Source organism: Hemitrygon akajei, chromosome 15 (assembly GCF_048418815.1).
Source record: "Hemitrygon akajei chromosome 15, sHemAka1.3, whole genome shotgun sequence".
NCBI classification, from domain to species: domain Eukaryota; kingdom Metazoa; phylum Chordata; class Chondrichthyes; order Myliobatiformes; family Dasyatidae; genus Hemitrygon; species Hemitrygon akajei.
Window position 1 is genome coordinate 15904608 of NC_133138.1, and position 144179 is coordinate 16048786.

General features: G+C 41.7%; 2 protein-coding genes across 4 annotated transcripts in view; one reads left to right on the forward strand and one right to left on the reverse strand.

Annotated features, from left to right (window-relative positions):
* Nucleotides 1-42513: 42513 nt before the first annotated feature.
* On the forward strand, nt 42514-112374 carry LOC140739186 (organic cation/carnitine transporter 2-like). 3 transcript variants are annotated; one of them, XM_073067235.1, is made up of 10 exons: nt 42514-42936; nt 49540-49643; nt 51665-51819; nt 60230-60401; nt 62322-62448; nt 63586-63686; nt 67502-67716; nt 70204-70386; nt 72733-72868; nt 108976-112374. In XM_073067235.1, exons 1-10 carry the CDS (start codon nt 42553-42555, stop codon nt 109025-109027), a joined length of 1629 nt encoding a protein of 542 aa, XP_072923336.1. In that variant the 5' UTR covers nt 42514-42552; the 3' UTR covers nt 109028-112374. The 3 variants fall into 3 exon arrangements, with proteins under 3 accessions (XP_072923336.1, XP_072923335.1, XP_072923337.1); XM_073067234.1 differs by lacking the exon at nt 108976-112374 and adding an exon at nt 82321-82725; XM_073067236.1 differs by lacking the exons at nt 42514-42936; nt 108976-112374 and adding exons at nt 48116-48334; nt 82321-82725.
* An 11991-nt stretch (nt 112375-124365) lies between these two features.
* Nucleotides 124366-144179, reverse strand: part of LOC140739187 (uncharacterized) — a 22515-nt gene continuing 2701 nt past the window's right edge. The window contains exons 3-5 of the mRNA XM_073067237.1: nt 129762-129920; nt 126855-126985; nt 124366-126339 (exon numbers count right to left, since the gene is read on the reverse strand). Of these exons, the coding sequence (XP_072923338.1) occupies nt 126321-126339; nt 126855-126985; nt 129762-129920 (309 nt within the window). The 3' untranslated portion in view covers nt 124366-126320. The remainder of the gene's footprint in view (nt 126340-126854; nt 126986-129761; nt 129921-144179) is intronic.

Sequence of the window (144179 nt, forward strand, 5' to 3'; positions counted from 1 at the left end):
GGGGTCAGTTGTGCTGTGAGGATTACATTCCTTGACTTCTCTAGTGCCTTTAACACCATCCAGCCCAAGATCTTAAAGCACAAACTAACGGAGATGGGAGTAGACTCTCACATGGTGGATTGGATAGTGGACTACTTGACAGATAGACCTCAGTATGTGCGGTTGGGGGACTGTAGGTCTGACACAGTGGTCAGCAGCACAGGAGCGCCACAGGGAACCGTACTCTCTCCGGTCCTGTTCACCCTGTACACATCTGACTTCCAATATAACTCGGAGTCCTGCCATGTGCAGAAGTTCGCTGATGACACGGCCATAGTGGGGTGTGTCAGGAATGGACAGGAGGAGGAGTATAGGAAACTGATACAGGACTTTGTGATATGGTGCAACTCAAACTACCTGCGTCTCAATGTCACCAAGACCAAGGAGATGGTGGTGGACTTTAGGAGATCTAGGCCTCATATGGAGCCAGTGATCATTAATGGAGAATGTGTGGAGCAGGTTAAGACATACAAGTATCTGGGAGTACAGTTGGACGAGAAGCTAGACTGGACTGCCAACACAGATGCCTTGTGCAGGAAGGCACAGAGTCGACTGTACTTCCTTAGAAGGTTGGCGTCATTCAATGTCTGCAGTGAGATGCTGAAGATGTTCTATAGGTCAGTTGTTGAGAGCGCCCTCTTCTTTGTGGTGGCGTGTTGGGGAGGAAGCATTAAGAAGAAGGACGCCTCACGTCTTAATAAGCTGATAAGGAAGGCGGGCTCTGTCGTGGGCAAAGTACTGGAGAGTTTAACATCGGTAGCTGAGCGAAGGGCGCTGAGTAGGCTACGGTCAATTATGGAAAACCCTGAACATCCTCTACATAGCACCATCCAGAGACAGAGAAGCAGTTTCAGCGACAGGTTACTGTCGATGCAATGCTCCTCAGACAGGATGAAGAGGTCAATACTCCCCAATGCCATTAGGCTTTACAATTCAACTGCCAGGACTTAAGAACTTTTTTAAAGCTAGTATTAATGCTTTTTGAGTTAGTGATTTAGATGCATATCATATTATTACTGAGTTAAGTATTGTATGTAATGAGTTTTTGCTACAACAAGTGTATGGGACATTGGAAAAAATGTTGAATTTCCCCATGGGGATGAATAAAGTATCTATCTATCTATCTATCTATCTAGAGTTACTGTATCTAGGTACTCCTGTGCCTAGCATCTCTTTATGGACATAATATAAATCTATGTATATGAACTATCTTATGTATTTGCATATATATTGTGTTTTCTTTATTATTCTATTCTTTATCTTATTGTATTTTTTTGTGCTGCATCAGACCAATAATAACAATTATTTTGTTCTCCTTTACGCTTATGTACTGAAAATGTCATTAAACAATCTGGAATCTTGAAAAGCATGCAGGCATGGTCAAGAAGTTCAGTTGTTATTTAGATCAAACATCAGAAAGGGGAAGATAGATGACCTAAGTGACTTTGACTGTAGAATGACTGTTTGTGTCAGATGGGGTGATTAAAAGATATCAAAAACTGCTGAACTCCTGGGCAAAGACAAAGATAAGCTGGTGATTTTTGCAGAAACCAGCATGTTTATACTGAGATAAAGGCAAATTGCTGAGATAAGCAAAAGGCCTTTAGAAATACACACAGGTGCAGAACATTTAACACTTATCCAACGAAAAAGATGATAAACCATTATGTAACTGTTATATCACTTTACCACCAGGTGGTGGAGTCTAATAGCACATATGGTGAAAAATACAAGTTACCATATATGTTAGTAAAACTACAAGTAGTCTTAACAAAAACTTATTCATTCAACTAATACCTTATTAAAAACATAAAGTACAACCAATCCCAACAATCCCTCCTTTGATTCTAAATCACACACTTAGAATAATTGCACATCTGAAAATTAAGAGGTGAAAAACTTAAAAGTATCTATGTACAGGGTATAAAGAGCTATTTCAGTTGTATAGTATCAAAGAATATATCTTCAAAGCATTTTTATAACATTATGTCATGATTAGACACATTAGGCACACTATCACAAGTTTGGTTTATTCTGGTGATGATTGCCTTCAAACAAATACAAAAACAGTAGATTATGATTATACATATGGTTATGAATATTATGACTTTTAATATGGAGTAACCCCAGTTTCCAAGTCTCAAACGATTCCAATTAAATAAATCCCATCCATCAGTTTGTAGTTTAGCTACTGCTTTACAAATGTGGTCAGTCAAATTAGATATACCTCTGGAGTTCTCGGGTATATAGGTGCAAGTTGTGTCTGGTGCTAAAATATGTATAGGGACAGGTGTATCACTTCTCAAATCATGTTGGTAAAAACATAAGAAATAGGAGCAGGAGTAGGCCATCCGGCCCATCGCGCCTGCCTCGCCATTCAATAAGATCATGGCTGATCTGTCCGTAAACTCAGCTCCATCTCCGTGCCTTTTCCCCATAACTCTTAATTCCCCAACTATGTAAAAATCTATCTAACTGTATCTTAAATATATTTAGTGAAGAAGCCTCAATAGACAATAGACAATAGGTGCAGAAGTAGGCCATTCGGCCCTTCGAGCCTGCACCGCCATTTTGAGATCATGGCTGATTAACTACTATCAATACCCGGTTCCTGCCTTGTCCCCATATCCCTTGATTCCTCTATCCATAAGATACCTATCTAGCTCCTTCTTGAAAGCATCCAGAGAATTGGCCTCCACTACCTTCCGAGGCAATGCATTCCAGACCCCCACAACTGCTTCCCTGGGCAGAGAATTCCACAGATTCACCATTCTCTGGGAAAAACAGTTTCTCCTCATCTCCATCCTAAATCTTCTCCTCTGAATCTTGAGGCAATGTCCCCTAGTTCTAGTCTGACCTATCAATGGAAACAACTTTCCTACTTCTATCTTATCTATCCCTTTCAAAATTTTGTATGTTTCTATAAGATCCCCTCTCATTCTTCTGAATTCCAGAGAGTATAGTCCCAGGCGACTCAACCTCTCCTCATAAGTTAACCACTTCATCTCTGGAATCAACCTGATGAACCTCCTCTGCACTGCCTCCAAAGCTGGTATAACCTTCCTCAAATATGGGGACCAGAACTGCACACAGTACTCCAGGTGTAGCCTCACCAGTATCCTGTATAGTTGCAGCATGATCTCCCTGCTCTTGACTTCAATCCCTCTAGCAATGAAGGCCAACATTCCATTTGCCTTCTTAACCTGTTGCACCTGAAAGCCATCTTTTTGTGATTCATACACAAGCACTCTCAAGTCTCTCTGCACAACAGCATGCTGCAATCTTTCACCATTTAGATAATAATCTGCTCTTCTATTATTACTTTCAAAGTGGATGATCTCACATTTACCAACATTGTATTCCATCTGTCAGACCTTGGCCCACTCACTTAGCCTATCTATATCCCTCTGCAGACTCTCCATCCTCTGTATAATTTGCTTTTCCACTCAGTTTAGTGTCATCAGCAAACTTTGCTACGCTACACTCAGTCCCCTCTTCCAAATCATCAATGTAAATGGTAAACAGCTGTGGGCCCAGCACCGACCGCTGCGGCACCCCACTCACCGAAGAAACACCTATTTATAACAACTCTCTGCCTTCCATTGGTTAACCAATCCACTATCTATGCCAATGCACTTACTCGACTCCATACATCCCTATCTTATTTATAAGTCTCTTGTGCAGCACCTTATCAAACACCTTCTGGAAATACAAGTATATGACATTCACCTGCTCCCCCCTATCCATTGCACTCATTATGTCCTCAAAGAACTCCAGTAAGGAGACCACCTATGTCTGTCAATGGAGTAGCAGTAATTCTGTGCTGCTCTTATTTTCTCTCTCTCTCCCCAGCTTAAATTTTGAATTTAAAATTTTTAATTGCTGATTCTTGAAGGGGAGTAATATGTCTATGTCTACGAGAAGTGGGAAGAATCCGCATGAACCTACTGACAAAGGTAATGGAAAAGGAAATATGCCAAAGGAAAGATCTGATGAAATGCCAGCATAGGCTGAAGATATTGTTCAGACACTGAATTCAATTCAAGATCAGAATAGGGCAATTAAAGAAAACTGAAAAAGAATAATAATGAAATGAAGTTACTTCTGGGAAAACTTAAAAATGTGGAAACTCAAGTTACTAAACATGAAGAGGAATTGAAGTCAACTAAGCAAAAACTGTCTGAAACTGCAATCCATTTGGAAAAATATCATAATAAGATTATTAATCTGGAAACTAGATCTCGCCGAAACAACATACGAATTGTTGGATTGCAAGAAGGAGCTGAAAATGGAGACTTAACGGTTTACTTTGGTAAGCTCTTTCATACTCTATTTCCGACTATTTTATCACAACCGTCTGTTATTGAAAGAGCGCATAGGCAGTCTATTTCAGAATCTAGAGATTCAAACAAACCAAGATTTATTTTGGTTTATTTCAGTCACTTTAAAATTAAAGATCAAATTATGCGACAGGCAAGAAAACAGAGAGTTTTCAGATTCAATGAGTCTGAGCTTAGTTTTTATGAAGATTATCTGAAAGAAGTAATGGAGCAAAGATCAAGACTTGCTTTGGTAATGAAACAAGCATATGATAAGAAACTGTTTCCCTCTTTGAGTTACCTGACAAAAATGAAAGTTTTTCCTCCTAATTCTTCCCCACATACTTTCTTTGACCCAAAATCTTTCTTGCAAGGTCATTTTATTTTTTGTTGTGTACTGGCTGGGGGGAGGGAGAGACAAGACCGACAGAGTGGTCCATGGCTTTGCATCTATCTTAGTTCGCTTGCCTTTTTTTCGGGCTTTTGGGAGGGTGGGTGGGTTTAGAGTTAGGAGTTTTTTTTCCCATTGGGTGGTTCTGGAGCATGCGTGTTTTCTATATGGTTGTATTCTTCATCAATGCCATCTTTGATAATCCCGTGTTGGTATGTGTTCTGCGCATGTATAAAGTAAATTGGAATAAAATTATGCTATGGCAGTTAAACGGATTAATGTAATAAGTTGGAATGTACATGGTTGGAATCATCTTATTAAATGAAAAAAGACTTCTAAAATTATTAATCGATTCCAACCTGATATAATTTTTGCTCAGGAGACACCTATCAGGGCGGGAAATCAAAATAGGTTTTTTCGCTGGTGGAATGGAATACAGCTCTCAGAGCAAAAATAAGGGCATATCTATCTTTATTAAATGTAATATATTTACTCAAGAGGATAGTGAATCAGATTCTAATGGTAGATTTTTAATTGTTAAAGGAGTGATTTGTAATAGAAAGGTTGTTTTGGTTAATTTGTATGGTCCTAATTTAGATGATCCTTCTTTCTTTAAAAAAATATTTGCTTTACTGTCAGATTTAAATGAGTATATGTTGATAATGGGTGGGGATTTTAACTGTTGTTTAAATCCTATGACCGACAAAAGCTCAGCTAATCAGCAACTTACAAATCATTCTGCCTCAGTTATTAACTTCCTTTTGAGACGATTTTGGGTTGATCGAATTATGGAGGCATTTACACCTTGATAACAGAGAATATTCCTTTTTTTCATATGTTTATAAAAAATATTCGAGGATTGATTATAGTATAATTGATCCCCACCTTTTGCCTAATGTTAAAAACTGTGAATATGACGCTACTGCTATATATGATCATGCGCCTTTGAGTTTGTCCTTTGAATTTGATTATGTCATTTTTGGCCGTCCACCAAGGCGTATGTCTCAGACTCTATTGCAAAGCTCTGACTTTATCAGTTTTATTGAAAGCCAGATAAAAGATTTTTTTCTTTTTAATGATATAGGACGTATGTCTAAATTAATTATATGGGATACATTCAAAGCACTTTTACGTGGTCAGATTATTTCTTATTCAGCTAAACTTAAAAAACAGACTAAAGCAGAATTAGATAAAATTTCAAAACAAATTAAAGATTTAGATAATATCTATGCAACTTCCCCTAATATTGACTTATTTAAAAAAAAGGGTGGAACTTCAATCACAATATAACCAATTATTAACTCATCCAATTGAAGGTTATCTACTTAAGTTAAAGAGCCAATTTTATATGTTTGGAGATAAAAATAATAAACTACTTGCATCTCAATTAAAATCGGCTGGAGCCAAAAGGCAAATTTTGAAAATTCATAGAAAGGATGGTACCCTGGCTCGGGAATATGAAGAAATTAAGATTTTTCAAGACTTTTATACTGAACTTTATAAATCTCAATGTCCAGTAGACTCTTCTGAAATGAATGCTTTTTTACGAAAGATTGCTTTTCCTAAAATTTCTGCTGAGGATCGAAAAACTCTTGATGCCCAAATTACTGAATCGGAAATTCATAAAGCTGTTTTTTCAATGCAATCTGGTAAGGCCCCGGGACTTAATGGTTATCCTGTAGAATTTTATAAAAAATTTGGAAAATTGCTTTCTCCATATATGTTGGAGATGTTTAAAGATTCTTTTGTGAAAAGTGATTTACCCTCTACTTTTTATGAAGGTTCTATTTCTTTAATTCTCAAAAAGGGTAAAGATCCTACTGATTGTGCCTCATATAGACCCATTTCATTATTGAATGTTGATGTTAAGATTCTCTCAAAGATAATGGCCAATCAGTTGGAGAGTATTATGGGTAAAATCATTTTTAAAGATCAAACAGGCTTTATAAAGGGTCGTTATTCTTTTTCAAATGTTCGGAGATTATTTAACATTATATATTCGCCTTCTTCTATAACTCCACAATGCGTTATATCTTTGGATGCTGAAAAAGAATTTCATCGAGTCGAATGGAAATATTTATTTAATGTTTTAGAAAAATTTGGCTTTGGTATTAATTTTAATAATTGGATTTAAATGATATATAAAGCTCCTATTGCTACTGTTGTCACTAATAACAGTGGGTCTTCTTTTCTTCAGCTATCACGGGGGACAAGACAAGGTTGTCCATTAAGTCCTTTGTTATGTAACTTAATATTAGATAGATAGATAGATACTTTATTCATCCCCATGGGGAAATTCAACATTTTTTCCAATGTCCCATACACTTGTTGTAGCAAAAACTCATTACATACAATACTTAACTCAGTAATAATATGATATGCATCTAAATCACTAACTCAAAAAGCATTAATACTAGCTTTAAAAAAGTTCTTAAGTCCTGGCAGTTGAATTGTAAAGCCTAATGGCATTGGGGAGTATTGACCTCTTCATCCTGTCTGAGGAGCATTGCATCGACAGTAACCTGTCGCTGAAACTGCTTCTCTGTCTCTGGATGGTGCTATGTAGAGGATGTTCAGGGTTTTCCATAATTGACCGTAGCCTACTCAGCGCCCTTCGCTCAGCTACCGATGTTAAACTCTCCAGTACTTTGCCCACGACAGAGCCCGCCTTCCTTATCAGCTTATTAAGACGTGAGGCGTCCTTCTTCTTAATGCTTCCTCCCCAACACGCCACCACAAAGAAGAGGGCGCTCTCAACAACTGACCTATAGAACATCTTCAGCATCTCACTGCAGACATTGAATGACGCCAACCTTCTAAGGAAGTACAGTCGACTCTGTGCCTTCCTGCACAAGGCATCTGTGTTGGCAGTCCAGTCTAGCTTCTCGTCCAACTGTACTCCCAGATACTTGTATGTCTTAACCTGCTCCACACATTCTCCATTAATGATCACTGGCTCCATATGAGGCCTAGATCTCCTAAAGTCCACCACCATCTCCTTGGTCTTGGTGACATTGAGACGCAGGTAGTTTGAGTTGCACCATATCACAAAGTCCTGTATCAGTTTCCTATACTCCTCCTCCTGTCCATTCCTGACACACCCCACTATGGCCGTGTCATCAGCGAACTTCTGCACATGGCAGGACTCCGAGTTATATTGGAAGTCAGATGTGTACAGGGTGAACAGGACCGGAGAGAGTACGGTTCCCTGTGGCGCTCCTGTGCTGCTGACCACTGTGTCAGACCTACAGTCTCCCAACCGCACATACTGAGGTCTATCTGTCAAGTAGAACCCCCTGCTATTGCTCTTCATGAAGCCAAAAATATTCATGGGATTTTTGTGAATGGGACCATGCACAAGATCTCTCTTTACACTGGTGATTTATTGGTGTATATGTATCTAAGCCTGAAGAACCTATTCCTGCTTTGCTAAAATTATTTGACAAATTTGGAGACTTTTCAGGATATAAAATAAATTTTAGTAAAAGTGAATTACTTCCTTTAAATGAATCTGTCCCTATATATGATAATATTCCTTTTAAAGTTACAGATTCTTTTAGATATTTAGGTGTTATAATTACTAAAAAATATAAGGATCTTTATAAAGCCAATTTTCCTCATTTAGTGGACTCTATGAAGTATTCATTTAGTAGATGGAGCCCACTTACATTTTCACTTGTTGATCGTATTCATGTAGTTAAAATGATGATTTTACCAAAATTTTTATACTTATTTCAGGATATTCCTGTTTTTTTGACTAAGAACTTTTTTGATCGGATTGATTCTATTATTCTATCTTTTATTTGGGATAATAAAAGACCAAGAATTGGTAAATTTCATTTGCAAAAGTTGAAAAAGGAAGGAGGTCTCACTTTGCCTAATCTAAGAATGTATTATTGGGCTGTTAATTTGCAGTATATGTCCTTTTGGATATATTGGGGTGATAGGAATGATCGGCCAATTTGGGTAGACCTGGAACTGAGAGCTGTGAAACTGTTTTATTTAACTTCGTTATTAGGAGTTGCTCTACCTATACAATTAGCTAAAGTTGCTAATTTAAACCTATATCCTGTGGTTAAGCACTCTTTACAAATTTGGCTCTAGTTCCGCAATTTTTTTAATCTTAAACAATTTAAATTTTGTAGTATAATTTATCGTAATTACTTTTTTAAACCTTCTTGGAGTGATCCAATTTTTTTGCTTTGGAAAAATAAAGGTATCAATTCTTTTATGGATTTATTTAAAGAAGGCAGATTGATGTCTTTTGAACAATTAGTCAATAAGTATTCTCTCTCATGTTCACACTTTTTACAATATCTTCAAGTTAGACATTTTTTACAAAAATATTTAAGTAATTTTCCTTACATATTGGAGGCTGACTTGTTAGATACTATTATGAATATGAACCCCTCGATGAAAGGTTCTATTGGAAGAATTTATAATTTATTATTACAATGGGATAAGCGTCCTTAAGATTAAACAGAATTGGGAGAAGGAACTCTATTTGACTTTTATATGGGAGGATTTGACGCAGATTCTGAAGCTTGTTAACTATTCTTCCATCTGTGCTAGTCATTCACAGATTCAATTTAAAATTGTACATCATTACCATTTGACGAAGGAGAAACTTTCTAAAATATCTCCCAATGTTGACAAATATTGTGATAGATGTAAAACTGAGAAAGCTACACTGACAGATATGTTCTGGTCATGTTCTATATTCAAACAGTTTTGGAAGTCAGTCTTTTCGACAATTTCTAAAGCACTCAGAATCAACTTACAACCTAATAAATAGACTGTGCTTTTTGGAATAATTCCTCAAAATATCCATGGTATTTCTGTGTCTGACCAACATGTTATTGCATTTGCTACATTGATAGTTAGGAGGGCCATCTTGTTGAAATGGAAAGATATATCAGCTCCTACTTTGTCACAGTGGTTCTCTCAAGTGATGCTGTGTCTTAGCTTGGAGAAAATTAGAAGTCGACCTTTGAACCTTAATTTGATTTTGAGTAGAGCTGGGGCTCACTTGCTGGTTATTATCATTTCAGTTATCTGATAGATTTCCTCCACGATCTAAATGTAAATTTTTTTTTGATACATCTTTTTTTCCTGTTGGCGGTTTGATGTTTATTTTTAGAAGCTTTTTGTATGACACATGGCTCCGAGGTTGTACCTCCAATGGGTTTCTTTTTCTTTTCCTCACTTTTCTTTCTTAGTAGGGTTTTTTTTCATTCACAAAAATTTTCAATCTTTAAGATAATTTTTTTGAGGCATTGTAAGTGTTGTTACTTCAATGTACTTGTGCTATTTTTGAATAATAATAATAATAATAATAATAATAATAATAATAATAATAATAATAATAAAAGGATTTGAAAGAACTCCAGTAAGTTTGTCAAACAGGACCTGCCCTTTCTGAATCCATGCTGCGTCTGTCTAATGGAACCACTCCTTTCTAAATGTTTTGCTATTTCTTCCTTAATGACAGCTTCAAGCATTTTCCCGACTACAGATGTTAAGCTAACTGGCCTATAGTTGCCTGTCTTTTGCCTACATACCTGCCCAGAGTCTAGATAATTTTAGTAAATGATTACCAACACGTCTACTATAACCTCCGCCAATTCGCTCAGCATCCCATCAGGACCAGGGGACTTATCTGCCGTTAGGTCCTCTAGTTTGCTCAGCACCATCTCTTAAGTGACAGTGATTTTATTGAGGTCCTCACCTCCCAAGTTGTCCATAACATCATTCTTTGGCATATTAGATGTGTCCTCCACTGTGAAGACCGACACAAAATAGTCATTCAATGCCTAAGCCATTTCCTTATCACTCAATATCAATTTCCCCTTTTCGTCTTCCAAGGGACCTACGTTGACTTTAGCTACCCTCTTCCGCTTTATCTATTTATAAAAACTTTTGCTATGTGTTTTTATATTTTGTGCTAATTTACTTTCATACTCTATCTTCCCTTTCCTTATTTCTTGTTTAGTTGTTCTTTGTTGCATTTTAAAGTATTCCCAATCCTCCAGTCTCCCACTACTCTTTGCGACTTTGTACAGGTGAGCTTTTAATTTGATATTATCTTTTATTTCCTTAGTTATCCAAGGCTGGCTCTCCTCACACTTACTGTCCTTACTTTTGACTGGAATATACTTTTGTTGAGCACTGTGAAAAATCTCTTTGAAAGTATTCCACTGTTCCTCAACTGTCTTACCAAATAGCCTATGATCCTATTCCTATAAATGACTCAGTTTGAGATGATATGTAGGGTGTATGACCAATCTGTACTCATGTCCCTTGTCAGTATAATAAACCACCGGTAAAGTACCCAACCCGCCATCACTGGACTGTTTAATGAAAAGGAAACATACTTGCTCTGAATCTGCAGGAATGCCTAGCATTGATGAAAACTTTAAAATATGTGGTTTGTATAATAGGGACTAGGTGAGAATAAGGGTTCAGCATGGACTAGAAGGGCCGAGATGGCCTGTTTCCGTGCTGTAATTGTTATATGGTTATCTGGTATAGACATACTCAACAATTTGAATCACTAACAGCCTCTGCATGTTTGTATGATACCCATAAGTATACACTTTGAGTCATTTCAACCAGCACATCATGAGTAGAAGTAGGTAAATGTATAACAGCAAGCATCAAAATAACATCCATAGCATCCAATAGTTATATTCATGCTTGAAGTCTTCTCACAGCACTTGTCTTAATCTTGTGTCATTTTCACTCATTTGCGGTAGCTGGTGTGTGTTCACCTAATTTTAACTTCTATCCCGACTGCTGAAAAGTACTTGGTAAGGACCTCTTCACCGAGCTCCCAATGGTTCCTCATGCGGTTTCTTGACTAGGACCCACTTACCAGGAATCAGGGTATTTCCTCCTTCCAATGGAGCACTCCAAGCAGCAGGAACCTGTTGAGAAGCAGACTGAACAACTTGGATTAATTTCACACAATCAACTAAACTATCTGCCATAATGTATCTATCTGCCTTTCTGAGATAGAGAGCTCCGAATAGTGGCAAGGTCACCCTGTCACCAATTCAAGTGGGCTCAGTTTTGTTTTATTTTTTCAGGTTGTTTTGGAGTGACCTTTATATTTCAATACGGCGACTTCTGATGGTAAGTTGCATGACTTCCATAAGTTATCGTATTAGTTGTCCATTCTTGTTTGGAATTCTAACGGCTGTAAGGAATCCTCTTTGTCTCCATAAGTTTCCAAAGTAATGAATGACTCTGAAAGTTTATAGAAATTCAGTGTAGATAATAGCTGATTTTCCTTCTGATAGCTGACAGGCTTCAATCAAACTAAGAGTCCTGCCTGTTGTGCACAGGTACCTGGAACCATGTTTCTGAGGCCATCACTTAGTTTTCTGTGACAACATACCAACCACCCATTCAAATTCCTCCCTCAGTGTTTGAGGAGCCACTAGTGTACAGAATCAGAACTGGATACAATAAAGGCACTTCCTTATGGTAATTTGCATCTTGGCATGTTATTGTTCTTGCAGTCATGATCATCATAATCTTCCTTGTCTACTGGCAACAGCATAGCTGAATTTGCTGAACTTGCTTGTTGAATGATGGTATTAGGAGTCTCAAGAACATTGGACTACTTGGACCACCAAGCAGCTGTCACCCGAGAGGCCCTGTTCATAGTCAGTTGAGTATGCAATGAATGTGGACATTGACTATTGAAAGACTGATCCAGCACAGTGTTAGAAACAGCCCATGAGTGCCAAGTAGATTGCTTGCACTGCTCATAGACATGAACCCCATCCTAATACTTCACTGTCCAGTTTGGCAGAGTAATAACCAAGAGGATGCTGTTTGACTTCATGTTCTTGAGTTTAAACTGCTGTCATGTAGTCACGCTTCTTGTTGACATACAGAGTAAATGGTCTTCCCATACCAGTGATTCTTAATGCAAGTGCAGTACTTAATATCACCTTTAAAGTTTAAAAAGCTTCCATCTGTTCTTCATTAAAAGCAACAGAGTCATCGGAGTGCTTGCTGCCTATCAGCATAGTAGGGAGGAATTGAGCAATTTGAGAATATGAATCAACCCATGTTCTGTTGTAGTTGCACAAACCCAGAAATGAAGTTGCTGCACTGTTGCTGATAGAATGGCCTTTGAATGATCCTCAGTGATTTCACATTTGATTTGGGAAATTTCCGGTCCCAAGTAAATCACTTCCTTTTGTTGCAATTGTACCTTATCCAAGTTTGCCTTGTGCCCTTTGAAGGCAAGATAATTGAGCTAATGAAGTACATCACATACATTTCCAACTGGTAGTTTATCATATTGCTTTGAATTCCGTTTCCACTTATTCTGTGGATTAGCTGGTGCAGACTTTTGGTTCATCTGTACTAATCTTATTCAGACCTTGATGTCTCGCTCCACTTGCTTGGCAGTTTGCACCAGATCACTGTAGGAAACAGCAGTTTCACTCCATCTTGCTTTGCTACCCTCACATTCTGGTTTCAAGCCATCCATGAAGGCCAACTCAAGGGGGGCATTATGGGGATTCTCCTATATTATCTTCAGTTATTCCTTGAACTCCTGAGTAGCTGATCCAAACTGTCCAATAGCTGTCTTCATATTCCGAAACATTTCAGATGTCTTTTGTTTGCAAGCAACCAACTGTCCTCCAATCAATCTGTGTTGGGGAAGTTCGTTCCAATCGTTTCTTAATTACATCCAAACCACTTGGTAAATTTTGTTTATTCTCTCCTATACCACACTCAGCTCAACATGTCAACTGGCTTATTTGCTGAGAAGGCAGCATAGTAGCCAAAATTTGTTTCCCATCATATGCATGCAATCTGCATGCATTCTTAATTCTTTGAAGTTCAGTCCTAATCTTTAAGTTTCCTTTTTGGGGATGTGAAATTTCTTTGGACCATTTGTCAATTTTTCCTGGGTCTGCTGCCTGATGGTAGACCACATGTTTCCTTTCATAATCTCCATTTTCATTCTTGCGTGCTGTCATTCCCTTAGTTTTTATAGGGGCATGTTGTGACATGGCTGCCAGATCAATTACCTCATCACTGTCAACAGCACTTGAGTTACCAGAGGTGTGTGTTTAGTCAGTGTTATATCTATTTTGGAGTTTTTTGGAGTGCCCAAGGCAGCATTGTTTCTGGGGACTATTCAGTGTGTTGGCTGCATTCAACATAAGTGACATCACTGTTAACACTGTCATTGGGTTGGCAGAACCGCCCACCAAAGATCACTACTGTGCATTGCAACTTGGCTCTGTAAATCTTAACAGTGAGCCTCATCATGCTGCTCTCTCACTCACTCAGTTAACAAGGAGATTCGTTCATTAGATTTTGTACTGTTGCTGTCATACTGTTCCTTCTGCATGTTACAGATTTTTTCCTTTCTCCCCCAAATGATTTCTTGCAATTTATTTACTTGCTCATTCAACTCAACCATGTGCTCACTTTAGTTACACAAACTTGATTTTCTAACTCAGCACGTTCACTTTTAAATTCATTTATTTGACCTTGTGATTCGGCATGTTCAGGTTTCTTAGCCCTGGTAATATTGCTAGATTCCAATCAGGTTTTTTATTTCCCGACAACATTTTCTGAATTTTATTCCATATCTTCTCAGCTTTGGCCATTGTCTTCAGTTCGATCTCAGTGAGTACTCTTTAGATGTCAATCACAGTAATTATTAGAATTGCAACCCAAAATAGTTAAGTAGAGATATGACAGAAAATATTGTTCTAGAGTTCTAACCCAAACATCAGTAGAGTCACAGCCTGAAATTTTTATGGGTGCTGTGCTCAAAAAAATCAATAGAATCAACCCAAAATATATCAACAGAGTCACCACCTGAAATATTTTTGAGTGGAGTTGCAACCCAGAATGTATAGCACGGACAAGTACAAAGTAAAATAGAGTTTTCTTCTCACTCAAACTTCCTTCAGATGGCGTACTGAAGCAGAATCAAGTGATATCTCTACCAATTCAGGAATGGTGGATGTTCTTACCTCTTGTTAGGTGCATACTATAAGTTCCGTCTTTGTCCAAGGAATTTTCAAACTCTTGTTTTTCAATAGGTTTCAAAAGATACATTTAATGTCAGAGAAATATGTACAATATACATCTTGAAATTCTTTTTCTTTACAAACATCCATGAAAACAGAGGTGAACTAGTCTTCTAGGCTGCATCCCTGGCATATCAAAAGTGGCAGATTGTGAGACCCTGAGAGTGGGTCTCATTCCTGCAAAGAACTAATCAGTGTAACTCCAGATTAGGGTCTTCAAAACCTTGAAAGGGAAAAAAGAGATATCAAAGATATAAATTATGCTGTTAACGAAGATGCGAGCAAAGGAGTCGACATTTAGCACCATCATCATTCAGCTCTGCCATAACCATCCTATTTGTGATGCCAAAATTGTCAGATCAGGTGATTTTACGATCTGCAGGTTCTTTTAGGAGTCCAAGAATGAGTTGAGAACTTGTGTCACAATCTTTAATTGGAAGTCTAAAAGAAAGGAAACTAAAAGAAAGCGCTAAGACAAAAGCAAAGACAAAATAGTGATTTTTGCGGAAACCAACACTTCCATACTGAGCTAAAGGCAAATTCCTGAGATAAACAAGGGCTTATAGAAAGACACAAAGGCTCATGGACCTCTAATTTTCTTCTCCTGAAGTCAATAATCAGCTCTTTTGTCTTGCTAACATTGAATAAGAGGTTGTTGTTATGGCACCACTCAGAAATATTTTCAATCTCCTTCCTATATACTGATTCAACACCACCTTTGATTCAGCCTATGACAGTGGTGTCATCAGCAACTTGAATATGATATTGGAATTGTTCTTGGCCTCACAGTCATAAGTGTAAAGTAAATAGATCAGGGGGCTAAGCACATAAACTTGTGGTGCACCTGTGCTGGTAGAGAATCTGAAGGAGATGTTGCCAATCCAAATTGACTGAGGTCTGCAAGTGAAGAAATCGAGAATCCAGTTGCATAAGGAGGTACTGAGACCAAAGTCTCGGAGCTTATTGATTAGTTTTGAGGAAGTGCTGGTAATGGATGGTGAGCTGTAGTCAATAAAGAGCATCCTGATGTGTACACCTTTGCTGTCAAGATGTTCCAGAGTTGAGTGAAGAGCATTGAGATGGCATCTGCTGTGGATCTGTTATTCTGGTAGGCAAATTGGAGTGGATCCAGGTCACTTCTCAGGTAGGAGTTGGTATGCTTCATCACCATCCTCTCAAAACACTTTATCACAGTGGCTGTAAGTGCCACTGGGTAATAATCATTGAGGCAGGTTACCATGTTCTTCTTAGGCACCCATATAACTGAAGCCTGCTTGAAGCAGGTGAGTACCTCAGACTGCCAAAGTGACAGGTTAAAGTTCTCAGTGAAAACTGTGGGTAGTTTATCAGCACAGGTCTTTAGTACTTGGCCAGATGCCAAGCTGGATCCTAAGCTGGATGCTTTTCGGGAGTTCACCCTCCTGAAGGTTGCTCGCACATTGGACTCAGTAACTGTAATCACAGGATCATCAGGGGCTGTGGGAGTTTGTAATGGTTTCTCCATGTTTTGATGGTTATAGTGAGCATAGAAGGCTCTGAGCACCTCTGGAAGCAAAGACCTGCTGTTGCCTACGTCACTTGATTTAACTTTATAAGAGATGATCGTATTCAAGCCTGCCACACCTTTGAAGAAAAAGCCAGGCTGCTGTGTAGGCAAGAATTTCTACGGTATCAGAGAAGAAAGAGTTCAAATAGTCATCACCATGAAGATTGGGAGTGTTCAAGGACAGTTCAAAGTGTCCAACTGTTAAAATCATCCTGCAATAAATGAAAAAATGTCAAGGATATTCAAATAGCTTTTCTCTTCATGCCATCATTAACATATTAGAGTCACAATCACAGTCATAGTGTTACATGCTTGGAAACGTGTTCATTGGCCCAATTTGTCCATACCAAACTAGCTGCCTTCCTTAGCTAGTCCCATTTAATCACATCAAGCCCATACCTTTTCAATCCATGGACCAGACAAAATGTCTTTTAAACAATGAAATTGTAACCTCCCCGCCACATCTTCTGGCAACATGTTCCAAATACCCATCAACCTCTGTGTGGAAAAACTTGTCCCTCAAGTCCCCTTGAAATCTTGAAGAAATATGAAGGAATAAATAGAAGAGTGCCTCATGAGATACTGGCTTCAGCAACTCTAGAAATCAATGACTAATGAAGAAGACTTTAAGTTAATAACTCAGAGAAGAACTCATGAAGATCAAACCCAAATCTAGTTCTTCAACAGTGGGTTTCGGAAGAAACAGAAATAAGCTAAGAGTTGGTTAACTAAAAGAGTTGTGAAACTAAACAGTTAATTAGTGTTGCTTGAAATGGCATTGTGAACCTTTGAGTTGTTTGAACTAATTGTGATTAGTACAGAGATATAGTTATTGGGCAATATCATTCCCTGGTGTATATTGATATATACGGCATTGAATTGGCAACATTTGGCATCCTCACGGTGGGGGAGGGGGCTTTTAGCAGCTGATTTTGTATCATTCTGAGCTGAATTACTCATGTAGATTTTGTACTGGGGCAGAATTAGTCATACTAAAGTTCAAAGCAAGTTTTATTATCAAAATACATATATGTCACTAAACACAACCCTGAGATTCAATTTCTTGTGGGCATAGTCAACAAAATTATAGAATAGTAACTATAACAGAATCAATGAACAGCTACCAAATGAGGGTGTTCAACTGGAATGTAGAATACAACCAACTGTGCAAATACAAAATAAAGAAACATTAATATACCCTTCACAGATTACAGAGGAGGAGGTTTTCATTGTACTGAGACAAATTAGGGGGGATAAATCCCCAGGGTCTGATAAGGTGTTCCCTCAATCATGCAGAAGTGAAGTGCAGAAATTGCCAGGATCCTAGCAGAGATATTTAAATCATACCTAGTGACAGGAGAGGTATAGAGGATTGGAGTGTAGCCATTTTTCCCCCGTTCAATAAATCAGGAAATTATAGGCAGATGAGCCTGACATCAGTAGTGGGGAAGTCATTGGAAGGTATTCTGAGGGACCAAATATATAAATATTTGGATAGACATGGACATATTAAGGATAGTCAGCATAGTTTCATATGAGGTAGGTCCTGTCTAACCAATCTTAAAGAGTTTTTCGAGGACATTACCAGGAAAATCAATGAAGGCAAGGTAGTGGATGTTGTCTACATGGACTTTAGTAAGGCATTTGTCAAGGACTAGCATTTGAGGTTGGTCAATAACATTGAATCGTTCAACATTCAAGGTGAGATAGTAAGTTGGATTATACATTGGCTTTGTAGGAGAAGAGAGTGATAATAGATGGTTGCCTCTCTGACTGGAGGCTAATGACTAGTGGAATGCCACAGGGATTAGTGCTGGATCTATTGTTGTTTGTCATCTGTATCAAATAGCTAGATGATAATGTGGTTGATTGGATCAAGGAATTTGCAGATTGGGAATGTAGTGGACAATAAGGAAGGCTATAATGGCTTGCAACAGGATCTGGACCTGCTAGAAAACTGGGCTAAAGATGAGCAGGAAAATTCCAGATAGGATTTAATGCAGCTAAGTCCGAGATGTTCCACTTCGGTAGGAGTAACCAGGGTTGGTCTTACACAGTGAATGGTAGGACACTGGGAAGTGTGGTAGAACAAAGGGATCTGGAACTGCAGGCCCATATTCATTGAAAGTAGTGTCACAGGGAGATGGGGTCATAAAGAAAGCTTTTGGCGCATTGGCCTTCATAAATCAAAGTATTGAGTACAGGAGATGGAATGTTATGTTGAAGTTGTATAAGACGTTAGTGAAATATAATTTGGAGTATTGTGTGCAGTTTTGGTCACCTACATATAGGAAAAATGTAAATAAGGTTGAAAGAGTACAAACTAAATTTACAGAATGTTGCTGGGTTTGGAGGACTTAAGTTAAAACAAAGGATTGAATCCATTAGGACTTCATCCCTTGGAACATAGAAGACTAAAAGGAGATTTGATAGAGGTATACAAAATTATAGATAGGGTAAATGCAAGCAGGCTTTTCTACTGAGTTTGGGTGGGACTACAACCAGAGGTTATGGGTTAAGGGTGAATGGTGAAAGGTTTAAGGGGAACATGAGGAGAAACCTCTTTGCTCAGAGGGTTGTGAGAGTGTGGAATGAGCTGCCAACACAAGTGGTGTATGCAAGCTCAATTTCAATGAGAGAAGTTTGGACAGATAAATGAATGGTAATGACACTGAATTGCTGACATTTTGTGAAGTCAGTATCTTTTTCCTAAAATTTCTTTTAATTTTAATTGCAGGTTTATTCCTGGATCTCCAAGCTGTCTGTTGACAAAAGGAGGGGTGAAGGAGGCGGAAGAAATACTCCAACATTTTGCAAAGAGAATTGGTGTCACTGTACCAGAGGTGCTTTTCAGTGAACCTGAGGTACCGCGCACAATGTTTCTGCTTACTGAGTGGTCAGTTAACTCAATAATACAGATTTGCTCATTTTTTCATACATTTCTCCCTCATCCCTTTTTGCTGCAGCAATATTCCATTGATGTCACATGCGAACTCTGCTGCTGGGTGTAGGTTTATTTCAGCTCAACTTCCAACCAGAGACAAAACACAAGTGCATTTTCCAGGAGGATTGATTAGAACACAAGGACCAAGATGAATACATCCCCATAAGTTTTAGGGAGAACAATATTATCAGCAAAAGCACAGGGAAGTGTTCAGATGTGTTTTACAATACTCGCAATCAAAATCAGAATCAGGTTAACTATCAAAGTTCAAAGTAAATTTATTATCAAAGGACATATATGTCATCATAAACAACCTTGAGATTCATTTCCTTGTGGGCATGCTCAATTAGTACATAATAGAATAATAATTATAACAGTCTCAACAAAAGACCTCTTGGGTTTTCAACAAGTCTGCAAAAGACAACAAACTGTGCAATCACTAAAAGAATTGAATTGAATTGACTTCATTTCTTACACCCTTCATACACGAGGAATAAAAATCTTTACGTCTCTATCTAACTGTGCAATGTGCAATTTATAGTAATTTATAATAAATAGTATGTACAACAGGACAGTCAACATAGAAATACAATTGTATTTAGATATAATAATAATAATAATAATAATAATAATAATGTATGCAATAAATACCAGGAACATGAGATAAAGAGTCCTTGAAATTGAGTCCGTTGTTTGTCGAACATTTCAATAAAGAGGCAAGTGAAGTTGAGTGACATTATCCCCTTTGTCTAAGAGCTTGATGGTTAAGGGGTAATAACTTTTCCTTAACCTGATGGTGTGAGTCCTTAGGCTCTTCTACCTTCTTCTTGATGGCAGCAGCAGGACGACAGCATGCCCTGGGTGGTGGGAGACCCTGATGATGTATGCTGTTTTCCTGAGACATTGTTTCATCTAGATGTACTCAATAGCTGGGAGGGCTTTACCCATGATGGACTGGGCCATATCCACTACTTTTCGTAGAATTTTCCATTCAAGGGCATTGGGGTTTCCATTACCAGACTGTGATGCAGCCTGTCATATACTCTCTACTACACACCTATAAAAGTTTTTCTAAGTTTTAGGTGTCATCTTGAATCTCTGCAATCTCTTCAGGAAGTAAAGGCACTGCCGTCCTTCATTCATAATTGTACTTACATGCTGGGTCCAGGACAGGTCCTCTGAAAATACAGTACCTTGCAATTTAATGTTGCTAGTCCTCTCCGCCTCTGATCCTCCAATGAGGACTGGTTGAGGGCTCTATGGTTTCTTACAGTCGCCCCTCCTTATCCGCAAATTCAACCAACTGCGAATCACGAAAACCCGGAAGTGCTCTTCCAGCACTTGTTGCTCGAGCATGTACAGACTTTTTTTCTTGTCATTATTCCCTAAACAATGCAGTATAACAACTATTTTACATAGCATTTACATTGTATTAGCTGTTATAAGTAATCTAGAGATGATTTAAAGTATACGGGAGGATGTGCGTGGGTTATCGTGGATCAGGATCAAAAAAAATCCGAAGTTCTCTTACTAGGTAAGTTGGAACAGGTACATCCGGTATTATTTAGCGTCAGTTAGTCAAACATTTACATTTGTATATAGTATATATTTTACCTTTCTATGCATATAAAACACTTAAGAACGTATGTTTCAGCGCCGGGCTCGGGAAGTTCCCGAGTTCGATCTAATGACAGATCGCTATCGAGTGCACTCTCCACCGTGCCAGGTTGATGTGGAGGGTCAAAAACCCAAAACCCAATAATTAAACCACTGCGTTGCTTAGTAATAATTGTAGCTTTCATCGGGGCAGGGCCTTTCACATGCTCCATTAAAATTGTTTTGATTGTTGACCGACTGTAGCCTAATGCTTTTCCAATGACCAATGGGGTTTCACCTCTTTCCGATCGCTTTATTACTTCCACCTTATTTTCAATCGTGATCATGATTATTTTCGTGAACAGAAACACCATGGATTCCGAGCTCCGCCGGGTCCTAATGCCCACCGCTCTGAAGATGTTAAATAAAGTCTGGGGTTCCTCTGGGTCCTAAAGACCACTGCACTGATTCAGATTAAATAAGGGACTTGAGCATCCACGATTTTTGGCATCCGCGGGGGGTCTCAGAACCAATCCTCCGCAGATAAGGAGGGCCGACTGTAATCAGTTTCTTGGTCTTGCTGACATTGAGTAAGAGGTTGTTGTTATGGTACCACTCAACCAGATTTTCAATCTCCTTCCTATAGGCTGAATCAACACCACCATTGATTCGGCCTATGACAGTGTCATCAGCAAAGTTGAATATGACATTGGAGTTGTGCTTAGCCACATGGTCATAAGTATAAAGCGAGTAGAGAAGGGAATTAAACACACAGCCTTCATTCATACACGTCTCTTTTTTCTGTTCTGTTTGTCTTGAACAGCCTGGAGTTAAAAGTAGCAAGTCTTTTATGAAAATAATGGGCTTGTATCTGATCCCCTCATCTGCTGTAAGTCTCAGCACTTCTCATTTAACCCTTAGGCTTTATTTCTGATATACAAATTACAACCCCACTTCAATGGATAGTCAATCTTAATTAACAAGTACAGAGTCCTGACGAAGGGTCTCAGACCGAAACGTTGGCCGTGCTTCTTCCTATAGATGTTGCCTGGCCTGCTGTGTTCCACCAGCATTTTGTGTGTGTTGCTTAAGTACAGAGTTGTTTCTTTCTCCTTCACTTTCATTATTATTTTTGTAATTAATGCCTTAAATTAAAAACATAAACTGATAAATTAAGTAAAATTAATATGATTGTATCTGTTAAAACAATTAGGTTGGAAATCGATTTCTCAAACTTCTTGTAATCCGCTGCCCCCCCCCCCCCCCCACCACCACCGCTCTCCTTCATCATTTCCCATCCCCTTTTCCCTCTCTCACCTGATCTCCTTGCCCGCTCATTGCCTACCTCTGGTGCTCCTCACCCCTTTTCTTTCTTCCATGGCCAACTCTCCCTTTTACCAATTTACTTCCCGGCTCTATACTTCATCCACTCCCACTTAAGGTTTGACCCATCACCTTGTGTTTTTCTCTCTCTCCTCCCCAACCTTTTAAATCTACTCCTCAGCTTTTATTCTCTAGCCCTGCCAAAGGGTTTCGGCCCAAAACGTCAATTGTACTCTTCTCCTGGATGCTTCCTGGCCCGCTGAGTTCCTCTAGCATTTTGCGTGTGTAGTTCAGTAAAACTGGTCTTTTTTCTGATTATCAAAGGTATGAGTAAGTTACTCTGGGGCTGTTCTAACAGGATGAAAATTTGAAGACTGTTTCATGGATAATTGCAACAGCCGGGCCTCAAGGCGGATTTCTGTTGTGCTGCTCCAAAAGATAAATCTGGTCACGCCAGAACCACAGAGATGCAACATGGGTGGCTTACCTGAGAGAGTCAGGTTCTTACTGACATAAGCCATAAAGTTTGTTGTTTTAACGCAGCAGTACAGTGCAGGTATGACGAGTTACATTAAAAAGCATTGTGCAAAAGAGGAATAGAAAGGTGGTCTTCATGTCTTCATGAACTGTTCAGAAATCTGGTGGAGAAGGAAGAGAAAAGGCTGTTCCTAATACACTGAGTACAGATTTTCAAGCTGCCTGTACCCTCCCTGTTGGTATTAAGAAGAAGAGCATATGTCCTTAATGATGGTTTCCATAGAACATTACAGCACAGAAACAGACCTTTTGGCCCTTCTTGGCTGTGCCGAACCATTTTTCTGCCTAGTCCTACTGACCTGCACCTGGGCCATATCCCTCCAAACCCCTTGCATCCATATACCTGTCCAAGTTTTTCTTAAATGTCAAAAGTGAGCCCGCATTCAGCACTTCATCTGGCAGCTTATTCCACACTCCCACCACTCTCTGCATGAAGAAGCCCCCCCCCCCCCCACCAATGTTCCCTTTAAACTTTTCCCCCTTCACCCTTAACCCATGACCTCTGGTTTTTTTCTCCCCTGGCCTCAGTGGAAAAAGCCTGCTTGCATTCACTCTATCTATACCCATCATAATTTTATATACCTCTATCAAATCACCCCTCATTCTCCTATGCTTCAGGGAATAAAGTCCTAACCTATTCAACCTTTCTCTGTAACTCAGTTTCTCAAGTCCCAGCAACATCCTTGTAAACCTTCTCTGCACTCTTTCAACCTTATTAATATCCTTCCTGTAATTATTATTCCTTAATAATAATGATGGTGAGAGTCCTTAATGATGGATGGTGCCTTCTTGAGGCACTGCTTTTGGAAAATGCCGTGTATGGTGGAGAGGCTTGTACCCATGATGGATCTAGTTGAGCCTACAACCCTCTGACCCTCCTTATGATGCTGGGCACTGTTGCCTCCATCCCAGAGTAGGTAACCTGTCAGTATGTTCCCCACAGTCCATCAGCAGATCTTGCTTAGAGTCTTTGGTGTCATACCAAATATCGTCATGCTCATTGAAGTGCGCCTGTTGATTGTCAGTGAGCATGAAATGTTTTCACCCATCCATGCTGACTATGGTTTCCCGAGTCAAGGATTCAGTTGCAGAGGGTGGAACAGAGGCTCAGGGCTTAAAGCTTGTTGATTAGGACTGAGAGGATGATGGTGTTGAATGCTGAGCAGTAATCGATAAACAGCAGCATAGACACAATCCAACCCAAAAATAACTGCCTGTTCATTGTAACAGTGCCATGTCAAAATTCATGATATTGTCTCTGTCATCAAAGAACAATTTTATTCTCACAGTATCATGTAAGTGAATGGAACTATATTCTGATTATGAGCAAATAACCAAAGACTGGGAATAAATGGATCACCCTAAGATTGACAAACAAATAGGGTACTGCAAGGATCAATGCTTGGGCCCCTCTTTTCATATTGTATGTCAGGGAGTTGGCTGAGGAGATCAATGTCATATTTCAGAGTTTGCTGATGATATTACACCATTGAACAATACAGCATAGTGCAGACCCTTTGGTCCTTTTAACATACTCTGAGATCAATCTAACCTTCCCTCCTACATTGCGTACAAATGTACTCTAATCAACGTTTTATAGAGCTGCAGTGTTACCTCGTGGCTCTTAAACTCAATGTCCCAACTAATGAAGGCCAGCACTCCATTTGTCTTTTAACAACCCTATTAACTTGTTAAGCACCCTGTGAACTTGAAATATTAAACTGCCTGCATTGTAAATATAAAAGACTATAGAAAGACTTTTCATGGAGCTGTGTGCAAACTGAGTTATCTTCTTTGCAGCATAGAATGGGGAAGTGGAGACTGAGTAAAATTCAGAGGGAGCCAGTGTGACTGTGCGTAAATTGCTGAAGAACAAAGTGCAGATGTAGCAGGTAAACAATTAGGAGGAAACTAATCTGTTCATCTGATAAAAAGAGGATTTGAATACAGGAGTAGGAAAGTCTTACTGTAATTGCAGAATATATTGGTGAGGTATAACTGTGTGCACTTGTGGTTTTCTTACTTTTGAAATATGTTCTTGCTATTGAGATAGTGCAGCGAAGAATTGCTATTTACAGGGACGGCAGGTATACCATGTAAGGATTTCTCTACGATTTAGAAGAATTGGAGGATATCTCATTGAAACATTAACAAAATGGCTTGATAGACTTGAAACTTTGCAGATGCACAATCTGAGTTAAGTGGAAATTTGTTTTATACTGAAATAATGAGAAATTACTTCACACAGAAAGTGATGATCCTTGGAATTCTCCACACCAGGGGTTTATGGAGGCTCAGATATGTTCATTCAAAACAGAACAATAATTTTTTGGACAATGCAGGAGGCAATGAGAAAATGATGCTAAGCTAACGAGTGAGTCATGGCCCTCTTGAAGTTGGAGAAATCGATATTCATGCCATCAGATTGGAGGTTGTCTTGGCGGAATATGAAGTGTTGCTCCTCCAACCTGAGAGTGGCCTCATCGTGGCAGAAGAGGAGGGCCTGGACCGAGATGTCAGAATGTGAATGGGTTTTGGAGTTGAAACAGTTAGCCACCAGGAAATCCTGCATTTTTCAGATGGAGCGAAGGTGCTCAACAAAGCAGTACCTCAATCTATGTCGGGTCTCAAAGATTTGATCTGAAGTATTGCCTCACATAAAAGGACTGTTTTGGATGCTGAATGGAGGTGAGGGAGGAAATGCATGGGCAGGTATAGCACTTTGTCCACTTGCAGGGATAAGTGCCAGGAAGGAGATTAGTTGAAAGGGATAACTGAACAAATGAATCACAGATAGAGTGATCACTCCAGAAAGTGTAGAGTTGGGGGTGGTAGGAGTGCGTTTGGTGTTAGAGTTCCATTGAAGATGGCAGAAGTTACAGAGAATGATGTTTTAGATGCAGAAGCAGATAGGGTAGTAGATGAGGACAAGAGGAACTCTATCCTTGTTAAGGCAGCAGGAAGATGGAGTGAGCATGAATATCTGGGAAATGGAGGAGATGTATCAGGGCAGCATCAATGATGGAGGAAGGATGTCCTGGAAAACAAAGCCTCACCCTGGGGACAGATGCAGTGGAGACAAGGCAACTGAGAAAAGAGAATAGCAATTTTACACCAGACAGTAGGAAGAGGTACAGTCAAGATAGTAGTGGGAATTGGTAGGCTGATAGAAGATATTGGTTGACTGTTTGTCTACAGAGACGGAAAGAGAGAGATTGAGAAAGGGGAGAGAGGTGTCAGAAATGGATCAAGTGAAATTAAGGGCAGGGTGGAAAATGGAGGCAAAATTGTTTAAATTGATGAGCTCAACATGGGTGCATGATGCAGCACCAATGCAGTCATCAATATAATGGAGGAAGGGCTATGGAGCATTACTGGAGAAGGCTTGGAACACGAACTATTTTATGTAGCCAATGAAAAGGCAGACTTCACTAGGGCCCATGTCTACACCCTGAGTTTTGTCATGTAAGGACCTATTTCTTTTTGATTAATGACCCCACCCCCTTGGCACTATATATTAGTCTGTTGTCTGCCCATGCACTTTGTTCTTCTGTCTTGCTCTCACTGCAATGTGAATGCACCAGTTAAACCATCTCCTGCATCCGTGCTTTTATTTAATTGAAATGTAGTTGTGCACAGGCACAACAAATTGGCAACAAGTATGAAGCTGAATGTCAAAAAATATCATGAACACCAGCCTCAGTTGTGGCATGATTATGGGACGAAACAGCAAGATTTAAATAGTACAGAGAAGGCCATCACAGGTGCCCACAAATGGGTGAGTAACAGTGATAGCTGCGCTAAACTTAAAGTGAAAATAACATGGCGATGGCTTCAGTTGGGAAAGTTGATGGATTTGGTAGCACTAATGAAGGCTGGAAGTCATATATCGACAGGGTTGAACCGTATTGTAACACAAACAACATGGAGTAGCAAAAGAAAGCCCCTAAACTTCTTAGCTTAATGGGCCCAAAAATGTACACTCTTATGCAATTTAGTAACCCCTGAAAAGTCAGCAAGCCAGACGTTTGATGAAATTGTTTCAAATTTACAAGATCACTTGAGCATAATCTGCTGGCAACAGCTGAGAGATTTAGATTTTACAAAAAGAACCAGTCAAAAGATGAAAGCCTTTCTGAATACATTGCAGAATCCACAAACTTTCCCGGTATTGTGAATTTAGAAATGGACTTTCTGATGTGTTAACGGACAGGCTTGTATTTGGTATGCATCATCATAGAACTCAAATGAGGCTATTGGCAGATAGAGACCTAACCTTAGAACAGGCATTGACCATTGCAATATCACTGGAGACTGCAGCAAAGGATGCAACAGACCTACAGAAAAAGACATTACAGTGTGAAATGCACATGTCCTTGAAGGATGCAAAAAGTCAAGAATGTTAAATGTGGCATATCCTCCCATGATGCAAGTGACTGTTAGTTCAAAGAAAAAGTCTGCAGAAAGTGTCACAGACAAAGTCTCAAGGAGAGAATTGCAAGGGAGACAAAAAGCACAACTGATTGAAAAGTCTCGAACACAAAACTAAGCAAATGCATAAAGTTACCGAGTGTAAAATAGAATCAGACAACATAGAGTTTGACAAAGGTAAGCTGTCATGCCTAGAAGCAGATCGCAATATCATCTTGATCACAATAGATATGTCTGGTGTAAAACTAAAATTGGAGTTGGATACAGGGTTAGCTTTGCCCATAATTCCAGAGGCTGACTACAACAGACTGTTTTCTAAGAGACCATTAGAGAAGACCTCAGTGATGCTAAAGACTTACACAGGTGAAGAAGTGTCTCCCAAAGGCAAAATGAAAATGAAGGAGATGTATGGTGGCCAAACACTGCAGTTAGAACTTGATGTGTTGAAAAGTGGAGAGCCAGCACTTTTCGGACCTTAATTGTTTGAGAAAAATCCACCAAGACTGGCACTCAATCAAAGCTTTCAGTGTGGCATCAACAGGCGATGGGAGCCCAAATGGTAGCCCTAACCAGAGACTGGAACAGCTGCGTAATGCTAATGAGAAGGTTTTTGAGAAAGGGATCGGTAAAAAGCATGAAGGCCAGAAATGAACTGGATGAAACAGCAACACCGAAATTGCATAAAGCACGTCCAGTTCCTTACGCAATATACACTAAAGCTTGCAGGGGCCTGGAATTCTCTCCAAAGTTTAGTGGAATAATTGGGCCATGCCCGTTGTCCCAGTGATCATGAACGAAGGCCGGAGCTGTTCGTATATGTATGGATTTCAAGGTGAACTTCAACCCAGTGAGCATACTTTGCATTATCCCTCTCCATGGATATCCCTTGCCAGAACTGGCTCACCAGAACAAATTGTGTGTGACAATGGACAACAGTACACATGAGAAGAATTCTGACTTTTCATGAAGTAAAATGGCATCAGACATTTCAAGTCAGCTCCTCACTACTCGGCAATAAACAGGTTAGCTGAAAGGTTTATCCAAACCTTCAAGAAGTCCTTTAAAGTGATGGATAAGGAAGTCATTCCTAAACAGCACAAGGTGGACAACATTCTTCTTGTGTATCAGAACTCCATTCATTCAACAACAAATCAAACACCTGCAATGCTGTTCATGAACAGGAATCTGAGATCTCGCATTGACCTCCTGAAACCAAATCTACAGAGGGAAGTGCAGAACAAACAGTTCAATCAGTTGCTAAATGAAGCAGCAAAGAGCTTCAGGATTGGACAGGAAGTCCTAATGTGTGATTACCAATAGGACAAGTAAACACCCGGTAGGATAGCTACATGAACTGGACCACTGATGTACACAGTGCATGTTGGAGATGTCAAGAGGACCAAATACTGGATGCTCAACTGATGAGCATGCCCGAGTCAACTGCATCCAACGAGACTGACACTTCACAGTCACTGGAGTTACCTCTCAGTGATGATCATGTCACCGATAGCAACATGACACCAGAAACCGAGACAAGACACCTACCAAACCTGATGCCATTCTACAGGTCCAGAGGCGCAACAAGAACATTATCATTGACAAGACACCTGCCTAACCTGATGGCACTCCACAGGTCCCGATGCGCTATCCCAAAAGAAACTGAGGGCCACCCAAGAGACTGAATCTTTAGAACTGAAGTTAGTTTTAGACTATTATTGTGAAAGCATGTTTACTTGGAATATGGGTTTATGAAAAGGAAATTTAATATTTTGTACATATACAGTTTTATTTTGCATTGCTAAAAGGGGAGGAAGTGTAATGTATGGATCTATTTCTTTTAGAGCAATAATCCCCACCCCCTTAGCACTATATATTGATCTGTTGACTGCACATGCACTGTTGTCTATGTATGTGCATTATTGTCACATGCTCTATCATATCCTCTCTCTTTGGCTTTTGTGTTGGCTTTGACTTCTCTTGTTAGCCATTGTCATGTCATCTTTCCTTTAGAATACTTCATTCTCTTTGGAATAAAATTATTCTGTGCCTTCCTAATTGCTTCCAGAAATTCCAGCCACTGCTGTTCTGCTGTCATCCTACCAGTGCTCTTTTCCAATTAATTTTGGCCAACTCCTATGTTATGCCCTCTGTAATTCCCTTTTCTCCACTGCAATACTGATGCATCTGACTTCCTCTCCTTCTCAAATTTCAGGTTGAATTAATTCTTATTATGATCACTAGCCTCTAAGATTTCTTTTACCTTAAGCTCTCTAATCAATTTGGATTCATTGCACAGCACCCAGTTGAGAATTACTGATCCTGTAGTGGGCTCAGCAGCTGCTCTGAAATGCCATCTCATAGGCACTCTAGAAATTTCCCTCCTGGAATCCAGCACCAATCTGATTTTCCCAATCTACCTGCATATTGAAGTTCCCATGACTATTGTAACATTGCCTTTGTGGCATGTATTTTCTATCTCCTGTTGCAATTTGTAGACCATATCCTTACTACTGTTTGGGGGGGGGGGGTGGGTCTGTGTGCAACTCCCATCAAGGTCTTTTTACCTTTGCTCTGTCTATAATGATTCAACACCTTCGAAACCTATGTCATCTCTTTCTAATGATTTGTTTTCATGGAGCTCCACTGCCCCCTCTGCCTTCCTGCCTGTCCTTTCGATACAATGTGTATCCTCAGACATTAAGCTCCTAGCTATGTTCTTCTTTCAGCCACGATTCAGTGATGCCTACAAAATCATACCTGCCAATCTACAACTGTGCTGCAAGTTCATCTGCCATATTCCGTACACTGCAGGTATTTAAATACAATACTTTCAGTCCTGTGTTCACCCTTTTCAATTTGGTCTGCATTTTACATTGCAATTCATCCTGTTGACTGCAATTTTGCCCTATCAGCAGCCTCTCTGCACTACACATTGCCTCTGTTTGTAAGCCAGCCACCTCATCTTCAGCACTATCATCCACCTTTTCTACAATACTTCTGGCATTGAAATATACGCAGTTTAGTACATTATTCACACCATGCTCAACCTTTTGATTCCTAACTTTGTCTGAGGTCTTACCAACATCTGCCTCCACAACCTCTCCACTAACTGTTCTGGCACTCTAGTTCCCATCCCCCTGGAACTCTTGTTTAAACCCCACCATACAGCATTACCAAACCTTCCCGCTAGGGTATTAGTCCCCCTCCAGTTCAAGTGCAAACCATCCCTTCTGAACAGGTCCCACATCCCTGGAAGAGAGTCCAATGATCTTATGGCCTCCCTCCTACACCAACTCCTTAGCCATGTATTAAACTGTATAATATTTCTTGTTCTGGCCTCTCTAGCATGTGGCAAGGGTAGCAATCCTGAAATCACAACCCTGGAGGTCCTACCCTTTAACTTAGCTCCTAAGTCTAAGAGGTCCCGATATAGAACCTCTTCCCTCATCCTACCCATGTCATTGGTACCTACATGAACCACGATTTCTGGCTTTTCACTCTACCACTTAAGAATGCTGAAGACTTAATCCAAGCTATCCTGGACTCTGGCATGTGGGAGGCATCATACCATCTTGGAATCTCATTATCACCCACAGAACCACCTGTCCGTTCCCCTAACTAACAAATCCTCTATCACCACACCATGTCTCTTCTCTTCCCCTTCCCATCTGAGTCACAGAGGCAGACTCAGTGCCAGAGACCTGGCCATTGTGACTTTCCTCTGTTGGGTCCAAAGTATCCAAAGTGATATGCCTGTTGTTGAGGAGGATGGCCACAGTGGTACTCTGCACTGGCTCCTTAACCCCCTTTCCCCTTTGTCTCACCCAGTTTCTTGCACCTTGGTTGTAATTACCTCTCTATATGTCCTGTCTATCGCCCCTTCAGCCTCCCAAATGAATAGGAGTTCACCCAGCTCCAACTCCATCTCCTTAACATAGATTGTTAGAAGTTGCAGCTGGATGCACCTCACAGATGTAGTCATCAGAGATACTGCATGTCTCCGTGCCTTTCCACATCCTGCATTCAGCTATCCTGCCTGGTATCTCTACTGTCCTAACTGAGCAAATATAGAGAAGGAAAAAGCTTGAGCTTTTCTTTCCTTTGCTCTCTCTGACTGAAGCCTCTCTTTGTGGAAGCCTCAAAGAGCTAGAGCCTCAAGATCAGCAATCTAACTATGTCCACTAAGATGAGGGTTGCTGCAATGATGGCTGGTGTGTATGCTCCTGCCTTCCTTTAATTTGCTCTTGGTAATCAATCGCAAATGCTAATTGATCGTAGGTTAAAGCTCTTCTTCACTGTAGCAACCCACTGCTACCGTTTATACTCAAGTAGTGGACCTAATTAAAATATCCTCTCAAAACTTCTGATGTCCGGATTGGCTGCTGGTTAAAGCACCTTTTCACTGTAACAACCCGCTGCTGCCTTTATACTCAGGTAATGGACCTAACTGAAGTCCCCTACTCTTAGAACTTCTAATGTCTGGATTGGTTTCTGGTCAAAGCTCCTATCTGCAAACTTACTAATCTACAATTACATCCAGTCATTTATATACATCACAAACAGCAGAGGTTCTAATGCAGAGTTCTGCAGAACACCTCTAATCACAGATCCCCAGCTAGAATAAGTCCCTTTGACCACTACCCTCTGTGTTCTATGCACAAGCTTGTTCTGAATCCAAATGATCAATTCTACATGGATCCCATGCATCTTTATCATGTGTATGTGTCTTGCATGAGGGAAGTTATCAACGGCCTTACTAAAATCCATTTTGACAACATTCACAGCTCTATCTTCATCAATCACCATCTGCATCTTGTCGAAAAACTTGATCAAGTTCGTAAGACATGACTTGTCTCACACAAAGATGTGCTGGTTCTCCCTAATTAGTCTGTGGTTTTCCAAATGCTCATAAATCCTTTTCCTAAGAATTCTCTCCAGTAACTTTCCTATCATTTACATGAGACTCGCTCTTCTGCAGTCTTGAGGATTATTTCTGGTTCTCTTCTTGAATAATGGCACAACATCAGCTACTCACCAGTCATCCGAGACCTCGCCTGTGGCTGGAGGGGACAGGAAGATATTGGTCAAGGCTTCTGTAATCTTATCTCTTACCTCTCTAGATAATCTTAAGTGCATCTCATCAGGCCCTAGGGACTTGCCCACCTTAATGCTTTTTAAGAGACCCTACACTATCCACTTCTTTACCTTGAAACTCTCTTGCATATTAATACATTGGGGCTGATCTCCCTATTCTCCACATCCTTTTCCTTAGTAAATACTGATGTAAAGTACTCACTTAGGACCTCACTCACATCCTCCGCATTCAAGCAAAATATTTCTCCTTTTATCCTTGAGTGGTCCTACCATCTCCCTAGTTATCCTCTTGCTTGATGTATATACAGAATGGCTTGGGCTTCTCTTTAATCCTACTTCCCATGCATTTTCCATGGCCCTCCTGGCTTTACTAATTTCCTTCCTGAGGTCTTTTCAGACTTCTTATTAATGTTCAAGGGCTCTGTTTGATTCTAGCTTCCTAAGCTGTACATAATTTTATTTTTTCTTCTTGACTAATTTCATCACCTCCAACGACATCCAAGGTTCTCTTACGTTGTCATTCTTGTCCTTCATTCTCACCGGAATATACCTGTTCTACACACTGTTGTTTTTACACTTTAACTTAATCTGCTTGCATAACTGTTCCTCAGTGTTCTGTTGGTTATTGGGTTGTCTGGAGTACAGGCCTATCACAGTGATTGTATCCTTCCTATTGTTGAGTTCTACCTATATAGTTTCAGTAGATGAGCCCACCATTATGTCCTCTCTAAGTGCAGTTGTGATATTGTCCCTGATTAGTAGTGCAACTGCTTCCGCCCACCAATTCTATTTCTGCCTTGACTAACACATGGAACCAGGCCCTGCTTTTCAGCCTCTTTCCTAACTCCCTATTCTGACTGCACAAGACCTCTTCCTCCTTTCTAACTATGTCTGTGGTGCCAATGTGCACCACGACCGCTAGCTGCTTAACCTCCCTCTTGAGCATATCCTGCAGTTGTTCTGAGACATACTGAACCATAGCAACTGGGAGGCAACCCACCATCCTGGCATCTCTTTTGTGGCCACAGAATCTCCTGTCTATTCCCCTAGGTATCAAGCCTCCTATCACTATTGCTCTGCTTGACTTTACCCCTCCCTGCTGAGCCTCAAAGCCAGCTACAGTGCCGCTGGCCTGGCTTCTGCTTCTGTGCCCTGATAAGTTATACAACCTGGTAGTATCAAAAGAGTTTGCTAAGAGGAATGGCCACAAGGAAACTGCTCTGACTGATTGTTTCCCTTACTTTTCCTGGTAGTCATTTATCTATTATCTAAAGCCTGCACTGTGGATGTGACCTCCTCAATAAAAGTAAAATATTTGAAGCTTTCAGTTAGTCCTGACGAAGGGTCTTAGCCCAAAATGTCGACAGTGCTTCTCCTTATAGATGCTACCTGGCCTGCTGTGTTCCACCAGCATTTTGTGTGTGTTGTTTGAAGCTTTCTGTTTCCTGGATGTCTCTGAGCACATCCAGCTCCAACTCCAGTTCCTTGACCTAGTCAGTCAGCAGCTGAAGTTGGGTGCTGATGTGGTCATTAGGGAGATTGTTAGGTAGTCTGACATTCCACGTCTTGCAGGAGGAGCATTCCATCACCTTAATTACCATCCTGTTCTTACTGAGTTAAGGACTAGGAATTTACAGACAATAAGAACAAACTTACCTGTACCCACTCTCTGAAATCTTTGAGTTTCACAGTCTCCTAGGTCACTTACTCAGCATTTTCTCATTCAGATTATTAGACCTTTGGCATTAACTTCTCAAGCAAGCAAGTTTATTTGTATAGCACTTTCAAACACAAGGCAGTTTTAAGTGCTTAAGCTTAAGTTCTATAATAAGTTATTCCAAACAACTTCAGATCCTTAGCCTCTGCCTATTCTTCCTGAAACCAGTTGAGTCGAAGTCTTACTACACTGGCCTACTTCCACAGTGGCCACTACATTTACACCTAGCTTCTTTTAATTGGCCTTTCCCAAATGCCGAATAGACCACTATGATCGAATGCTGCCAGAAAATCCTGAAAACCTCCACTTTTCAAACCTTGCATCGCATCTCCCATAAGTGAGTGCTTGCGATAATTACAGACCACTGTAAAGTCCCGAGTTCTTTTTAAACCTCCTGATGTTGCTCTGTCAACCTGTTGTTTAATATTCTTCCAACAGAGCATCATTTCAGTTCTGAGCAGACTGCAATACTTTTTCATCATAAGGCTGAAGGTGTTGTGGATAATGAGGAGGGTGGTCTCTAATTACAGAACACTATTAGTCATTTATAAGATGGGCAGAGAAATGACAGGTTGTGTTTAATCCCAAAAATTAGTAGGTGTTACTGTTCAGAATTGCTGGTGGTGTTTTGGATATACATTGTGAAGAACAAGGCCCTAGTAGACACTATAGTACCTTTGGTGCACATGTGCATGGATCTCTGAAGGTATCAGGACAGGTGGATCAATAATGCTCTAAGAGGCTCATTGGGAAATGTTGTTTCATATCATGACTGTGAAGATCATTGCAACGTTCATTTTGTTAAGGGACTGGAAAATATAATATTACTGTTTAAATTAGGTCCAAAAATTTAAGTTGCACTACTTAAGCATTTCTGTTTTATTTTCACAATTGGCATTCATTCAAGATTCATTAGGTCTTATCTAGCTTTGTCCTAAATTAGTGTAGAGTAATTTGTTGTTTATCAACAGTGCCATGAAATTTGGACCATTTTATAACTTGCAGATGTTGAACAATGGACCTTATTCTGTTTATTCTTGCAATTCCCATGCTGCAATATTCTTTATTGGCATTGGTATTGGTACATTATTGTCACAGGAACCGAGATACAGTGAAAATCTAATCTTGCATACTATTCATACAGATCACAATCATTAAACAGTGCATCGAGGAACAGCAACGTAAAACAATAACAATGCAGAATAAAGTGTAAAAGCTCCTGAGAAAGTGCAGTGCTATCCTCAGAAAGCACCACAGGATTTAAAATCTTATGATTTGGCATTTACAGAACATTCATCCTATCAAATCAGTGACGTTAGACTGTAATTCTTTTAATATTGTTTCTTCCAGATCACCACTTCAGACTTAATAAAATTCATTAATATAAATTATTTATTATATTAAATTGGTTACTATATCTACCCATTTCAGTTGCTGGCAAAATACATATCCTCCTGATTACTTCTATCCTGCCCATTATTTACATCATCGCCAGGGGTGCAGTGCTAATTTTTTAGGTGCAGGAGCTGACAAAATGCCTGCCATTTCCTATATCCTCTTTATATATATGTCACACCCCATCTGTGTACTGCCCATTTCATTTATTGGGCAACTTCCTTGCCCCATTCATGTAATGACAGGTACACAAATTGGGTGTGACATATATATGAATAGGCTTCTTATAATGTTAAGCACTAAACCAAGATGAAAGAGATATATGAATTCCAGAGCTCCACAGAAATATAATGATAGTTTTAAGACATTAAAGAGATTATAGCCTATCACTACATTTCAGTGTATAAACTGGTACAAGACATATAATACTAAATTTAATAATATGACAAAGTATTGCACAGTTGCACTCACTAATTATCATAAAATATAATTATCAATCAAGTAAAGAATAAGATGGTAATTGTGTATTTTACCAATTTAAAAGTAATTACCTACTTGCCAAATGCCACCGATGAGAAGTTTCACAATAATTTCCACAAAGGGCCAGGTGTAATACGTGTTTAGGGGTCTGAAGCAACTCTTGTCCTGGTGTCATCTGCTGATCTGTGGTATTGCAGCCATGATGTGACATACGGCTCAGGATTCCACTGAACTAGAGGAGGTCCGTGTAGTTTAACAAACAGCAAGGCATCCCTTACCAGCCTTAAACTCCCTCCTCTCGCTCTCCTCAACCCCTTCACAGTAGTGCTCATAGAGGCTAAGTGCTTTCACATGCATGATTTTGCCATCAACAGAGATATGCGTCTGTGACATGTCCTCTAGTCACACACTTAATGCTTTCTCAGTCTTTGCAAACACTTTATTACGAACCAGAGAGACCATTTATGCCATTGTAGGGGTAGCACTAACACTTCCATGAATTTCAGCTTTTCTGCTTTATTGTGCAAATGCTCGATTCATTCTTACCGGTGTTACGGAAACCCCGTAACCAGGTAACTTACCAGCAAAGATAGATGGATCAGCTGAGTCGGATGCTACTATTTTCAAACGTTTTATTCAACAAGGGCACAAACGTATGGTTAATACAAAACATTCAGATCATACACGTCGTCAAAACTCAATCTAAAACACCGGTGTAACCATAATCAATCAGAAATAAGCTCTACAATTGTCTAGGGGGTAATACTGAGTCCAACGGAAATATAAAGAGTCACTCAGAAGTTTGCAGGCTTTTCCTTTTTGGGAACCCGCTGGGGTTTGTTTTACGTTGTAGAGAGAAAGAGATGATTTAGAAAAGATACACACTTGCCCGTCGTCTTGGCAGAGCAAATCCTTGGAATCAGGGGAGCAGACTTCCCCGTTGTTATTTAAAAGCAGTCTTTCGTTGGTTTTAGCCACAGATTCAAATTCGGAATCTAACGCACGTGGCTTCCTTCAAAATGGCGTCCCGCTCCCACGGGAATCGATCTCGTGTCTCCTGGGTGCGTCTGAGGGTTTCCCCCCCTCAGACCCGCCTTTATACTTCTTCACGGGATCGCAGGAGTCAATCAAGTTGCAGGTAATGCGATCTCTCTCTCAACCAGCCCACTTTGCCCGAGGGCTTTTCACGTGGTCTCCATGAGACAATAGTCAAGGTCACCTTCATTCTGCTTCTTGGGAGAACATGGTCTCTCTCTCTTTTTGGGTCAGTTGACCCCCCTTAACTAGAGTTCTTGCGATTTTCACAAAGGAGGGGGCCAACGGCATAACACCGGCCTTATGGCCCACTTTGGCAAGCGACATGCCACTTTTCAAAAGATCTAAGATCTTTATTTTCTCAGTGACAATGCTCAAACAACGAGTGCTGGAGAGAGACTGAGGATCCGTGAAATGGCGGAAGGCTACAACAGGTTATGCTGGGACAATGGGTCGAGTGAGGAGGAATTTCACAAAACAGTCACAGCTCCAGGATTTCACCAAAAATGATCAAATATCCTAATGTTATCAGTGGTATTTTCCTCACCAGCCACCACCCCCTCTCCCCAACCATCGCTTCTGTAGAATTCCCTCTAATATGCGGCCGCTGTTAAATTCCCCGTTTGTTTATTTTGACTTTTTTCTACAGAGGTGCCGGAGCAGCGTTCCGGTGAGCTCCAGCAGCACTGCACCCTGATCATCACTAAATGATTAACTTCATCTGCAAATTCCAAAATGTTATTCAGATTCAGATATACTTATCACACGGGCATTGAAATATACAGTGCAATGTGCCATTTGTGGCAACAACCTATTATGTAAATGGGGAGAAAATTCAAACAAAGGGACGATGACATGGTCCGGTCTGTGAAATCCACATTCTGGTTCACATGTTCCGTATTCCAGGTTTTCCGGTTTTCCCAGTTTCTGTCAAGGCAGCTGATTCGCGTTTGGGTTGGCTTCATAAATTGCTTCAGGATTCAGCCTCTGGCTGCTGGATTATCCCTGTCCAAAACCCCTGTCTATATCCCTTCCCCTCACCTTGCTCCTGGAGCCCTGCCTTCACCGCTGTCAAGTTCAACCACCAGAGCAAGATAAGGAACTGTCTTTCGTTGTTTTGAACTGTCTCTGTGTCCACGCTTTCGCTAGGTAGGTCCGGTCGTTTGTCACTACCTAGTGTTGGGAACCGTCTTTGTGTCCTCGCCTTCGCTAGGTAGGTCTGACCGTCTGCTGCTCCCTTGCGTTCTGAACAGTCTAGTCGTATTCTGCGTTCTGTGTAATGAGTCCCGGCCCTACGTCCTGTTTCCAAGGAGGGGACCCGGCTCTGTGTTCTATGTTCCTGTCTCTTCCTCAACCAAGGTTCTGCGTTCCTGTCTCTCCCTCGACCAAGGTTCTGCGTTCCTGTCTCTTCCTTGACCAAGTCAAGGCCTTGGGGTCACGTACCGTCCTAGCCACGTCCAAGAACCTTGTCCTATCCAAGCCACAGCTTTGTGTTCTCGTCTTGTACATGTGCCTCGCCCAGCCCAGCCTGGTGCTGGGGTGCCCTCGTCCTGTGCTGGGGTTCCCTTGTCCTGTCCAGGAGTTTCATGTCCAGTCCTGTTGCCTCTCCTCGTCCTGCCTTCCCACATCCAGTCCTTGCCTGGATCTGGAGTCCAAGCCCGAGTCAAGACCCAGGTTCTGAGTCCTTGTCCAGTCTCTGGCTTGGAGTCCAAGCCCAGTCTCCTAGTTCCCAGTTCCATGTCCTGGTTCCGCTATCCTGGCAAAATTGTTTGAAGCTTTCAGTTTCCTGGATGTCTCTGAGCACATCCAGTTCCAACTCCAGTTCCTTGATCTAGTCAGTCAGCAGCTGAAGTTGGGTGCTGATGTGGTCATTAGGGAGATTGTTAGGTAGTCTGACATCCCACGTCTTGCAGGAGGAGCATTCCATCACCTTAATTACCATCCTGTTCTTACTGAGTTAAGGACTAGGAATTTACAGACAATAAGAACAAACTTACCTGTACCCACTCTCTGAAACCTTTGAGTTTCACAGTCTCCTAGGTCACTTACTCAACATTTTCTCATTGAGATTATTAGACCTTTGGCATTAACTTCTCAAGCAAGCAAGTTTATTTGTATAGTACTTTCAAACACAAGGCAGTTTTAAGTGCTTAAGCTTAAGTTCTATAATAAGTTATTCCAAACAACTTCGGATCCTTAGCCTCTGCCTATTCTTCCTGAATCCAGTTGAGTCGAAGTCTTACTACACTGGCCTACTTCCACAGTGGCCACTACATTTACACCTAGCTTCTTTTAATTGGCCTTTCCCAAATGCCGAATAGACCACTATGATTGAATGCTGCCAGAAAATCCTGAAAACCTCCACTTTTCAAACCTTGCATCGCATCTCCCATAAGTGAGTGCTTGCGATAATTGCAGACCACTGTAAAGTCCCGAGTTCTTTTTAAACCTCCTGATGTTGCTCTGTCAACCTGTTGTCTAATATTCTTCCAACAGAGCATCATTTCAGTTCTGAGCAGACTGCAATACTTTTTCATCATAAGGCTGAAGGTGTTGTGGATAATGAGGAGGGTGGTCTCTAATTACAGAACAGTATTAGTCATTTATAAGATGGGCAGAGAAATGACAGGTTGTGTTTAATCCCAAAAATTAGTAGGTGTTACTGTTCAGAATTGCTGGTGGTGTTTTGGATATACATTGTGAAGAACAAGGCCCTAGTAGACACTATAGTACCTTTGGTGCACATGTGCATGGATCTCTGAAGGTATCAGGACAGGTGGATCAATAATGCTCTAAGAGGCTCATTGGGAAATGTTGTTTCATATCATGACTGTGAAGATCATTGCAACGTTCATTTTGTTAAGGGACTGGAAAATATAATATTACTGTTTAAATTAGGTCCAAAAATTTAAGTTGCACTACTTAAGCATTTCTGTTTTATTTTCACAATTGGCATTCATTCAAGATTCATTAGGTCTTATCTAGCTTTGTCCTAAATTAGTGTAGAGTAATTTGTTGTTTATCAACAGTGCCATGAAATTTGGACCATTTTATAACTTGCAGATGCTGAACAATGGACCTTGTTCTGTTTATTCTTGCAATTCCCATGCTGCAATATTCTTTATTGGCATTGGTATTGGTACATTATTGTCACAGGAACCAAGATACAGTGAAAAAATAAAAACAAGAAGATAATGCTGAAACTTTATAAAACGCTAGTCAGGCTGTATTTGGAGTATTGTCAACAGTTTTGGGCCCCAAATCTCTTGGAGAGAGTCCAGGGGAGGGTCACGAGAATGATTCCAGGAATGAAGGGCGTTTGGCGGCTTTGGGCCTGTACTCGCTCCCATCTAGAAGAATGCGTGGGGACCTCAATTCAACCTTCTGAATGTTGAAAGGACTAGATAAGATGGATGAGGAGAGAATGTTTCCTCTAGTAGGGATATCCAGAAATAGAGGGCACAGCCTCACATTTCAACAGCACAGAAGAGGAATTTTTTAGCCAAAGAATGGTGAATCTGAGGAATGTTCTGCCACAGACTGCGGTTGAGGCCAAGTCCGTGGGTATTGTAGTGGAAGTTTATAGATTCCTGATTGCTGGGGATATGTTGAGAGGGCAGGTGTATGGGGTTAAATGGGATACGGGATCAGCCATGATAAAATGGCGGGGCGGGCTCGACGGGCTGAATGGTCTTATCCAAGGAGATGCTGGGGGAAGCCCGAGGTGTCACAACTCTTTCCGGTGTCAACATACCATGCCAATTTTACAGACAGAAACCTGCAGATCGTGAGTACACGTGGAGCTGCAGGATTTTATGCAGCTTCTCAGGTTCTCGCGGTCATTTACGCCTACTGTCACTGGGTATTGTCACATATCTGGGAGATAACAGAGCATGCCTGCAGTGCTCCACGGAACAGCACAGAATGAAACAGAATATACCCGGAAACAACCCCCGCTCATTCTTCCCTCCAACCCCCCCCCCCCCCCCCCCCACCCACACAGTTACACCAGACCTCTCACCCCGGGACTCGCAGAGATTCACAGACTCAGTGGTCCGGCGGAGCCAATATCCAGATTGTTTCCACAGAAAAGAAAAACAATGGCTCCAAAAAAAAAAAGAAACGAGAACTTCACTGCATATTTTCCTTGCAAACTAGTCTCTGCTTGCTCTGGTTACACCATCCAGCTGTGCACGGATTTGTCCGAGCAATTATGCTGATCGTTTATCACTTTTCCTGCCACTACTTCTCCTACATCTACAATGGCCTCTGGTGATGGGCTCACGTTCCACATTGAGGTGAAACTGGATTTATTGATCTTCTCAGGTTAACCCAGTCAATTTCGCACACTGGTGGTGGTGCTCATATCGGAAACAACCTGTCTCTGAATGTGAACAAAACAAAAGAGATGGTTGTTGACTTCAGGAGGGCGCGGAGCGAACACTCCCCGCTGAACATCGACGGCTCCTCGGTAGAGATCGTTATGAGCACCAAATTTCTTGGTGTTCACCTGGGGGAGAATCTCACCTGGTCCCTCAACACCAGCTCCATAGCAAAGAAAGCCCAGCAGCGTCTCTACTTTCTGCGAAGGCTGAGGAAAGTCCAACTCCCACCCTCCATCCTCATCATATTCTACAGAGGATGTATCGAGAGTATCCTGAGCAGCTGCATCACTGCCTGGTTCGGGAATTGCACCATCTCGGATCGCAAGACCCTGCAGCGGATAGTGAGGTCAGCTGAGAAGATCATCGGGGTCTCTCTTCCCGCCATTACAGACATTTACACTACACGCTGCATCCGCAAAGCAAACAGCATTATGAAGGATCCCACGCACCCCTCATACAATCTCTTCTCCCTCCTGCCGTCTGGGAAAAGGATCCGAAGCATTCGGGCTCTCACGACCAGACTATGTAACAGTTTCTTCCTCCAAACTATCAGACTCCTCAATACCCAGCGCCTAGACTGACACCTTACTGCCCTATTGTCTTGTTTATTATTTATTGTAATGCATGCACTGTTTTGTGCACTTTATGCAGTCCTGGGTAGGTCTGTAGTCTAGTGTAGTTGTTTTTTCTGTGTTTTTTTTACGTATTTCAGTCTAGTTTTTGTACTGTGTCATGTAACACCATGATCCTGAAAAAAAGTTGTCTCATTTTTACTAAGTACTGTACCAGCAGTTATGGTCAAAATGACAATAAAAGTGACTTGAGTTGAAAGCGCTATGTATTAGTTTGCACTTTAGTTAAAGCTGTATATAGTGATCGCATTGAATACTTTAGGCATTGGAGCCAATGGATCAATAAATTATCAATAAAATGTGATAAGATCTTGGGGAAACAAAATAGACTAGTCCTCACCTGTGTCGCCATCAAGGTCAACCACCAGAGTGAGACCGGAGCCTTGCCACACCAAGATAAGGAACTATCTATTGTTGATAGTTGAACTAGTTGATATTCTAAATAGACTAGTTCTAGTTGATATTCTAACAAAAAACACCCGTTTCTAGTAGTTGGACTGAATGACGGGCTAATATACTGAAGAACAGGATTAAGGAAAAGTCCAGTTCTGGTGTCACAAACCCGCCTACCATGAATCAAAGTTCAAAATTTCCGGAAGAAAGTCGCTGTCTAATATGCGGGATTACGATGAAGTTACCGCTTTCCTAGGAGACTGGGGGCCATATCAGAAACTAATCTTCGCCCTTTTGAGTCTTAGCATCATTCCGAATGGTTTCACCGCATTAAGCATAATTTTCGTCGGAGATGTCCCAGAACATCGCTGCTTAATTCCCGAGAATCTCAACCTCAGCGAAGCATGGAGGAACAGGACGATCCCTCTCCAGGGTCCCGAACAACAGCGCAGCAAGTGCACTCGGTACCGGCTGGACGTGATACTGAACCTTTCGCAGACATTCCCCGACCCAGATTTCCTCAACATGTCTGAGATCGAACAGGAGCCGTGTCTGGATGGATGGGAGTACAGTAAGGAGCAGTACATCTCCACTATCGTCTCCGAGGTATGTGGTGTTACCTGCAGCAGTGAAATATTGTGATACGTTCAGATGTCTCAATACATGGGTAATTCTGTATTTTACCGAGCAGCACGATAACGTGGCTCGACGGCCGTTGTCTGTATGAGTCTGTACGTTCTCCCGGTGATATCCCAAAAAGACGTACCGGTGGGATTACTAAATTGTGGGTCTGCAATGTTAGCGGCGGACGCGTGGCGACATTTGCGGCAGCCCAACACAATCCTCACTGATTTGATTTGACGTAAACAACGCATTTCATTATGTGTTTCGCTGTAATTGTGATAAATAAAGCCAAACTCAATCTTATTGTACTTAATCCCACGCATAACGAAGCATGTTTTCATTTAACTGACGGTCAAAGAGCTGAGATGTTGACTGTTTCTATGCCATAGACGAGCCCGACCTGCTGAGTACTGTATTTCAAGTTTTTTGTTTACATTTCCAGCACTTGTCGTTTAGTTTTTAATTATCCCGAAGCATTTGTTATTTGTCACGTACCCCGTGACCGGGTTACCGAGCCAGCAGAAATGGAATACACGTTGGAGTCTGGTATTACTGTAACTAATAGTTGTTTATTAGTAAACTAAGTAACACAGTACTATAAAATGCAAATATATGAAACAGGTTAGCAATGATTTATACAGAAGTGAGGAAATAGGAATCAAAACCGAGCTCTTTCAAAGTCTAGGGGTAGATGATTAGTCTTACAATGGTGCAGAGTTCAGTTCAGTTCAGTTTAGGTCAAGGTAGTTACTGGTGTACCGTTGAGGGGGGGAGGGAGGGAGGGAGAGGGAGAGGGGAAAAAGAGAGAGAGGGGGGAGAGAGAGAGGTAGAGAATGCCGTTGCCGTCGCATCTTCGGTTATCTTCCTGTCCTCTATGGTCAACGACTGTGACCCCGTACGACCGTTCTTCAGTGGTAGACTTGTCACCCAGGCAAGGGTGGACACACAAACAAGCCCCCACCCGTCGCACCTTCACACACTGTGGGCCTCTGATCGATTCCTTCGATACCCCCTCCCCGCTACCCCCCACCCCCTCCCCCTCCCTTCTGAATCCCTGGCAGTTACTTCGGCACTAGTCTTCATCTGTAATCTTCATCTATTACCTTCACCTGCAACCTTGCCTGCATCCTCACCTGTGTCGCCATCAAGGTCAACCACCAGAGTGAGACCGGAGCCTTGCCACACCAAGATAAGGAACTATCTATTGTTGAGTTTGGAACTGTCTCTTTGTGTCCCCGTGTTTAGTGTCCATGTCAAAGAAGATTCCCAGCCCTAAATCCTGTTCCCAAGGAGGGGTCCTGGCTCAGTGTTCTGTGTGCCTGTGCTCAAGTCCAAGGCTAAGTCTGGGCTTTGTGTCCTCATCCAGTTCTGGTGCCTCACCCAGCCCGGTGTTGGAGATTCCTCATCCAGTCCAAGCCTAGTCCTAGAACCTCATCCAGTCCCAGTCAAGGCTTCGTATTCCCAGTTCAATCTAGAGTCTAATCTGTTCCTAGTCCCAAGTCTGCACCTGGATCTGGGTTCCAAGCCCTAGTCAAGACCCACTTTCTGGGTCCCTGTCCAGTCTCTGGCTCGGGATCCTAGTCAAGGCTCCTAGTTCATCGTCCAGGTCCCGCTTTCCTAGTCTGAGACCTAGCCCAGGCCCGGTGTCCTTGTCTCGCCCAGGGCCTGTGCCCATGTCCAGCATCATTTCCCCCTGACTTCCCTTACTTTCTCGATAATCCTAGTACCTCTGCCTTGCATTTGGGTCCGCTATTACCGCCCCCCCCCCCCCTTGCAACATTTCTACTCAGCAACTTATTGAAATTCCAGCTTTGAACTTGGTTTAAAATTGTGGGTGATTTTATATGAAAGCAAAACTTCATAGCCCACTATTTTTCTAAGCTCCATGCACCTATCCAGGAGTCTCTTAAAAAATCCTATTGTATCTGCTTCCACCACCGTAGCTGGCAGCCCATTCCACGCACTCACCATTCTCTGTGGTTTTTTAAAATACTTATCCCTGACATCTCCTCTGTAGCTAGTTCCAAGCACCTTAAAACTGTGCCGTCTCGTGTTAGCCATTTCAGCCCTGGGAGAAAGAGCCTCTGACTATGCTCATGATCAGAGTTCCTCTGAGCTTCTCCTTATGTCTAAAGAGCATGGCTGATGTGCCTTAAGGCTATTTTCCAGACTCATCCTTAATTCCCTTAAAACCCATAGATCTAGCACTCAATCTAGATCTTCAATAAGATCTCACACAGAAGGATAGTCAGGAATGTTACAGGACACAGAACTGGGAGTAAAGAACACAGAATGCAGAAAGGTAGAATCCCATAGATCTAGCTTTCTGTGACCGCAGTGACTGAGCCTTGCAGGCTAGAAATGCCATCCACTGACCTCCCCTTTGATGGAAGAAATTTCTTCCCGTACCCCCATTTTGAAATGAGCTACTTTTGAAACTGTGTACCTTGGTCCTTAACTTTTAGCCATGAAAACATCTTCTTTGCTTCCTGCTTGTCAATCATATATCAGTGAAATTGCCCTTCATTCTTCTGAACCCAAGAGAATATACTTCCTATTTGCTCAGTAACTCATGCTACATTTCCCTGGATCTAGCCGAATGAGTCTCAGCTATATTATTTCTACAGTAATTACATCCTTTCTTAGATAAAGTGACCAGAATTTCACATTGGCTATGATATTTTGTCTTACCAACATCTTAAATAATTCTATTACTATAAAAGCCTACACATTATTTTTGTCTTCTAAGCCCTTGTTACATTTGTATGTTGGCTTTTAGTGCCTTATGTACAGGCACAGCTAAGTTCCTTTAAGCATCAATGTGACTCAATCTCTCACTATTTGACAAGTATTCCGCCCACTTTCAATTGTGTGTTATCAAATCACCTGATCTCATATCTTTACAATTTCCATCAGCCATGTTCATTCCCATTATTCTGCTCAGTCTATACTCCTCGGAAACCTTTCTGCATTCTGTGTTCTTTACTCCCAGTTCTGTGTCCTGTAACATTGCTGACTATCCTTCTGTGTGAGATCTTACGGAATGTTTTTGAAAAATCCAGATACTCCATATCCACTGATTCCCTTTTATCTACCCTACTCATCACATTTTCAAAGAACTCTCTGCAGACTAGTCTATCATACGGTTGCCTTAAAATTCCAGCCATCCAGCTTCACTCCTCTCCTCTGATACTGCCTGTGTGGAATTTGCACATTCTCTGTATGCTTCATCAAGAAAACTAGTTATTCCCATATTATAACAATATGGCCTCAGTTAGTTATCAAATTGCACTTTCATATTGTAGGTGAATATCAAGAAAATGAAAGTGAAGTTGTGCATGTAGGAGAGTATAGGTGACAGGGAATGGGGGATTGGGGTTGATAGGAGTCAGGCTGGGGAGCCTCCTATTGCCACAGTGTTCAGTGATGACCCAGGTGCAGAGGGAGAGATACAGAAGTGGAATGAACAGTTTGCACGAGCCAACAATCAACTCCACTTCACCGATTAAAGTCTCTATTAATTGCTGATTAAAGTGTAAAGAAAAATTGACACATCGAGCCGAATGCAGAAGGCGAGCGAGGGTTCAGTGCTGACTAACTTCCTTTTAATCACTGATGATAAGGATCATTTGCCAGAGAAGGAGTCTGTGCAGTGGCCCATCGCTGTGTGGAGGCTCAGTGTGGCCGGAGGGTAGGCCTTCGCATCCGAGTGGCGTCTCTCATTCTCTCAGTGTTGTTGGAGGTTTTCTATTTCTGGATTGGACTGTGAATTATGGACTTTTTCAGTCTTATGGTTTTTTATATTCTGTGTTTTTGCCCGTTCTTTCTCATTTTTTTGTGGAAGGGAAGGGTTTGGGGAGTTGATGTTCTTGTTGCATTTTCTTTGTGTTTTTTTTTTAGCAAGGCTAGGGGATTTGGGGTGGTTGATGATCAAGCTACCATTCTTTTTTGAGTGAGGGGAGAAGGTTTGATGTTTCTTTTTGAACGGCTTCCATGGTTTTCTTTGTTTCGTGGCTATCTGGAGAAGACGAACCTCAGTTTCACACTGCATACATACTTTGATAATAAATGAACTTTTGAGCCTTTGCACTTTTTGAATCTTCAAACCAAGTTTTGGTAAAAGGTCTTCATATTGACAGGTACTAGATTGGTAGACATGATTGGTAGAAAAGCTTTTTTCGGTGCTGTATGGTTCTGACTTAGATTTACAGAATATCCATTAGGGTGCATTAAAGGTTATTGCAGTTCTATGTTTTTAAATACTTATTTACATTAGCCTGCTGAAGTTTCAGTTCACTACTCCGCAGACAGTCAACTTTCTTCTGAGACTCATTGTCACATGGCTCTGGTTGTCTCATGAAATGGGTCCAGTCCAGTCACTTCATCAAATGCAAGGAGACTGTACAGAACAAAAGGATAATGATAAATATTAGGCCAACAGGGCCATTAACTAAAACTCTCAACTAAAAGCTAGCACCATTACAGCGGCTCAGAAATGGTAACTTAGTACTAAATTAATACCATTCCTTTAGGACATTGATCTAAACCTTCTAAATAGTGGTATTAATCGATTTTACTAGACTGTGGATGAAGGTAAGCAGGGAGTGTTACTGCTGTTGTGCTTCAGACAAGACTTGACAACACTGAAGCAAAGGAAGGGAGTTAAATACAACTACCATGAAACCCTAATTGGCTAGAATGTACATTCTCATGAGCGTGATTGTCGCCCTTTTCATTTGCCCTTTGAGGGCAGCCAGACTCTGTGGCAGAATGCATGGATGTGAGGTCTATGTCATTAGATTAAAGACATAGATTTAGGGAATATCTTAGAGTCGTAGAGCACTGCAGTATAGGAAAAGGCGTTTTGGCGCACCTAGTCCATGCAGAACTCTTATTCTGCCTAATCCCATCAGCCTACAGCTGAACCTTTGCCATCCGTACCCCTCCCAATAGTCATAGAGCACCAAAAGATAAGAAGGAATTTAGAGAAGAAAGGATTTTGGAAGGGATTGATAGTGGGAGACAGGAATTTCATGAGTCAGGGATCCTGACATTTATAAACACAAGAAGTTCAGCAGATGCTGCAAGTCATAGCACGTATAAAATGCTGGAGTAACTCAGCAGGTTAGGCAACATCTATGGATAGAAATGAATAGTTAATATTACAATCTGAGTCCCTTTGAAAATCATTGACAGTTCATTTCTCTCCATAGATGTGTCTGTTTGGTTAACCAGAGATATTATTTGTTTATTATAAAATGACAAGTTCTGATACAACTAAAAGCTTGCCAGGCTATTTTAAAGGGCAGTCAACAACACAATGTGCATAGAGTCACATGCAGGCCAGATGAGAAAACGACTGGGAAGTTATTCTTTGAAGGTAAGTTATGATCCGGGTGGATTTTTAGTACCAATCTTGTAGAACTGCGTACAGCATTATTTACTCAAGCTGTGAATTGAATTTAAATTCTATAGCTATCCTGGTAATATTTGAACTCATGTTTCAGGATTGTTAGTCCAGCTTTCTAAATTATAATTGTAATAATTTAACCATTTTGCCACTATTTCCATTTTAATACTCATAGGACCTTGTAGTTCCTTTAGCTACATTGATATAGAATTTTACTGTTGCAGGTCTCTGCTCATCTGATGTCTTCTATCTATTCCACAGCAAGCTTAGCCAGGATAGAAACATATATTAAAATCTTCTATGCTGCTACCATTTTAGATAGGATAACCAAATGCAGATAAGGTGCTTTCTCTCTTTGAGGATACTTTGTTATAACAAGACTTCTGTAGCAATGGTAACATCTAACTTGAGGTAGGTGGATGGCTCTGAATTTCCAGCAGTAGGACAAGTTTTGCACAAATGATGCGGAGTATTGTCAGCTGTTTGCTAATTCGGAGCTCTGGGCATTGTTGCATCCAGTTAGTGCCAGCAACCAATCCAGCCCACAGTCTTCTGGTCTACCTGGATATAATCCTACAAGACAAAAGGTTTGACACTCTTGTTAAACAAAGTAATCAGCATAAATCCAAAAGCAAGCTAAGTAGATGGAAGAGAGAGAAATGGAAGAATATGCACTTGCTTCTGGATGAAAATATAGAGTGGAAGGAAGCTCAGGAGTAGTATTGACCAACTAAGCTTTTTCTATATTTCAGTAAATATCCTTATTCTGATCAGTGAATAAATACAAGATTGAAGAGTTTCAGTGTCTTTTAATATGACAGAAGAGTGGTAATAAATAACATGATTTTCATAACCCTTTAATTTAGTTAAAAAATTTACATACTGTATTTTTGTAAGGCAGAAACTCAGGAGTATTACTGAAAAATTTTACAATATTTCCCACGCAAAATGCTGGGTTAAGACATTAATCTTAGTTAAACCAAATCTTACACCTCATTAGTTACATTATCTGCAATATTTCACATATCCATATCCGTATAATTGCCACTGAATAATAATTGCCATTGAGATTAGGCTGATGTCAAAGCTGGTTTGGTGACTGAACTGAATAGTGCCCACAATGGCCTAAAACCATAAACAGTATTTAGACTTTCTGATGTCTTTTTGCATTTCAGTGGGATTTGGTGTGTAACAATAACTGGAGAGTACCATTCGCTACATCAGTGTTCTACATGGGAGTGTTAGTAGGTTCCTTTACTTCTGGAATATTATCAGACAGGTGAGCTGTTTCCTTTATTTATTTCACATAGTCTATTTCTGTTATCTCTATCACTTCTTCATCCCAAAGCATGATACAAGATCATGGTAGATTAGGTGATTTAATAATATAGTTAAATTATAATGAAAATGGCTGTAAAATATTTATATTAGGGAAATTCAATTGTATGAAGTTATACTCCTGTATTAACTCACATATTAGTCAGCTATCATGTTATATGATACCAATGGTCCTGAGTCCACTTCTATCAATTCTGCACTGAGTCTCTTTGAGAGCCAGAACTGCAGGAACTCTAGATATTGCATTCAAATCTTGAAAGTTCAAAGTAAGTTTACTATGAAGTACATATGCTATCACATCATACCTTGAGATTAATTTTCTTGCAGGAGTTCACAGAAAACCAGAAATGCAATAGAATTTTACGAAGAATGATACAGAAACAAAAATAGACTGCTAAATACACAATGTGCAAAAGAAAACAAACTGTGCTAAAAAAAATACTGAAAACATGAGTTGTAAAGAGCCCTTGAAAGTGAATCTGTAGATCATAGAATCAATTCAGAGTAATGGGGAATGAAGCTATCCCCACTAATTTCAGGAACCTGATGGCTCTATAGTAACAATAATTCCTGAACCAGGTTGTATAGGACCAGATGATTCTGTACCTCCTGCCTGATAGAAGTTGTGAGAAGAGGGCATGGCTTGGATGGTGGTATTGATTATCCTATATCTAGCCTTATTTCTTCTTCTATTTCCATATTTTCTTCTGCGGCTGCACTACACAAGATGAGGATATTCTGTGGGTCGTTCTTGCAGAAACGTGGCTCCAGAACAACATTCATGCACCATCAATCTACAGGCCATGACACTCACGGACTTGGGCTATATTCTTATGTGACTGCTGGTACTGTGTTTTGGACCTTGGCTCCAAATGAATGCTGTTTCATTTGGCTGTATACATCTTTATGTTTGAATGACTATTAAACTTGAACTTTTATTCGAGCTTGGAGCCAGTGAGTATTTTGTCCTGAGTTTATTTTTAGCCTTTTCATTATCTCATAACAATGTACCAGGACCAACATGGCTTTTCACTGACCTTTTATTTGACCTCATCAGAACCTTTAAGTCTATTACTCAAGGAGGGACAGGAAGGACAGAAGGAACACCTCCAAATTGTGCTGCCCACCAAAATATATTTTTATCTTACCTTTGCTCCACCAAACCTTCCTTTGCTCCACCAAACCTTGATATTAAATAACAGAACTATTTTCACTGAAGTCTGTCAAGGAAGGCAACACTATGGTCCCAGAACATTTCTCAACCTGCTGCAATTCTACGTATCACCTCTGACAAGCTTTTCAGTAGAATTGAGCTAAAAAGAATAAATTATGGTCCAGAATCAAGCTTACCAAAACCTTGCTGACAGAACTGCAGTCTGCAGATAATGCTTGATGAGGCTCTGTTCCAAGTCTTCTTCAATGCTTATGAGAATATATCTTATCAGACAATATCCATAATACCATTTCCCATCTTGTCCCTGCTACACTTTGTGGCCCTTCAACACCAAAGATTCATGGTGATAGTTTGAAACAAATATCCTATATCTTGGGAGACATATCTCAACAAATATCTCAACCAGCTGATCATAGGTGCTTTTGATTGAGGAAAACTGAGAAATTCCTGCCCAAAAAATTGTTCCAAGTGATGAAGGAGCATTTGCATTGTTATTGGGAACCTCATCACGAGCACATGGAAGATGCAGACTACACACCTATCTGATCAATCTGTGGAAGAGCCTACAATTCCCACATTGACTTCATCAGCCACCTCAGAACACACAAAACCAAAACGGAAGTAGGTTATCCTCCATCCAAAGGGGCTGCTCACAACGAAAATTTTTCATTCGTTGCCTGAATTAATCAGACGAAATGAGTATTTAGGCGTGATTTTAGAATATGTTTAACTATATGTGTACATTTATATATATTTTTGTCAGTAAATATGTTTATTCTATTTTCCAGGTTTGGGAGGAAAATTGTTATGTTTGGGACAATGGCAGTACAAATTACATTCAATATTCTTCTCGCATTCTCACCGAACTTGGAAATCTTCAGTCTAATTAATTTCTTCAGAGGTCTAGGTGATATTTCAAATTATGTGGCCGCCTTTGTGCTAGGTGAGTTTCTATGCTATTCAGTCTATCTTTTTCTAAATTTAATGATTCTGTGACTCTTGGCATGAAGTTCCAGTAACTAGAAAATAGGTACAAGCTCAAACTCTGTATCATTTATTTTGCTAGAGATCTATCAAGTACAGAGCCAAATTTGTGTATTTTGAGGAGCTCTCCTGTCAATTTTCTGATTTCTGGAGGTTGTTGTTCCGGTTAACTTCATCTGTCCTTGTATGACAAAGTCACCACCTCTGGAAACTGTTTAGTAAATCTTCACTTCACTCCCTCTTTGGCAACTACATCCTTTATTGGACAAGGAGGCTAAAGTTATGTGCAATATACAAGTATGGCTTCACCAAAGCCTACTACAATTGTATTAAGACTTGCAAACTCCTGAATTAAATTTATTGTAATAATAACTATAATACCAATTGCCCTTTCAGTTGTTTTCTGCTCCTGGTTGTTGACCTTCAGCAAATGTAAATGTATCTGCAGATCCATTTGATCAACAGCAGTATTTAATTTATCACCATTTTTCAATATTATCCTTTTCCACTATGTGCACCAAAGTAGATCACCTCATATTTTTCCACATTGTATTCTATTTGCCATGTTCTCACCCACTAATTCAACGTGTCCACATCCTAATGAAGCTGCTTTGCATCTTTCTTCATACTTGTAATCCTACCTTCTCTAGTATTGATGATGAACTTGCAAACTTTACATTACATCTGCAGCTTGTTACCACCCAAACTGGACCTGCTACAATTTGCCTACCGACACAACCGATCGACAGATGACTCAATAGCCACTGCTCTACATACCGTCCTTACACATTTGGAGAAGAAGGATGCTTAAGTGAGAATGCTTTTCTTGGACCACAGTTCAGCATTCAACACCATAATTCCATCCAGGCTTGATAGGAAGCTAAGAGATCTTGGTTTTGACCCTGCCTTGTGCAGCTGGATCCTGGACTTCCTGTCAGATTGCCAGCAGGTGGTAAAAGTGGGCCCCCTCACCTCCACACCTCTGACTTTCAACACAGGAGCCCCTCAGGGCTGTGTACTAAATCCTCTCCTTTACTCCCTGTAATTGCATGACTGTGTCACCACCCACAGCTCTAATCTGCTAATTAAATCTGCCAACAATACTACATCGATTGGCCTAATCTCAAACAAGAATGAGGTGGCCCACAGGGAAGAGGTCATCTCTCTGACAAAGTGGTGTCAAGAAAACAGTCTCTCCCTCAATGTCACAAAAGCAAAAGAGCTGGATGTGGATTACAGCAGGATTGCAGACGGGCTAATCCCTATTGACATCTATTGATCTGGTGTTGAGAGGGTAAACAGCTTTAAATTCCTTGGCATTTACATCACAGAGGACTTCACCTGGTCTGTACACACCAGCTGTGTAGTGAAAAAGACACAACAGCGCCTCTTTCACCTCAGACAGTTGAGGAAGTTTGGTATGGGCCCCCAAATCCTAAGAAGCTTCTGCAGGGGCACAACTGAGAGCATCCTGACTGGCTGCATCACTGCCTGGTCTGGGAACTGTACTTCCCTCAATCGCAGAGAGTGGTGCGGACAGCCGAGCCAGTTCCAGCTGCTACCATCCAGGAAATGGTACCACAGCATAAAAGCCAGTACCAACAGGCTCCAGGACATCTTCTTCCACCAGGCTATCAGACTGATTAATTCATGCTGATACAATTGTATTTCTGTCATATTGACTGTCCTGTTCTACATACTATTTATTATAAATTACTCTAAATTGCACATTTAGATGGAGACATAACAAAAGGATTTTTACTCCTCATGTATGTGAAGGATGTAAGAAATAAAGTCAATTCAATTCAATAGTTCTCTCAGCTAAGTCACAGATGTGAAAGAAATGAGGCTTCGATCAGGATTAAGCCTTGTTCAGTCAGACTAAGGGGAGGAACTTGGGAAGAAGGAATGCAGCAAATACAAAGATAAAGAAGGCTTTATATGGGTGGAAATATGCACACACTTCAATCTTCTGTCCAGGGATGAATATTCAAATGAACATAGAAAATAGAATGAGATGGATGACTTCAATATTCCTAATATTGATTGGCATCCCCTTAGTACGAGAGGTTTAGTTGGGGCAGAATTTGTTTATCTCCAGAAAGGATTCTTCCTTTGGCTCTTGCTTAATTAAAATACTTTTGGTCTAATTCACCCTTCCTTTACCTATTGCATCCTTATGTACTTCAGTAAAGTACCCCAATTTGTCTTCTGGGGATGCCTTTCCTCTTTAAACTAATTTGTATTGGATATGACCGGACAATGTGGACTACCCCCTAACTTCTCACTATTTTTGCTCTTTTAACCATAGAACACTACGGCACAGTACAGGCCCTTCAGCCCTCCATGTTGTGCCAACCCATATAATCCTTAAAAAAAAGTACTAAACCCACACTACCCCATAACTGTCCTTTTTTCTATCATCCATGTGCCTGTCCAACAGGCTCTTAAATCCCCCTAATGTTTTAGCCTCCACCACCATCCCTGGCAAGTCATTCCAGGCACTCACAACCCTCAGTATAAAGAAAAAACTTACCCCTGATGTCTCCCCTCCCTTAATTTTGTACATATGCCCTCTGGTGTGTGCTATTGGCGCCCTGGAAAACAGATTCTGACTATCCACCCTATCTATGCCTCTCATAATCTTGTAGACCTCTATCAAGTCCCAGCTCTGCTGACCTTGCTTCATATGACTTGTTCTCCAAACCAGGCAACATCCTGGTAAATCTCCTCTGCATCCTCTCCATAGCTTCCACATCCTTCCTATAATGAGGTGACCAGAATTGAACACAATACTCTAAGTGCGGTCTCACCAGAGATTTGTAGAGTTGCAACATGATCTCTCTACTCTTGAACCCAATCCCCCTGTTAATGAAGCCTAGCATCCCATAGGATGCTATGGGATCCTATCAACCTGCACAGCGACCTTGAGGGATGTATGGATTTGAACCCCAATGTCCCTTTGTTCATCCACACTCTTATGTAACTGACCATTAATCCTGTACTCAGTCTTCTGGTTCGTCCTTCCAAAATGCATCACCTCACACTTATCCGGATTGAACTCCATCTGCCATTTTTCTGCCCAACTCTGCAGCCTGTCTATATCCTCTCGTAACCTTCGACAACCTACAGCTCCATCCACAACTCCTCCAATCATCGTGTCATCCGCAAACTTACTCACCCATCCTTCCGCCTCTACATCCAGGTCATTTATAAAAATCACAAACAGCAGGGGTCCCAGGACAGATCCCTGCGGCACTCCACTAGTCACCGACCTCCAGGCAGAATACTTTCCTTCCACAACTACCCTCTGCTTTCTTCCTTTAAGTCAATTTTTTATCCAAACAGCCAAGGTTCCACTAATCCCATGCCTCATGACTTTCTGGATGAGTCTCTCGTGAGGGACCTTGTCAAATGCCTTGCTGAAGTCCATGTAGACCACATCCTCTGCCCTACCCTCATCAATTTCTCTTGTTACCTCTCGCTAGTTCCTGCCTCATCCCTTCAAAGTTAGCACTTCCCCACTTAAGCACTTTACCATTTTGTCTGTTTTTATCCCTTTCCATAGCTATGCTGAAGCTAAGGGAGTTGTGGTCACTCTCACCAAAATGCTCCCCCAAGAGGTCTGTCACCTGACTAGGGTCGTTACCCAGAACTAGATCCAGTATAGCCTCTCCTCTCATCGGCCGGTCCACATACCGTGTCAGGAATCCTTCTTGAACACACCTGAAAAATTCAACCCCATCTATCTCTCTTGCACTCAGGAGGTGTCAGTCAGTATGAGGGAAGTTGAAATCACCCATAACGACTACCCTGTATTTTGTGCACCATTCTAAAATCTGCCTACTTATCTGCCCTGTGTCCCGAGGGCTATTTGGGGGCCTATAGACTACTCCCAGCACAGTGATTGATCCTTTCCTATTTCTGACTTCCACCCAGACCAACTCAGTGGAGATTCCCTCTGCAGCATCCTCCCTTTCTATAGCCGTGACCAGCAATGCCACCAACCCCCCTTTTCTACCCTCCCATGCTATTCCTTTTAAAACACCTGAACCCCGGGACCTGCATCATCCAATCCTGCCCTTCCTCCATCCAAGTTTCAGTAATGGCCACAACATCATAGTTCCATGTACTAATCCATGCTCTAAGTTCATCCTCCTTGTGTCTAAGACTCCTAGCATTGAAATAGACACATTTCAACCCCTTTTACTGGCTACAATTATGTTTCAACCCCTGCCTGTCCTTCCTCATCAACTCAGAACTCTTAGCATCATGCCCTTGTCCTTCTACCTTAATCCCTGCACTCACATTCTGATTGCCACCCCACTGCTAAACTAGTTTAAACCCTACAGCTCTATCAGACCTGCCCGCCGGGATATTGGTCCCCCTGGGATTCAAGTGCAACCCGTCCTTTTTGTACAGGTCACACCGCCCCAAAAGAGCTCCCAATGATCCAGAAATCTAAATCCCTGCCCCCTGCTTCATTCCCTCAGCCACGCATTTATCCCCCACCTCATTCTATTCCTATTCTCACTGTCGCGTGGCACAGGCAGTAATTCCGAGATTACTACGTTTCAGATCCTGCTTTTCAACTTCCTTCCTAACTCCCTGTAGTCTTCTTTCAGGACCTCTTCCCTTTTCCTACCTATGTCATTGGTACCAATATGTACCACGACCTCTGGCTGTTCTCCCTCCCACCACAGGATATCTTGGACGCGATCAGAAACATCCCGGACCCTGGCACCTGGGAGGCAAACTACCATCCGAGTTTCTTTCCTGCGTCCTCACAATCACCTGTCTGACCCCCTGACTATAGAGTCCCCTATTACTACTGCCTTCGTCTTCCTTTCCCTACCCTTCTGTGCCACAGGGACAGACTCTGTGCCAGAGGCACGGCCACTGTCGGATCCCCCAGGTAGACTGTCCGCCCCCGACTGTACTCAAACAGGAGTACTTATTGTCAAGGGGTACAGCTACAGGGGTACTCTCTAGTACCTGACTCTTCCCCTTCCCTCTTCTGACTGTGGCCCATTTCTCTGTCCCCCGTGGCCCCAGAGTGACCACCTGCCTGCAACTCCTCACTATTACCTCCTCACTCTCCCTGACTAGACGAAGGTCATCGAGCTGCATCTCCAGTTCCCTAACTTGGTCCCTTAGGAGTTGCATCTTGATGCACCGGGCGCAGATGTAGCCGTCCGGGACAACGCTCCAAATGCATTATATTATATTATATGCCTTCTCTTTGACTTTTATGTTGGTTTTGACTTTTTCTTCTTAGCATAACTACTAATCATCCTTCCCAAATACAGGATGTTCTAGCCATAGAGCTGATTATTGACTATAGGGGAAAGAAACTGAAGGCCCATGAGATAGTGCTCTTTAGAAGATCAGAGCTGGAGGAGGTCATTAACTTTAAATTCCTTAGAGTTCAAAGGATCTGTCCTGGGACTAGCATGTAAGTGCCGTTACAATGAAAGCACAACAGCACCTTTACTTTCTGAGAAGTTTGCCCAGATTCAGTATGTCATCCAAACTTTTGACAAACCTCTATAGGTGCACAGTGAAGAGTATACTGACAGGCTTCATCGCGGCCTGGTATGGAAACACCAATGCCCAAGAATGGGAAATCCTACAAAAAGTGGTGGATGCAGCCCAGTCTATTACAGGAAAATCCCTCCCCACCATGGAGCACAACAACAAGGAGAACCCACACCATCCAGAATTTCATCTTTGTCCCTATATTTGCCACATTTTTATTGGTGTTAGTCTCCTCTTTTAAATCTTTGCCTCATTTTAATAATATTACCACCTCACTCGCTGTCAGTATTCCTTGGTTCTGTCTGCATCTCCTCTTCTTTGAGTCCAAGGGATACAAACTTGCATCCATCAAGATGCTCTTCATTGAATACAGCTCAGCATTGACGCTTGTCATCACCATGAAACTCATCAACAAGATCCCAGATCTTAGCCTCAGTCCCTCCCTGTGCTACTGGATTCTCAATTTGGTCTGGTTGAATGACAATTAAAGTTGAACTTGAACTAGAACTATCTTACAGGCAGAGCCCAGTCCATACAGATTGGCAACAACATATCCTCCATTCTCACCATTAGCACAGGTACACCACTGGGCTCTGCTCACTTTATACCTACAGTGCCTATAAAAAGTATTCACCACCACACCCCCCCCCCCCCCACCCCCGGAAGTTCTTGTGTTTTATTGTTTTACAACATTTAATCACAATGGATCTACACTGATCAACAGAAAAAGACTCTTCCATGTCAAAGTGAAAACAGATCTCTACAAAGTGATCTGAATTGAGATCACTGTCGGTCAGGGTCAACCATGTTGTGTCACAGCTGTCCAGATGTGCAAGCCAGGGCAGTAAGATATTGAGAAAAAGCTCCTCCTCTCCACGCATCTGATGGACCCAATGGAACAGCATAGACCGATACAGTAACCTGCCTTTGCCCCTTCTCCTGTCTGAAGAAACAGTTCTGCTGGGCTTAGTAGCTAAACCACGCATGAAGGCCAGGAGCTGGACTTGGTTGTCAGTGGTTATTTGAGGCACATGCCATTAAGAGCATAAAAACCTTAAGGAATTAATTACAAATATGAAACACAAAATAACCGAGTGCACAAGTATTCACCCCCTTCAGGTCGGTATTTAGTAGATGCATCTTTAGCAGCAATTACAGCCTTGAGTCTGTCAGCTTTGCACATCTGGACACTGCAATTTTGCCCCATTCTTCTTTACAGAACTACTCAAGCTCTGTCAGATTGCATGGGGATCGTGAGTTAACAGTCCTTTTCAAGTTCAGCAACAGATTCTCAATTACATTTGTAGATTGAGGTCTGGATTCTGACTTGGACACTCCAGGACATTAACTTTGTTGCTATTAGTTATTCCTGTGTAGCTTTGGCTTTATACTTGGGGTCATTGTCTTGCTGGAAAACAAAATCTTCTTCCAAGTTGCAGTTCTCTTGCAAATTGCATCAGGTTTTCCTCCAGGGATTTCCTTGTATTTTGCTGTATTCATTTTACCCTCTATCTTCAGTATCTTTCCAGGGCCTGCCACAGTGAAGCATCCGCACAGCATGATGCAGCCTCCACCATGCTTCACAGTAGGGATGGTGTGTTTTGATGATGTGTGGTGTTTGGCTTATGCCAAACATAACATTTAGTCCGATGGCTGAAAAGCTCAATTTTGGTTTTGTCATACCATAGAACCTTCTTTCAGCTGACTTCAGATTCTCCCACATGCCTTCTGGCAATCTCTAGCTGAGATTCCATGTGAGTTTTTTTTCAACAGTAGCTTTCTCTTTTTGTCATTCTCCCATAAATCCGTAACTGGTGAGGCACCAGGGCGACAGTTGTTGTATGCACAGTCTCTTCCATCTCAGCCATTGAAGCTAGTAACTCTCCAAAGTTGTCGTAGATCTCTTGAGGGCCTCCCTCACTGCACCTCTTCTTGTCCAGTCACTCAGTTTTTGAGGACGGCCTGCTCAATGCAGATTTGCAGCTGTGCCATATTTTTCCATTTCTTGATGATAGACTTAACTTTACTGTGGTATCTTCGGTATCCATCTCCTGACTTCTGCTTTTCAATAACCTTTTCGCAGAGTTGCTTGGAGTGTTCTTTTATCTCCATGGTGTAGTTTTTGCCAGGATACTGACTCAACAGCAATTGGACCTTTCAATACTGGTTTATTTTTACTACACTCAATTGAAACGCCTTCTTAACTGTACATGGAGATTTCCATTTAAGTAATTATGTGACTTCTAGAACCAATTGGTGCTTCCAGTGAGATTTGGTATGTCACATTAAAGGGATGTTTACTCATGCAATCAATTATTTTGTATTTTATATTTGCAATTGATTTAGATCACTTTGTAGAGATCTGTTTTCACTTTGACACAAGTCTTTTTTCTGTTGATTAGTGTCAAAAAAAAAGCCAAATTAAATCCACTGAGATTCTATGTTGTAAAACAATAAAACATGGAAACTTCCAAGGAGGTGAATACTTTTTTATACACACTATATGATTGTGTGGCTCAGTTTAGCTCCAAAACTATTTAAGTTTGCTGAACCACAGTGAAGGAGGTGGATATAATAGGGTCTTTTAAGAAATTCTCAGATATATACATGCAGCTTAGAAAAATGCAGGGCTATGTAGTAGGGTAATTCTAGGCATTTTTCACAGTAGGTTACCTGGTCAGCACAACATTGTAGGTGAAAGGGCCTGTAATGTGCATTAGATTTCTATGTTCTATTGATGTTCTATGATCACATCACTGTCAATGTTTCAGAGTGACATTCAATCAACGTAAGCTCACGGTACCCTGAACCTGGTTGTATTCTTCTTGCAGGATCTGAACTTCTTACGGATTCCATGCGGATTACCTACTCTACATTTGGAGTTGGTGTCTTTTTTGCCTTAGGCTATATGTTCCTGCCCTTTGTTGCATATTTCATAAGAGAATGGCAGACTCTAATAGTGACCCTGGCTCTCTGCTGTTTGTTGTACATTCCTTTGTGGTGGTATGTAAACATTTCAATTTTAAACACATTTAATCAACAGGATAGATAGATAGATAGATACTTTATTCATCCCCATGGGGAAATTCAACTTTTTTCCAATGTCCCATACACTTGTTGTAGCAAAACTAATTACATACAATACTTAACTCAGTAAAAAAAAAATCATATATTGATCATATGATCATATATTGCTGGATGTCTCTAACCAATGAGGCTGGGTCTGAAAGTAACTTCAGCTGTGCAATAACATCACCTTGATTATGCCAAGTACCCACAATATTGAATCAATCTTTGCATCTGGGTTAGTTGGATTCCTCCCAAATTCAAATTTCTTTACAGATCCTTACAACTTTATCACATTTATAAGATGTGCTATTTGACACTTACCCTAAATTGAGATGTTGTGACTTCACCTTTCCCAGTGTCAAAGCTATTCTGGCTTCTACACCCAGTGGCAATTATGTCATAATTATTAGCAAATAAGATTGATGGAAAAGCAAAAAAGAAAACCTACCGATTCTGAATTTTTAATTCATATATTTGTTTATCCATTTGTGGATTGCAGCCTCGAAGTGAATATGGAGAATGGAATGCAGCTGTTGACAGAATAGTGCTTCACTGCAATATCATTGTCAAAGTAACCTCACTTTGAACATTGTGTATGACTTCAGCACAGCATTAGAATGGTGTACTAAACTCATACCTATTATCCTCCTTACTGCTCGTGTGGAGCTTGTTTTTTTGCTATATTCATGCTCTGTTTTTCTTCTTCTGCATAGATAGGTAAATTTGCCACTGTAAATTGCTCCTAATATATTAGTAAATGATAGATTCATAGGAGAGTCAATGGGAATATGGCAAGGATAGGATATAGGATAATTAGTGGGGAATGGATGGCTTTATGGATCAGCATGGACTTGAGGGGCCAAATGGCTTCTGACCATGTTGCAAGAAAATATGGGAGAGGGACAAAATTCCTTCTTTTATTGAGGAAGCTTCACCACATACAATAGGTATTTGGCTTAGTGAAAGGGGAAAGTGGCTACCTTTATTTAGACCTGAAGTATTGGCTGCATGGCTAAAATGCGGAGAGCATCACTAAATTGAATGACGTATTATTTGAAATGTTGCCTAATGAAAATATGTTTGAACTTCTACAAATAGATTGAGATCTAAACCCAGGATTTAGATTTATTTGGAGTATGCTGAGCTTTATTTGCTATTATGGATCAGGTGAATTTCTAATCACATTTTTCTAGTCCCTATATGTATGTGACACAATATATCCCTGGCCAGCTTTCCAATATAACATAATCTGGAAAAACACATTCTACTCTCTTTGACAGTTAGCTCAATGGGATGAATTTTCAAGACAAAAGATTATATATTTATGCTACTATGTAGTGCCTTTTAGGTATTAATTTAATGGCAATATTACTCTGACGTGGGTATTTTTCACTCTGGTGTTGTTGCTGAAAGATTTCCATTAATGTTTTTCACCAGTGGTTCTTTTGCAGTATAATTTTTCAAAAGTTAAAATCCACATGAAACACCACACATCTCATAATCTTTTGTCATTTCTGAGCCTGCTAATAAATTTGAATACAATTTCATGATTAATGTATTTATTTATTGACATACAAATAAATAAATTACACGCCACCCAGCAATCCCTCAATTTAATGCTAGCCTAACCATGGGACAATTTATAATGTCCAATTAGCCTACCAACTGGCACTTCTTTGGAATATGGGAGGAAACCAGAGCACCCGGAGGAAATCCATGCAGTCAGGGGGAGAACGTATCAGCTCCTTCCAGACAGTGGCAGGATATTTATTATTAAGGAGTATATTAATAGTAAATACTCAAGTCCTTTTGGCCTTCATTAGTCATGTTATAAAATAACTCATTTAATTCTAGGTTTATTCCAGAATCTCCACGCTGGCTACTGTCTAATGGAAAGGTAGAGGAGGCTGAATCAGTAATTCGACACATAGCAAAGAAAAATGGTGTCACTCCACCACCGAAGATTTTCAGTGAACTTGAGGTATTGCGACAATAGTATCTTTTTGTTTCTCTGTGGTTCTTCAGTCCTTTAATATAGAGCAACATGCTTCTCTCAGTTATTTAAATTTCTATTCCATTCAAAATGTGTTTACTCCTTGATCTGGTTTGATTCTACAGATACCACTCCCTTAGCATTTTTCTCACACATGCTCAGATAATGTGTGTTCACCTGACTACTTGACCATTAATAATTTCACAGGCAAGTCTAAATTGACTTTGCTCATAAGCAAATCAATATACATTTGCAGCTGGGGCTTCAATGCATAAAATAAAACATAAATATTCTGACAAACATGCAGCTGTACATATTAACTGCACAAATCAAAAGATCAATATGAATTGTATGTTATGACACTCTTTGGAGAAAATTATTTCTGGATCATTTTTATAATTAATAGGAATTTAGAGATGTCCTTTGCCTTGTACCATCACTTGGTAAGAAGTATACTGTATTACAATAACTCTCTGATCTTTGGCTAGGTCAATTCTCCATTCCCTCTCCAAATCATGCAGCCTTCTCCTCGGCCTTATCTTATGAACCACTATTTTAGTGGAAATGAACTCCATGGTTTGTAATAGCAAGGGAATGAAAACGATCAGCTTTTGCGTTGCTATTTCAATGTTGCTATTTCAAAATAGTGGAACTACTATGAAATCTTCAAAAAAGACAACCAATGGTAACAAGTGGAGTCTCCTGCTGAAACAGTCATTTTATTAAAAAAATGTCCTGTTCTACAAAACCTTTAACTAAGTTTAAAAGCACCATTTGCACAGTTCATACAATTAAACATTTAGATTTTGTATTTGTCTAGAACCTTATTGAAACTTAAATCAGGAGAATTTTCAGCTCATTTTACAAAGCCAGAGGAATCATTGTGTTCAAATGCATTTTCCACTAGGCAGGAATTGCTGGTGATTTGAGAATAGGAATGATTCTTACTTCTGGAAAGTGGTGAAAAATGCTTGCAATGTTTCTGGAAATCCACATAAAAAGTCACAAGGCAAATTGTGAATAATCAGTCTTCTGGATCATTCACATGAACCAAGAGATGTGGAAAATAATACAGACATTTTTTTGCTAAGATAATGCAATTTTGATTCTCCGCTTTTCTTCCAGCTTGAATACATAAAGAATAATGAAGTAAAATCTGTTCCATTTACTCAGTTGTTAAAAACCTGTAATATCCGAGCCATCACAATCATTAACGTTCTGGTCTGGTAAGTATTCAAATCAAGAAATCTACAGAGATATACACATTGAGAGCCATTGAGAAACTGCAGATGCAGGGTTTTCATGCAGTTACTGGCCTTGATGGGATGTGTTGTCAAAGTGGCCAACCTGATTAAATGTTGTGTATTGTGTGACTAGTGCATACTAAAGCCTCTGCTGGAGGCAAGGAATGTTCAATGTGGTGACTGGTGTGCCAAACATGTCAGCTACTTGGTTCTAGTTGGTGTTAAATTGTGAGAATGCGCTGGAGTTGCACTGGTCTGCGCAAATGGAGAGAATTCTGCCACACTTCTCATGTGCGCCATGTGGATATTGGAAAGCCATTGAGATTTTGGGAAATGAATCGCTCACCACAGAACATCATGAATCTGACCTGCTCTTTGACAACAACATTTGTATAGGTGGTGCAGATGAGTTTATGGCTTCTAATGACCTCCATGATGTTCAGTAGTAACGGTATTGAATGTCAATGACAGGTAATTAAGCACAATCTTGTTGAAGGCTGTCTTATTGTCCGGCACTTTGGAGGTAGAAAGTACGTATCGGACCATGTCTGAATGTTTTCTGGCTCTTGCTACCTGCTGGCCTAAGTTGTTTCATTTGCTGAGGAATTGAAAGTGAAACTGAACATTGAGCAATCATAAGTAGACATTCACATTTCTGATTTTTACAATGAAGATGGTTAGCCAATGACACTCCCTTGAGGAAATTATACCACATTATCCTGGGACTGGAATGATTGACCACCAGCAGTCACAGCAAAATTCCCTTGAGCCAGGTAAGTTTTCAGTCAGGAGATTAATTCTGTAAATTTTGGTTTAGCCAGTGGCTAATGATATAACAGTTTCATCCTGGCTTGTAAATTTAAACCTCAACTCTAGAATTTGTCTCTGATCTGTGGCATTCATTACCAAGGCTTTGAGGTCTGTAGTTGAATGGTTCAAATGGAGATCAACCTGATCAACAGTGAGCAGGTTATTGACAAATAGGTGACACTTGATAGGTGCTTATATCTCAGTGACCATGTTTCTCAAGGATTTCATCTCTTTTAACATGTATTCACAATGGTTAATGCTTGTCTCTGGTAAATGCACGATTTCAAGCTGCCATGGATGTATTTGACAGAGATCTCACTGAAGGGTCCACGTGGCCTGCAACAAATTCATGATGGATCCCATCTAGCTCTGCTTTTAAGTCTATGTGTTTATTATCCCCTTGCCAAGCTAATTAATCTTGTAGGAAGCCAAAGACGGGTCTAATGTTGGAGATTGAATAAAAGTGACAGGTAACTGGAATTTCAGGCTCTCTTTGTGGACTGAATGGAGGTATTCTGTAAAGTGATCACTAGATCTGTGTTTGGCTTCACCAATGTGCAGAAAATAAGATTGTTAGCAACAAATGCTGTAAAGTAACTTGGATGAAATGCAAGTTAACTACCTCAATGAAAGACTGTTTAGGCTACTGGATGGTGGAAAGAGGTAATTGCATTACCTGTGACTACATGGGAAGCTTCTTCAAGGGTTGTGGACGTTGGCTGAGATGGAAGATTGAATCAGGACATCACAGAGAAATGCTGAAAGGGAAAGAGAACTTGTGTCTGGTGCTGCTATCATATTAATAGCAGTGGAATTTCTAGAAGGGGAACTATTGGATATGGAGGCAGTCAGGAGGACAAGTGAAAAACCTCTTCTAGTTATGGGTGTGAAGAGAGGAGACGAGCAGAAATACAGAAATAGGAAATGGCTGAGGGCTTTCGCAACATGAGATAGAAGTAGGACAGACTGGTGGTATTGGTAGTATGACAAATACATCTCACAATTCCATGATTATTTTTCTTTCCCCTCAGTTTTGATTCATCTCCTATTATTCGTATCATCTCTAGATTAACCATTAATTTCATTGGTCATTTGTGCATCTAAACCTTCAGTGAAATGGGTCACTTGTATCAAATCAAATCAGCAGGGATCTCTAGACAGATCAGGTGACATTAAGAAGCCTTCATCATCTTCTCTCAGTTAACAGCACCACTATTCTCTTTGTTCCCCCACAACAACTTTCTCTATAACTTACAAATGGTTGATTTCAACATTTTAATCATTCTGATGAAAGTTCAACATAAAGCATTATCCCTGATTTTCCTTAACATTACTTGTCTGACCTGCTGACTACAGAAGTTTTTTATTTCTGAATTCCAGTATTTGCAGTTGTATTTCCTCCCCAGAATTTGATATAATTAGAAGAAAAATGGAAACAGAGGAGGAAGAGAAAAAAAGTTCTGGAAGTGTAAGATATGAAATTCTGTAGATTTTAGAAATCTGGAGATAAAGCAGAACACTGCAAACATCGGAAGTTCTCCTGCACTATAAACAGTGGAGATTGCTGTCTTTGAACTTATTCTTTTTAATGTCCTCTTGACTATTCGAGACATTTTCCCTGCTTCCTCACATACCATCAGTACCATTATAGCCAGAGCCCCTGGCTGTTTATCCTCCACCATATCAATGCTCCCAGTGGTTTTGTCATTACTCTGAATTCTTTGATGCTCGTTACGCGTTGTCCCAGAATTACACCATTAATAATTCTGTGTTCCCAGCTCAAATTCATTTCACTATAATTGTCATGTACTTTCACATTCTTTCCCATATAGCAAAGACATCCGTGATATTTTGATCTTAGTTCTGATTGTAATCTACACATGCCACAATTCAGTGGGTCTGAAGTGCCTGCTGTACCTCTAATTGCAATAAAGTGTTTCAAAAGAAATATACAAAACATTAGAAATGTGCTTAATTGATTCAGTGTTTTATTCAGTTTTTCCTTCTCCACTGATATTCCAACCGATCTTTATGTTTAAAGAAAACACTTTAGATTTCGGAGAGAATAGTCCTGCAGAATCTATCACTTACCTGCTTTACTACTGCTCTTTTATGTCCTTCCTTCCTCTCTCCTTGCACCTTGAAGAAAGTCTGGAAACCAATTTTGTACTCTAGTCCTCAAATTCCCCCTTTCACAGCACTTTGAGCTCCACAACAGTTTTGTGAAACTGCAGGCTCAGCTTTATCCTTTTCCACTTTTGCAACTACATTTTGTAAGAGAAGTAATACTTTAACCCGGACCACCACTAAGTTGGGTCTTCATACTCATTTTAATGTCTGGTAAATTTATCCATTTTAACAGCTAGATTTAAAATGCCTCACATTAGATAAAAATTGATTTGCATCTAGTAACATTTTGCAAAAGTAGGGCAAGAATTTATGACATCAATTTGACTAACATATACTGTACTTACTGTTGGCAGTGATTTTGATGATGTATACAAGTTATTGCTGAAAGTTGTGACGAGTAAGCAAAGGGTGTAGGTTGGGGAAGTTGGAGTGTGGTGTTATAGACATAAATGCTTTTAGTAGTAGGATTAACCTAATAGATACCAGATTTTATTTAACTTCAGCTCTCCAGTTTTATTTCATTTGGTCTTGCTGTTAAATTTAATAACTTTTTTACAGCCTGCCTAAATTTATGATTATCCCCTATTCAGAGTATTTTTTCTGGGGTAGATAATAGCTGGCAATTCTGCCAGGATAACAGAGGAGTTTACAACATGATAACTTCCAATACAATTTATTTTACTGCCAAGTTAAGAAACTTCTATTGATGTTAGTGAATGACACTAAAATAATTCTGCAAAAGCCACGGATCAACAACTTCTCCGAACAACTTGAAATGTAGTTAAAGAAATTCTAAAAAATATAAGAGAAATTACATAAGAATGTTTTACAAGAAGTATTTGAATTTGTTTTTGCAGGATGATCATAACAATGGGATACTATGGCCTGACATTGAACATACCGAATCTCCATGGTGATGATTATCTCAATTGTTTCCTCTTTGCTGCCTCAGAGATTCCAGCCAACGTAGCAACATGGCTTCTCCTCAGGAAATATTCACACAAGTTCAGCCTTTCGGGTGCTCTCTTTCTTGGCGGAAGTGTCCTGCTCTTCATTCAACTCATCCCATCACGTAAATTTTACACTGCTTCTATATTGATCCTATTGTGATATTTGTTAACAGGCATGATAAAGTAGTATCCCATGGTCAGTTGAAATATACAGGAGCTGTATTTCTGAGAGGTTTTAGCATACTGGTACAATATGCCAACTCTGAAAGTCTTCACATTCTTTCCACCAAATAACTTCACATTTTACTGGTGATATGACATCGAGATGCTGGACCAAATTTTGACTTCTGCAGATGTGCGTGAGAGTCCAAATGAAGCCTACTGCCTTGCCTACATTTCTATGAACATCATGGTGACCAATTGAAAACCAGCTAAAATATATCTGGGTAGAACAGATTTCACTCAATTTTTTAAAGAGTATGTACGTTCTCCCTAGGACTGTGTGGGTTTCCTCCAGGTTTACAGTTTGCTCCTAAATTCCAAAGGTGTATGATTAGGGTTAGTGAGTTATCGGCATGCTAGGTTGCCATTGAATATTTGGCTGAGTGACATCATAATAAGAACCTCTTGTTCAATATCAGCAAGACCAAGGAACTGCTTATAGGCTTCAGGAGAGGAAAACCAGAGGTCCATGAGCCAGTCCTCAACAGACGATCAGAGGTGGAGAGGGTTAGCAACTTTAAATTTTTGGGTGTTATTACTTCAGAGAATCTGGCCTGCACCCAACACCTAAGTTCATTGTGAAGAAAGTACAGAGGCACCTATATTTCCTTTGAGTCTGTGGAGCTTCGGCATGACATCTAAAATTTTGACAAACTTCTATAGTTGTGTAGTGGAGAGTATATTCACTGGCTGCATCATGACCTGGTATGCGAACACCAATGCCTTTGAATGGAAAATCCTACAGAATGTATTGGATTTGCCTCAGTGCATCATGGTAAAGACCTCCCAACCACTGAGCACATCTACATGAAATGCTGTCGTAGGAAAGTAGCATCTACCATTGGAGATCCCCATCACCCAGGCCATGCTCTTTTCTCACTGCTGCCATCAGATAGAAGGTACAAGAACCTCAGGACTCACAACACAAGGTTCATGAACAGTTACTACCCCACAACTATTAGGCTCTTGAACAAAAGGGCATAACTACACTCACTTGCCCATCCATTGAGATGTTCCCACAACCAATGATCTCACTTTAAGACTCTTTATCTTGTTACCTCATCTTCTCATTATTTATTACTACTTATTTTTATTTCCATTTGCATAGTTTGTTGTCTTCTGCACTCTAGTTGATTTTTCAATGATCCTGTTATAGTGACTTTTCTATAGATCTGCTGAATATGCCTGGTGGAAAATGAATCTCAGAGATGTATATGGTGACATATATGTACTTTGATAATAAAAAATTATTTCACTTTACTTTCTTTATTTATGACCTTCTATAAACTATCTCGTTTGACATTTGGTTTTCCTAATACTATAGAATCATACATCACAGAAACCGTTTTTGACCCATCATGTCCATGCTGACAATCTATTTATACCAACATTATTTACCAGCTTTTGCTCCATATCCACTTGCTTATAAGCAGTGACAATTCAAGAGTTCTTCTGGAGAATTCCTGGATGTTATTGAATTAAGAGTATCAGAGTATCCCCCTAAAGGCATTGCATTCTCAATTCCAAATTCTGATCTCCCTAATATACACAAAATGCTTGTCAAACAGTAATATTCACTTCCCTCTCTTTATTCTCCTAATTTCACTTTTAAGTTCTCCCCACCCCAACATTTGCTATATTCCTAAAGAAGTTATCTCATTTTCATTTCTCAGAATCTTTATCTTTGGGCACCCACAATATCCCTTGACATCCAGGGTTCCATGTCCATATTTTCATCTTTTTAGGAACATGATCTAATCAATCCTCATTAATTCACTTTTGAATGACACAAACTTGCCGATGAAAACCTACCTGTAAACAACTGATGCAAATTTACCTTTGCCAGATTTTGCCTTACAATATTGTAATCGCTGTGCTCCAATTTTGACTTTAACTTCCAGACCATACATATCCCTTTTGACAACTACTTCAACCCTATAAAAGACTATTTACTATCTCCAAAATGCTCAATATCTCTCTCAAAGGCTGTGTCTGTTTTTTCCATCTGCCTTTGTCAACTTAAAGCTGCTTTGTCTCTTGTAAGTGTGCCATAGAATTTATATTTGTAATTATTATTGTTGTGGAAATGAGATGCTGTTGTTTACTGCACCTCACTTACATTAAGCAAAATGTTTAACAGTAATATAGTGTATTTTGTGTATCTTCAAAACAGGATCTCAGTCACCAGAAACCTGCACTTCGAGAGCTATTTTCCCATGAATTTTAGTGTCAGAGGAAAGACATCAGAGCTTGATTGTTAGCATTGGAACTACCACGTACTGGGGAAAATTAAGCCATGTGTCAAATATGGGGACAGATGTATACAGTCCATACTTGCAAATTAGAGCATCTTCCATCCAGTCTACAGCTATTTCTGTTTCTTTTAGATCTCTTAATAGTTGCTACAGTGCTGGTGTTAATTGGAAGATTTGGAACTTCATGTGCCTTTTTCATGGTTTATATCTACACTGCTGAACTGTATCCGACCCCACTGAGAAACACAGGTGTCGGAGTGAGTTCAATGGCATCCAGGATCGGCATCATAATTTCACCTTGCATTCTTTTGCTTGGTAAGGCAACAATTAATCACCATTATACTGATAAACCGTATGGACGTTTGACGCTTTCTAAATAATTTCTTAATGGAGCTATCGGTCTTTTCTTTGCAGTGAGGTCTTTAAGCAGAAAGAACAGCTTCCTTGTATTTAAAATTCTGTAGAATACATGAGTCTAACAATGAATTTCAGAGCAACAGTGAGAGGAGTCTGGATGTGGGTGCATTACTGGTGTTCTCCCCACAGACCCTGAGTACCTGATGCTACACTCCCACTTACAGTACACTTTCAGTTTTGGAGGAGAGAATAGGCCATTCTGGAGGAAAAGTTGCCTGTTGGCTTGACCAACATGGTCATTTATAGGTCTAGGCAGATTGCACTCAGGGGAGTTTTGTACCTTTCTGTTTGTCCTTCTGCTTCAAAGTAGGCTGGGAACGTTCAAAACCCCTTGGTAACCCTGAGCTCTTCCATGATCTGTAAGCATCAATGAAGTGAGGACAGCGCCGGGAAGAGTACTGATCTGATCTGCTTTCACTGTTCAAAAAGCATTGCTTATTTGTGACAAACATGAGAAAATTTGCAGATCCTAGAAATCCAAAAGCAACACACACAAAATACTGAGGAACTCGACCTGGTCTGCTGAGTTCCTCCAGCATTTCATTTGTTACATGTATTGCTTTGTTTCTTTGTGAGTTGCTTGGTTCAATTCTATTAAAGTTCCTGAATAAAAACTGAAGATTTCCATTAGTTTCCATTCTAAGTTCCTAGGTAATGCACACAGGACCTAGGCACATAGAGATGCAATTTTCATTCTAATTTTGCTTAAATGTGGGTAGCCTCTGCCATTCATGCATAAGGAAGCAGGCTTTTGGTGTACCTGAGGGGACTGAGGCTAGTGCAAATATACAAGTCAGCCCTTCTACTTAATTACCTCCTCTCCCATAGCCCTCCTACCCACTTAATTCAAACTTCTTATCTCCAGAACTGATCATCTTCACCCATCCTGAACCACATGCCAATTACTTTATTGGAACCCATAACCGCTAATCATAAACATCCCAACTGTCAACCCCCTTTGATCACTGACAGGTGACTGCTTCCAAATTCCAAAGTATGATCCTGTTCCCATATCTCTATCTCATATTCCCTTGAGAATCGATCTTAGATCTATCTAATTTCCATCATTTACCGGTAGTTTATACCCGTCAAGCTGTGTGAAGGGTTGTTCTTGTGTTTCGGCCTCAGGTGCTACTGAATTTACAAGCAATTGACCACAATCAAAAGTGTTATTGCCTGAATATGCTCATTGCCATAAAACTGCCATTCAGGTGCTAAGGTGCAGTGAAATTTCAGGCCTTTTGGTTTATGTAGAGTTGATTGGAACTGTTAACTTTAAATGTAATTTCTTTTATTAATTTAAGATTGACTGATGACAATGTCATCCTAATTGGTAGCTTAAAATGTAAACAAACCTTTAACATCTGTTGTTGAAACTGATATAAAAAATACCTAGTTTGTTTCAATGTCGCATGTTGTTGCAAATTGGTTCTCCAATTGGTTCATAGCTGTCAGGTCCCATGTGACGGGTACTTACGCTTTTCTCATAGCAAATGGTGCACTAGTATACTTATCAAATCCCAGTTTCCTAATTCATGGATTGAAACAGGTAGTTTTCTAATCCAAAATGTGATTTTCAAAATATAGGTTCAGAATTGAAGTTCAGATTTCTTTATGACTATTTATCTGTAAAATTTGCTGTTCTTTCATAGAGAAAGTCAATATGGAGATATCAAATACTGATACCATTTTAAAGGGTGAAAAATGAAAAATAAGTTTTTGTTTACTTGAGTAAGTGCTTATAGAAAGGAATGGTAGACTCTATGTACGTGTTCTCACTTATTTCAAATTTAAAACATAGCAATGATCACATTTGCTCAGGATGCAAAGCACTCTGCAATAAAAAATGTCAAATAAGTATGTCAATGTCCTAATAGAACAGAAAAATAAAACAAGAAAGGTTTTGTCTTTATGCTCCTGCAATATTTTTCTAAATGTCCACTAACATGTGGGTGGAGAGTCTTGTATTCGTGAAAATTACGACAAAATAGCAAACTAATTCTAGTTCCATTCCCAAGCAGATGATTTAAAAAGTTTCCCATCTCATCTCCTCATTGACAAGAGATAACAGAGCAGCCAAATCAGGGACATTGTGCAAATAAACCAAATTGGAAATCACTTGGATATACATGCAGTGGAAATAGCTTTGAGTGCATTTGGGCCTCAGTTACATGAAGCTCCCATGCTTGTTATATGCATCTGTTGAGGTTCATTTTGAAGTAAATGTTCACTTTATTTTGACAGATGCTTATCAGGAAAATGTGTCACTGAATTTGATAGCGGCTTTGACAATTTTCGCAGCAATTGCGGTTTTGTTTCTGCCAGAAACATGTAATACTCCTCTTCCAGATACCATTAACCAAATGCAAAAAGTTAAGTGGTAAGTATATGTAGTCCTAATGATTCAGTCATTTAATTTTTAAAAAAAGTTCTGCCCTAAATAACTGCAGGTTTGTTGTAGAAAGTGCCTCAGATTTGTTTACACTGAAGACAAAAAGGTGTAAGTCATTTTTAGCAGTTTCCTCCAGATGCTCTGGTTTCCTCTCATGGTCCAAAGATGTACTGGTTGGTAGGTTAATTGGTCATTATAAATTGTCCTGTGATTAGGTTAGGAATAAATCAGGAGTCGCTGGGCCTATTCCAGGCTGTATCTCCATACACTAAAAAAAGTAAATTTTCATGTGAGAATTGTTTGACTTGAACAGGAAACTGTAGGTCATGGAATTAGCTTAAAACCATTGTCTTTGTCAATCTTAGTGGTCACAGAGTTGACAAAGCAGCCTGAGAAAAGAGGAATGCAGGTATTGTTCTCTCCCAATACTCCCCAATGCCATTCGGCTTTACAATTCAACCGCCAGGAGTAAGATATGTTATAGTGCCGGGGTTAGGACTCAATGTATTTAAGTTTTTGAGAGGGTGATTTTAGATGCATATCATATTTTTACTGAGTTAAGTATTGTATGTAATTAGTTTTGCTACAATAAGTGTATGGGACATTGGAAAAAACGTTGAATTTCCCCATGGGGATGAATAAAGTATCTATCTATCTATCTATCTACAGCCACGGTGTAGATATGGAGCAGCAGATAGGGTGCTGATCATGCAGGCCAGCTATTCCTTGAAATGCCTTGAGCATCTTAAATGTTGGAGAAGTTGCAAACATCTGGCCAAGCATGGAATATAGTAATATTTCTGCTGCAGATGATAAAAAGGCTTACATATTAGAAGATGGCCATTTGCTACCTGGTGCCAAGCTTCAGATCTCCTTTAGCCATAGTATGTATGGAAATGTTGAGGAAATTTCAGAAGTGCCAGTGAATGTCTAGAATAGGTGCTTTTTTGCCTCCTTTGTTGGAGATGGCCATTCCATGGTCTGAAATTTAATTGTCACGTGTCATCTCAAAACTTATTGTTGGCGTGTCCTTGCGATAGCAGGTAAATGCTGTTTTATTTGTTAAGATGTTGTAACCTGTGCAATCATTAGTAAATACCCTGAGTTCTAGCCCAATGTTAATAGGTCATTCATGAAACAGTTGAAGATTATGGACAATAGGATACTCTCTTGGGGAACTTCGGCAGTGATTTGAATTATTATATTTATTGATCTCATAAGGTGGGAGCCAAACTGTGATGGTCAGTTAAGACAAATAGCAATATGCAAAGAATATGTTAAAAGAAAATAATGTGAAAAAGTGGCTACTCTGAAAGTTTGGATTCATTTTAGATTATGGTGTTACGTTTGAAGCAGATGGAGAAATGGGGTCAGAACCAGTATATTAAATCAATCAAGAAAATGATGATTAATAAAATGAAAATAGGAGAGGTTGAAATATCTAAAGACTATTTTGCTAAAACAAAACATTTGTAATAAATACAAGGCAATTAGTAAAATTATGTTCCAAGACTAAGACAGCAAGCCAGAAAGATATCTGTAAAAGAAGAAACAGAGCAAATATTAAAACATAAAGTGTGTTACTGAAATGACAACAGCCATAAATACCTTTTCAGATCAGATAAGGGCATATCAAAGTATTGAATCGGAGAGAGAAAGAGAGTCAGTAAGAGTGGTGGAGCTTTCTACAGTACTGAGTTTGCAAAGCTACAGGAAAGAAATTGTATTAGAAAATCCAGCATGAACTCATTTGGTGGAATGACTTTTTATTATTCTTTAATTCTACTTGGTTAAAGAAAAAGAAGATAGTGAAAATATGAATGTCACATAATTGAAAGGTGTCAGTCAAATTAAGCTTATTGGGCATTTGTTTACATCAGGTTTTAATGTTAGAAATGCACAATACAGAAAATGGTGCCAGGTTGTCTCATTATTTACTTGCTTAAAAGTTTTCCTCCTTGTTTGACCATAATTTTCACAAGAAATGTATGGATACGTTGTTTCAACTTTGCACATAGGTAACCCACGTGGAAGAATGTGTTGTATAATGTTGCATTGTTCAATTTTCACATCCCATGCTGATAGTGGCTGGCACTCAAACTAATTGAGTTAAAACCAATGTAACACTTACCCACAAAGGCTGGTATATGTCTAGGGGAAAAGGAGATCCAGCCACACACCAACCCACCTCCCGTACACGCAGGTGCTGTGAGAATCGAGTTTATGCCTCGTGCCGCTCACCGTATCAACTTCATACCAAATACCGTTATGAAATACACATTATAGAATTTACTAACATTAACTAAAGAAGTATTAGGCAATACAATATATATATACAAGGAAAGAGAAAAACAAAAGGCGCCAACTTATCAAAGTTCAGTCAGTGTAGTGCACATCGTAGGAGCTCAATCAACGAATCATCCGACAGCCACGTCGTCACCCCTGGGACCACCCGGTGGTCTTACGAGCCATCCAGCGCCAGTCGCGGTGGTCCTACGAGCCGTCCAGCGCCCGTCCACCTTCCTCGTCCGTCTCTCCTCCCGACTCTCCTCACACCCCAAGCCCGCGCAACCCCTCCCCCAAGTTCCCAGCCTCACAAAACACAATAACATTCCCCATTGATTAACAATTACCATATCAGCCATTCTAAAGCGAAACAATGGCAAGAGAAACTTTTAACAGACAAAGAAGCATTCCTACTCATAACAAACCAAAGAAGCCCTTTTTAGTAACATACACAGGACATTGTACATTCTCTCCCCACCAGCAAATGTCATGCCCTCATGGCATTACTAGAGTTCCCCAAAGCTTCTTGCAACACACAAAACCCAACCCAGGTGCAGAAAGCAGTGACATAACTACCCAGAGCAGTAGAAATCACACTCGGTTCTCCTGGTACCACATACGTCAACCGCTCCGGGTGCGCCTAATCCTCTGAGATCTCCATACCCCTTCTGCCCCACTGGGCTCCCTCTTCACCTGCGAACCCACTGTCTCGGACACCCCAGGTCTTCCTGACAGACCCTCACCCCCTTCCTCACGGGGGTCCTCCCTCACCTGAGATCTCTCCGGCTCACGCTCGGGCTCCACCCTCTCTCCCACCACTGTTGGCTGCCTCTCCATCTGGCCCTCAAGACCTTCCCTCCTCTCACCCAATTCAGTATGGGAAGGGCCAGGAGCCCCCTCTCCTGGTACTGGAGCACCAGCGAATGGGAACAGGGGCCACTCATCTGAGTCGTCCTCTTCCGAATCAGTAGCCATTTCCGGGCGAGGGACCCGTCCCCGCTCTTCAGCAGTGGGCTCTTCCCTTTCTCTGTGCCCTCGCAGAGTCCTTGTACTGGGTGTAACCTCCCACTCTGGCTCCGTATCCACCTGCACCGCTTGACCCAGCAGCAGCAGGTGATTCCGATGGAGTACCTTGATAGGCCCTTTCCCATCCTCAGGTTTCACCCGGTAAACTGGCAGGTTCGGCATCTGACTCTCTATTACATAGGGGCTGGCCGCCCATCGGTCTGCCAACTTGTGCTTACCAGGGAGTCCCAAATTCCATAAAAGGACCCGGTCGCCCGGCAATAATTGAACAAACTTCACCTTTCGATCATACCGCATCTTATTCCTCTGATTTTGTTTGGTAGCCGCCGCCTCAGCCAACTCGTACGCCCGCTGTAACTCCCTCTTCATGTCGGACACATACTTTAGATGGGACTTCCCGGGTAATTCACCCACTTCACCCCCAAAACACAAGTCAATGGGCAACCTTGCTTCCCGCCCGAACATCAGATAATAGGGCGAATATCCTGTAGCATCATTGCGAGTACAATTGTAACAGTGAACCAATTGTCCAATATGACGACTCCACCTGCTTTTCTGCCCAATCTCCAGCGTCCCGAGCATATCCAACAGGGTCCGGTTGAACCTCTCTGGCTGCGGATCTCCCTGTGGGTGATACGGGGTAGTCCTGGATTTCTCAACCCCAAGCATAGTCAGTAATTCATGGATAAGGCGGCTCTCAAAGTCCCGCCCCTGATCGCTATGGATTCGCCTGGGAAGGCCGTAATGAACAAAATACTTCTCCCATAACACCTTCGCCACTGTCGTCGCCTTCTGATCCTTAGTGGGAAATGCCTGAGCATAGCGAGTGTAATGATCGGTGATGACTAAGACATTCGCGGTGTTGCTGGTGTCAGGTTCAATCGACAGAAAATCCATACATACCAGGTCCAGAGGTCCCGCACTCTGTAAGTACGACAGTGGAGCCGCCAACGCGGGCAGGGTCTTCCTTCGGATGCAACGACTGCAGCCCCTACAGTATTCTTTGACTTCCCCCCTCATCCGGGGCCAGTAGGACCGGTCTTTGAGTAATCCATAGGTCTTTTCCACCCCCAAGTGTCCAGAATCATCATGTAGGACCTGGAGTACAGCCTGCCAATACTCCTCCGGCAGGACCAGTTGCCAACAGTGGGGTTGGTCCGGAGGCGCCGTTACCCGGTACAAGATTTTGTTCTTTAACTTCAACCGAGACCACTCCTTCAACAACAGGGGCACGAATGGGTGTTTCGCCTTCTCAGCCAACGCCCCATCCCCCCTCTCGACCGCTCTCCACACTGTGCCAATGCCCGGGTCTTTTTGCTGAGCAGCTGCCACTTCCCCCGGACTCAGTTCCGGCAACTGTTTAGTCCGCAGTGCGGTCAGGTCACAGTAAGCTAGGGGTATGGCGTCGTCAAAAACCCCCAAATGGTCCACGGCTCGCTCCAGCCTTCCTCTTCCCTCGGCCTTCACGGTGATAGCAAACTGACACATCACCTTCACTCCAGGGGCAGGGACACTCTCCCACTCCTCATCCCTCTCCTGTTCCCCCGGCTCCCGACAAGACAAAGCATTCGCATCGACATTCTTGCTTCCGGGCCGGTACCTCAGGCTGAAATCATATACCGACAAGGCCGCCAGCCACCGATGTCCTGTGGCATCCAGCTTTGCCGAAGTCAAAATATAAGTGAGCGGATTGTTATCCGTTCGCACCTCAAACTTGGCTCCGTACAGGTAATCGCCCAACTTGTCCACCACCGCCCACTTCAGCGCCAGGAACTCCAACTTGTGAGTGGGATAGTTTCTCTCCGATGGCGACAAGCTTCGGCTGACAAAGGCTACCGGCCTCAATGCTTTGCCATGTTCCTGGTACAGAACAGCCCCGACACCCTCTCGACTGGCATCCATGTGCAGCACATATGGCTTCTGGGGGTCGGCAAAAGCCAACACCGGGGCCTGGGTCAGTGCCCTTTTCAAAGATCGGAACGCCTCTTCACATTGACCATCCCATCTCGAGCCAAAAGGTTCCGCCGGGTTCCAGTATCCTCCAGCGTCCTGCCTCTGGTCCCCCGTCCTTTTCTTTCCCACCGGGGGATAGCCACACAACAGCTGAGTCAACGGGTGACACACTTTGGCGTATCCTTTCATAAATCGCCGGTAATACCCACAGAACCCCAAAAATGAGCGCAGAGCGCCCACTTTCTGGGGTCTCGGCCAGGTGGTCACAGCCTCTATCTTGGTTGGATCAGTAGAGACTCCCTCTCGCGAAATGATATGGCCAACATAGCTAACTGACGACTTGCAGAACTGGCATTTGTCCAGGGAAAGCTTCAACCCTTCTTCATTAAGCCGGCCCAACACCTTCAACAGCCTCTCCTCATGTTCCTCCAAAGTCGATCCAAACACTATCAAATCGTCCAGGTACACCAGCACCTCTAACAGATTCATATCCCCCACAGTTCTCTCCATGAGCCTCTGGAAGGTGGCTGGGGCTCCCGATATGCCTTGGTGCATTTGTTCGAACTGAAAGAACCCCAGCGGGCAGATAAAAGCGGTCTTCTCTTTATCGCCCGCACTCATCGGGATCTGGTAATACCCACCTCTTAAATCCAGCACACTGAACCACTTCGCACTGCTCAGGCAGGCCAGCGCATCCTCGTCTCTTGGGACAGTATATTGATCAGGGACAGTTCGCCGATTCAATGTCCTGTAGTCAACACACATGCGCACTCGCCCATTCTTCTTCCATGTCACCACTATTGGGGACGCATAAGGACTTCGGGACTCAGCTATGATTCCGGCCTCCTTCAACGTGCACAAGTGCTGCTGCACGTCCTCAACATCTGCCAGAGCCAGCCGCTGGGATCTCTCTCGGAACGGGGTATCCTCCGTCACCCGGATGGTGCGGCGAGTGCTTTTGGAGCAGCCAACATCAAACTCGTCCCGAGAAAAAACAGCTTCCATCTTCAGCATCTTCTCCACTAGCCTGTGTTTCCACTCCGGCGACACAGGGGAATCCCCGAAGTTAAAGACTTCAGCGGTCAGCTCTCTTCGATGCTCCGATCCCTCCCCTTAGGGGTCCTCACTGGTGCGCTAGACATTAACATCACCGGGAACAGATGTGCCAGCGGCATTCCCCTCTTAAAGGTGATGTCTCTTGCCGTGGTGTTCCTGACACTTATAGCCAAACGCCTCGCATGTACCACCCCTGGTCTCTGCACTTCGGGCCTCACCAGCGCCCCCGCCGGAAATCGTGTCTCCCCTTCAAGATTGTCCGGGGCGTCTACTAACAGGGCTTCGCCCATCGGAACTCCTGGGAATCTGGGGGTCCCCATCACTAGTGCTACCTCCCCGGGTCGGATCACCTTGGGCCTCGCCTGCGTACACCACACCGTCCCTCGTTTACACTCCGGGTCCAGACCTAGGGAGGCAACCCCTTCTTCGAACACTGCTCGAAACACTGGATGCACCGAGAGGGTCCAGAAAGTCTTCCCCCGCTTTCTCCTTACAAGCTCCCAGGAGCCGTCGCACAACGGGGGAATTAGTCCCCACCAGGAGGGCAGCACCACCAGTTTCCACCGGGTCAGGACACACCAACACCAACGTCTCAATAGCTTCGGACACTCCCACATCGCCCTCCGAGAACTCCAATCTCACCGATAGGTACCCATCGTACGGGTAGTCACCCTCGCTCACATCCCAAATCTGCAGGGCGTCAAGTGGGGTTACGGGCAAATGCTTTAGATATTGGTTGTAGAAAGACCAGTACAATAAGGTCACCTGTGATCCCGTATCCAGAACGGCTTTTGCGTAAACTCCCTCTATCCGTAGACCCACACTGGCACGGGGTCCTACCAGCCCATCTGGAATAGAGGCGTGGGCACCCGGTGGTCCCCTGGCTGATCTCTGGGAACGTGTTCCTCCAGAGGCTCCAGTCCTTTCCCTCACTGAGCCTCTCCTAAATTTCCCGACACCTCCCCCTTCTTAGTCGCAGGGGGGCTTGTCCTCCGCGAAACTCCTTGTCTCTCACAATCCCACCTAAAGTGTCCCTCCTCTCCACAGCTATAGCACACCCTCGGCCGCCCACAGTCCCGCCTGAAATGCCCCTCTTTCCCACAGTTAAAGCACACGCTGCCTGTCGCCCCTCCTCTCCCAGGACGACTCCCGCTCCCAACCCACTGCACTGGTCGCCCCTGAGAGTGGGTACCTCCCCTGTCCCTCCCCTCCAGAGGGGATTCTCTACCCCTCGGTGGGTTGTCATTCCTCCACCCAGCCACCACTTCCTGTATCGCTGAGGATCGCTCCCGTAGGCCCGCGCCCCATTTTCGCCCCAACGCGCTCTCTTCCTCCCGCACCTCTCTAATCAGTGGCCCGAACGATGGAGGAGGGCCTTTCCTATAAGCCTGCCAGATAGTCCACGCCACCTTGTCCTCCTCCAGAGACCACTGAATAACTGACTCATCCTCACGCTAGCCACGTCCGGTGCCTTCACTACCCCCCGGCGCCGCAGCCCCGAGAGCATCCCCTCCATCCTAAATATGTACTCGGAGAGCTTTTCCCCTCTCCGTTGTTGCAGGCATTGGAACTCTGCTAAAAGCAGCCAGGGTTCCCCTGACAACCCAAACGCTCCCTCCAAAACTTCTATACATTCCTCCACTGAGGCCCCAGACTTTTCAGCTTTCAACTCCCGGACTGTTTTGGCTGCTAAACCCCTCAAACTTCCCACCAATCGCTGCCTCTTCTCCTCCTCCGAGCCTGGCCACTCCTCTAACATCAAGGACGTATGCTCGATCCAGGTCTCATAGTCCACCTCCCCGTCCGGAGTAGGCTTGGCTCCGGAGAACACCCCCAGCTTCAGTCATGGCCTCTCGGCCTCTCCCACCAGGGAGTTAAGTGTGGCTGCCAGCTCCGAGGCTTCCCCCCTACCTGGGGAGCGGGGCTTAGTCACGACTCCCTCCTCCCACCTCCCTTTACTAGTGCCTGCCACCTCTCTGGGGTTTTCCTCTAGCTCTAGCCCCTCCTCCGGTGTCTCCTCAGCCTCATCCTCGGAGAGAGTGTGGAGCCCCCACGGCCCCTCCTCCCCCGGTACACTGACCATCGCCGGCAGTTCCAATGTCCTGACGTCAGCACTCGTACTAACCAACACCCAGCTAGACTCCATCACTTTACCACACCGTCTAGCTACCAATTCTACCTGCCCCATACCCTTCACCAAACTTAACCCCCGCACTATCGCGTCTCTGGAGACTCGAAAATCCACTCCGCTCACTACGCATGCGTACTGTACCGGTACACCTTCAAATCCGCACCAGCGAACAATCTTATCTCTGTCCATCTCCGCTCTGCTGCCAGCGCGATTCCACAGCCCCCTGACAATCCAATCCCGGGCGAGCACCCCACAACTGTAACATTTACCCACAAAGGCTGGTATATGTCTAGGGGAAAAGGAGATCCAGCCACACACCAACCCACCTCCCGTACACGCAGGTGCTGTGAGAATCGAGTTTATGCCTCGCGCCGCTCACCGTATCAACTTCACACCAAATACCGTTATGAAATACACTTTATAGAATTTACTAACATTAACTAAAGAAGTATTAGGCAATACAATATATATATACAAGGAAAGAAAAAAAACAAAAGGCGCCAACTTATCAAAGTTCAGTCAGTGTAGTGCACATTGTAGGAGCTCAATCAACGAATCATCCGACAGCCACGTCGTCACCCCTGGGACCACCCGGTGGTCTTACGAGCCGTCCAGCGCCAGTCGCGGTGGTCCTACGAGCCGTCCAGCGCCCGTCCACCTTCCTCGTCCGTCTCTCCTCCCGACTCTCCTCACACCCCAAGCCCGCGCAACCCCTCCCCCAAGTTCCCAGCCTCACAAAACACAATAACATTCCCCATTGATTAACAATTACCATATCAGCCATTCTAAAGCGAAACAACGGCAAGAGAAACTTTTAACAGACAAAGAAGCATTCCTACTCGTAACAAACCAAAGAAGCCCTTTTTAGTAGCATACACAGGACATTGTACACCAAATTTATTTGAAATAATTGACTATATCTGGCCAGTAGAACCCGGATAAAGATTAAGTTCAAATCCATTTTTATCACATTTTAAAATTAATACAGGTTCAAAGGCAAAGGACGTACTCACTTTAAGCGAAAATGCAACAATGGGAAAAAATACAGTGGTCCTTCATGAGGAAGCGTTTTGACACACCTGACTACTGATCTTAAGCAGCAAACAACTGAGGATTTCATCATAAATTGCATCATGGTCTGATGGATCCTTCTGCATAACCTAGAGTGAAAATGAGAGAAGTGGGACTCCACTCTAAAATGCTCAGATAATCTATGAAATAGCATTTGATTATTCTTACTAAGTTTTAATGAAATATATTTTCTGGACCTTTTTTTTCTCCGGTCTGGGCATTGTCAAGAAATAGATTTTATATATGTTTAGCTTCTTAGGATCAAATTACCTTTGCATATTTTCCTCTTGATAGAACAATTTATTAAATGCAATGAAACAAACCACATCATCTACTGAGTATAGTGGTTTCCTTCGGGTAATGCTATCTGCTATCGACTCTTCCTTCTGCAATATTCCTCCAACTGGCTTCCAAACTTCTGCTTTAATGTTTAATACAGATAATTATATTAGAAACCTACTTTTATTTATTCACTTCTAAGTTTTGGATGTTGTTGGCAATGCCGGTATTTGTTGTATATTGTTACGGATTCAGGCAACAATAAATATATGAGTTAGGCAGGAGTTTATATAACAAATAACACGTTTATTAAACACTGAAAACAAACCCCCCAAAAGTAAACAAATCACTGACGTAACCGGAAGTCAGCTGCTGTGCGGCAGCTTGAACAGTTTTTAAAGCATTGAAACTTAAACAGTTCTTAAAGCGATGTTGCAAAACCAGTTTTTCAAAGTAGTATTGCCAAAAGTTCAAAATGCTCACAGTCCATTTAAGGGAGAAACTTTTTAAGACGATTTAAATTCTCTTTTCCGTCGTGTTGCTTCGGTTCCCAAGATCGAACTTTTTCCCACGAAGAATTTACGAAACGAAACGGCTTAAAGGCACTGACCTTTCCTTTACAGAACTATTCCCAATCCTTTCTGCTATTTCGCAGGGATTAACACGAGAACAGTCAACGAATTCCTTCCGAATAAGGATCAAACAAGGTCGAACCTGTTTCACCGTCGAAATTGATTCTCCTCGATCTTTAACTCCCGAACTCCGATCTTCACTCTCCACTAATTCTCAACTAGCAGTATTGTAGAGAACCTGCTGGCAATGACCTTTTAAACTTTAGGCATTAGATAAAACTTCATCTTTCAACTAAACTGCATCATAACATTAAATCACGCAGTGGCATGAAGTCAAATTGGCAAATCCAGCCATGAACTGCCCCGCCTCACAGGGAGGGGTCCTCCTTTTATTCCCTGTAAAAAAAACCTGTCACACGACCTCTACTGGTGGGAAAATGACGTCACTCCACCATCACAAGACCATTACCTCAAGTCCAGTATAGCTTCAATCCCAGTCACGTGTCACGTGTATGTAACAATATGCTTCAAGGCTCCTAAAGCAGCGTCTCTACTTTTTGCGAAGGCTGAGGAAAGTCCATCTCCCACCCCCCATCCTCATCACATTCTACAGGGGTTGTATTGAGAGCATCCTGAGCAGCTGCATCACTGCCTGGTTTGGAAATTGCACCATCTCAGATCGCAAGACCCTGCAGCGGATAGTGAGGTTAGCTGAGAAGATCATCAGGGTCTCTCTTCCCGTCATCACGGACATTTACACTACACGCTGCATCCACAATTGAAACAGCATTATGAAGGACCCCATGCACCCCTCATACAATCTCTTCTCCCTCCTGCCATCTGGGAAAAGGCTCCAAAGCATTCGGGCTCTCACGACCAGACTATGTAACAGTTTCTTCCCCCAAGCTATCAGACTCCTCAATACCCAAAGCCTGGACTGACACCTTGCCCTACTGTCCTGTTTATTATTTATTGTAATGCCTGCACTGTTTTTGTGCACTTTATGCAGTCCAGTGTAGGTCTGTAGTCTAGTGTAGCTTTCTCTGTGTTGTTTTTTTTACGTAGTTCAGTCTAGTTTCCTGTACTGTGTCATGTAACACCATGGTCCTGAAAAACGTTGTCTCATTTTTACTGTGCACTGTACCAGCAGTTATGGTCGAAATGACAATAAAAGTTGACTTAACTTGACTTGAAATTGAGGAAACAGGTGTGCTTGAAACCATTTAAAAATATACAAACAATAGTAGATTTCTTTCCACGGAGGATATAAAATACACCCTATCCTCGTTATATCCGTGGGATACGTTCCTCGCAGTCGGCACATAATGTGAATAATTACTTAAATAGAGAAAATAGGGCTGCGTTCCAGAGGGCTTCCTAAATACATTTATCTGTAATTTATTCACATTTTCATACCAATAGGACACAAAAACAGTACAAGGCAACATTCATATTATATTTCATCAACTTAAGGTAATATTCAATGTAATAAATCGTAGAAAATTAACATTCTAGGGTGTACAGTACTCACCAACAGTGGCAGGTGTTTTCGCTCCGGGAGATGAATGGTTGTTGTTGTGTCGGGCAGCTTTACATGGATAAGGTGGATGGTTGTGGTCGTCAGGATCATATCAAGCACAGCAAGGGGTGAAGGAAGACTCACAGAACTCTTAGAACTGCTGGCAGCAGGAGATGACACTGGCTTGAAGAAGGTGGTCAGGGTTGTTTGCTTGGCAGCATTTTGTTTTTCAGCATAAATTTGTTTGCAGGGAAGAAGGGTTGACGGCAGGGAACGACTGAAATGCTGACTCCGTTCTAAACTTGGGTCCATGTGCATCACCATTTGTGCTAAGTGTTCCGACTTCCACCATTCCCTCACCATTGGTAAACTCCCGGGATTTTCAAAATGATCTGTCACTTGCAGCATCTGAGAGATAGTTCGCCGTAAAAAAAACCGCTTGAATGTGCATCACACCTTGGTCAAGCGGTTGAATCAGTGTTGTTGTGTTAGGCGGCAGGAAACGCATTGATATGTTAGGATGAATGCTGTCCAAATATTTAGGATGGACTGGCGCATTGTCAAGCAACAAAAGAACTTTAAAGGCACGATTCTGTTCCCAGCAGCAGCATCCCAGAGCTGTGTAACCGTCGCCTGATGCCATGCTGTTTATAATTTCCAATGTTTTTTCAAGTGTTAAAGTGGTTCTCTGCCGCTGGGCTGATGGCCCAGGACATGACATCAGACGCTTAGGAGGCATAGTTAAATATTTCAAGTGCAAAATCACTGCACTGTGGGTAAAACCAACAAAAGTTTAAGAGCGCAAGATTGCACATCCACACCTTGCCAAAACCAATGCGAGACTGGTGGGAGTGAAATTGTGAGGTGCACGCACCTGACTTGTACTGGCAGGAAAGCAGAGCTCCTCGCATAACTGAGTTTTGGATACATATAAGGAGACATTGGTAGAAATGGGTTCCTCGCATGACTGAACTGCATTGTCTGAAGACGCATATAACAAGGATAGGGTGTAATCGGAAGTGCAATAATTCAGTAGTTTCATTCTAAGCATTACTTGCAATTCAATACTTCAATTACCTGAATTTAAATTCCTCAATACTGTGCTGGGATTTTAACTTGAATCACTGAAACAATGCCTCAGGCTTTGGATGCACACAAAAAAACTTAGCTACTGATTATATCAGCCTATTAAACCTCTTTGACCATTCAGTTATAGCTTTGCAGTTGTGCATTTTATTGCAAGGCTTTTGCTAATGTAATATCACAGTCAGTATTCAGTTCATTTCTGTTCTAACTTACAACATATTCTGTTATATATAACAAGGTGTTTGCTGAAAATACAAAAACTACTTTGCATTTAATAGAAAGCAAGAAAATTTTGCTCAAAAATGGGTAATGAACCTAGCTAAGTAACTGACGTTTCATTGGGAGATCAGTTAGAGAATAGCGATCACAACTCCCTCTGATTTCAGATTGTATGGACAGTATTAAATTTTTGTGAGGCAAATTACAAGACTATTAGTCAGAGACTAGGGCAAGTTAATTGGAAAAATCTGCTTTTGAGAAAGCCCACTTCTGACATGTAGATAAACCACACAGAGCACAGAACAGGTATTTTCCAATGAGAAGTAAGTTGAGAAAGATGGTAAACTTAGTCAAGAATGAAAAGGAAGCATGTGTAAGGTTTAGGATGCTAAAATCAAAAACAGTCCTTGTGAATTACAAAGCAGTCATAAAAGAACTCAAGGAGGGAATTCAGAAGCCAAGACGGGTCATGAAAAGCCCTTGGCAAGTAGGATTAAAGAAATTCCAATGTATTTTATACATCAAGAGCAAGAGGGTAACTAGGGAGTGGGTAAGACCATTCAAGGATAAAGGAGGGATCATGTCCTTGAAGGAGGATGAGTGGATGAATTGAATTGACTCTGTTACTCACATCCTTCATATACATGAGGAGTAAAAATCTTTATGTTACGTCTCCGTCTAAATGTGCAATGTAGAATTTAGAGTAATTTATAATAAATAGTATGTACAACAGGACAGTCAATACAACATAGAAACACAATTGTATCAGCATGAATTAATCAGTCTGATGGCCTGGTGGAAGAAACTGACCCAAAGCCTGTTGGTCCTGGCTTTTATGCTGTGGTACCATTTCCTGGATGGTAGCAGCTAGAACAGTTGTGTTTGGGGTGACTCGGATCCCCAACAATCCTTTTGGCCCTTTTTACACACCTGACTTTGTAAATATCCTAGATAGTGGAAAGTTCACATCTACAGATGTGCTGGGCTGTCCGCACCACTCTCTGCGATTGAGGGAAGTACAGTTCCCATACCAGACAGTGATGCAGCCAGTCAGGATGCTCTCACTTGTGCCCCTATCCCATCTCTAGTTAGATCGCAACTTGTTTTTGGATCTGTGATTATTACTTCACAAGGATGATGTGATTACATTGGAGAGGGTGCAGGAGGCACTTAGCAGAGTGATTCCAGGGATGGAAAATGAGAAATGTTTGGGATAGAGAAATCTGGTGGGAGATTTTTTTAAGGTGAATGAAATTGGAGTCAAGTTACGATAAAGAAGTTCAACATCCTTGGACTTTGTTCTGTCTATTCCTGCAATCCCCATGCTGCAATATTCTTTTTTGATATTGGTATTGTCACGTGTACCAAGAAATAGTGAAAATTTTCTCTTGCATACTGTTCACACGTATCAAAATCATTAAACAGTGCATCGAGGAAGAACCAGCTTAAACAGTAACAATGCAGAATAAAGTGTAAAGGCAACAGAGAACGTGCTGTGCAGGTAAACAACAAAGTTCAAGAACACAACAAGGTGCAGTTGACTGTAAGATTCCATCTTCTTGTGCAAGCAGTCCATCCAAGATTCTGACAACAGCAGAATAGGAGCAATCCTTCAGCGTAGTAGTACATACTTTCAGGTTTTTGTATCTTCTGTCTGATGGCAGAAGGAAGAAGAGAGAATGTCCAAGGTTAGCAAGGTCTTTGGTTACACTGGCTGAGGCAGGAAGAAGTATAGGCAGAGTCGACGATTCGGGCCGAGACCCTTCGTCAGGACTAACTAAAAGGAAAGAAAGTAAGAGATTTGAAAGTAGGAGGGGGAGGGGGAAATATGAAATGATAGGAGACAGGAGGGGAAGGGGTGAAGCTAAGAGTTGGAAAGGTGATTGGCAAAAGGGATACAGAGCTGGAGAAGGGAAAGGATCATGGGACAGGAGGCCTAGGGAGAAAGAAAGGGAGAGGGGAGCACCAGAGGGAGATAGAGAACAGGCAAAGAGTGATTGTGAGAGGAGCAGAGTGAGAAAAAAAAGGGGGAAGGGGGGAATAAATAAATAAGGGATGGGGTAAGAAGGGGAGGAGGGACATTAACGGAAGTTAGAGAAATCAATGTTCATGCCATCAGGTTAGAGGCTACCCAGACAGAATACAAGGTACTGTTCCTCCAACCTGAGTGTGGCTTCATCTTGATAGTAGAGGAGGCCATGGACAGAGATATCAGAATGGGAATGGGATGTGGAATTAAAATGTGTGGCCACTGGGAGATCCTGCTTTCTCTGGCAGACAGAGGATAGTTGTTCAGCAAAACGGTCTCCCAGTCTGCATCGGGTCTCACCAATATATAAAAGGTCACACTTGGAGCACCAGACGCAGTATACCACAACAGCCGACTCACAGGTGAAATGTTGCCTCACCTGGAAGGACTGTCTGGGGCCCTGAATGGTGGTGAGGGAGGAAGTGTAAGGGCAGGTGTAGCACTTGTTCCACTTACAAGGATAAGTGCCAGGAGGGATCCCTGATAGCTTTATGAAGGGTATATCTCAATTTCTTGTAATGGTCAATACCATCTGATTTGAATGTTGTGGTCCTAAACTTCAGTAGGGAGTGGATTTGCCTGTTTATCCATGATTTCCAGTGGGGAACATTTTGATTGTTCTCTTTGTTATCTACACCTCAATACACCTGCTGATAAAGTTCATAATGGTGGTTATACATCAAGGCTGGCAGCTGAGTATTTGAATGTGGATCAGTCTATCAACTCAAAGCAGTCATGTAGAAGCTCATCTGTTTCCTCAGTCAGCACTGAATGATTTTCTGTACTGGATCCTCATGTCCCTCCATGGCCTCCTCTATTGCCATGATGAGGCCACACTCTGTTTGGAGGAGCAACACCTTATATTCCATCTGGGTAGCCTCCAAACTGACGGCATGTACATAAATTTCTCAAACTTCTAATAATTGCCCCCCACCATTCTGGTTTTCCTCTCTCACCATATCTCCTCACCTGCCCATCACCTCCCTATGGTGCTCCTCACCCTTCCCTTTCTTCCATGGTCTTCTACCCTCTTCTATCAGATTCCCCCAATTCCAGCCCTTTATGTCTTTTACAAATCAACTTCTCAGCTCTTCACTTCATCCTTCCCCCTCACAGTTTTACCCATCACCTACCACCTTGTACACCTTCCTCCACTCCCCCAATCTTGCTGTTCTGACTTATTATCTCTTTCCAGTCCTGATGAAGGGTCTCAGCCGCAATGTTGACTGTTTACTCTATTCTGTAATGCTGCCTTGCCTGCTGAGTTCCTCCAGCATTTTTTGTGTGTTGAGTGGATCTGCAGGCATACAGCAATAGTTAAGGAGGTCTGGGCCCCTAGTGGGACAGCAGACATGCTAGTATTATTTTGATAACATACTGCGGTTGGTCTGGTTGAAATTACTGGCAATGATGATAAAGGCCCCAGGGTATTCCTTTTCAAGGCTGTGGACTAGTGTATATTGAGTACAGTATATAGTCTTTGAATGCAGGTTTCACATCACACTGCAGTGGGATGTGAATTTCCATCAAGAAAGCTGAATTGAATTCTTGTGACAGGTAGTATGAGTGACACTTCACAATGAGATATTGGTTCAGAAGAAACAGTGTCGCGATGAGGCCACTCTCAAGTTGGAGGATTAACACCTTATATTCCGTCTGGGTACCCTCCAACAAATGGTATGAACATCTATTTCTCAAACTTCTGGTAATGCCCGCCCCATTCACCATTCCCCATCCCCTTTTCCCTCTCTCACCATATCTCCTTTATCTCCTTGCCTGCCCATCACCTCCCTCTGGTGTTCCTCCCCACCCCCCCCTTTCTTTCTTCCATGGCCTTCTGTCCTCCCCTAGTAGATTCCCCCTTCTCCAGCCCCGTAGCTCTTTCACCAATCAACTTCCCAGCTCTTTACTTCACCTCCACCACCCCCCCCCCACGTTTCATCTAGTGTTTCTCCTCCCCTCCCCTCACCTTTTAAATCTACTCATCTTTTTTTTTCCTTTATACCTGCTGAAGGGTCTCGGGCTGAAAAGTCGACTGTTTACTCTTTTCCAAAGAATCTGTCTGGCCTGTTGAGCTCCTCCAGCATTTATGTGTGTTGCTTGGATTTCCAGCATCTGCAGATTTTCTCTTGTTTGTGATTGATTGAGAATGAACTCGCCAGGACGATCACATCCACGAGGAGTTGATTTGGAAGCACATCCCGCCCCCTCAGGCAGAGAGATATATGGAGGCAAGATATATAAAGCAGTGCATTGTATTGTATTTCAACTGTAGTTAAACTTTTCCTTCACTACATTGACAACTACATTGGTGCTGCTTCCTGCACCCAAGCTGAGCTCGTCAATTTAATCGACTTTGCCTCTAAGTTCCACCGAGCCCTCAAATTCATTTGGTCCATCTCGGACACTTCTTTCCCCTTTCTTGATCTATCGGTCTCCATCTCTGGAGACAGACTGTCCACTGACATCTTCTATAAACCCATTGACTCTCACAACTACCTCGACTATACCTCTTCTCACCTTGCCACATGCAAAAATCCTATTCCCTATTCCCAGTTCCTCCGTCTCCGCCGCATCTGCTCCTAGGATGAGGCTTTCCATTCCAGGACATCTCAAATGTCCTCTTTCTTTAAGAATCGTGGTTTCCCTTCTGCCGTCATCAATGATGCCCTCACCCGCATCTCCTCCATTTCCCACACCGGCCCTCACCCCATCCTCCCGTCATCACAACAGGGATCGAGTTCCCCTTGTCCTCACCTACCACCCCACCAGCCTCCGGATCCAGCACATTATCCTCCACAACTTCCGCCACCTTCAACAGGACTCCACCACCCAGCACATCTTTCCCTCTCTACCCCTCTCCACTTTCCGCAGGGATCATTGCCTCCGCGACTCCCTGGTCTACATGTCCCTCCCCACAGATCTCCCACCTTTGCACTTATCCCTGAAAGCGTAAGTGCTACACCTGTCCCTACACCTCCTCTCTTACCACCATTCAGGGCCCCAAACAGTCCTTCCAGGTGAGGCAACACTTCACTTGTGAGTCTGTTAGGGTAATCTATTGCATCCGGTGCTCCCGGTGCGGCCTCCTCTACATCGGTGAGACCCGACGCAGATTGGGGGACCGCTTTGTCGAGCACCTCCGCTCCGTCCGCCACAACAGACAGGATCTCCCGGTTGCCACCCACTTCAACTCTGCTTCACATTCCCATTTGGATATGTCCGTACATGGCCTCCTCTACTGCCATGATGAGACCAAACTCAGGTTGGAGGAGCAACACCTCATATACCGTCTGGGTAGTCTCCAGCCCCTTGGTATGAACAGTGAATTCTCCAGCTTCCTGTAATTCCCTCCCCCTCCCTTCCCCCATCCCAGTTTCATTCTGCCTCATCTTCCAGCTGCCTATCACCTCCCACATGATTCTGCCTTCTTCTACTACCCATAGTGCTTTCCCTTTACATTCCTTCTTCACCTTTCCTGCCTATCCCCTCCCTGCTTCCCCTCTGATCTTTCCTCTGATTGGTTTTTCACCTGGCACCTACCAGCCTTCTCCTTCTCACCCTCACCCCACCGTCTTTATGGGGCCCCTGCCCCCTCCCTCCTCAGTCCTGACGAAGGGTCTCGGCCCGAAACGTTGACTGTTAATTTCCATGAATGCTACCCCACCTGTTGAGTTCCTCCAGCGTGTTGTACGTGTTGCTTTGACCCCAGCATCTACAGTGTATTTTGTGAGTTAAAGTTCAGTGATGACATTGAATATCCCAGTATTAATGTCATTGATTCCTGTCAATAAAATGTATTAAGATTTGACCCTGGGGGAAGCAAAACAGACTTGAGTGGTTTCTTACTACAATGGTTTCGTGTAGTTGTGCTGAATGACGAAGCAGAGTGAAATGTCATTACCTGAATTCAGTAATGATGCAAATAGGTTGGGAGGTATGTTTCTGGTGTTACTGGACCGCCCACAATCAACAAATGCTTCAAATTTCCAGAAGAAAGGCGCTGTCTATTTGGTAGCTGCCATTAACATGCGGGATTACGACGAAGTTACCGCTTTCCTGGCAGGCTGGGGACCGCATCAGAAACTCATCTTCGCCCTTCTGAGTGTCAGCGTCATTCCGAATGGTTTCTCCGGATTAAGCATAATTTTCGTCGGAGATGTCCCAGAACATCGCTGCTTAATTCCCGAGAATCTCAACCTCAGCGAAGCATGGAGGAACAGGACGGTCCCTCTCCAGGGTCCCGAACAACAGCGCAGCAAGTGCACTCGGTACCGGCTGGACGTGATACTGAACCTTTCGCAGACATTCCCCGACCCAGATTTCCTCAACATGTCTGAGATCGAACAGGAGCCGTGTCTGGATGGATGGGAGTACAGTAAGGAGCAGTACATCTCCACTATCGTCTCCGAGGTATGTGCTTGTGCCGGCAGCGGTTAGCCCAAGAATCGTTTGCGAAGACAGTTGTGATATGTTCTCAATACAGACATACAGAATATAAACTCACACACAATGAAACTAGTTTTGTTTTAAGTCGGGGTCCTTGATCTCAGATGTTGACTCTGCTTCTCTCCCCACGTTTGTTTTCAGTTTAGATTTCCGGCAGCTGCCGTTTTGTTTTTAATTATTACAAACTCTCTGTGATTATTTCTATTAGCTAGTTTTGGGCTTGGTATAAATCTATATTTGCTTTATTTCAACAAACGTTAGAAATCGGAATTTGATGCTAAACTCCCACTTTGTTTCTCCGCACTCTCTTTATTCAGCAAGGTTTCAGCGTCCTTATTGAAACTAATAGGTTTGAACTTGGTTTAAAATTTTGGGTGGTTCTATACGTAAGTAAATCTTGGTGAAAAGCTTCATGCGGGTGGCGGGAAGATGATATTTGCGAGAGGCCTCCGTAGAAGCAAATTGCTGTTCAGCTTCCAAGCGCATATTAATGGAAGTTTGGATGGGAAGCCAGAGGGCAAAACACTAATTAGTAAGAATCTTCTGATAGTTCATCAAAAATCACACCACCTACTGCTCAACATCAGAAAGTGCTAATACTTTTCAAAACGATTTCCTGAAGTTGGCCATGTCCAATTCCTTAAATATTTTCAAGCGTCCAGTTATTATGTCCTTTATAGATTTCCCAAATACTGAAAAAGTTAACTGGTAAAAAGTTTCCTGTTCTCTCTCTCCTAGCTTCTTAACAAGTTATACTTGCTACTTTCCAATTTTAGAAATCACATTAGAGGGTATGGTACATTGGAAACTGACAATCAATTAACCACACTATCCATAGCCATCTTTTTGACACCCTAGTATGCAAGTCAACATGCCCAGGGGACATTCTTTTTTATTATTGCCTTCAATGCTAGTTTTTATACCAATGTAATTTCTTTGATCTCTTCATTTATGCTAGATATGTAGTCTTACACAATTTCCATAAAGACAGAGCAAAGAACTATTTAGCTGTCATGTCCATTTCCAAACTCTAATTACTCCTGTCTCATTTAGCCAATGACTCACTTTAATATTTGATAATCTTTTATTCATAATCTAATGAAGGTCTGTGATATGATTCTCACTGATGAAGCGACTCAGCCTGAAACATTTGTAGCTTATTCTTCCCTACAGATGCTGCCTAACTTGCTGAGTTCATCCTGCATTTCTAGAATCTCTTGCATTTATAATTCTCTGTAGGCTTATCTCACATTCTTTTTTTCATTCCTTACCAATTCCTTGATCCTGCTTAGATGAGCTTAGAGAGAGCAGGAGGCGTTCAAGCTGTGAAACAAGAAAAATCTGTAAGTTTGGAGTTACACATGAGGAAGCAATTTTGTTTTGATAGTTGACACAGCTGAGTGTATAGTGTCAGGAACAATGATTCAGCTAGTAGGAGGTGGAGTTGGATGGTATGAGGAAGAGAAGAAGGGCGAATAGTACTAAATACAATGCAGTGAGCTGTGGGAATGAATAGCTATACTAAATTGTATAGTATCATAAACAAGGCAGATGAACTTAGAACATGGATCAATATATGGAACTGTGGTCATTACAAAGACTTGGATGTCTCAGGAGCAGCAATGGCTGCTGAGTGTGCCAGGTTTTAAATGTTTTCAAAAGAACACAGAAGGAGACAAAAGAGGTGGAGGTGTGGCATTGCTAATTAGGGATAGTGTCACGGTTGCAGAAAAGGAGGAAGTCATGGAGGGATTGTCTGCTGAATCAGTGTAGGTGGGAGTCAGAAACAGGAAAGGGGCAATACTGGATGTTTTTTATAGACTCCCCCAAATTGTAACAGGGATATCAAGGGGCAGATAGGAAGGCAGATTCTGGAATGGCGCAATAATAATAGGGTTGTTGTGATCGGAGTTATCAACTTTCCTAATATTGATTATCATCTACTTAGCACAAGGGGTTTAGATGGGGTGGAGTTTTTTTAGGTGTGTTCAGGAAGGTTTCCTGATATAATATGTAGAGAAGCCAAGTAGAGGAGAGGCTGTACTTTATCTGATATTGGGTAATGAACCTGGTCAGGTGTCAGATCTCTCAGTGGGGTAGCATTTTGGAGGTAGTGACCACAACTCTATCTCTTTCACCATGGTGTGGGAGAGGGATAGGAGCAGACAAGTTGTGAAAACATTTAATTGAGGTAGGGGGAAGTATGATGCTATTAGGCAGGAAGTTGGGAGCATAAATTGGGAGCAGATGTTCTCAGGAAAATGCATTGTAGAATTGTGACAGATGTTCAGGGAACATTTGCATGGAGTTCTGCATAGCTATACTCCATTGAGGCAGGGAAAGGATGGTAGAGTTAAAAAAACCATGGTGTACAAAGTATGTAGAAAATCTAGTTAAGAAGAAGAGAAAAGAAAGCTTATGAAAGGTTCAAGAAACTAGGTATTGCTAGAGCTCTAAAAAATAGCAAGTTGCTAGGATGGAGTTTAAGAATGAAATTAGGAGAGCCAGAAGGGGCCATGAGAAGGCCTTGGTAAGCAGGATTAAAGAAAACCTCAAGGCATTCTAGAAGTATGTGAAGAGCAAGAAGATGAGCCGTGTGAGAATAAGACCAATCAGGTGTGATGGTGGAAACGTGTGCATGGAGTTGGAGGAGATATCAGTGGTACTTGATGAATACTTTGCTTCAGTATTCACCAGTAAAAAAAGACCTTGGCAATTGAAGGGATGACTTACAATGGGCTGAAATGCTTGAGCATATAGACATTAAGAAAGAGGATGTGCTGGAGCATTTGAAAAGCATTAAGTTAGATAAACTGACCTCATTATTCACTTCAGGGTCTTGCGATCCAAGATGGTGCAACTTCTGAACTAGACAGTGATGCAGCTGCTCAGGATGCTCTCAATACAACCTCTGTAGTATGTGATGAGGATGGGGGGTGGGAGATGGACTCTTCTCAGCCTTCGCAGAAAGTAGAGACGCTGCTGGGATTTCTTTGCTATGGAGCTGGTGTTGAGGGACCAGGTGAGATTCTCCACCAGGTGAACACCAAGAAATTTGGTGCTCTTAACGATCTCTACCGAGGAGCCATCGATGTTCAGCGAGGAGTGGTCACTCCGTGCTCTCCTGAAGTCAACAACCATCTTTTTTGTTTTGTTCACATCCAGAGACAGGTTGTTGGCTCTGCACCAGTCCGTTAGCCGCTGCACCTCCTCTCTGTAGGCTGACTCGTCGTTCTTGCTGATGAAACCCACCACGGTCGTGACATCGGCAAACTTGATGATGTGGTTCGAGCTGTGTGTTGCAGCACAGTCGTGGGTCAGTGGGACACTGAAGACTTCTTTGGCACGGGGACGATGGTGATGGTCTTGAAGCACGTTGGAATGGTGGCGCTGCTCAGAGAGATGTTGAAGATGTCAGTGAGAACATCTGCTAGCTGGTCTGCACATCCTCTGAGCACTCTACCAGGAATGTTGTCTAGTCCAGCAGCCTTCCGTGGGTTGACCCTGAACTGGGTTCTTCTCACATCATCCAAGGTGAGACACAGTACCTGGTCATTTGTAGGAGGGGTGGACATCATTTTCCGCCTCAAAACGGGCGTAGAAGTTATTCAGCGCATCTGGGAGGGAGGCATCACCTGCACAGTCAGGTGATGTTGTCCTGTAATTGGTGATGTCCTGGATGCCCATCCACATGCGCGGCAAGTCGCCGCTGTCGGCTGTGGATTTGCTGGGCGTGTGCATGCTTTGCTCTTCTGATGGCTCAGGACAGTTTGGCCCTAAGAATAGGTTGAGTGAACTTGGTCTTTTCTCCTTGGAGCGATGGAGGATGAGAGGTGACCTGATCAAGTTGTATAAGATGATAAGGGGCATTGATTGTGTGGGTAGCCAGAAGCTTTTTCCCAGGGGTGAAATGGCTAACACTTGGGGGCATTGTTTTAAGATGCTTGGAAATAGGTACCAAGGAGATGTCAGGGGTAAGTTTTTCACACAGGGAGTGGTGGGTGCGTGGAATGCACTGCCAGTGGCCATGGTAGAAGCGGATAAAATAGGGTCTTTTAAGATCCTCTTGGATAGCTACATGAACTTAGAAAAAATAGACAGCATTAGGGAAATTCTAGGCAGTCTCTCGAGTAGGTTACATGGTTGGCACAACATTTTGGGCCGAAGGGCCTGTAATGTGCTGTAAATTTCTATGTTCTATGTAATTGTAGTCTGCATGCCTTAAAATCTGAACCTCTGACGTTAACAGACAGACAGACACAATTTATTAATCCTGAGGGAAACTGGGTTTCGTTACATCCGCACCAACCAAAAATAGTGTAGAGGTATAGCAATATAAAACCACAAATAATTAAATAATAATAAGTAAATTATTCCAAGTGGAAATAAGTCTAGGGTGGCTCAGGGTGTCTGACACTCCGAGGGAGGAGTTGTAAAGTTTGATGGCCACAGGCAGGAATGACTTCCTATGATGCTCAGTGTTGCATCTCAGTGGACTGAGTCTCCAGCTGAATGTACTCCTGTGCCTAACCAGTACATTATGGAGTGGATGGGAGGCATTGTCCAAGATGGCATGCAACTTGGACAGCATCCTCTTTTCAGATACCACCATCAGAGAGTCCAGTTCCACCCCCACAACATCACTGGCCTTATGAATGAGTTTGTTGATTCTGTTAGTGTCTGCTACTCTCAGCCTACTGCCTCATCACACAACAGCAAACATGATAGCACTGGCAACCACAGACTCGTAGAACATCCTCAGCATCGTCTGGCAGATGTTAAAGAACCTCAGTCTCCTCAGGAAGTAGAGACGGCTCTGACCCTTCTTGTAGACAACCTCAGTGTTCTTTGACCAGTCCAGTTTATTGCCAATTCGTATCCCCAGGTATTTGTAATCCTCCACCATGTCCACACAGACCCCTTGGATGGAAACAAGGGTCACCGGTGCCTTAGCCCTCTTCAGGTCCACTACCAGCTCCTTAGTCTTTTTCACATTAAGCTACAGATGATTCTGCTCACACCATGTGACAAAGTTTCCCACCGGGGGCCCTGTACTCCACCTCATCTCCTTTGCTGATGCATCCAACTATGGCAGAGTCATCAGAAAACTTCCAAAGATGGCAAGACTCTGTGCAGTAGTTGAAGTCCGAGGTGTAGATGGTGAAGAGAAAGGGAGACAGGACAGTCCCCTGTGGAGCCCCAGTGCTGCTGACCACTCTGTCTGACACACAGTGTTGCAAGTGCATGTACTGTGTCTAATATGAGAGTTAGCAACTCTCAAAGATGTCAGATGTGTATGTTTGCAATGATCTAAATTTGCAGAAGGTTGCAGTCAAAGTCAAATTATTATTAAAATACAAATATGTCACTTTTCCCATAACAATGTCATATTCCACTGAACTGAAAGGAATGGCATTGCCTCACCATCCAAGTTATTGGAGTTGCTACACAGTCGCCATAGAACTTAGTGTACCACAACAAATCCTCTGATATAGCACCATATATATATCCATGATATAGCTCTACATAGCACCATCCAGAGACAGAGAAGCAGTTTCAGCGACAGGTTACTGTCGATGCAATGCTCCTCAGACAGGATGAAGAGGTCAATACTCCCCAATGCCATTAGGCTTTACAATTCAACTGCCAGGACTTAAGAACTTTTTTTTAAAGCTATTATTAATGCTTTTTGAGTTAGTTATATTATTACTGAGTCTCAGGAGTGATCCCAAGTGTACTGTGTTGGAGATCCTTTTTCTTAATTTACTCCCTCACTCTATTCATTCACCTTAAAGGACATCATTCCTTTCTCAATCTATATTATTGGCATTGATATACATAACCATTGGTTGTTCACCTCCCCTTTCAGAGCAGGTTCTCTCTGACATCCTTGACCCTAACTTTAGGGAAAGAATGTACCATCCCGAAGTAATTTTTGTAATTACTTAAATATCTACTACTGGAGGTCTCCCATTCTTTTCCCCTGCCCTAAGCAGGTGAGCAAACTGTGGTGCCATACTTGTGGTATTCTGCTGAGAAGACACGACCCTCAAAAATATCCAGAATGATATAACTGTTTGAGAGGGGTATGGTTTTCTACACTACCTGGTGTAAGCTGATAAATTATCCCTGGCAATAAAGTTTCTAATGCCAGGAAAGATTTATCATGACAAAATGCAGAGGAAGTATTCTTGTTTAGTGAGAGGTGAAATCGCAGTATCAAAATCTTATCTTCAATGCTTGGGCAGTTCCCAAGCTTTCATGTTTGCTTACAAAGCATATCTGTGATCTTTCCAAACTTCAATCTGAGTCATTGATAGTGTTATGTAAATGAATGAATAAGGATTTTTTATATTTTATGCAACTGTTCCGAAGCATGCTATATTAACACTATTCACCACCACTTTTAAGTCAGATTTGTAGAATTGTTGAAGTATCCATTGAAGGCCTGATACAATATCATGTAAATTAAGTTAAACTGTTAACATTAAAGATATATATAGTGGCTCAGCTGTTAATCTTCCTTATTACCGTTGTTGAGATGATGAACATTTGTCAGCATATTGTCAACATATAGGAAACAAAGTTCTATTTCCCTAAAAGAGCCCATACCTTACATTCTTCATCAAGTATAATGAAACACATCAGGAGGGAAAACCAAAGTTATGCTGTTTCAGCAAAACATTAAGATAACAAGCGATTTGTATTGAAATTCTTGCTCAAAAGTGAGTATTTATAATTGTTGTTTTCATCAAATGAAAATTGTTTTAAAATATTATTTTCATAGGGTGTCAAACACAGCCTCTCCCACCCAGTAAAAATAAAGCAATTCTTAAAGAACTCCAATGTGACACAATGACGACTTTCAGTTTTCTGCTGCTATTTTCGTATGTAGTGCAAAAGAACAAAAGTGTTTCAACAAAATATCTTACTTTATAAGTTTCTAGAGAGGAATAGTTTACTTGTCAGCATTTATAGAATTCTGTCGAACTGGAACCAAATGTACACAAAGCAAACTACTCTGTACTTTGCAGTAAAGAGATCTGGCAAAATTCCATAAGTTATTTTTATAGTGAACACAAGCTTCTAATAGTGAAATAAATCTGTCCCTCATCAACATCATCACCTTGGAAATGTGTTTCCAAATCTCCTTCCATTATTTGATTTGTTGTTCAGTAGAAAGGCACTGTAGATGGATGACTATAAGACCATAAGATATAGGAGCAGAAGTAGGCCATTGGCCCACTGAGTCTGCCCATTCAATCATGGGCTGATCCAATTCTTCCAGTCATCCCCACTCCCCTGCCTTCATCCCATGCCCTTTGATGCCCTGGCAAGAACCTATTATCTCTGCTTTAAATACACCCAATGATTTGGCCTCCACAGCTGCTCATGGCAACAAATTCCAGAGATTTACCACCCTGTGACTAAAGTAATTTCTCCGCATCTCAATTCTAAATTGATGTCTTTCAATCCTGAAGTTGTGCCCTCTTGTTCTAGAATTCCCTACCATGGGAAATATCTTTGTTGTATCTAATCTGTTCAGGCCTTTTAACATTCAGAATGTTTCTATGAGATCCCCCCTCATTCCCCTGAACTCCAGGGAATACAGCCCAAGGGCTGCCAGATGTTCCTCTTATGGTAACCCTTTCAGTCCTGGAATCATTCTTGTGAATCTTCTCTGAACCCTCTCCAATGTCAGCATATCCTTTCTAAAATAAGGAGCCCAAAACTGCACACAACACTCCAAGTGTGGTCTCACGAGTGCCTTATAGAGCCTCAAAACCACATCCCTGCTGTCATATTCTGTATCTCTAGAAATGAATGCCAACATTTCATTTGCCTTCTTCACCAATGACTCAACTTGGAGGGTAACCTTTAGGGCATCCTGCACGAGGACTCCCAAGTCCCTTTGCATCTCTGTGTTTTGAATTCTCTCCCCATCTAAATATTAGTCTGCCTGTTTGTTTCTTCCACTGAAGTGCATGACTATACACTTTCCAACATTGTATTTCATTTGCCACCTCTTTGCCCATTCCCCTAAACTATCTAAGTCTCTCTGCAGGCTCTCTGTTTCCTCAACATCACCCGCTCTTTTGCCTATCTTTGTAAAAATCGGCAAATTTAGCCATAGTCCAAATCATTGACATATATCGTAAAAAGTAGTGGTTCCAACACTGACCCCTGTGGAACTCCACTGGTAACTGGCAGCCAGCCAGAATAGGATCCCTTTATTCCCACTCACTATTTTCTGCCGACCAGCCAATGCTCCAGCCATGCTAGTAACTTCCCTGTAATTGCATGGGCTCTTACCTTGCTAGGTAGCCTCATCTGCCGCAAAGGCCTTCTGAAAATCCAAGTACACCATGTCTACAACATCTCCTTTGTCTGCCCTGCTTGGAATTTCCTCAAAGCATTGCAGTAGGTTTGTCAGGTAAGATTTTCCTTTCAGGAAACCAAGCTGGCTTTGGCCGATCTTGTCATGTGCCTCCAGGTACTCCGTGATCTCATCCCAAACAATTGATTCAAACGTCTTCCCAACCACTGATGTCAAGCTAACAGGTCTATAGTTTCCTTTCTGCTGCCTCCCACCCTTCTTAAATAGCAGAGTAACAGTTGTAATTTTCCGGATATCCAGTACAATGCTAGAATTTTATCGATTCTTGAAAGATCATTGTTAATGCCTCTGCAATCTCTCCAGCTACTTCCTTCAGAATCCAAGGATGCATTCCATCAGGTCCAGGAGATTTATCCACTCTCAGACCATTAAGCTTCCTGAGCACCTGGTCAACCGTAATTTTCACTGCACAAACTTCACTTCCCTGACACTCTTGAATGTCCAGTATACTGCAGATTTCTTCCACTGTGAAGACTGATGCAAAATATGCATTCCATTCCTCTGCCATCTCCACATCTCTCATTACAATGTCTCCAGCATCATTTTGTACTGGTCCTATATCTACCCTTGACTCTCTTTTACCCTTTATATACTTAAAAAAGCATATAGTATTTTCTTTGATATTAGTCACCAGCTTCCTTTCATAATTCATCTTTTCCTTCCTAATGACCTTCTTAGTTTCCTTCTGCAAGTTTTTAAAAGCTTCCCAATCCTCTATCTTCCCACTAGCTCTGCTTCCTTGTATACCCTCCCTTTTACTTTTACTTTGGCTCTGACTTCACTTGTCAGCCAAGGTAGTGTCCTCCTTCCCTTTGAAAATTTCTTCATATTTGGAATATATCTGACCTGCACTTCCCTCATTTTTTGCAGAAGCTTCAGCCATTGCTGGTCTGCTGTCCTTCCTGCTAGTGTCCCTTTCCAGTCAACTTTGGCCAGTTCCTCTCTCATGCCATTGTAATTTCTTTTATTCTACTGAAATACCAACACATTGGAACTTAGTTTCTCCTCCACAAATTTCAAAGTGAACTTGATCATATTGTGATCACTATTCCCTAAGGCTTCCTTACCCTTAAGCTCTCTTATCAGCATTGGATCATTGCACAACACCCAATCCAGCACAGCCAATCCCCTAGTGGGCTCAACAACAAGCTGTTCTAAAAAGCCATCCCTTAGACATTCTACAAATTCTCTCTCTTGAGGTCCAGTACTGATCTGGTTTTCCCAATCCACTTTCATGCAACAGAGATTGTAGAAAGAGTAGCACTTTCAGTAATAGACTAAGACAACTGCGCTTCTTCAAAGAGTGCAAAATGAGGTCATTCTTACTTTCAGCCATTAGGCTCTATAATGAGTCAACCTATAGCTGGGGAAGTGAGTGATCTTGTAATCTTTGACTTGTGACTCCTGTACATCTTATTCTTAAGGTAACTTATTTTTATTCTTTCTTAATTCTCTTCTAATATATGCACGTGTAATGCTACTGTGACACTGTAATTTCCTTTGGGATCAATAAAATATCTATTTAATATTAGCAAGAGAGTTCCAGTCCCTTACTATACTTTAGAAAATTCTCTTTATCCCCCATCCAAGTCATCTATTAATGTCTTTTTCCCTTCTAGTGACAAACATCAGAATTAAATCTCCTCAATTTTCCTCTTTTCGAATATACGCTTAGTGACCACTTTATTATTTGTGCCCTGTACCTAATTAAATGGCCACTAAGTGTACGATTGCAGCCTTCTACTGCTGTAGCCCATCCACTTCAAGATTTGACGTGTGGGGCATCCAGAGATGCACTTCTGCACACCACTGTTATAACATGAGGATACTTGAGTTACTGTCACGTTCTTGAACCGGTCTGACTACTCTCCTCTGACCTCTTTCATTAACAAGGCATTTTCAAGCACAGGTTTTTTTTTTTTGGTTTTTTTGCACCATTCTCTGTAAACACTAGAGACTGTTGTGCATGAAAACCCCAGGAGATCAGTGGCTTCTGAAATACTCAAACCACCCTGTCTGACACCAGCAATAATTCCATAGTCAAAGTCACTAAGATCATATTTTACCCCATTCTGATGTTTGTTCTGAACAACAACTAAACCTCTTGCTCATGTCGGTATGCTTTTATGTATTTAGTTGCTGCCACATGACTGGCTGATTAGATATTTGCATTAATTAGCAGGTGTTTCAGGTGTATCTAATAAAATGGCAACTGAGTATACGTAAGCAGTCTATTCAGTCTTTCTAATAGCCCTAACATTTTAAAATTAGACTTTTCTTTTTCCAAGGGTATCATATGTCTCCTGTAATGTGATATGTTGCTTGTGGTAGTCAAACTCCATTCTAAATAGTGTTTTGTATGGTCACATCATTATCTGCCTAATCTTGCATTCCATACATTGAAATATAAAGGAAACTATTACAAATGCTTTCTTGTCCATTTAACTTAACAGTCTCGTTACCTCTAGCAATCTATGCACATCAAGATCCCTACACTCAGTTTTGTACCATTAGTGTGCAACCCCTTTACCATCCCAAATAAATCAATGAATCATTTTATTTTTGTCACCTGTACAAAGGTATGGTGAAAAAATGTTTTGCATCCCATCCTTACAGATGCACTCATTGCAGCAATGCATTGCGGTAAATCGCTCCAGTTTTATCTATTGCATTATTGTTTTTACTTACCTTTCTCCACACCTCACACGTCTATTAACCTCATCTTGTCCATTGGCATCATCTTTGTGATGGAGTCTCTTGATCCACAACCCAACTTTTGCTATGTGGCAACAACAGAACTGGCATCCTCCGCGTTCGATGGCAGTACTTTCAAGATTCCTAGCTCATGCCACATAAAAAAAAAAGATTTTTCATCATGTTGCTCTTCATCTTGACAGTAGAGGAGGCCATGGGTAGACATATCAGAATGGGAATGGGACATGGAATTAAAATGCGTGGCCGCTACTGTCAAGATGAAGCCACACTCAGGTTGGAGGAACAACACTTTATTTTCTATCTGCGTAGCCTCCAATCTGATGGCATGAACATTGATTTCTCTAACTTCCATTAATGCCCCTCCTCCCCTTCTTACCCCATCCCTTATTAATTTATTTATTATTCTCTGCGCCCCCCCCCCACTTTTTTTCTCTTTTTTATTCTCTCTTTCTGCCCCTTTCACAATCACTCTTTGCCTGTTCTCCATCTCCCTCTGGTGCTACCCTCCCCCTTTCTTTCTCCCTAGGCCTCCCGTCCCATGATCCTTTCCCTTCTCCAGCTCTGTATCCCTTTTGCCAATCACCTTTCCAGTTTTTAGCTTCACCCCTCCCCCTCCTGTCTTCTCCTATCATTTTGGATTTCCCCCTCCCCCCCCCCCCACTTTCAAATCTCTTACTATATTTTCTTTCAGTTAGTCATGACGAAGGGTCTCGGCCCGAAATGTTGACTGTACTTCTTCCTATAGATGCTGCCTGGCCTGCTGCGTTCCACCAGCATTTTGTGTGTGTTGCTTGAATTTCCAGCGTCTGCAGATTTCCTCCGTGTTTGCGTGGCAATGTAAGAATATTATATAACCATATAACCTTATTCCCTGAAAGTGGAGTCACAGGAAGTCAGGGTGGTCATAAAGTCATTTGACATGCTGGCCTTCATCAGTTAGGGCATTTGGTACAAGAGGTGGGACATGATGCAGAAGTTGTACTGGATGATGATGAGGCTCCACTTGGAGTATTGTGCGCAGTTTTGGCCATCTTGTATAGAAAAGGCATAATTAAACCAGAAAGAGTGCAAAGGAGATTCATGAGTTATGAGGAAAGAATGAACAGGCTAGGACTGGCTGACAGGAAACAAAGAGTAGTGATTAACGGGTCCCTTTCGGAATGGCAGGGACCATTGTCTATTGTCTATTGACTGTACTCCTTGGAGATGAGTGGTAACTTTGTAGAGCTGAATGAAATCAAAAAAGGCAAAGAAAAGGTGAATGCATACAGGACTTATCCCAGGGAAAGGGAACCAAAATTTAGAAGCTGTAAGAGGAAGTCCAAAATGTGAGTCTAACTTTGTGGTTACTTAAATGAGGCACGCACATATCAAATGTAGCGTACGCATTTCACATATTTATACATCCGTATAACCTATAATGAATTATTGAACTAAACAAAAATGCTTAATCAAACAATGTAACTACAAGATCACTCAAATATTAAATGCACAACACTCCTTCCTGCTTAGCTGTAAACTCCAACTCAATAGAGAACGCATCTCAACTCTACAGTATACACAGTATATTTTGAAATACAACCACTATATACAGACATCCACAGCATAGTAATTTCTAAACCATATAACCATATAACAATTACAGCACGGAAACAGGCCATCTCGGCCCTTCTAGTCCATGCCGAATGCTTATTCTTACCTAGTCCCACCAACCTGCACTCAGCCCATAACCCTCCATTCCTTTCCTGTCCATATACCTATCCAATTTTTTTTAAATGACAAAGCGTGCCATTTCGGCCTAAAGATTTAATCACTGTGGAGGCTTTCTTACTCTTGTGGGATATCGTCTTTCCTGGCCAGAGGGATCACTCTGCTTGACAGGTGAGATTTGTGGCTGTGAAAACAATCTCAGGTTCTGAGGCCTTCTCTGTGGTGATTGCAGGAGTTAATTCTGAGACTACAGGAAGTGGTTCTGACAGCTGTGAACACCTTTCTTCTCCTTCCTTTTAATTCTTCTAGTTTGTGTATCTCGATCTTGGGAAGGTACATTTAGTTCAGTGGAGTATTCTCATATTAATCATTCTATTACCCCTTTTACAATCTGGTTTCTGCATCCACGACATCATCTGACAAATCCTCTGTTTTTGTTTCTCCATTGACTCCTTTCTTTTTGGCCGCCTATTCATCTACCTGGGCTTTGGTCTTTGCATCTACTTTACAAACAGCTTTTTGTCACCCACTTAAAGTTTATGCAATAACCTTAATGCACACAGAGTAGATTCTGGTTCTTTATACTCACAAAAGCTGAATACTTGCTACTTTCTTGAAGCTTCTTGAACTCTCTTCCAGCTTAAAACAAAGCTACGTTTCATAAGTAACCATCTTGTTAATGTTTCAGAAACTTTCTCAGATATGTTGCCTACAAAAATTGTTGTAATTGGACAACTGTTTTCTTCACTTCAACAATTCCTCTGAGCAGCATAATTCTTCTTAAGTCCCACTATTCAGGACATTTACAGAGATGTGCATAAAAAGGATCATTGGAGACCCGAGTCACCCCAACCCCAAAGTGTTCCAGCTGCTCCCATCCGGGAAATGGTACCGCAGCATAAAAGCCAGGATCAACATGTTCTGGGACAGCTTCTTCCACCAGGCCATCAGATTGATACAATTGTATTTCTCTGCTATATTGACTGTCCTGTTGTACATGCTATTTATTACAAATTACTATAAATTGCACATTGCACATTTAGACAGAGATGTGATGTAAAGATTTTTACTCCTCATGTTCGTGAAGGATATAAGAAATAAAATTCTAAATTCTAAATCCTAAATATGCTTTCCAGCCAAAGGCAAGAAGTTGGCACCAATACCTGTTGGGGAACTTTTCATGGTGTACAGCATGGAGACGGTTGTCAGCATCATCCATTAGTTCCTTAATTTGGTTTCAGTTGACTCTATTACAGGGATGCGGCATGAAAATGGTGAATGGATCTCCAATCAAGTTATAGTTATCTCTGGCAATCATACCCACACATTTCTGGTCCTCCGTTTTTACCATATACGAACTCGATGTGACTTGTTGGTTGCTGTATTTCACTGTTACGAATGTCACTCCCATAGAAGTTATCTTTCCTCTAGTATAAGTTCTTCATTGAATATCTACAGGTTATTCCTTTGAATACAGGTTAGACCTTTGAAATGCCATTCAAACTAATTTTGTGGATTGACTGAAAACATCTGAGCCAGTGTCCAATTCCATTTTAATTAATTTGCTGCTCACTTCTGGCATAAGCCTTACTACTCGTCTATTGTTAATTTACACACTGTAAATCTCAAGACTACAGTCCTGTGTCATTCTAATCATTATCAGATTTTACATCAACAGCATGCTTAGTGCTCTTTTTGAAACTGCGACTAGATATTTTATCTTTTTTTCCTCTCAGTGCAGACCATTTATTTTTGTCTACCTGACATGCTCTTGGTATGTGTCCTATCTTGTTCTATTTTCTACAAGTTTTGACTTTAAATCTGCATTGGTCTGGTGTATGCAAGCCCTTCTCGCAATGGTAACACAATTTGTTTGGCCAGACCAGTTTCTGTTCAGAGGCTGCAATTTTGTTCATGCTCACTTTCATTCCTGATTACAACTCAACAGTATCTCTGTCTGCTTTAACCCCAATGCACTCAGCAAAATACTGTTCAATTAGGTCACTATACATATTCCAGTTATCTTTAGTATAATCAAATGCTTAATTTTTCCATCGTAGCCTGCTTCTTTTTTATGATAATTATCACCCAGTACTCATTCTTTATGAACCCATGACTTCTTCCATTTTCTAACTTCTTTTAATATATGGTTGTGTCTTCCTTGCTGAAAAACATGTATTGCACTGTTTTTTTTTTAAACCTAACTGTCTCTGTACATGTTGCACTATGTCTTTTACTCACCAATCCATGCTGTGCATTTCTTTTTTAGTTTGAATGTCTCACTGTGCTTCAACAGTTTGGTAGCTGTCTCAGATCTGTTTTAAAGATACCTCATTGACACTATACTGTTATACTTGTAGCTTCAAAACATTAATCTCATTGAAAAAAATCATGGGAATCCAAAATGTGAGTCTAATTTTGTATTTACTTTAAGTGAAGTCCACACAAATCATTTGGTAGCATGATGACGCAATCAATTCACATACTTATACATTTAACCTGTAATGAATTGTTGAAACGAACAAGAATGCTGAATCAAACTATGTTTTTACAAGATTACTCATATGTTACAGAAATATTAAATACACAACAATATGTTCATGGATGGAAATAGTTTAGAGGTGTTGGAATTGGTTGTAGTTTTCATACTTTGTATAAGGTATTAGTTGAATAATGCAAGACTAAAATTGTAGTTTTAATTATTGTTTCTTTTTTCCTGACATAATTTGTATTTTTAGCAATTTATATCTTTAACAAACTCGTGTATTTTTCAAAATTTGTGGTGTTTTGCCTCCACTTACTGGCAGAAGGTAGCATACTAGTTACATAACAGTTCGACACAGTTTTCATTGGCTAAGTATTAGCACATTACCCATGTGTTATCATTGTGTGGCCTTTTGGTTGGTTTCTTGTTATCTCAGGAATTCTGCTACCAGGATTATAAATGTGATAGATTTTTGCAAAAGCACCATCTTTAACCTTTGCTTTATCCTTGCTTTTTTGTTACTCTGTTAGATCCTCATTTAATTTCAAGTGCTTTGTATTATGTTTAAACTTTACATATGCCATCATGAAGAATCAAAGTTTCCCACTAAATCTTGAACTCCTAAAGAACCTGTGGATTGAAAATGACTGAGAACTGTCAGAGGCAAATGGGCCAAACACAGGCAAATAGATATAAATCAGGTGCATGCCATAGTTGGGCATGTTGATCTGGGAGACTTGTGTCTGTGATGCAGCTGTACAATATGAGGGGCATGTTATGTAATAGAAGATTAAAGCAAAGTGTGTGTACAGTGTTGGATTAAGGTCCATATTGTTGTTTATTATTGTTTTTCCTTATAGTTTTAGTGGTCTTTATGCTTGTTTATATGATTGTATAATCACTTGCTTGCCTGTAAATGTTTCACAACTTGTAGTATATTTGATTTGATACTTCTGTCGTTCCTTTGCCTACAAAGCTGAAATCTGATACAGTCAGTAACTGTTCAGAAGTTTCCTTATCTAACCAATTTGGACTGTTTTGCAGTGTAAAGTGAGAGCATTCAATCCAAATCTTTGTTAATTAATTTTCTTTACCTTGCTTCCTGTTACAGGCTGACCCTATCTGGACTGTTCTGTCATGAACATCTAATAAGATGCTTGTAACCGTAAAATCTGTGCTTCCAAAGAACCTTTTGGATTACATCTCATCCAGGTCTAACAAACTGGTGTCATGAACAGAATAGTTGAGAGGATTAAAAACAGGAATAATCCTGGATGATACAGTAAATTGTAGTGTGCGCATTTCCCTCTGTCTGGCTTGCTTAGCTGCTCCAGCAGTCTCTGTTGTTGAGTTCGGCTGCTAGATGATATTAAAAAGACACAGGGTAAGAGCTAGAGAATGCCTGAAGTAAAGAAGAAAAGTGTATGGGTGTAAGTAGTCTAACCACAACTAAGAAAGTGGAAATGGGTTCAGTTAAAAAGTTTAACATGATAAAGAAATTGAAAATTCCAACAAGCAAATATATGAGAAAACAAAAAGAACTGTGACAAATTACAAACCGTGACAGTATGAAGATGTTCCTGTAAGAAGGAAGAGAAAGTTTGTGTTAACTGAACAAGTGAGTAAACAAAAACAGAAGTGTGATTGAGTCAAAGTAAACTACACAAAGCTCAGAGACTGTGTGGAGAAGCAGAACGAGGTCTTCAAGGCAGGTGTCCTGTCACTGACCTTCCACCTTGGAATAAACACCCTACATGGGACAATAGCCCAAAGTTGCACCTCCATCTGAATTTAGAGAATAGAATGCAGAATAGACGTGACATTGTTGCAACAGTGACCTCTAATGATTCAAGTGATGACAACGATGATGAGGAAAAAGGACTAGTAGCCTTGTCTGGACTAGCTCTATTAAAGACCCAATGAAACTGTGTGGGAATGAAGATGGATCCAATGAAAGAAGGTAAGTTTTTTTCCCCCATAAATCTGCTGAACCTGAGAAGTTTGACAGGTAGTCCATAGAGACCCCATATCTTAAAAAGGAGGCTCAAACACCTGGACTGAACTTCTGTGCACTAAGAATATACAGGTATATGACTTACATCTGTATGACAGCATCCAAATTCTGGCCATGGTGTTAACACTTATCAAGTCCATCATAATCTTATGTTGGTACATAAGGTTAATCAATGTAGTAAAATCTACAAGATGGATAATATGCCATTAAGATGTGGTTGTATGAAGAAACCCCAACACCGACAGACTGGGGGAAGATAGTCAGCTGCAAGCAGAGGGCATCCCTGAATATCGCTGAACCACTTAGAAGTTCCAATTGTGAAAGATGATATCAGAGGGATCCAACTAGGCAACCTTTATGGAGGGCCCGAATCTAGTTGTTACCAGAATAGTTAGGATAACAAAATCAAATCTGAAAGAACCTAACACTTCACACAGGCAATTAGTGGATATTTCCAACCAAGTGAAATGAGACATGGAAGTTCAAGGAAGAGCAATATTGTTAACCAACAAAAGAAGCGAGACCAAGTCCCCAAAGGAGCATATCACTATTGAGCCAAAATGGGACGTTGTGCTGGAAGTTTTAGGACCAGAGGGCAAGGTGATCAATGGAAAGAGGCTCAACTATCAGTGCTGTGTGCTTTGGAAGACGCTGACTTGACAGTATGACTTTATCAATTCATCATTCCACAAAGGCAAACTTTAGATGCAGTCTCAAAGTCAAGAAAATTACTAACTCTTTCCCTGCGGTCCTTGTTTGATTTGATGGAGCAAAAAACAGAAGGTTTATATGTTACACTGCAGACTGGAAAATCATGTGTTGAACTCTTATTAGATACTGGAGCTGAGCTTACATATATAACCAAAATCGTTATCCAAAATGCAAAGTACCACTGACCTATATTCCCAAATATGTTTCTGATGCTAAAGGAGGGATAATTAGTCAAACCAAGACCAGACCAGTTGATGTGCAGCTTGGTCCTCATTTCCAAACAATAAGTACAATTCAGACTTCTCACAACCTCTCCTTGGAAATGAAGTTTTGATGTCCTTAAACTTCACCTTTGAGTTTGTGAAGGGTGAAGTTGCCTGGAATCTAGTGCAATTGGTCAAACCTGATCAAACAATCCGCCTAATATGGTCAAAAGACAAAACTAACTGTGGCCTGCTGGATACTGTTATGTTTACTGGTGTGGTACCCCATGTACTAAGCAATATCCTCTCATCAAAACATTGGAAAATGTTTTATCCATCATTAATCAGATAGAGGAATGGAGAATTCTTGTCAAAAATCACAAACCATTGGACAGTTTGGTTTGGCCTGTTAAGCAAGTGAATGCCATCTGGTCACTGTGGATTACAGGGTTGCCAATCAAAGCACTGGCAATTTAATTGGATGGGTTGAAATGTTATTACTTTAATGCAAGAAATAACAGGAAAAAGGGTGATGACCTTAGCGCATGGAATACCACTTCAAGCTATGATGTGGTAGCCATTACAGATACTTGGCCACCTCAAGGATGGGAAGATCTACTGGATGTTTTGGGGTTTAGATGTTGAAAAAAGGACATGGGTGGAGATGAAAAGAGATGGAGGAGTGCCATTACTAATCAGAGATAGTATCATAGCTGCAGAAATGGATTGTCTGCAGAGTCAGTGTGTGTGCAAGTGGGAAACAGGAAGGGAGCAATCACTTATTAGGAGTATTCTATATGCCCCTCCATAGCAACAAGGATATTGAGGAACAGATCAGGAGGCAGATTTTGGAAAAAGGGAAAAAATACAAGGGTTGTTGTCATGGATGATTTCAGCTTCCCTAATAATTATTGGCACTTCCTAGTGCAACAAGTTTAGATGGGGCAGAATCTTTTAGATGATTTATAGATAGATGGATACTTAAATGATCCAAAAGGAAATTACAGTGTCACAGCAGCATTGCAAGTGCACAGATATAACTATTAGAAGAGAAGTAGAAGGCAGAGAGTGGCAGCAGATGTAGCCTATTCTGCCTGGAGTTCCAAGACTAGTGGTATTCTGCAGGGATCTGTTTAATGGTCTCTGCTCTGTGTGGCTTTCATAAATGATGGATGGGTTGGTTAGTAAGTCTGCAGCTGACATGAAGGTTTTTGGAGGGGAGGATCGTGTAGAAGATTGTCACAAGTTACAACAGGACATTGACAGGGTGCAGAGCTGGGCTGAGAACTAGCAGAGGGAATTCAATCCAGAAAAGTGCAAAGTGACACATTTTAGAAAATCTAACTTGATGGCAAGAGTACAAAGTTAACGACAGGATTCTTAGTGGTGTGGAGGAACAGAGAACCTTGGGGTCCATGACCGTAGTTCCCTCAGAGTTGCTGTGCACATTAATAGGGTGGTTTAAAATGTGTTTGGTGTGCTGACCTTCGCTAGTCAGAGGATTGGTTTCAAGAGCAAGGATGTGGAAACTTCAGAGGGAGTGCAGTTGGGAGACTGTAGGTCTGACACGGTGGTCAGCAGCACAGGGGCGCCGCAGGGAACCGTACTCTCTCCGGTCCTGTTCACCCTGTACACATCAGACTTCCAATATAACTCGGAGTCCTGCCATGTGCAGAAGTTTGCTGATGACACGGCCATAGTGGGGTGTGTCAGGAATGGACAGGAGGAGGAGTATAGGAAACTGATACAGGACTTTGTGATATGGTGCAACTCAAACTACCTGCGTCTCAATATCACCAAGACCAAGGAGATGGTGGTGGACTTTAGGAGATCTAGGCCTCATATGGAGCCAGTGATCATTAATGGAGAATGTGTGGAGCAGGTTAAGACCTACAAGTATCTGGGAGTACAGTTAGACGAGAAGCTAGACTGGACTGCCAACACAGATGCCTTGTGCAGGAAGGCACAGAGTCGACTGTACTTCCTAAGAAGGTTGGCGTCATTCAATGTCTGTAGTGAGATGCTGAAGATGTTCTATAGGTTAGTTGTGGAGAGCGCCCTCTTCTTTGTGGTGGCGTGTTGGGGAGGAAGCATTAAGAAGAGGGACGCCTCACGTCTTAATAAGCTGGTAAGGAAGGCGGGCTCTGTCGTGGGCAAAGTACTGGAGAGTTTAACATCGGTAGCTGAGTGAAGGGCGCTGAGTAGGCTACGGTCAATTATGGATAACTCTGAACATCCTCTACATAGCACCATCCAGAGACAGAGAAGCAGTTTCAGCGACAGGTTACTATCGATGCAATGCTCCTCAGACAGGATGAAGAGGTCAATACTCCCCAATGCCATTAGGCTTTACAATTCTACCGCCAGGACTTAAGAACTTTTTAAAAGCTATTATTAATGCTTTTTGAGATAGTGATTTAGATGCATATCATATTTTTTTACTGAGTTAAGTATTGTATGTAATTAGTTTTGCTACAACAAGTGTATGGGACATTGGAAAAAAGTTGAATTTCCCCATGGGGATGAATAAAGTATCTATCTATCTATCTATCTATCTATCTATCTAAAAGAGAGTTGCCAAGATACTCTTGGATTAGGGAATATGTTTTATGAAGAAAGGTTGAGCAAGCTGGAGCTTTTCTCTTTGGAGTTAGGGAGAATGAATCGAGATTTGATAGAGGTGGACAGCTAGCTTCTTCTTCCCAGGGTGGCAATGGCTGATAGGAGAGAACTTAACTTTAAGATGATTGGAGGGAAGTATATGGGGGTTGTCAAAGGCAGGCTTTCTTCTGCAGAAAATGGCAAGTGTGTGGAACACAGTTAGAGGCAGTGGTAGAGCCACATACATTAGGGATATTTAAATGTGTCTTAGATAAGCGCATGCAGAAAGAAAAATAGAGGGCTATGTGGGAGGGGAGGTTAGATTGATGTCGGAGTAGATTAAAAGGTCAGTGCAACATTGACAATTGTACTCTGTAAGGGACGCTTAATCACAATAGAGGAAATGTATAAGGATGTCAGCATTGTAAAAGGGATGATGTGTGAGTAGAATGGATTCATTCTTCTATAATAGAATGGTTTAGGGTCTTTGCTGTGGAAAATTGCAGTCTCAAGTCACTGAATTGTTGTAGCGTAGTAGTGTACAAAGGGGCTGAAGCTGACAGGAGAAGGGGCAAAGGCAGGTTACTGATGCCTTAAAACCAGTCGCTTCAGGCAGATGGGGCTCATCAGCCGCGGTTGAAGGAAAATTCTGACCTCAAACCTCCGCTGCCTATACCCACTCACGGGGAAGCCTTCGGGAGTAAACTCCAAAGGAAGAATCCAGAGCTGGAGTCCCTAAGGCAGTCCTACATGAGTTCAAAGCTGACTGGCAACTCCTGGAATGCTGCTGGTACCAGACCGTTTCAGTCTTTGCCGTTCCTTTGGGTTCATCGGATGCATGGAGAGGGGGAGCTTGTTACGTGGGCTGCAGCTTGCTCTCCATATTGTACTGCCTAGGCTTGCGTGTCTAGACAGCTAGGACACAATATCCATGGCCAACTCTGATAGACAGAGGCCTCAGAGACTTTTCCGTAGCCATAACACAGGAGCAGAATGAGGCTGATTTATTACGCCACTCAACCCCTTCTTCTGCCTTCTCCCTGTAACCTCTGGAACTCTGATTAATCAAGAAACTATCAATATCCACTTTAAATATACACATTGACCTGGCCTCCACTGCCCTCTGCGGCAACAAATTCCACAGGTCACCACTCTCTGGATAAAGAAATTTCTCCTCATCTCACCACAGTTGTGTAGCAGTTAGCTCAATACTCCGGCAGCTCAGGGCATCCTGGAGATTGAAGTTCTTTCATTCCGGCGCCATTTTGTACGGAGTCCCAGAACGTTCTCCCAACAGAATGCATAGGTTTTCTTCAGTCCACTGGTGGGTGGGTTAATTGGTCATGGTAAATTGTCCGATGGTTAGATTAGGGTTAATCAGGGTTGTGGGGTTGCTGAGGCAACATGGGTCGAAAGTGTCTACTCTGTGGTATATGGCTAAATGAATATTTCAGTCCTCTTGAAACAAGTGCTAAAATTGCATTTGCCTTCCTCACCACCAGCTCTACCTGCAAGGTAACCTTTAGGAAATCTTGCACTTCCTTTGCACCTTGAATTTTTGAATTTTCACCCCATATGGAAAATAGTCTATGTCTTTATTCCTTCTACCAATACGTATGACCATACACTATATTCCATCTGACACTTCTTTGCCCATTCTCCCAATCTGCCTCAGTCCTTCTTCAGACTCCCTGCTCGTCACGCTGCCTGCCCCTCCACCCATGTTTGTATCATCCGCAAACGTGGCCACAAAACCATGAATTTCATCATCCAAATCATTCAACCATAATGTGACTAGAAGTGGTCACAACCCCGACCCTGCAGAACACTACTAGCCACTGGCAGCCATCCAGAAAAGGCACCCTTTATTCCCATCTTTGGCTCCTGCCAATCAGCCAATCTTCTATCCGTGCTGGTATCTTTTCTGTAATACTCTTATGGCTCTTATCTTGTTAAACAGCCTCATGAAGGCACCTTGCCAAAGGCCTTCCAAAAATCCAGCATCCACTAACTCTCTTTTCTCTATCCGGCCTGTTATTTCCTCAAGTAATTCCGACAGATCCACTCTTCACTTGTCCCCTCTCAGTCCTGGTGCAGGGTCTTGAGCTGAAACATCGACAGTCCTTTCCACCCACTCAGTTTTCCCATGAAGTTGTCTGTGGCTCCAGATACCAGTCCACGCTCCTTTGGCAGCAACATCTTACTTAGTTGATACAATACCGCCACCTGGTGTCCGATCTAGCAAATTGCGATAGTATACAATTAAAACAGTAATGGTCAAGCAGCATCTGTGAAAAGAGAGAACTCTCTCTCTGATCCTTGCGTATCACAGTCCCAGGAAAAGGGCCACTGCAGAATGTTCCCATGTAACAGATTTTTGAGTTGGCCTGCCAGCTTCCAGGTCAACACGTACAAACAAACTGGATGAAATCAGCAGGTCAGGCAGCATCCGTTGAAATGAGCTGTCAACGGATGCTGCCTGACCTGCTGAGTTCATCCAGCTTGTTTGTACATGTTGATTTGACCACAGCGGCTGCAGTATATTTTGTGTTTAACTTCCAGATCACTTGTTCATGTTATGTGGTCATATAGAATGGGTGAGATTGCGGCCCCTTTCAGACACACGTGCCCAAGATGGCACCTGGCAGGCAGTAAGTAGCACCCCTCAAATCCTAAAATTTCAGCCGTTACAAAAAGTACAAAAAGACACAGAATGATTATCTTTATGGCCAAATAATGCAGCAAATGATTTTTTGCAATCTGAGAGCAACGTCCCACAGTGGCTGGACAACAGCCAGATGATTGTGATAGTACTTGACATTGGATGGTATGCTTTGAAATCCCCACAGACCTGGGGTTCATATCAGTATTCAGATAGAAAATGGTAAGGCAATTTGGCATTAACTTCACTCTGCTTAGACTTTTCCCATTGTCATTTGTGACTGAACACTGAATAAGTTGTAATAATTGGTAAGTACTGTATGTTGTTTATTGCCTCCATGAATATTTCTTTCACAATATGTATGTTTATTTAACTTAGTAAAACCATGTTATTTAAGATTATTGGTGGGATATTTTTAAATTGGGTTTACCCTTTACATGTTGTTTTAACTGTCTGAAAAATCCTTCCCAATCATTTTTAATCTTATAAAAGGCCTCTGAATGTATTTTCATAATTATATTGTAAACATTTGATATTACACCTTTCTGAAAAGGATTTAGTTCTAACAATTTCTCCAAAATACCCGAAAAATCAAGATTTGGAAAGGTAGGAAGTACAGTGTTTAAGAAATTCCTAATCTGTAAGTATCTAAAAAAATGAGATCTAGGCAAATTATATTTATTAGATAATTGTTCAAAAGACATAAAACAATTATCCAAAAATAAATCAGAAAATTGTAGTATTCCTTTAGTCTTCCAAGCTTAATAAGCTTGGTCCATAATAGAACAATGAAAAAAAAATTGGATAAAATAGGAGTAGTTAAAACAAATTGATTCAACGCAAAAAATTTCTGAAATTGAAACCATATACGTATAGTGTGTTTGACTATCGGATTGTCAATTCATTTATGCAATTTAGAAAGAGCAAAGGGAAGAGAAGTCCCTAAAATAGAACCCAATGAAAATCCTTGTACAGATTTAGTTTCCAGATTTACCCAATGAGGGCTAGGAGATAAATCCCAATCCCTTAACCAACATTTCAATTATCGAATATTAATTGCCCAGTAATAAAATCTAAAATTAGGCAATGCCAATCCACCTTCCTTCCTTGCCTTCTGTAAATATCTTTTACCTAATCTAGGATTTTTGTTCTGCCATATATATGAGGAAATTTTTGAATCAACATTGTCAAAAAAGGATTTTGGAATAAAAATTGGTACCGCTTGAAATATATATAAGAACTTGGGTAAAATAATCATCTTAATAGCATTAATCCGACCTATCAGAGATAAAGACAATGAACAAACATTTAATCTGATCAATTAAGGGTAAAAAATTAACCTTGAATAACTCCTTATGATTTTTTGTAATTTTAATCCCTAAGTATATAAAAAAGTCATTAACTAATTTAAAAGGTAAATTTCCATAAATTGGAACCTGTCTATTTAAGGGGAACAATTCACTCTTATTAAGATTCAATTTATACCCAGAAAAATTGCTAAACTGAGCCAACTGCAGGAATGGATTTCTCAGGATCAGAAATATATAATAACAAGTCATCTGGGTATAATGATAACTTATGTATATCCATCCCGCGAGTAATGCCAAAAATGTTAGGTGATTCTCTAATAGCAATTGCCAAAGGTTCTAAAGCAATATCAAATAATAATGGACTAAGAGGACATCCTTGCCTGGTACCTCGAAATAAACGAAAAAAGGGAGATCTTTGATTGTTAGTAAAAACCAAGGCTAATTCTGGGAAAGCACCAGGTCCAGATGGGTATACAGTGGAACTTTTAAAGTGTTTTTCCTCTACTCTTTCTCCTTGGTTATGCAAGGTTTTTGAAGAAGCAATTAGACTAGGTAAATTGCCACAATCTTTTTATAGAGCTTCCATTTCTTTAATATTGAAAAAAGATAAAGATCCTACTGACTGTGCATCCTATAGACCAATATCCTTATTGAATGTAGATTCCAAGATCTTTTCCAAGTTACTGGCGGCCAGGCTGGAGAAGGTATTAACTCAAATTATGTCGGAGGATCAAACTGAAAATCGCTATTCTTTTTTCAATATTAGATTATTGAATATTGTTTATACTCCTTCACATAGCACCTCAGAATGTGTCATTTCATTAGATGTGGAGAAAGCATTTGATAGAGTTGAATGGCCATATTTATTTACTGTGCTTGAGAAGTTTAATTTTAGTCCAACATTTATATCCTGGATTAAATTGATATATCATACTCCAGTAGCCTGAAAAATCTTTCGATGGTAACATTGACAGCATTTTCATGTGAGACATTCTTTTCAGAGATGCACTTAATCAAGTCTGAGACATGGGAACAGAATTAGGCCATTCAGCCCATTGAGTCTGCTCTGCCGTTCCATCATAGCTGATTTATTATCCCTCTCAATCCCATTCTCCTCCTTTCTCCTGTAACCTTTGACGCCCTGTCTAATCAAGAACCTATCAACCTGCTCTCTAAATGTACTTAATGACTTGGCCTCCACAGCCATCTGTGGCAATGAATTCCACAGATTCACTACCCTCTGGCATCTCTATTCTCAATGGACATCCTCTTTTTCTGAGGCTGTGTCTTCTGGTCCTTGACTCAACAACCACAGGAAACATCCTCCCCACAACGGCTCAATCTATATTTCAATATTCAATAGGTTTCAATGAGATTCCCCTTCCCAATTCTCCTGAACTCCAGCAAGTACAGGCCCAGAGCCACCAAACGCTCCTCATACCTTAACCATTTAATTCCCAGATTCATTATTGTGAACTCTCCAATGTCAGTACATCCTTTCTTAGATAAGGGGTCCTGAACTGTTCACAGTACCCCAAGTGCAATCTGAGCAATCTTTTATAAAACCCCAGATCCCTGCTTTGATATTCTAGGCATCTCAAATGAATGCTAACATTACTTTTGCCTTCCTTACCATGACTCAACCCATAAGTTTACCTTTAAGGAATCCAAAAGGACTCCAATGCCCCTTTGAACCTCTAATTTTTGAATTCTCTCCCCATATAGAAACTATTCTATGCCTTGATTCCTTCTACCAAAGTGCATGACCATACACTTTCTTACACAATATTCCATCTACCACTTTTTTGCCCATTCTCCCAAAATGCCTAAGTCCTTCTGCAGACTTCCATCTTCATGAACACTACCTGCCCCTCCACCTATCCTTGTATCATCTGCAAACTTGGCCACAAAGCCATCAATTTCATCATGAAAAGTGAAAAGAGGGGATTGCAACATCGACCCCTGCAGAACCAGCCAGAAACAGTCCCCTTTATTCCATCTCTTTGCCTCCATTGCACACTAATTAGTTAAAATTTGTACTAATCTCCAAGTACAATTTATAAGTTTGAACTAAAAAACCGCACTATCCTATTTTTGATACAATAGCACCATCTACTGTTGCAAACAGCAACTACAAGAGCTGTAAAACATTGCCCTCTCATGTTCAAAGTAGAAAAGTGCAACTCATATTTCGGTACAATATTACCATCTGGTGTCTGGATAAGTAGCTGCAATAGCTTACAAAGGGTCAGGGTGAGGTAGGTTATCTGTGTAGAATACAGACAGAAAGTATGTGTGTGAGGCTGGTTTTCTGTGCTTGGTGTCAGATGTGGGAGGACCTGGAGACTCCCAGCCTCCTGGATGGCCGCATCTACACCAGGTGCATCGAGCTGCAGCTCCTTAGAGACCGCGTTAGGGAAGTGGAAATGCGGCTCGATGACCTCCGTCTGGTCAGGGAGAGTGAGGAGGTGATAGTGAGGAGCTATAAGCAGGTAGTCACTCCGGGGCCTGGGGAGACAGATAAGTGGGTAACAGTCAGGAGAGGGAAGGGCAAGAGGTGGATACTAGAGAGTACCCTAGTGGCTGTCCCCCTTAACAATAGCTACTCCTGTTTGAGTACTGTTGGGGGTGATGGCCTACCTGGGGGAAGCAACAGTGGCTGTACCTCTGGCACAGAGTCTGGCCCTGTGGCTCAGAAGGGTAGGGAAAGGAAGAGGACAGCAGTAGTGATAGGGGACTCTATAGTTAGGGGATCAGACAGGTGATTCTGTGGATGCAGGAAAGAAATGCAGATAGTAGTTTGCCTCCCAGGTGCCAGGGTCTGGGATGTTTCTGATCACGTCCACGATATCTTGAAGTGGGAAGAAGAACAGCCAGAGGCCATGGTACATATTGGTACCAACGACACAGGTCGGAAAAGAGAGGAGGTCCTGAAAACAGATTACAGGGAGTTAGGACGGAAGTTGAGAAGCAGGACCTCAAAGGTAGTAATCTCGGGATTACTGCCTGTGCCATGTGACAGTGAGTATAGGAATCGAATGAGGTGGAGGATAAATGCGTGGCTGAGGGATTGGAGCAGGGGGCAGGGATTCAGATTTCTAGATCATTGGGACCTCTTTTGGGACAGGTGCGACCTGTACAAAAAGGACGGGTTGCATTTGAATCCTGGGGGATCAATATCCTGGCGGGGATGAGTAAGGCTGTTGGGGAGAGTTTAAACTAGAATTGCTGGGGGGGGTGGGGGTGGGAACCGAACTGAAGTGACAGAGGAAATGGAGAAAGCTTGGAGACAGTGCGAAAAGGAGGATAAGCAGGTGATAGAGCAGGGACGTGCTCAGACCGATGGTTTGAGATGTGTCTATTTTAGTGCGAGGGGTATTATGAACAAAGTGGATGAGCTTAGAGCATGAATCAGCACTTGGAGCTATGATGTTGTGGCCATTACAGAGAGTTGGATGACGCAGGGGCAGGTATGGCTACATTGTGCAAGGCTTTAGATGTTACATAAAGGACAGGGAGGGAGGCAAAAGAGGTGGGGGTGTGGCACTGTTGGTCAGGGATAGTGTCACGGCTGCAGAAAAGGAGGAAGTCAGGAAGGGGTCAAAATCTCTACTGAGTGTTTTTTATAGACCACCCAATAGTAACAGGGACATTGAGGAGCAGATAGGGAGACAGATTCTGGAAAGGTGTAATAATTACAGGGTTGTTGTGGTGGGAGATTTTAATTTCCCCAATATTGATTGGCATCTCCCTAGAGTGAGGGTTTTAGATGGAGTGGAATTTGTTAGGTGTGTTCAGGAAGGTTTCTTGATAAAGTATGTAGATAAGCCTACAAGAGGAGAGGCTGTATTTGATCTGTTATTGGAAAATGAACCTGGTCAGGTATCAAGTCTCTCAGTGGGAGAGCATTTTAGAGATAATGATCACAATTCTATCTCCCACATTGGAGAGGGATAGGAACAGACAAGTTAGGGAGACATCCAGTTGGAGTAAGGGGAAATATGAGGCTATCAGGCAGGAACTTGGTAGCATAAATTGGAAACAGATGTTCTCAGAGAAATGTATGGAAGAAATGTGGCAAATGTTCAGGGGATATTTGCGTGGGGTTCTGCAAAGGTATATTCCAATGAGACAGGAAAAGGATGGTAGGGTACAGGAACCATGGTGTACAAAGGCAGTTGAAAATCTAATCAAGAAGAAAAGAAGAGCTTACAAAAGGTTCAAAAAACTAGGTAATGATAGAGATCTAGAAGATTATAAGGCTATTAGGAAGGAGCTTAAGAAAGAAATTAGGAGAGCCAGAAGGGGCCATGAGAAGGCCTTGGCGGACAGGATTAAGGAAAACCCCAAGGCATTCTAAAAGTATGTGAAGAGCAAGAGGATAAGACGTGAGGGAATAGGACCAATCAAGTGAGACAGTGGAAAAATGTGTATGGAACCAGAGGAGATAGCAGAGGTACTTAACGAATACTTTGCTTTAGTATTCACTATGGAAAAGCATCTCGGCGATTGTAGGGATGTCTTGCAGTAGACTGAAAAGCTTGAGCATGCAGATATTAAGGAAGAGGATGTGCTTGAGTTTTTGGAAAGCATCAAGTTGGATAAGTCACCAGGACTGGACGGGATGTACTCCAGGCTACTGTGGGAAGCGAAGGATGCCAAGCCTCTGGCAATGATCTTTGCATCATCAATGAGGATGAGAGAGGTTCCCGAGGACTGGAGGGTTGCAGATGTTGTTCCCTTATTCAAGAAAGTTGTCCTCTGTCACTCAGATAGTGTGGCAAGTACTCTTGGAACAACCCACACCAAACTCATCAGTAGAAAAGACATCTTCTAACTTTAGCATCTTCTCTGCCAGTCTCTTTTTCCAGCCTCCAGGTTGGAGTCACCAAAGCTGAATGACTTGGCTGTCAGCTTTCCTGATGCAAAAGATCATCTTCCCTCCTGGTTTTCTCAGTGGAAAACTGGACTTTACAGTCACTGGAAAAACACGTGCAATCGGCACTCCCCACCTGAGGGTGACCTCCCTCTCCGAGATATTCCATTGTCATCCTGTTCACCCATACTGCCGACAGTCTCTGCAGTTCAGGCCTCACGAATGACCCAGCAGGTAAGCGTGACTCCTCTTCTCGGTCTTCTGGAGCTTCCACCAGGAGGGCCTCGGCATCCGGCACTCCGGGAGATATGGGGCTTCCCATCACTCTAATTGCTTCCCCAGGCCGAACCATGATGGGATTGGTCTGGGTGCACCACACTGTTCCTCACTTGTGCTCATCATGCGGCCTAGGGTGGGCTTGCACTTCCTCTAAAACAGCTCTGAACACCGGGCGGATGGGCAAGCTTTTCAGAAAGCTCTCTCCAATTCTCTCCTTGCAGGCTCCCACTAGTCCTCCTCACCAGAGTGGTAGCAGACAATACCAGTCACTCCCCTTGTCAAGGGACCCCATTCAGTAGCAGCCCTCTGCTTAGTACATCCCACCAGAGGGACGGCTCCCTATCAGCTTTGTCACGCCTGCTGGCTGCACCAGCCTATATCAACCGAGACACCTCAGCTCTGAAATCTTTCACGAAATCCCGTAAAGCCCCCGCCTGTGTGGCATTAGGGGTTGCTTCAGCAAGAGAGGTTACTACCAAGGACTGTGCCCTGCTGACAGAGGCTTCCTGCTCCTCCATCTCCTTCTCCTCCTCTCTTAAATCTCAACAAATGAGGGATGGGGATGCCTCCTATGAGACATTCAGAGGTTTAAAACAATCACATCACATGACTGTGTGCCCTTTGCCATTTGCTCCATCCTTAATTGATTCACCTCAGCCGGTTGGATGTGCCCATGCAAAGCAGCTGTTCCTCTAATGTAGGCGGAAAGTTTCTCCCATTTCTCCCGACACATGCTTGCATGTAGCCCGCAGAAGTAGCCAATGGGTTCTCTGCCTTCTAGGACTTCACCACCTCACTAGATGGACCTTTTAGACTCTCTACCAGTTGCTGTCTTTTCACATCATCAGAGCACTGCCATTCATTCAGCATCTGAGATGTCTGCTCTGCCCGAGTCTCATATTTCTCCTCCCCCCACCCCCCCCCCCCCCGGGGGTGGGCTTTACCCCCGATAACGCTCTCGGCCTACAGTAACTTTGACTCCCTGCCAGCGCACTTTGCCATTTATCCACCTGGGATGTAATTGTGAATACCGACTCCGAATTCTCACTCCTTGCTGAAAGACTCATTAGACCCTCCACATCAGACAACCCCGTCCCCTCACTCTGCAGAAACGAGAGCAACCTGTCTTTATGATCTCCGCCCTCAGCTACGGAGACTCAGCTTCCAATTTGACACACTCCCCTACACTCCCTCTTCTCTGAAAGTATGGATGGCCCATGGCCCCATCTCTGCAGGTGCCCCAATTGTAAAAGGCAGGTCCACTCCTGTCATGTCATGTCTAAAACGACATCTTTTTTTGCCTCTGGTCAAACTGCCATTCCATGATCATAACTATCCCTAATACTGTAACAGTACTTAAAACCCTGATCAACAATTCATCTGGGCTGCAGATATTCGCCCTGCACAGAACGCAAGCCAAAGTTACCAGTAATCTCTTTGAATCACACAAATCCGTGCAGCATCCATAATCATGTATCTTAATCACCTACCCGGTCAATAGTTTAATACAAGCTGAAACACACAAACCACTTAACCAATGCTTAGAGCAATTGCACAGAATTCAGCGAATCATATCCTGGACAATTCCCCCACAGTGAAATCCCTCTTTACTGAGTGTATCTAGTGAGGCAGCTCATTGGCCCCTTGCTAACAGCCACCGGATTCAGCAGTGAGAAAACCCCTTTTATCAGACTCCATACGTCTAGGGTCAATATGACTTGGGTCCAACGAAAACCAGAAAGTTGGGATGTTTCATCCACCGGGACCCTGATCTATGTGAATACTGGGTAAATACTGGCCCCGTGCAATTGCCCATTGGCAAGAAATAACAGATCATACACTGCATACAATTATAAAGAAAGTATATTTATGAATGTTAACTTATAAAAAAAAAACAAGAGGGCCCATCATAATTAAAACAGTTAAATGTGTACAGGTTGGAGCTCAGTTCTTCCAAAAGCTGGTGTGTCCAATGTACTCATGGTGCCAACTCCTATTCATAGATCACCAGTGAGATTTCCCCTCTTTGACTGCATGACATCATGCATTCCCACTGGACTGAATCTTATGGCCTGTTCTCCTGAGCTTCTTCTCTCTCCATTCTCCTGCCAAATAAAGACCTCGACCCACCTCAGTGTCCATCACAAAACATTTCCGTCCAGCATTCTCTAGAACATTCTTCTAATTTCACCATCCTGATTGGATGACGTGACATTTCTAAGCATGAACAACACAACCCCTTATTGTTAACGGTAACCCAAACACTGCCAGCAGAACACACTGCTTCTACAGAAGGCTATTGAATGAAATACTTACAACGTTAGCAGTAAAATCTTAACCAGGTCATTACACATAAAGAAAAAACATTAACTGAACTTTGTATCTCATAGTTTACTGTTGACACTGTCCCTACATTTAACACAAATCTTATCAGCGATGAAATATTTGATATTTTAATATTTCTAATTTATGGCATTTTAAATATATGCTGTTATTAATGTTCTTTTATAAATTTGCAATTTAAGTTTTCTTGCAGCATACGATTACCATGATTCTGAGCATTTCACAATGACTTTGTCAGTAGGATCTTTTTTTTGCATTTCTTTTGTTATGGGCTAAACAAGAATTATGACGCTGATCTGGTGAATTAGATTTAGCAGTTAAGACTTTCTGTTGGTGAGATTGATATGTTGCTGAATTCCTGACGTTCACATCCTGTTGCTGTCCCATTTGAATTAATGACTATGGGCTTCAATGGAATAATAGCAGAAAATTCTACTTCTGCAGGCAGTGAAGTATCTCAGTATAAAAGACTGAAAGAATTAAATGAGTGGAAATTATTGTGCAGATATCTCAAATACATGTCAGATTCTTCTGAATTTGATATTAAGTGAGGTAGTAATTATTTGCAACGTGTTGAGAGGAATGTCAAAAGAAATCATAAAGGGACTTTAAGACGTTATGTTTTGACAGAGAATACGTACACGGCACTGGAAGAACTCAGCAGGTCAGGCAGCATCTTCTGAGAAAAGAGTAGCCTGATGAAGGGTCTCGGCCCAAAACATTGGCTACTCTTTTCTCACGGATGCTGCCTGACCTGCTGAGTTCTTCCAGCGTCGTGTACATATTCTTTGACCCACAGCATCTGCAGTTGTATTTTTGTGTTTATCTTTTGACAGAGTACTGTACTTGATTAGAAGTTGTTAACATTTTTAAGTGATATTTGGAAATCTATCAAGAACAAAGTGTCATTTTCAGCTCAGGTTTCCCTTGGACCTGGATCTATTCTCACTAATTCGGTAAGCGAAGTCATTTTATTGGCCTTACAACTAGTTCCATGGAGTTCATTAGATGGGCTGGGGTTGTGGTGGATGGTCAAATCAACAGTGACATTCTCAGGATATCTTGAAGTCAGACCACACCATTAGTATATGAAGGATAGTTCATCACATCCAACCTATGTTCTTACACAGGCAATGAAATCTGCATAAAGAAAAATTGTGATCGTCTATGATGAAATTCACAAAGGCCCACTGTTTGTCTGCTGAATTGGTTAATTACTGCACAACGCTGGGCAGGAGAGAGAAAATTTGCTTAATAGTCAACTCCTGTTCACAGGCCAGACGTTGTCATCAAAAAGAGTGTTGCAGTTTGGAACGAAATAGCTGATTGATTGTAAAGTCCACTCTTGCTAGGAGGAGATGTGATGCCCACACTCTGCTAACACACAGATGTAACTCAACAAACGATCCAACAGTCATTATTTCCGGAGTGAAAGTTAGCGATGGGAGTGAATGACCTCAAATCTGGCACTGGCTTCTGAAAGGTACAAAAATTCCAATGACAATTAATCAGTAATAGACAAAATTCTAATAAGGCACTCATACAGACAAATTGGTTTATTTTAAATATATAGATGAAGTTCCATGTACTTATCTGGTTATATGACATTAACCCTTGCTTAATGAAAGCCAAAGGACTCTGGGTTCATTGTCCCACTTTAGAGACTTAAGCTCAGAATCTATCCACTGCCCATGAGGGAATATTGGATGTTCAATCCTAATGTTTTGACAAGTTGTTAAACTGAGGCCTTGTTTGCTCCATCGGGGAAATGTAACAATCTCACGACACTAATTTGAAAGAAGACCAATGGAAGTTCTCAAATATCCTCAGGATAGTTACTGCTGAACTGATGTTATTGAAAAAGTGTTCACTTTCACTCAAGTCATTACGTGCTGACAATCTTTCACATTGGAGAAGGCACTCTGCCAGATCACGGCAATATGTCATAGATCACTTCTGGGTTCAATTTAAGAAGTAGCTGCAAAGTGTACCTGAAAATTCTGGAGTCCTCTTTGCCCCTGTTGCAGAGTTTTTCCGTGTCACTCGTGGTTTGTTGTGTTGCAGTGGGAAAAGTATTCAGTCCAGCCCTTGCATCACAAGTACAGCAACTGAGAAATATCATCTACAACACCAAGAGATACATAGTACAGCAATGGGTTCTACTGAATTTTTTTTTCACATGGGGATCAATTCAGTTTAAACATTCTCCTTGAGAAGCATTCAATGTTATTATTTTGCTTTATTTTAAAAGCAAACAATCTAATTAACAGAATAGCAAGCACGAGGAAGTCTGCAGATGCTGGAAGTTCGAGCAACACGCACAAAACGCTGGTGGAGCGCAGCAGGCCAAGCAGCATCAGAATTAACAGAATAATTTGACTTTCCAGCAGTTCACTCAGTAAGTATGCTACATGTTACAGTCCTTTACTCATTGAGGATATTCTCCACTAACTCAACGTCAGTAAGACCAAGGAATTGATTATGGACTTCAGGAAGGGGAAGTTGAGGAAGCATGCACCAGTTTTTATTGAGGGAAAAGGTGAGCAGATTCATGTTCCTGAGCCTAACAAATTGAAACAATTACAAAGAGGGCACACCAGCGATTATATTTCATCACAATTTTGAGGAGATATGGTATGCCACCAAAGACTCTGTCAAATTTCTATAGAAATGGAGAGCATTCTAACTGGTTGCATCACCAGCTGGTATGGAGGGACTGCACAGGATTGGAAAAGTTGCTACGATGCCCTGGTTAAGATTTCTACTGCTATGCTGTGAGGTAGGTTATATTAGCAATCTCCTGTAAAAGCAGTGTGCCATGCTGGAAAGAGTGGTTTAGCTTTGGCTAAAGATCAGGAGCCAACTTAGGAGAGTGCGTCAACCAATCAGGATTGTGGAATTTGAGAGAAGGTTGTAGAGAGCTATGGGGAACAGTTTTCTGAAGGACAGTAGTCTAGTTTGGGGTCTTTTGGTGGGAGCTGTAGAGTGGGGCACAAAGGAAGATGCCACGGAATGCCATTGGAAGGAGAGTCCCCATTGCAAGTGAATGTGCAAATAAATGGCTCTGAGGAGGAATGGTCAATACTCCAGAGAGAGAGCCAGGCTGTTTAAGAAGCTCTTTGAGGGGAGTACAAAATGTGGTGGGTGCTTTCACACAAACAGTGGGTCCAACGTATGTGTAAAGAGATGCACGACTCTAGTATAAGCTCCAACGTTTACATGCACATTGGACTGGTTTATCCGTAATGGGCCCTTTCATTCTTCTTTTCCTTTTCAGTAACTGTTTGCTAAAATTGAGAATTTGGTAAATATACTTTCTTTATCATTTGGTGTATGGTATGTCATATCTGGGCTACCAGTAACCGTGTACGGGCAGTATTTACACAGCATTCGCTCAAAGTGAGGTTCCTCTAATCGAAACATCACAATATTTGTCTTTGGTTGAACCCCAAATCATACCAATCCTAGGCATATATTTTTCATGACAGGTGATCTTCTCACCGCTGAGTCATGGGGCTATTAGCAGAGTTAGCTATTGAGCCAAGTCTGTATATGAGCCTGGTGAGAGGGTTTCACTGCAAAGGGTTACAAGCTCAGCCTGCTCCATCACGGGCACCAGCCTCCCCATCATCAAAGACATTTTCAAAAGTTAATGCCTCAAAAAGGACCCCCACCACCCAGGACTCACCTCTCACCTCTCATTACTACCACTGGAGAGGAGATAGGAGTCTAAAGTCAGATCCCACCCCTCTGTCATCAGCCTTATGAACAGACAACAAAATCATGAACATTGCCTCACTACTTTTTGCTGTATGCTCTGATTATTTAACTTCAACATTTTATTTAATTTTTTGCCTTATTAATCCAACCTATGTCAGGTCCAAACAACACTTTGAGCAGGACCAGTACAACAAGTACTACTGCTCGTTAGGGAAACCACAGCAACAGCAGTGTATATGTGGTGAACGATGGGGCAGCAGAGGAGATATCACACAAATCAATCTGTATCCACTGATGAGTTGCCACTTTTAAGAAGAAATGGATGGCGAGGAAGCAAATTAATACAGTTCAGTCAATTGGGTCTATTATCACACATGTGCTACATCTGTCAAGTCTTTACACTATTTTTCTTCATCTTTCTTTCTGACAGCAATGAGGACTATTCAGCCCATCAAACACACACTGGCTCTCAGATTAATTCCATCAGTCTCACTCCTCAACTTATTTACCTGTAAGTTATTTTTTCACACTTGGCCACTAACAGCCCCTTGATTCTCCCATCAGCCAAGTAAAGTAAACTGTAAGACTAACAACCAGCGTGTGGGAAGATGTGGTCACCAGGGAAACATGCAAACTCCACACAGACAGCACCCGAGATCAGAAATGATTAAAGATTAAAGATTACCTTTATTTGTCACATGTGCATTGGAACATAGAGTGAAATACACTATATTTAATTTGCATTAAAACAAATCAACGAAGATTGTGCTAGAGGCATCCCATAAGTGACTCCATACTTACTTAGCATGCATACCCACAACTCTACTAATCCTAATCATACATCTTCAGAATGTGGGAGGAAACCAGATCACTCGGAGGAAGCCCACACTGTCTCAGGGAGAACTCTCCTTAAGACAGCAGCAGGAATCGAACTCCAATCGGTGATCGCAATCGCTGTAGGGTGATTGCATATGCTGCCATACTGATCTGGCACTATGAGACCTGCGATGTCACTGCATGTCAGTAGCCCCAGTTATGTAATTGTACTTCCCTATTTCCAGCAGATTCAGTTAAACTCTCTTCATTAAATAACTCTGACCTGTATTTCACCTCAGTCCCTGCATAATTGGGGCAGGAAAATTAAAATGTACTTAATGAAGGGATTATCTTTAACTTACTTGTGCCTGTTGACTTTGAGTTAATTGGTCCTTGAGTTCTTGGTTTCTCCTCAGAAGCTCCAGTCGATCTCTTTCAAGCTCAGTAATCTTTTCCATCAAACTACAGAGCCTATACAGCATTCCTATTCGCATTTGATTGGTGATACCACTGGACATAATCTGAAATAGAAGAATTCTTTCATTTACTGCCACGTAACTGCTGCAACAAAATCTGAGCTACATGATGTTGATTGCTGATCGCCTGAACTGTGACTCAGATAAGCCTGAAAGATTACATCATTAAGTGAAAATGGGTCTGAGAAAGAGGCAGATACTATATGATGTGGGAATCCTTTGTGGGAGAAATGAAAAAGCAGAAAGAATGGGCCAAATGCTAGAAGAACCTTTGGGAACTGCCATCTCATCCCAGCACTCTGAAGTGCAGTTGCAAGTCAGATTTATAAGATTAGCTTTATTTGCCACATGTACATTGAAACATACAGAGAAATGGCATTGTTGGTATCAAATCAAATCAGTGATGAAGGTACTGGGGGCAGCCTTCAAGTGTTGCCATGTTTCCAACACCAACACAGCACGCCCACCTATCCCAAACCCATACGTCTTTGGAATGTCGGAGGGAGAACATACAAACTCCTTTCAGAGTGTGTCAGGAATTGAACCCCAATCCGTGATCACTGGCACTTGTAAAGCGATTGCACGAACAACCACGTTGTCACAGTGCCCTTATCTTTCACTCAGCAAAAGACAATCCCAGAGAACATACTACATGTTTACTAACATTAGTGCGAGAATTAAGTCCCTCATTGACCTCACTGTAAGAAATGGCTGCAGACATGGCATTATGCATCGTGTCATATGATGTAGGTGATCATGGTCTATCCACGACCATGACAGTTCTTGGCAAGGTTTTCTACAGAAGTGGCTTGCATTGCCTTCTTCTGGGCAGTCTGTTTACAAGACCTACAATCAATACTCTTCAGCAATTTTCTGCCTGGCATCAGAGGTCGCATAACCAGGACTTGTGATCTGCACCAGCTGCTCATACGACTATCCACCACCTGCTCCCATTGGCTTCACTTGACCACGATCAGGGGGCTAAGCAGGTGCTATGCCTTGCCTAAGGGTGACGTGCAGGCTGGGGAGGGAGGGAACATCTTACACTTCCTTTGGTAGAGACATATCTCCACCCCACCACCCAAATCAGGACCATTACAGTTCCTTTTCTCTCACAGATGCTGATCAACTCACGTAGATCCTCAGATCCCTGCATCTACAATTTCTTGTGTCTCATATATCTTCTGATTTAATTAATGTAACTGACATATACCTGATCATTCTTAAATCTTTACATGTCTTTATTGTTTTAATTTGCTAACATTCTAGTAAATATTTAATAGTATTTTATTGCATTCGTTTTTGAGTGTTCTTGAATAGTTATACACACCACAAACATTCAAGTTCAATGAACACTTTGAAAGCAAATAACGTCAGACTCATTCCAGGGCCTTCCCTTTGTACTTGGGAAGGCTTCTCAAAGCCCCTGCTCCCTAGGGCCCATCTCAGGAAAGTGCAGGCCTGGTCCCAAGAGCAAGCCACTGAGCTGAGTCACAGCTCATCAGCCACAGGAAGCTTCTACTCATTTTCATAAACAAAGCATGACGGTGTTTGTAATACCCCAGTTAACATGACAGGAACAAGAAAGCAACTATATACAGGAAAAGCAAAGCTTTCTAAATGAAACAGGGTGTCAAAACGTTAATACGTACTACTCTGGTCTCTCTATCTAGGGAAAGATATTCTTACTTTGGGATCATTGCACAATGAACTCACCAGGTTGATCTCTGAGGTGAGAATATTGGCATCTCCTTATCGGACTGCAGAGGAGGGAGATGTACGATGTACTGAGACAGATGACAAGATAACCACTGAAAGACCACATCTTCTAAGTGGAGAATCTAGAAACAGAGGGTGTTGTCTCTGGATAAGTTTTCAGTCATCTGAGACTGACAGTATGAGAGATTATTTGGTTTAAGGATTGCGAATGTTTTAAATTCATCAATTCTGTGAGCTATGGATTCTGCAGTCACTGAGTTTATTCAGTAGTGAAATTCATATATTTCAGGACATTTCAAAAAAAACATAAATGAATTAGGGCAATAAATAGGTAAGGCAGAAACTGAGCAGTGATGGTGCAGGCTTAATAGATTTGTTCCCTTTCCTTGTGTTTTTCTACCTGGCAATAGCCAGTTATAGATGAAAAGTATTTGCTGAGGTGTTATGCGAGGTACAGTTTCCCTAAAAGATTACTTCATGTTGAGTCGATTGATAATCATGTAAAAAGGAAGTATGCAGAAAGGTGAGCTGTTAGACCAGTAGCAGTCCTGATGGAGTCTTGCCCCAAAACATGAGGGTCTTGGCCTGAAATGCCAATTGTTTTGTCCCCTCCATAGATGCTGCCTGACCTCCTAAGGTCCCTCAGCTTTCTGTGTGTTGGCTACATACAATTGTTGGTCTTGGTGAAGTTGCAATGCCACATCATGCTCAGGAGATCCACGCTCATATTGTTTTTGTTGATTATAAACACAAGAGATTCTGCAGAATCTGGAATTCTTGAGGAACACATACAATCTGCTGGAGGAACTCAGCAGGTCAGGCAGCGTCTGCGGAGGAGAAGAAACAATTGACATTTCCGGCCGTGACGCTCATCAGGACTGGAAAGGAAGTGGGTAGAAGCCAGAATAAGAAGGTCTAGGGAGGGGAAGGAGTGAAAGCTCCAGGTGAAGGGGGGAGGAGTGGATGGGTTGGGAGGTGGAATGAAGAAAGAAGCTAGAGGGTGATAGGTGAAAGAGGTAAAGGGCTAAAGAAGAAAGAATCTAGTAGGACAGGACAGTGGACTATGGGAGAATGGAAAGGAGGAGGGACACCTGAGGGAGGCGCATGGGCAGGTGAGGAGAACAAAAACGTTGAGAGGAGCGCCGGAATGGGGAATGGAGAAAAAGAAGGTGGAGGAGGGAGAAATTACTGGAAGTTAGAGAAATCAATGTCCATGCTATCAAATTGAAAGCTACTCAGACAGATATTAATTATTGTTCCTCCAGTCTGAGTGTGGCCTCATTGTGGCAGTAGGGGAGGCCATGGACCAACATGTCAGAATAGGTATCGGAAGTCAAATTGCAATGGGAGTCCACTGGGATTGACTTTGTTGATCTATCTGTTTAACAACAGGACTCAGGTGGGAGTGAGGACAGAAATTAAACAGGTTTCCTACATCTAAATGACCAATAAATAATTTATAAAGATATTCTGATATACAGCTGGTGTAAATGAGCAACACAGTTTACAGGATTTTGCTGAAATTTCATGACAAGAATACAATGCATTAAAATTGAAAAATGTTCAAAGATCTTCAGGTCATTAATCCATAACGTTGCGTGTTTGTCCGGCTTTAGATCTGCCCGACATGCAGAGTGCTTCCAGAATTATCAGTGTGTCTTCAAATGTCCTGCATCTGCAGTTTTTAGAACAATGTTCTACTGTATTTTCTAAATTAAACTGGAAGTAGTTTATAACATTACTGATAACCCAAGTAGCAAAGTATTTGGACCAAAATCTGAATTATGTAGATCTGGTATTCTCCAACAATGATGACCCATTCAATACTGAATGTAAGATCAGAAGCTCAGAGCAGATTCAATGGACCAAATGGCCTAATTCTGTTCCTATGACTTATGATGACACATAACTTTGCTCTTTCATCCATCTGCCATTCCTGCTGCCGATCTTAGCTTTCAGCAAAAATAATTGGGTAAATTACCCTCTTTCTCTTTTCCTTCTGGTCTAAATTTCCATTAGTTATATTGTCCTTTGTTAAGTAACCATTGTTTGTCAATCAGTTTTCACTTTTTCTTGCCAACTAACATCATGGTAAGCTCTTAGGAATGTATATCTGCTCCACAATAGTGCTCACGAATCGATGCTAATTGGTGCTTAGTTAATACTTAATTGGCTGTATCACATAACAAGACCCAAGACAATGGATGCTGTTATTAATTGAAGTGTTAGCTAGTGCCAGGTTATCAAGTTACATTGAGCCCATCGGACAGAAGCAGCAACTATACCCAGCTGATCAATGTTGAGGTTTATGCTCCGTGAGTCTCCACCCATACCTCTTGACCAAATCTTATCAGAATATCCTTCTATTCTTTTTTCACTTATGTGCTATCTAGCTTTCCTTTGAATGCACCTGTGGTATTCGCTCAAACCACACCTTATGGTAGTATTTCACATTCCTACCACTCATAGCTGAAGAATTTTGCATAAATTCCTGATAGGATTTATTATTTCCATCCCACAGTTCTGACCCCAGCCCTCCCAGAGTGAAATCACATCTGTCTGCCATAGATCCTTACCGCATTATTCCTCAGAGTTGCGTCTTCTGGACACCAAACATTTTGCCTCTCGAACATTATTTCAATAGGTAATTAATTATATTCCTCTTTCTATTTTAAGACCATAAGAACATTTGACATAGGACCAGATTTAGGCCACCTAGCCCATCGAGTCTGTTTCATTCCATCATGACTGATTTATTATCCCTCTCAATCCTATGTTCCTGCCTTCTCCCCAAAACCTTTGATGTTTTTACTAATCAAGAACCTATCAACCTCTGCTTTAAATATACTCCATGACTTGGTCTCTGCGGCTGTCTGTGGCGATAAGTTCCACAGATTCACCACCCTTTGGCAAAAGAAATTCCATAAGACCAAGGAGCAGAAGTCAGCCATTCAGCCCATCGAGTCTGCTCTGTCATTTTATCATGGGCTGATCCATTCTCCCATTTAGTCCCATTCCCCCGCCTTCTCACCATAACCTTTGATGCCCTGACTACTCAGATACCTATCGATCTCTGCCTTAAATACACCCAATGACTTGGCCTCCACTGCCGCCCGTGGCAACAAATTCCACAGATTCACCACCCTCTGGCTAAAAAAATGTTTTCGTATCTCTGTTCTGAATGAGCTCCCTTCAAACCTTAAGTCATGTCCTCTCGTACTAGACTCCCCCACCATGGGAAACAACTTTGCCACATCCACTCTATCCATGCCTTTCAACATTCGAAATGTTTCTATGAGGTCCCCCCTCATTCTTCTAAACTCCAAGGAGTACAGTCCAAGAGTGGTCAAATGTTACTCATACATTAACCCTCTCATTCCCAGAATGATTCTAGTGAATCTTCTCTGAACCCTCTCCAATGTCAGCACATCCTTTCTTAAACAAGGAGCCCAAAACTACACACAGTACTCCAAGTGAGATCTTACCAGTGCCTTATAGAGCCTCAACATCACATTCCCGCTCCTATACTCTATTCCTCTAGAAATGAATGCCAACATTGCATTCACCTTCTTCACCACCGACTCAACCTGGAGGTTAACCTTAAGGGTATCCTGCATGGGGACTGCCAAGTCCTGTTGCATCTCAGAACTTTGAATTTGCTCCCCATTTAAATAATAGTCTGCACGTTTATTTCTTCTACCAAAGTGCATGACCATACACTTTCCAACATTGTATTTCATTTGCCACTTCTTTGCCCATTCTCCCAATCTATCCAAGTCTCTTTGCAGATTCTCTGTTTCCTCAGTATGACCGGCCCCTCCACCTATCTTTGTATCATCAGCAAACTTAGCCACAAAGTCATCTATTCCATAATCCAAATCATTGATATACAACGTAAAAAGAAGCGGACTCAACATGGACCCCTGTGGAACACCACTGGTAACCGGCAGCCAACCAGAATGGGATCCCTTTATTCCCATTCTCTGCTTCCTGCCAATCAACCAACGCACTATCCACGTATGTAACTTTCCCGTAATTCCATGGGCTCTTATCTTGTTTAGCAGCCTCATGTACAGCACCTTGTCAAAGGCCTTCTGAAAATCCAAATACACAACATCCACTGCATCTCCCTTGTCTAGCCTACTTGTAATTTCCTCAAAAAATTGCAATAGGTTTGTCAGGCAGGGTTTTCCTTTAAGGAAACCATGCTGAGTTCTACCTCCAGGTACTCCGTAACTTCATCCTTGACAATCGACTCCAACAACTTACCAACCACTGATGTCAAGCTAACAGGTCTATAATTTCCTTTTTGCTTCCTTGCCCCCTTCTTAAATAGTGGAATGATATTTGCAATCTTCCAGTCTTCCAGAACCAGGCCAGAATCTATTGACTTTTGAAAGATCATTGCTAATGCCTTCGCAATCTCCACAGCTACTTCCTTCAGACTACAAGGGTGCATTCCATCTGGTCCGGGAGATTTATCTACCCTTAGACTATTCAGCTTTCTGAGTACTTTCTCTGTCGTAATTGTGACTGCGCACACTTCTCTTCCCTGACACCCTTGAGTGTCTGGTATACTGCTGATGGCTTCCTCAGTAAAGACTGATGCAAAATACTCGTTCATTTCCTCCGCCACCTCCTTATCTCCCATTACAGTATCTCCGGCATCAGTTTCTATTGGTCCTATATCTACTCTCACCTGTCTTTTACTCTTTATATACTTGAAAACACTTTTAGTATCCTCTTTGATATTATTTGCTGGCTTCCTTTCATAGTTCATCTTTTCTCTCTTAATGACCTTCTTAGTTTCCTTTTGTAAGCTTTTAAAAACTTCCCAATCCTCTGTCTTTCCACTAAATTTTGCTTCCTTGTATGCCCTCTCATTTGCTTTAACTTTGGCTTTGACTTCTCTTGTCAGCCATGGTTGCATCCTTTTTCCATATGAAAATTTCTTATTTTTTGGAATATATCTGTCTTACACCTTCCTCACTTCTCGCATAAACTCCAGCCACTGCTGCTCCGCCGTCCTTCCCACTAGTGTCCCATTCCGGTCAACTTTGGCCAGTTCCTCTCTCATGCCACTGTAATTTCCATTACTCCACTGAAATACGGACACATTGGATTTCGGCTTCTCTTTCTCAAATTTCACAGTGAACTCGATCATGTTATGATCACTGCCTCCTAAGGGTTCCTTCACCTCAATCTCTCTCATCACCTCTGGATCATTGCACAACACCCAGTCCAGCACAGCTGATCCCCTAGTGGGCTCAACAACAAGCTGTTCTAAAAAGCCATCTCACAGACATTCTACAAATTCTCTCTCTTGAGATCCAGTGCCGACCTGATCTTCCCAATCCACTGGCATGTTAAAATCCCCTACAATTATCATAACACTGCCCTTCTGGCAAGCCTTTTCTATTTCCTGTTGTAATTTGTAGTCCCCATCACTGCAGCTGTTTGGAGGCCTGTATATAACTGCCATCAGTTTCCTTTTACCCCTGCGATTTCTTAGCTCAACCCATAAAGATTCTTCCGATCCTATGTCACCTCTTTCTAATGATTTAATATAATTTCCTACCAATAAAGACACGCCTCCCCCTCTACCTACCTGCCTATCCTTCTGATACACCATGTAACCTTGGACGTTCAGCTTCCAGAGACATGCATCCTTTAGCCACGTCCCATTGATGGCCACAATATCATACCTGCCGATCTGTAGCTGTACAACAAGATCATCCACCTTATTCCCTATGCTGTGTATATTTAAATATAACACCTTAAGTCCAGTATTTGGTATTTTTTGCTTTGATTGCACTGCAACTTTATTGCACTGCAACTCAACCCAATGGCTGCAAATTTGCCCCATCACCTGCCTGTCCTCCCTGATATCTTTACTGCTCACTATCTTAGATTTATTTCTGTTTTCTCTCTCCTCCGCTCTATCATTCTGGTTCCCATCTCCCTGCCAAATTTGTTTAAACCCTCCCTTACAGCTCTATTAAACCTTCCCGCCAGGATATTTGTCCCCTTTGGGTTCAGGTGTAACCTGTCCTTTTCGAACAGGTCATACTTCCCCCAGAAGAGATCCCAATGATCCAAGAATCTGAAGCCCTGCCCCCTGGCACCAGTCTCTCAGCCACGTATTCATCTATTCTTGCCCTTGCCAGCACGTGGCACCGGTAGCAATCCTGAGATTAGTACCCTGGAGGTCCTGCTTCTCAAGCTTCCTTCCTAACTCCCGGAAATCTCTCTTCAGGACCTCCTCCCTTTTCCTCCTCATCTCTGTTCTAAAGGGATGACCTTGTATTCTGAGGCAGTGTCCTCTGGCCGTAGACTCGCCAATTATGAGAAACATCCTCTCCATGTCGACTCTTTCTACGCATTTCAATATTCGACTGGTTTCAATTATATCCCCCCCCCCCCACTTATTTTCAGTCCAGCACGTACAGGCCCAGAGCCAACAAATTCTCTTCATACATTAACCCTTTCATTCCTGGGATCATTCTCGTGAACTCTCTCTGAACCCTCCAGAATGACAGCATATCCTTTCTTGGATAGAGGGCCCAACTCACAATACTATTTTAAATATCTCCTCATTGATCTGTTCTTTTATTGTCATTGTGATTTCTAGATGGCTTGGTAAATATTGCACCAAACTGGCAATCAACTGTAGGCCCGGTCATAAATCTAGAATGTGCTGATAAACAGAACACCAGTACATTTGTTGGTCCACTCCGCTCTATCATGGGCGATGTTAGCCATCCCCAGGAGAGTACTGATGAACTTACTCATCCAAAGCTTTATTAGCAGGCCTCAGTCAAGAGCACCCACCTTACTGATGTGAATGAGAATTTCTAGCTCTGCCCTTTTCACTTATTTTACTTTACTTTAATGTTTAATCTATGAACATTGATTTCTTGAGCTTCACATAGAACCATAGAACATTACAGAGAACAGGCCCTTTGGCCCTTCGTGGCTGTGCTGAACCATTTTTCTGCCTAGTTCCACTGACCTGCACCTGGATCATATCCCTCCATACCCCTCTCATCCATATACCTGTCCAAGTTTTTCTTAGATGTTAAAAGTGAGCCTCCATTTACCACTTCATTTGGCAGCTCATTCCACACGCCCACCACTCTCTGTGTGATGAAGCTCTGCCTAATGTTCCCTTTAAACTTCTCCCCCTTCACCCTTAACCCATGTCCTCTGGTTTTTTTTTCTCCCCTAGCCTCAGTGGAAAAAGCCTGCTTGCATTCAGTCTATCTATACCCATCATAATTTTATACACCTCTATCAAATCACCCCTCATTCTCCTACGCTCCAGGGAGTAAAGTCCTAACCTATTCAACCTTTCTCTGTAACTCAATTTCTCAAGTCCTGGCAACATCCTTGTAAACCTTCTCTGCAATCTTTGAACCTTATTAATATCTTTCCTATAATTAAGTGACCAAAACTGCACACAATACTCCAAATTCAACCTCACCACTGTCTTATACAACCTCACCATAACATTCCAACTCTTATACTCAATAATATGATTTATAAAGGCCAATGTACCAAAAGCTCTCTTTACGACCCTATCTACCTGTGACGCCACTTTTATAGAATTATGTATCTCTTCACCATTCCCATTCCCCCTTCACCATTCCCATTTCCCTCTCTCACTTCATCTCCTTACCTGTCCATCACCTCCCTCTAATGCTCTTCCCCGTTCCCTTTCTTCCAAGGCCCTCTGTCCTCTTCTATCAGATTCCCCTTTCTCCAGCCTTTATTTCTTTCACCTATCAGTTTCCCAGCTCTTAACTTCACCCCTCCTCCTCTGCCAGTTTCACATATCACCTATCACCTTGTACTTCTTCCTCCCTTCCCCCTACCTTCTTGCTCTAACTTCTCATCTTTTTACCGGTCCTGATGAAGGGTCCTGGCTTGAAACATCGACTGTTTACTCTTTTCCATAGATGCTGCCTGGCATGATGAGTTTCTCCACCGTTTTGTGTGTGTTGCTTGTATAAATAAGGTGGATGTTTTCTTTCAATTTTTCAATTTAACATTACCCAGATTTCTTTAATCATTCACAAGTTTGTTTTTGAACTCAGTAAAATATACTTCTGAACTACTATGGTAATCGCTGTTTAAATTATTTCTCCATTGCTGTTCCCTTGATAATTTGATCTAATTTATCTTCCCATGTTATATTCATTTCCCATCAAATTTTGCTTCTTTCTCCACTCATTAGCTTTGAGAAAGACATTAAAGACAATCAGTACTTTCAAACTTCCATGTTTTATAATTTTGTATAATTGTTTCATGGAACTGATTGTCAATACAGTAATGTGATTCTTCATGGATAATATATCCATGTGGTATTCACATACCACTTGAGACTTCCTACCACTCAGGTCCCATTCCTCTGCTGCCAGTATGTTGTGTCAATTTACAGCTGCCTTCTATATTTCTGTACATACCACCAGGCTCAAGGGGTAGCACCAGCTATCCCACTGTTGTAAGACAATTGAATGGTTCCTTAGTACAACAAGATGGACCTTTGACCTCACAATCTACCTTGTTATGATCTTGCACCTTATTGTTTCCTTGCACTGCATGTTACACTTTATTTTGCATACTGTTATTATCTTATCTTGTTCTACCTCAATGCATCAAGTAATGATTTGATCTTTATGAACAGTATGCGGGACAAATTGCTTAATATGTCTTGTAAATGTAAGAATAATTCCGATTATATTTTCTTTATCTTTTCTAGAAACATTAGGCTGAATCAATTTTAGCTCTGACCCACAACCTAAGATGCCCACTTGTTCACATTTGCATGGGCCAAATGTGAGGGCCAATTAAACTGAACCACCCCAGGACACATGGTGTGGACTCGACAGCAAGCAGGCATGCCCTGGAGAGAACATTAACTCCTGTTAAAATTGTCAAGATGTGAAACACTATTTAAATGTTTAATATACAAAGACAAGTAAAAAAAAACCTTATGGTAGTGCTAAGTAATTAAAATAGCAATGTAAAACAGAAATATTTAAAGAACACTTAAAACATTCAGAGGTAATTAGAAACATTGAAATAATTTTTTAAATAATACCTTTTATTCCCCTGAACTCCAGGTGGGAAAGGAACGTACTTTGCCAAGTCTGGCTGGCAGAGGATCAAAAACTGAGAACCCCAGCCCAATTTGGTTTCACCATTGGATTACACATGGAGCCTATTAGCATCTCACACTCAGCATGTGCTAGACTCACAGCTAGTCATTGGCATACTTACCTAGAAACAGCCGAACATTAGATGTTCATCCAGCGCAAAGCAGGCTATTATTTATACATGCCTGCAATGTTCTTTATTGAGGGGTGTTTCAATTATCCCTTCTGTATACAACTTATTGCCACCAATTATTACCCCTAGTTTTCCATTTATAGGCAAATTTCAGATTGTGCATATTGCTGTACTGACAATTCAGTTTGAATGTTATTAATTATTCTATACACCTCATTTATAAGTCATTTTTTCTACTTTTTCCTAATGTTATTATTTATGCTACTCTTTATCTATTAATTTGGACTGACCATTACAATTATGTAAAGATGTACTATAGAAAGTATTCTATCTGAATGTATTAGAAACATAGAAACATAGAAAACCTACAGCACAATACAGGCCCTTCGGCCCACAATGTTGTGCCAAACATGTCCCTACCTCAGAAATTACTAGACTTACCTATAGCCCACTATTTTACTAAGCTCCATGTACCTATCTAAAAGCCTCTTAAAAGACCCTATCATATCCGCCTCTACCACCATTGCCGGCAGCCCATTCCATGCACTCACCACTCTCTGAGTAAAAAACTTACCCCTGACATCTCCTCTGTACCTACTCCCCAGCACCTTAAACCTGTGTCCTCTTGTGGCAACCATTTCAGCCCTGGGAAAAAGCCTCTGACTATCCACATGATCAATGCCTCTCATCATCTTGTACACCTCTATCAGTTCACCTCTCATCCTCCTTCGCTCTAAGGAGAAAAGGCCGAGTTCACCCAAACTATTCTCATAAGGCATGCTCCCCAATCCAGGCAACATCATTGTAAATCTCCTCTGCACCCTTTCTATGGCTTCCACATCCTTCCTGTAGTGAAGCGACCAGAACTGAGCACAATATTCCAAGTGAGGTCTGACCAGGGTCCTATATAGCTACAACCTTATCTCTCGGCTCCTAAATTCAATTCCACGATTGATGAAGGCCAATACATCATACTCCTTCTTAACCACAGAATCAACCTGAGCTGCTATTTTGAGCGTCCTATGGACTCCGATCCCAAGATCCCTCTGATCCTCCACACTGCCAAGAGTCTTATCATTAATACTATATTCTGCCATCATATTTAACCTACCAAAATGAACCACTTCACACTTACCTGGGTTGAACTCCATCTGCCACTTCTCAGCCTAGTTTTGCATCCTATCAATGTCCCACTGTAACCTCTGTCAGCCTTCCACACTATCCACAACTTTTGTGCGATCAGCACACTTACTAACCCATCCCTCCACTTCCTTATCCAGGTCATTTAAAAAAATCATGAAGAGTAAGGGTCTCAGAACAGATCCCTGAGGCACACCACTAGTCACCAACCAGCATGCAGGATATGACCCATCTACAACCACTCTTCGCCTTCTGTGGGCAAGCCAGTTCTGGATCCACAAAGCAATGTCCCCTTGGATCCCATGCCTCCCTGCTTTCTCAATCAGCCTTGCACGGGGTACCTTATCAAATGCCTTGCTGAATTCCATATACACTACATCTACTGCTCTTCCTTCATCAATGTGTTTAGTATTAGAACTTGCTATGGCAGCTACGCCACCAAGACCACACAAAATTGCAGAATCATGGGCATAGTTCAGTCCATCATAAAAACCAACCTTCCATTCATTATCTCTGCCCATCACCTATTGCCCACTGCCGTGAAAAGCAGCTAACATAATCAAAGACTCCTTCCACCATGGTCATTCTCTCTTCTCTCCCCATCTACCAGGCAGAAGATAGAAAAGTTTGAAAACGTGCAGCAGCAGGCTCAAGGACAGCTCCTACCCCACACTTGAACAGTCCTCTTGTACAATACATATGAACTCTTGATCTCTCACTCTACCTCATCATGGCCCTTGCAACTTATTCGTCTACCTGCACTGCACTTTTTCCGTACCTGTAGTACTATGTTCTGTATCTGTTGCTGATTTTTCTTATGTGGCATCTGAATGCACTTATGTTTTGGAAAGATCTGTATGGATGGAATTCAAAACAAAGTTTAATGACAATAATGATGTAATTACCCCCACACCATATCCACTATCAGATTAGAGCAGGGTTCATGTTTTCAGTATGTCTTTTTCATTCCATGACATCTAAGTTATGACCCATAGCATTCCTGAGAACAATTGCATATTTGAATTTAGTTTAGATATGGTTACAACAGGATATATAGCTCATTGTCTGTACTCCCATTCCCCTCAATGCTATTGATTCAGGCTTGGGTCATGGCAACTGGATCTTCACCCACTTTTTTCCCAGGTCCCCTTTCATATTGATCAGAAGTATCGACTATACTTATGCTGTCAACACTTTTTCCTAGACTGCACCCATCTATACCCTTCTGGCTATCAAATTCTCTTTGATTACAACCTTTCTATTCCTCCTTCTCCACAGTTCCTTGGCTGATGTTAAGCTTTCCTCCTTAATATATTCAATGACTGGTGCTTGTTGGGTTGGACCTGTGCTGGTGGAACTACCTAAACAGAAGAAGTTTTGCAGATGATGGAAATCCAGAGCAACACACAAAATGCTGGAGGAATTCAGCTGGTCAGGCAGCATCTATGGAGGGGAGTAAACAGTTAACATTTCAGGCTGAGACCTTTCATCAGGACTGCAAGGGAAAAAGGAAGAAAGCAGAATGAGAAGGTGAGGGGAAGGGGGCAACAACTTCTCTAACTTCCAGTGATTTCTCCCAGTTCACCCTTCTCTCTTTTTCCACTCCCCATTCTGGCTTCCCTCTCACCCCCTCCCTTCTCCTACCTTGCCCATCACCTCCCTCTGGTGCCCTTCTCCCTTCCCTTTCTCCTATGGGCCACTTTCCTCTCCTATCAGATTTCTTCGTCTTCAGCCCTTCACCTATTTTAGCTATCACCTCTCAGCTTCTCACTTCCTTCTCCTCCCCCACCCACACACCTTCTCCCTTGCCTGGTTTGACTTAACACTTGCCAGCTTGTACTGGCTTCTTCACTTTCCTTTTGAGTCCTAATGAAGGCTCTCAGCCTGAAACATTGACGGCTTATTCCCTTCTGCAGATGCTTCCTGACCTGCGGAATTCTTCCAGCCATTTCTGTGTTGTATTGGTCTACCTGCTCTATTTCCCAACACACAGTCGCACTTTCTCCCTCATTGCATGTGCTTTCCCTCTGAGACAGGACCGTATCTTAGAGGAAGCGAACCTCTTTGCTGAATTGTCCAAGTGTTGCTAATTTACATTTGAAATTAATGACTTAGACCATACCATAAGAGGGAGGAGCAGATTTAGGCCATTTG

What these genes read in the sequence shown, in the direction of transcription:
- LOC140739186 (XM_073067234.1), top strand. Translation starts at nt 42,553, where the DNA reads ATGCGGGATTACGATGAAGTTACCGCTTTCCTAGGAGACTGGGGGCCA. An exon ending in AGATTTTCAGTGAACTTGAG is followed by an intron (nt 62,449 to 63,585) that starts GTATTGCGACAA and finishes CTTTTCTTCCAG; the next exon opens with CTTGAATACATAAAGAATAA. An exon ending in ATCATTAACGTTCTGGTCTG is followed by an intron (nt 63,687 to 67,501) that starts GTAAGTATTCAA and finishes TTGTTTTTGCAG; the next exon opens with GATGATCATAACAATGGGAT.